Source organism: Thermobia domestica, chromosome 5 (assembly GCF_964235325.1).
Source record: "Thermobia domestica chromosome 5, izTheDome1.hap1.1, whole genome shotgun sequence".
Taxonomy (NCBI): domain Eukaryota; kingdom Metazoa; phylum Arthropoda; class Insecta; order Zygentoma; family Lepismatidae; genus Thermobia; species Thermobia domestica.
This window is the reverse complement of record NC_137458.1, coordinates 310,705,942-310,850,120: the sequence shown is the minus strand read 5'-3', so window position 1 is coordinate 310,850,120 and position 144,179 is coordinate 310,705,942. Positions and strand designations below refer to the sequence as shown.

The 144,179-nt window shown below is 36.5% G+C and overlaps 1 long non-coding RNA gene and 1 other non-coding gene across 3 annotated transcripts; both read left to right on the top strand.

Annotated features, from left to right (window-relative positions):
- The first annotated feature begins 30,117 nt into the window (after positions 1-30,117).
- Positions 30,118-30,190, top strand: TRNAE-CUC (transfer RNA glutamic acid (anticodon CUC)). Its single transcript has one exon. It is a non-coding gene; the product is annotated as a tRNA-Glu (tRNA).
- A 19,293-nt stretch (positions 30,191-49,483) lies between these two features.
- LOC145684958 (uncharacterized) lies at positions 49,484-142,419 on the top strand. Of its 2 annotated transcripts, none has more exons than XR_014131436.1 (3): positions 49,484-49,655; positions 66,139-66,245; positions 142,216-142,419. It is a non-coding gene; the product is annotated as an uncharacterized LOC145684958 (long non-coding RNA). The 2 variants fall into 2 exon arrangements; XR_014131435.1 differs by having other exon boundaries at positions 66,139-66,269.
- The last annotated feature ends 1,760 nt before the right edge of the window (positions 142,420-144,179 follow it).

Below are 144,179 nucleotides of genomic sequence, written 5' to 3'. Positions count from 1 at the left end.
TTTCTTTTTCATTGTTTTCAGGAATTGCATAATGTAGACAGATCCTTAACACACCTTTTGATACACGGAAACATCACCAGCATTGCTAATTCAGAGTGTTAATTTATGAAAACTACGATTTCCCTAGTTATCACTTACAGAAGCCTCGTCCGATTTATTATCGCTGGAAATGAAAAATTCTTCATTTATCCGCTCCATAATTTCCAAGCTACTCCAACTAAACAAACTGAAAATCAACGACAGAACATCCACACGTAGTCAATTGTGTTTTGTAAAAGACAAAAAATATTTATACCTTCGGTTACATCAGCCAACACTGTGGGTTTCTAGTGTGCTTCAATCGTTGCTTCCTAGTTTAAAAATATATGTACGAACAAGGCTTCTTTTGGTATAACCATTATTTGCGTATCGCTTCCGGTTCAAAAGTTCTACTATCCCAAATTCCGGGTTGCATTGTATATTGGACACCCTAGTATGTTAAGTATTAGAAGCAGTTGAACGACAATGAGTAGCGAATTAAGCAGACGGTGTTAGTGTAAAAGTAGACCAGTGATTATGTGGCCATTTTAGGGGCTCCTGTGCATCTTATGACCCAAACTTTTTACGGGCAATGATGTATTCCAGGGTGATAATTTGCCCATTCACGCAGATAAAGCTGTTAGACGTTTAGAGGAATAGCAAGATGAAGTTGAACACTTTCCCTGTCGCACTCAATCTCTAGACTTGAACATAACTGAACATCTGTGATCCATTTTGGAGAGACGAATACGGCACAGATTTCTGCCTATGTCCTCTCTCACGGAACTAATGGTGCGCTATCCGTGAAATTACGTAATACTGCATTTATGGCCCATTCCTCTTTGCATCAGAGCTTTTCTGAAGGTGGAAGGTAGTTCAACACTGTATTAATTTGGTAAGCATCATATAAAAGGAACGGAGATAACCCTTAAAGGTTTGCCTGTTCTCCTGTAGTCCTCACAGTATTTGCTCTAGAAAAAGCCAACCAGGAATTCGCTAATCAAGTCCACTTCCTTGTGCCTTGCGCATTACTCGAAGTTTCATTCAATGGGTTGTACTGTATTTCTAGTAAAGTATATGTATAAGGATCACTCTAGCCATGAGACTCCGTCAAACCCATGTTAGTCATGCATACTCACATACGGTAGAAGCAAAGTGAAGTCAAATTCCATCTTGCTCTTCTGAAATCTTCACACTCTTGGTTAAGAATGTTACTCAATTTTTTGAATACATTTTTCGATCTTTTCTATACAAAATAGAAAACAGAAACAGCTATTTGTAACCTCTACCTCTCCTCGTTTAGAACTTGCATACGAAAATAATTTATATTGTTAGTTCGACCTTGAACTAAACCACACACATAGACCCCCTTAATCTGATTGTGGTGGCCTTGAAACAAAACCAGTGAAAAGTTGTGTCATCAAGCACAAAGCATTGTAGGTAGGCGTGGGACAAATGCCTGACACTTAGTGGATTTACATTGCCAATTTGTCAAATCAATTCCGCCTTAATTAAACTGGCTGTGGTCGTTGACACACATAGTCAACCGGGACGCAAGAATTCCGAAGCATCCCTAAACAATGGTCTTTTTCATGACGCGTCTTGGATTAGGTCAGGATTTTTACCTAAAATACTTTACCTGCTAAAACACTTTAAAAGTTACCAGGTTAGTTTCCATATTAAGAAAATAATTGACTACCTTGAATGTGAGTTGTATACACTGTCGACCAGTATGTTTGACATTGGATTTTATCTTGGAGTGATAGATAAAACTTTGCAAACCGGTTTGTGAATACAGATAAAGATATATTTGCAATGTGCTTTCTTTGTTTCAAGATAACCTGAATCTAATTTCAACAATACTGATCATCACTGGAACTCACTTTCAAGAAAGTGATTTTATTTCTTCACATTTTTTGTACAAGAGATGCATAGTGATGGAAAGAAAGAACTTTCAGGTCAGAAGATAGCAACACAAGAGATGAAAACAGACATTCATAAAAGAACCTCGACAGCCATTGTTGGCAAAAGGTCAGAGTATCAGATCCTTTGAATGCTTTGTTGTGGTTGATAAAGTGAAACAATACTGGGAAGGCGCCAATGGGCGTAGCTTCAGAGAAACATCTACTTTTAAATTGTGTATTTATTTTCGCTTGTTTTAAACTTTTAAATTGCACGTTAAGTTGTAAGCAAACTATTCGGTATTTTTGTGTTCAAAGGGAATGTCTGCACCCATGACATCACTGAGCAAATTAAAAGAATTTGTTGCTAAAATATGTCCTGTCAAGTTTGGAAACTAATTGTAATGCCAAATACAAAATATGTTCATAAAGTTTGGAAACTAATTGTAATGCCAAATACAAAATATGTTCATAAAGTTTGGAAACTAATTGTAATGCCAAATACAAAATATACTCATAAAGTTTGGAAACTAATTGTAATGCCAAATACAAAATATGTTCATAAAGTTTGGAAACTAATTGTAATGCCAAATACAAAATATGTTCATAAAATTTTGGAAACTAATTGTAATGCCAAATACAAAATATACTCATAAAGTTTGGAAACTAATTGTAATGCCAAATACAAAATATGTTCATAAAGTTTGGAAACTAATTGTAATGCCAAATACAAAATATGTTCATAAAGTTTAAAAACTAATTGTAATGCCAGATATAAAATATGTTCATAAAATTTTGGAAACTAATTGTAATGCCAAATACAAAATATATTCATAAGATTTTGGAAACTAATTGTAATGCCAAATACAAAATATATTCATAAAATTTTGGAAACTAATTGTAATGCCAAGTACAAAATATGTTCATAAAGTTTGGAAACTAATTGTAATGCCAAATACAAAATATGTTCATATTTACTTGAATTATAATAATGATTTAATTTTTGTTATTGATTATAGTACATAACAATAACGTAAGTTAGCTGAGCGCAATTTCGTTACGCTAAGCTTTGAATGCACACTGTAAATTTCTGAATGTTTATTTAGTAAATATAATGATTGTGATAGGTACCTTGATTTTATTGTAACTATAATAAAAATGTTTATTCCATTCATCAACAAGTAATTCCTTTCAAACACACACACACACACACACAAAAATAACCTTGGGGCAATGTTCGTAGGTTTGCTTAAAAAAATTCACTTGACTGACTCAAAATTATCCCTTTTTTATCAACATTTCCCTCAATTGATCCAAAATTTTTCCTTTTCTTATCAACTTCCCTCAATTGATCCAAAATTTTCCCTTTTCTTATAAATTTCCCTCAATTGATTCAAAATTTTCCCTTTTCTTATCAAAATTTCCCTTAATTGATCCAAAATTTTCCCTTATCAAAATTTCCCTCAATTGATCCAAATTTTTCTCTTTTCTTATCAAAGTTTCCCTCAATTGAACAGAAATTTTCCCTTTTCTTATCAAATTTTCCTAGTTTGTTGAATGTCCAATTCTTATGACAGAATTTGTGTAATAAATTAACTTACGTATATTAAAGGAAATGCCAACCAGATTTGTTTCATTTATTTGCTTTTTGCTTCTTTTTTTTTTTTTTTTTTTTTTACTTTTTCCGTCAACATTTTTTAACAGAAAATGCACTCAAACACACCCAGCTACCAATGGGTGCAAATTATTTTGAACACACACACACACACACCTATTGTTATTATATTGGTTTATTTCCGACGAACAAAAAAAAATCATTTACATTGGTCAATCATTTAGCGGAAGAATTTCCCTGGATTTTCACGTTTTATCGAAAAAATTCCCTTTTTGATAAATTTACCTACGAAATTTCCCTAGATTAGGGAAATTTCCCTCAAACTACGAACACTGCCTTGGGAGTACAAAATTGTCAGATTGTGTATAGACGTCACTAAAATATTATCTGCAAGTGGGATATTTAATTAATGGAAGTGAATAAAGCTTGGCCCAAAATTATCTTGTAGTTCTTTCTGTACGGTAAACGCGGGCTATTTGAAAACTGAAAGTTAACTTGAGCCCAGAAGGGAAAAAATGTTGTTTGGTTCTCTGTGGACTCTCGACATCAGTAGAACTATTTAGTTCAGTGCTTGGGGTTCTAGGAAGGTTTGTAAGTCACAGCTTGTGACAGGACTGGTTATACAATCTACGCCAAGGTTTGTTGTGGATTTCACGCTCCACACTTCCGTCTGGACAGATATTAATAATCAAAGTCAATTGATGACTGTTCATGCCCTAATAAATTCATTAATTGAACAATTTGTGGTTAAGTTCAACTGGTACACATTACCTGCAAACGCGGGTTACTTGAGCCCAACAGCAAACACCAGAAAAAAGTTCAGAAAAGGAAAGCGTCTTCAAAAACAACCAAGACCACCATTCGAAAACGAAAGCAAACATTGAAAGGCATCTCATCAGAAGAAGATGAGCATTCAGCTTGAAATCAGGAGGTGACAGCGGCATCAGCACCGACAATCCTAATGAGGAACATATAGGACACTTGATTATGAATTGCAGCGAGACCGAAGCCAACTCAGCACCAACCCTGGCACTTGTAACGAAAGACGACTTAGAAATAGGAAATTTTGTTCTGGTAAGATGGAACGGGAAGAAATATCCGGGAGTCGTCCTCACCATAGAAGCAGATGGTGTTCGAGTCGACTGCATAGAGCCTACACGAAAGGCTTGGAGTTGGCCAAAAGACAAGAATGTATATTTGTATAAATGTGATGATGTGGTAATAAAAATATAACCCTCAAAACAAATCAAGAGAGGTTTCTTTAACTTGACTGTAAACACTGTTATATGGCTACTAATGTTTGTACAATGTCCCACAAATTGTGATCAACATTACTTTTTAAAATTCACATTTGTCATTGATATCAATGCTTGGATGTCTTTGGGTGTGCAAAAATTATGTTAATCTAATAACCCTCAACGTGTTTGCTCTCAAACTGCCTTCAAATGTTAGTATCTATTGGACTTACAGTTTGGGCTCAAGTAACCCAACCATAAGGTTCTCTTGAGCCTAGCTTAAAAAAAAAATATATATATATATATATATATATATATATATATATATATATATATATATATATATATATATATATATATATATATATATAAAATATTTACTACTTCACAAATATTGCGAATTGTACGTTAACCTATCCATAATAAACTGTAGTTTCACAATATAAAGCCATTATGTTAAAAAGAAATTTACTGTGCACAATTTACACAAATTTATGTTAGAAGTTTCAAAATCTGGGCTCAAGTAACCCGCATTTACGGTATATACAAACTTGACAGTTTTCGCCAAATGCTATAGATGAAATGGTTGAAATAATTGTTTCAACAACTTTTGGCAATATAAACATATTGGTTATTGCATTAATAATCATGCAATATTTTGTGTTACTCTTCAATCTGTATAACGAAAATATGATGCCGAGGTTACTTCAATGGTTTCTGAAGGTAAACATAGGTACTAGAGAAGGAAACGTAGGAATCAAGTAGCTTAAGTCAAATGGACAGTACATGATAAAAATTACGGAAGTCCAAGCTCGTTACAGTAAAGAAAACTCTATTTTAAAGTTGACAGACCTGGAAACATCCATATTGTTGGAGTGTTTTTCATGTAAATATCTACAATCCCTCATTCATTTTGCAATATATGGCTATTACACAACATTGATTTAAATATTGATTCAACTGTTCAAGAAAACTCTTATCTCAGTTGTCCCTGCTCATAAGCCCTTAATAAGTTAATAAAACTTCGCTTGGACTCTGTAATTGTAAAAAATATTGTTTTAAAACAGAAACAAGAAAAATCATAATAAATTATCAGTTTAAAACTTCACCAGCGTGTTTCTATAACAAAATTGCATGTAATGTATTGTGCTGCTAGAACAGATGAATACACTAAAATCAAGGGCAAGCTTATCTAATTCCCTACAATATTTTGTGCAGAACATTTAGACTTTGTTTATAGAAAACCAGTAGCGTGACGAAAAATGTCGGGATCCCCGCAGGATTATTTTTGGGCCTCCCTTCCCATGCCCATTAACTTCCCACTATACTATGCCCCTCTAGAAGACACTGGTTAATAAACCCATGGAATATAATAAAATTACAATTAAAATTAATACTTACCGAAAAGACAAAAATTATTTTTCCGTAACCTTCGAGTGCTAAGATGATTTTTTTCAAACTAATGTTGCTCGAATGGATGAATTTGCACCCAGAGTATACGGTATTTTTCTTTTCTAAACGATAAATAATGTTGTTCAGGGAAATGGGTATTCCGTATTGAGCTCACTTTTTGTAGCCTATAGTTCTTGGCATTTGCTTCGCAGTGAGCCCTCAAACCCTGCGGGCCCCTCAGTTACGCCACTGTAGAAAACCTTATAACATAAATGCTACAATTAAACAAATTTCCTACTCAAAACGTTAGATCAGTGTTACAACAAAAACAAACAATGACTAATTTTCGTTCTGTTAGTCGCGTTACAGTTACACATGTCACAATTAAACGAATTTCGAACTCAAAAATATTTGATCAGCGTCACAACAAAAACAAAGAATAGCTATCTTTCATTCCGTTAGTCACGTTACAGGAAATACTTACAACACATATGCCACAATTAAACAAATTTACAACTCAAAATTAGCTTCACAACAAAAACAAACAATGACTAACCTTCTTTCCTGCTTAGTTTCCTTCTCCTGGTCAAGTTTCAACTGACTAAATAATAAAGCCGTTTATCTCAGTACTTATCACGATTTCACGATAGAGACGGGTGTCGAAATTGCACGCACATACCTTGTAAAATATTTAATGCTATTATAGCTTATTCTGGAGCTCCCTAGTGGCTAAGGGGTTAGTGTACGCGCCTTTGGCGTCGGAGACCCGAGTTCGATTCCCGGCTGGAGCTCATGTGGTTCGGATTCCACGCTAATCAGTAGGTCCACGTCTCATATAGCCTCGCTGCTGAAAGGGACGCTAAACTAAAAATCAATCAATCAATTATAGCTTATTCGGAGGCGTAATAAAAATGTTCAGGGATTTCCTGGAAAAATAAGAAGACCCGTAAACAAAAAAGTACCCATCAATTACTAATTTCTCGTAGGAGGAAGATTTAAATGACCTTGTAACACCTCCAAAATTTAGGATTAGTTTGCGAATTCCCTGAGAATTCGATATGTTCGGTCTTAAGACTAAACCACGTCTGCAAGCATCAAGTTGGAATGGTATATAAGGGCCTAATACGTAGTAGTATAAAAATGACGGTAATCTCGATCTTGAAAAGAGAACAAGGTGGTTCAGTGGTATTGCATTCAGCTCTAGTGCTAGGGGACTCTAGTTCGATTCCTGGTCAAGTGAGTTTGTGATGGACATCGCCTCTGTCAATTTTCTCAGGGTTCTTCCATTTCCTTCCACTTTATCATTTCACTCATTCTTTCATTATCACTCATTAATTATTTGTATCCATTAACCATCAAGGGCATACTTGTGACGTAAAATTTTAAAAAAATACTTTACATTTTCATCTCGGTTGCTAGGGGTTAAGGGTAATTTCGCCAGTGACCACTACGTAGCCTTTCTTCAGACAACTTTGGATGCCATATTTTAGGAGAATAATGCTTCGAAGAACGAAGTTGTCGCTGATGCTGCGCTGTTGCCTGACATTATCATTTAGGATGTTGTTCGTCTACGGCTTGTTTTGTTACTCTTAACACAGAGAATGTGGATGTATTTTAGACTTTCAGAAATACATCCAAAGTTGTTTGACTAAATGTCATGACGGACAGAAAATACGAATAGATGAAGATTCTTGAGTCGAGATGTCCTCAGAAGGAATACTTCATACTTAACTTTCACGTACTATTTACTTCTATCATTGTAAAAATAATTACCTCCCATTAAGTATATAAGCAGTATGACAAGGAACGAAATGGATTATTATTATTATTATTGCTATTTACCGGGATTTAAGACTTCAGCTAGTAGGAAATTTTTATGGTGTATTGGCAACACTGGAGCTAGTCCTTTTCCCTGGACGTAATTAGGTATTTTTTAATGGAATCAATCAACTAGAATCTATGAAACATAACGAAATAAATTAACATATTGAAAATTGTACTTTTTAAAATATTTTGTTCCAGTCCATTAGGCCAAATAATCTTAAGCAAATTCACTTCCTTAAATTCAGAGACCAGTTACCTCTTTGTTCCATCCTGTGGACGTCTATCGTCAAAGTGAAGCTTTAAGTTAGGCCGAAACAAGTGTACCTCTGAATTCTATGCTGATAGTTGAACTAATTTGGTGGATAAATAGAGAAAAAACGGGGAATCGAACCTAGGATCACATGATTCATCGGCTAATCATTGACTTATAGGCCAGTCATAGCCAATTTATTATGCAATGCGCCACATCAAGACATATTTGAGGGCTAATTTTTGATTAGACGGTTTCCTGAAGTGATGAACTTTCGGAATATTTGTTCTATTTTTGATACTCTACTAGCTTCTCATGTCTAGAGCAGGAGTAGGAGTAACTTTCTTGTTGTCAATTACAAATTAACAATATCCATTTCCCAAGAAGTCCACATATGATAATTTGAAATAGATCTAATTTTCATACTTACTTTAAAATTATTAGAGACATAGGTACATAAATAATTTACATAAAAATTTATTGCATTTTAGTACATTATTATTTGGTATATATAAGTCCAGAATTAAATTTCTTGTACTATTTCATATTCCTTATATAATTTTGCACTTTCCACAACACACCCAGAAGGTCGTACTTTATGAGTTTGATGGAAGCAGGCTTCTTACGCTCAGTGTATACCAATTGAGACCTTATCTCCGGATGTTTAAAAGTAATTATGATTTCAGGGAATGTCCCGGAGGAAGGAAATCGCTGATAATACTTTCAATGTTTGTACTTGACTTCTCGCATTGTTTGAGGTTTGTTTGCATAGACCTCTTAGATTTGGGAAGCCCCATCAGGAATTAGTAGCAAGAAGTAAGGTCCCATGACCTAGTTGGTCAGTTTTGGTCATCATTTCAAAGGATACCTGGACTGCGAATTTCTTACGCAGCAAGACAATCATTTCGTGGGAGATAGCATTATCTTGTTGAAAACACTTGCATTCCATACCAATCCCGCTCAAACGCTGCCAAAGAAATAAAAAGAATTTTAAAAATAGTAACCAAAGTGATTTCATACCTTCACAGTAACTGTCACTTGATTTCCATCCTCGCCTCAGAAAGAAGTACGATTATATAGGGTGTCCCACAAAAAAACAGTACGCCTTCCGTACCGGTTAATCATCTCTAGTTAAATTGCATGTGGGGTGACAACACTGTCTCGAAAATTGGCTACACTGCATTTTATCAGGAAGTTGAGTGTAGCAGTGTGTTAGTGCGTTAGTCGTTGTGACAGTGTTGCCAGATCTACTGATTTTGCAGAAGATCTCCTGCTTTTTCTAAGTTCTACTGATCTACTGCGAAAGAAAATGAAAAGTGAACAATCTCCTGCTTTTTCCTTACTTCGAGAAGTTGAAGAAATATATTATTATTAATATTGAATTTTCAATGTTTCCTCACGTAAAAAGATGAAATTTCTCTGTTATAATACACAAAGCTTTGTAGAGCGTATAGTTATAGAGCTTTACTGTATATAATATGAATTCAAAGAATACAACTGTACGTTATCTTCTATATGCATTATGGTTAGCGTTTTTATGACTTTCTGTAAGATTTACAAGTAATTGTTGTTTAGATTGGGACTTGGGTTGGAAGAGTGGCTTAGATCATTTCTCCAAGATCGTCAGCAAGAAATCGTCTTACGCCACGATCACGTGTGACTGTACCATATAGCTACGTTATAGCTACGTGCATGAAAAGACATTTTCCCACTGCACTTTGCTCTTTCACTGCGTTTTACTTCACACATGTGTGTATCAAATAATATTAATATAAATCGGGACTTTTCCCTTTCATTTGCTCAACGTAGTTCATCGGAAATGAATTCTGGACTGTTTGTTTTGACTACTGCCCCCTTAATAATGGCAAATTTTTTTGTCCTCCCCCCCCGGATTTCCATTCAAACGCCACCACTGTATGTGTCTACAGTTTTCTCCTGTTTTTATCTTCGAATATCCTGCTTTTCCAACTGACTGATCTGGCAACACTGCGTTGTGAGAAGCTCGTATTGTTGAGTTCTTGCAATGTGTTATGTGTTGAATCAGTACTTACGGTAACAAGAAACATTTTTGACAGAAATGGGACAGTTTACATTAGAACAGCGAATTGATGTTGTGGAATTTTATATAAAGACAGCTTCATCAAGGAATGTAAAGGAACGTTTCAAGCAGGACAACCCACATATTCTGCATGAAGAACCTCTCCAATCAGAGAAGTTAGATGTTTGGTGTGTGTTGTCCGGCATGAGCATTATTGGCCCTATATTTTTCAATGACACCTTAAACAGTGCCAGATATCTAGAGATTTTTGCCTCTTTCTATGTTCAATTTAAAATGTCGAGAAGCTGTATGCAGTATTTCAATAAGATATAGTAACCACCCACACATCCAACCGAAGTATGGCCCACATCAACAACGTGTTCTCTGAAGATACACTTGTCAGTAGAAGCCTTTGGCCACCAGGGTCCCCTGACTTAACATCGCGCTATTTTTATTTATGGGGCACACTGAAAAGCAAAATGTATGATGACAATCCTCACACAATAGACAATCTTAAACGGAACATTACTAGAAAAATTAACATCACGCCTCCAGTATTATAGCATGTTGCTGGTAACGTAAGTAAACGAGACTAGCGGTGCCTGGATGCTTAAAGCCACCATTTCCAGCATCTCTTATAAACATGTAATTACTTAACGTTACTACTATCTATTTATTGTTAGTTCATTGTTGCCGTTAAAGTATTACTTGAATCTTGTGCGAGAGGCGTACCGGTTTTATGTGGGACACCCTGAATCATTTCATTGACCCAAAATCCACCCCACACGGATACTTCTTAGTACAGTATGACCAATGGCGTATTTAGGGGGTTCTTCCGGGTTTAAGCCCCCCGAAATCTTACTTACTATCGCCAAATATATATATGAAATATCTTGCAGAATTTTCACATTTTCAGGCAAACCCCCCCCCGAAAGTTAGCAAAGCCCCTCCCGAAACAAAATCGTAAATACGCCACTGGGAATGACCAACCCAATCTCCAAGACAGATTGTGTGAAATAAATTTGGCATTCTTAAATTGTATCATTCATGTGTTGTAATAATGTAAAACTATTTGTCATTCTACAAAAAGGCGTTTTTTTTAATTAAGCATTTAAACCCCTGGCTTTTATTGGGACATCCATTACAAAGAACTATACTGAAATAGATAGCCTTTAGATAAGCACATATATATATTTTATTTTTCTCGATAAACAGCAAAATCAAATACTGCTGTACGTATTTTTTTCTTAAGTCTTTTCCGCTGACAGATCAATTCCATATAAAATTGCTGAGCGATATCTTTTTTTTGCTTTGACAAACGACCATATTTTTTTCCTTCTTATAAAAAGAAAAAAGAATGAAAATAGGAAAAAAAAGTGCATTAATAAATGGAACGGGGAAAAGAACTTACTGCTGATTCTGTTTGAGAGAGGTCTGCTTGCCACAAAGGAAACAGAAAAGAACAAAAGACGATCAAATAAAAAATAAGTCTCTCTTTTGTTACCAATGATAGATGCATTAATACTTTTAACATACACGCACGTATATATATATATATATATATATATATATATATATATATATATATATATATATATGTGTGTGTGTGTGTGTGTGTGTGTGTGTGTGTGGATGCGTGGGAGGATCTCTGTGTGTGTAATTACATCTTTCAAGACCTCCTCAAACAAGTGGAAACTGAAATTGCGGATTGTGTTCTTGTGTGTGTTTTAGAGGACCCTCATCTCGGTGCTCAAAAAAGTCAGAAAACAAGTGAAAACCAAAGGACAAGAAGGAGAGGGGGGCTTTAATTCCCCTGCATCATCCTTGTAAAACCCCTCCCCCTTTGGTTTGTTGTTGATTCAAGTACTTTAGTAACATTAAAAAGGAATGGTTGGCGGGGGGGTGGGGGGTGTAGAGGGAAATGAGAAAGAATAGGACAAGAACTCGTACATGAAGATTGAGATCCGGTGTTAGGGTTGTCCTCTCAATTTTTTTTTTCTTTCTTTCTTCTAAGTGGTAGAATAGTCGGGGAGATTTGAAGACGAGTAGAATATAACTGAGGGAACAAAAAAATGACAGTGTGACCGTGTGTAAGTTAAGGGGAGGGAGGAAAGATGTGGAAGCACGCAGCATGGTAGTGTGGGATGAGTTTAGGAAACTTGTTATACAGAATACTTTATTCTACTTTCGAGAAACTTTAGTACTAGAACAAAGACGTAATCCATGTCTGTATGCTGTCTCTCTCTCTGTTCCCGCTTTTCCCTCACATGCACCCAAACCATTTTCATTACACATGGTTTTAAGCGGTTTTTGGGCGAGGGATGGGGTTATGAGAATCACACCACCACCATCAAGTTTACACACACACACACACACACACAGAGAGAGAGAGAGAGAGAGAGAGAGACTAAGCTGTATATAAAAGGGCTTTTGGGGGTAGACTATTTGCATATTTACTCCGAGGACTTTTAAGCTTACTGCAGTGGGATTTTTTTTGAGGGTCCTTTATATGATGACCCCACACTTCTTCATATATGATACATAAGAAGTAATAGTAGCACCAGCCTCACTAGCTTCGTACTTAAAAAGTTACACGCGCACTCAAGTAATATTAACAGATACTAGAAAGAATATAGCTGAGAATAAAAGAAGGCGGAATACATGAATAGACGACATGATAAAAACTCAAAGAACACTAAATTGCCTTCACATTTTTCTCTTCATTACATCTCTTTTATCATCCCACTTCGCTTCACTCTGTAAATAACCACAGTTGTCTGTTTAATTCTTCATTGATACGTACCAATGGACAATAAAGAACAATTATTCCCTGAAGTCATATGTTGTCTTTATTTTCTTCTTTCTATTGTTTCTATATGTTTTGGTACCAGAAATATATGTGGTGTGTGCATAGCAGTGATAGAATGGATGACCCGTGACAAGTTACTCGATAAACCCTTAGGAAGTCAGACCAATGACCCACCAGAACAGATGATCCGAATAGACCCATAGCCATGAGTGACCTGGTGTGATCTGGAAAGACCAATGACCTGGAGTGAGCGGGCAAGACTCAAGACCCTGAGTGACCTCGTGTGATCAGGAGAGACAATGACCTTCAGTGACCAGGATACACACATGACCCCAAGTGACCTGTGACCTGGATTGACCAATGACCTGGAGTGACCCGGGCAGACTAATAACCTGAACCAACACGGACAGACTCATAACAATGCGTGACCTGGTGTGACCCGGGAGACCAATGACCTGGAGTGACCCGGGAAAACTCCACCCTCAGTGACCTGTATAACCCGGACCGACCCATAACATTGAGTGAACTGGTGTGACCCGGACAGGCCAATGACCTGGAGTAAGCCGGGCATACTTATTACCCTGAGTGGCCTTGTGTAATCAGGACAGACCAATGACATTTAGTGACCATGACACAGCTATGACCCTGAGTGACCTGGAGTGACCGGGCAGACGAATGACTTGGAGTGAGCCGGACAGATCTGGTGTGACCCGGACAGATCAACGACCTGTAGTGACCCGGGTAGATCATGACTCTGAGTGACCTGGTGTGACCAGGACAAACCAATGACCTGGAGTGAACCGGACAGACCCATGACCTTGAGTGACCTGCTGTAACCCGGATTAACCAATGATCTGGAATGACCCGGACAGACCAATAATCTAAGGTAACCCGAAAGACCGATGACCGTGAGTGACCTGGAGTGATCCGGACAGACCCATGACTGAGTTACTCCATCTGACCCGGACAGATTCATGGCAGGAATGACCCAGTGACCAGGACAGATCCAATGGGAACCAGATAGATCCATGAACCGGATTGACCATGAGATGAAGCGTCATTTTACACATGAGAAGTATAGTGAGACCACTAATGCAATGCTAACAAAATTATCCTCTCCTCTCTCATAGTCTTTGAACTAAATACAATTTTCTTTTTCGCTTGTTGTTTGCATCTCAGTGTGGCAAACATTGCTTACACTAAAAGATAACTACAAGGTTTATCAGACTACCAACACGTCAGAGTCACAGAAAAAATAAGCTACATATTTCTCTTATAAAGGATCATTAAAAATCGGCATGTTATTTTTTATAGATTATGTTCAAAAACCATATATGGAAAAACGAATGAACATTAAATTATATTTGTGAAAACATGAAATATTCAACTCATGATAAGTCAACAACTTTAAAATATGATAACTAAGGCAACACAGCAACTAAATAATGAATATTATCACCAAATATACAGTTATCATTGTCTGACAGTAGGAAATTTTGGAGAGTTATTAAAGAATTATTAAATAATAATAATAATAATAATAATAATAATAATAATAATAATAATAAAGGTTATTATTACTATAAGTATATACTGTAATTACTATAATATAGAAAGAGCACTTAACGTGTATCAGTGAATGTCTTAAAAAGTTCAGGGCATTCTTTTAAATCCTTGTCTCGACCAGGGGTGGACTGGCCAAGGCCGCTAGGCCGTGGTCTGTGCCTAGGTTCTCTCAGAAAAGATTAATGAAAACAATAAAGAAAGAAAGAGAAAGAGAGAAAAGCTAAAACCGAAGAAAACTAAATAATTCGGTAGATCACTGGTTATTATGCTACCAACACACATACTTCTTCCATCCTTTCATCAGTAAGTTAACTTTTTAAATAGGGCTCTTTTGTTACTGAGTTTGTGGCTAGGGTCATCTTTCATTGTGGTATTTTATTATTGGAAACTGTAATTTAGTTTGTGCCTAGGGCCTTGGGCCCTTCTTTCAATATATTGGGCAGTTGGAGCCCTTCTTTAATTACATTGAGCAATTGGGGAACTGGGCCTTTTTCGTTATGTTGGACAGATGAGGTCCTGAGCCTTTTTTCATTATGTTGGGTAGTCTTTCAATATATTGGGCGATTGGGCCCTTCTTTCATTTCATTGAGGAGTTAGGACCCTGGATCCTTTTGCACTATGTTGGACAGTTGGATCCTTTTTCATTATGTTGGGTAATTGGGGCTCTTTCATCGTTGAGAACTGGGGCCTAGTTTTTAGCTAGGCCCATATATAACCACAGGCTGATTGGTTCTTTATGGATGTTAACACATCTTAAGGTCGGGAGAATAAGGCACACGCTGCAATACCTGAAAGCTACACGCCCTTGCTTTGTCGACAGCAACTTGAGATGAATAAGCTTATACTTCTGAAAAAGTGTCAGCAAACGTGGAACCCAGTGTACAGATGCCTTAGACATGTGAAGTTCGTCATGGATATTTTTCTACACACTACCATAACTGAGACCACTCTCATTCATAATCGTTTGGTTGGTTACTCGTTTGTCTTCGAGAATTAAATACTCAAGTTTCTTCACCATGGCAAGATCATAATTGATAGAGTTCTCCCCGCTCGTGGTTCGTCTGTGAAGGACATCTGGCCACTTTGATAGTTCCGCTTGCACCTCACAACCATGCCATATGATGGGCTTTCATCCCCAAGGGCGGATCTAAGGGGGGAGCTAAGGGGCTATAGCCCCCCCCCTAGAAGCTCAGGTTTACACTGGATAAAATGGGCTCCAATTCAGCTTTACACTGGATAAAACGGCAAATTATGGTTTAGCCCCCCCCTTGATCATATCCTGGATCCGCCACTGTTCATCCCCACAGACAGCTTTCATTTCGTCGTGGATTTGGCGTGTATTGTTGTCCTTCAAATGAAGCAACTTTAAGACACTTCATTCTTCAATTTTGCTCATCATGCAGGTTGATATCTTCTACAGGTTGTGTAAAGAAAAATAGCTTAGACGCATATTTGATATTTGCACAAGTATGCATAGAAATGACACTGATTATGCACAAAAAGTTTCATCTAAATATCTGTATAACTTTTGGATATCTCTCGTATATGAAAATTCTGTATGTGTTGATAATTTTTACGAGAGTTCGCTTTATTCCCATTTGAAAAATTAATGTCGTAAAATCCGTCAAAATGAGATTTACCCACAGGTTAGCAGTACTGAATATGGTATGTGCAAAATATTCACCACTACAAATGATTCGTCGTGAGGTCTTGGCCTAAAGTTACTAGTGACACCAAACTCTTGAATAAACACATGTGTTCCAGAACAAGAAAATAGCCTTGTTATGAAGTTCAAAATATTCAAGTCTTTTTTAACTTTAATTTCTTTTTACCAAAAACTTTTAATTATGCAAGTCAAAAATGGTACTTTCTTCTTCTATACAGAAAACTAGGACAGAAAGTTGTGAAAATTTAGTCACTATGATGGATTCAAAAATGTGTCTTCATCTTTTTCTTTTCATTTACTTTAAAAAATAATCTTTTTTTAAAAAAAAAAAAAGTAAACCACAAGAAAAGGAACTTTTTTTTCTCTCAGCTTGAAAAACATCTTGAATATTCATAATGGTAATAAACAAAGTTTTTTTTATGTTCAAGAAAACTTTTCAAGATGTTACTCTTTAAAGAAAAAATCCTTATTATCTTTTTTTTTTTTCTAAGTCTTTCTTACAGTGGCTCTTTCCTTTTTCTTAGGAGGGAGGAGTACAAAAAGATTTCAGTTTGCGAATCACGTCGCAGCTTTCGTCTTGTTACTGAATTTTAGTTTTTTTTTTCTTTCTTTAGCTGCATTTAGAAGGAAAAAAATTGTAACATTTTGTGTTTAGTAGTTAACATTTGCTCTTTCTCTCTCTCTCTCTCTCTCTCTCTCTCTCTCTCTATATATATATATATATATATATATATATATATATATATATATATATATATATATATATATATACGTTAATAGAGAAATAAAAATTATTATTCTTGGCATATTCCTATTTAAAAATTCATAAACTGCAATTCACGTCTTTGCAACCACTTTTTCCCTCATTTTTCTTTCTTAAAAACATGTACTCTTAAAAAATACCTAATTCTTAGGACTTCCAAAAACTTGAAAGAACAGCTGATCCTAGAAGAGTTTATGCACGTAAAATTTATGTTTCAGGTACAGGGTGTTTCAAAACAACACCGACAACATTTGGAAGATGATTTCTAAACACCAAGATAAGACACAAAATATAGACCAACCTAGGTGCACAAATGCTTCCTTTCGGAGTTATAGGCTGCCGAAAACATGAAAACAATGGAAGTTAAAGATCCATAGCTTCAAAACAGTAGTTGGGTCAACACTTTATTTAGGAACTAATATGTGCCCTATCCAAATATCTATGATTCACAATCCTGCGTTGCTTCCGTAACAATTTTTGTAGAAGTTGTTAGTGAGTACTTTAAATTATATACCCGTACCCAAATATGTACCCGTATCTGTCCTCTTTGATTTTGAATTTATGTGCTACGCTTAATAGCTTCTTTTCTTTCTCTGACACTGATACATCACCAATCACTACCTCTTTTTTCCCCTCCTGTTCAACCTCCTTGCCCCACCCTATAAAACTTCCTTTCTTTTCAACTCTGTTCCGTACCTTTAACTGAAAATACATGTCCCCACTATTCAGTCTCTGCATGATAATGTCCCTGGTAAACCATATTTATCTTTTCGTCTTGCGTTAACATCTTCTTTCATCAATTTCCTGTCCTGCTCAGAAACGAGAAAATTCCTATGAAACCTAATTCTTGACTAACTCTGATACAAATATTTTGTAAATGAAATCTTTAAGTTTAACGTCCCACGTTTATATCTAAGGAAGACGATGATTAAACCAAATGAAGATGATGGAAAAAGTGGTGGAATGAGAAAATTGGAGGAAACGGGAGTACCCCGAGAAAACCCACGAGCACGATGTCGTCCAGCACAAACTTACTTTTTCGGGGGATCAAACCAAGAATCCCACACAACAGAGCTAAGCGCTCTACCACTGAGCTGCCGTGCCTCCCCAAAATATGTTGTGCACAGTGGCGTATTTACGATTTTGTTTCGGGGGGCTTTGCTAACTTTCGGGGGAGCTTTGCCTGAAAATGTGAAAATTCTGCAAGATATTTCATATACTTTACTATAGTAAGTAATATTTCGGGGGGGGTTAAGCCCGGAAGCCCCTCCCCTAAAGGACGCCACTGGTTGTGCATATTATTTGATGTTGATATTTTACCATTTAATTCACAACACTCGTATCGCATATGCATTTCCACAGTGTTAGGCAATAATAATTAAGAAAACACAACAGAACAAAGACTGATATCTACTATTCATGTATTTTTCCATCTCTGATAAATTATGCAGAAAATCACCCTCATCTGGGTCACCTGTTTACTTCCACGTAAACACAAGCTACAGAACAAATGCATTCACTCATCAGACAAGTAATAACTGCTTACACAACAAGTCTGCATTAACTATAGGGTGATTTAAAAAAAACTCATAGATTTCATTTGGGTCTAGAATTTCTAACTGCAGTCCGATTTTGATGCGGTTTGTGGCAAATGATCAAGGAAGGATGAGAGATTTATGGGACTATGTTTGCTGGTTTAAATTCGTCCAAGGTAATATCGGCCACACTTCAAGAAAAGCAGCAAATATTCACTAGTGTACCTTACAATTGGAATAAGGTGAGGTGCAGTATGAATGCTTGAGTTTTCTCCGTTAAATGGCGAACTCGCTAAGGTCAACAAGAAACAGGAAACTGGGGCGTTGTATTGGAACTGTTGTGCTATTGTATGATTGTGATCAGAACACAGTAAGAATGATGTGCTCTTTGGAACAACGTGTGTTCACCATTAAAAGTTTTTGGAGAGCGGAATCTGCTGTTGATATGCAAAGGACATTTAGAAACAAATTTGCTTCATGTTGTACATCAGACAGGAACACAATAATTGTCGCTAGTGAGTAAATTGAAAGAAACAGGATCGCTTCTGAGTTAGGATTGCCATAATTGTTTGGTCGAAAGTATGGACAAACCTTAAAATGAAGACCCACTAAAGATACGGTGGCCAAACACAGAATAAATATTTTGAAAATTCTTACCTAAAAGCCATCTTTTTAGGTTATCACACAATTTTTTACTATAATACTTAAATAGGGTTGCCCATGATTTATTGATTCAAAATACGGACGAAACTTAAAACGATGACCTATTAATGATACGGTGCCCAAACACAAAACAAATTTCTTACCTAAAAATCACTCTTTTCGGTTATCATACAATTGTTTACTGCAATACTTAAAACACTATTGGAAGTTAACATATATATTTTTTTTTCATTAACACAAATATAATAAATCATGCCGTTAAATTACGCATATTAAGTTTAACCAAAAGAATGAAAAAATGGGACACTTTTCAAAAACATAACCTACTTTATTAATAGTAACTAAAATATATGATGAGAACACAATTCTATTCGCCCGAGATTTTAGCGATTCCCGACTGACTTGGAAATTTTCGGACAGCTCTAAAAACTGTCAAATACGGACATTTTCCTATTTCTTGCTTTGTACGATACGGACACGGACCCAAAAATAGAAACAGTCTGTACAAAATACAAACACATGGCAACCCTATTCTGAGTAAGACAGGGAAGCATCGGACCCCACAGGCAGCTGTTGTGGAAGATGTCATTTATCGACTCCTTAGGTCGCCCAAGAAATCTCTCCTTCGTTTGTCGCAAGAAACCGGCTATAGTCATTCAAGATGTGATTTATGGGTGTTGTAAGGTACACTGGAGAAATTTTTTTTTTTTCTTGAGGCATGGTCAATTTGACACCGGACGAATTTAAACCAGTAATCATAGTCTCATAAATCTCCAATCCTTCCTTGATCATTACCCCAAATCGCATGAAAAAAAAAGGACTTTAGTTAGAAATTCTGAGAGTTTAAAAATAAATCACCCTGTATAATAAATTAATACAACAAAATATCATTCACTTTTAAGATGTTATTTTATTGTTAGGAAAAAATAGTTGGAAAGTGTACCAAATATAAGGACAATGTATTTGAAATAATCTATTTGTGTTATGACTATTTAGTGATTCTACGATTCCACTAGAAGGTTACGTTTAGACGCCAGGAAATATGATGATAGCAGGTGCACAAGATTTAGCATTGTAAGACGCAAGGGAGAAAATGAACTCCAACCCTTAGGACGGAGATATTAATTTGTGGAAAACGGGAGAAAGAAGATTCCAAGATATGCTAGTGTAGGTATGTATCTACGACTGTGTGTGTGTGTGTGTGTGAATGTATGTATGTAAATGCAAGGTCGTATAAACAAGAGAGATGCTGCAGCGCTTTTGCAATATAGTCTCTCTGTCTTGATCCCTCTTTTCTTTCTCTGACTCCAAATTCAAATGAAGGATTAAACGGGAAACAGAGATGATGAGAAGTCCCAGAGGCAGAAGACGGATAAAGAGGAAGAGAAACGAAGTAAATAAAAGCAATAGCAAGAGGATGCGACAGAGGGAAGAGAAAAAAGAAGAAGGAGAGGGAACAGGAGGTATCCCTGTGGAACGCCACAGAGGGAAAATTATCAAGCATCTCAGATAATCTTCATCTTTTAGTTTTCCCAGCTCAAGGGGACGCTGACTTTTGAGTTAATTTCCTGTTCATTCTTGCAACCACAGTTCTACCGCTACGTTCTCTAGATGGATGTAATAAATAAAAACAACCGTGGAAAGACAGTTCTCACGCTGTGTACTAAGTTCAAATTTACGATTTATTATCTTCACATACATACGAAATCCTTTCTTTAAAGGAATCTTACTAATACAGTAAAATCTGTCTTTAAAAAACTCCAAAAGTTTCCGATAAAGATAGGTTTCTGCTCAATGGAGGTAAACTTATGGTTTAAAAAATAAAATAAAAGCATGTTCATGCTTGTAATAGACTGAGATAAAATAAAATGTTTTTACTGGGAGCAGGGGAGAGGATTGATTTGGGTTTGATTTGAGTTTATTATCAGCAGTGAGGCTGTGAAACTTGGGCCAACAGTTTAATGCGAAATCTGAAAAACATGAGCTCCGCCTGGAATCGAACCATGGTCTCCAGCGCCAAAGCAAGGGAAGGGGGAAGAAAAGGGACTCAGAAAGAGGGGAAATCCCAAAGCAAGAATGTGAGACAATGACGCAATTCTCACAAATGTTCTGCAAAGGAGTTTGTTGCGTTAGACCAGGACGAAAAATAGATGTACTTCTTCAGACTCCTCCCTCTACTTTTGGCTTCTTATTGATCTCTCATTCGTATTTTATGCTTTTTGTTTCGTGTATAGATCAATTTGTGATGAGTTATTGACATTCAAATAATTCTGAATCTCCCTCATCATGTATCTCTATTTCATCATGTATTTATGTATCTTTATTGAATCGTATTATAAAATTGTTAGCAAATGTCAATGGAATCGACTCATAAAAGTCATCCCCAAAACACTTCATTGTCCCTCAAACTAGTTTCTGTATTCAGTTTGAAACGCAAGATTTATTGTGGCATTACCTGATATGGTATCCTACAATATTTATAGTTATGTGACGTATGCTATATCATACATTGACTTTCAAAGTGCATTTGATCACGTGAAACAATTATACATTATCCAATTGTTACTATTGGTTTGTATTGCAATGCACCACGTGCTTCTGTGTACAAACAATGTCATACGCTCCTGTTTGTAAACACCACCACATGTATTTACGTCGGTGTACTACACACCACGTAGGTTTACTACGAGTAGCAGACGGCGGACTAACAGCACCTCCTGCAAGTCACATGACGACAGGACAACAGCAGCGCCACCGCCGCTTTGGGACGCCTATATATTGGACAACAACCAGTGGACCGGCACCAGTTTTCTGGTCTCCCTCATCTTGCTTGGCTGAAGCACTAGGAGTATCCTACTCTCAAGCCTCTAGCCTGCTTCGGGACTCTTGGCTATTCCTTCCCTCCTGGTTTAGCCTACTTAGGGGCTCTGGCGGAATCCCAACCTCAGTTGCTTAGCCTGCTTCAGGGCCCTATGACTTGTATCTCCATCACTGCTTGCTTCGGAGCATTGGAGTTTCCTACACCACTCTGCTTAGCCTACTTCGGGTGTCCGCGACCACACAGTCACGGACAAGGGTGCCCATCAGGGGGGACAAGCTGGGGCGCTCGCCCCCCCTAAGAGGAAATTGTACTTGGGAATACCGAAAACCCAATAGAATTTTTATATTAGTTACAGCAAAATTTGAAACTGTATTTGAAACGTCGCTTATACTTGCTCCCCCTTGGAAACCACAACATAGGCGCCCTTGGTCAAGGACTACCTAATTTCTACCTTACGAATTAGAGAAATCGTTTTTTTATTATTTTTTGTAAATACTGTTGTTATTACATGATTTTATAAATAAATAGGTAGTGGAAGTCGATTTCGGACTCTGGTTTTTATTACCTAGCTCTACCTAGCAAGAAGTTTTACGGTATCCAATGGCTATCAAACAAGTGAGGAACGTATATGCTAGTTCACATTCTCTAATATAAGTTAATGACAAGCACACGCCATTATTTCCGATTCAACAGTCAGTTTAACAAGGTAAAACCTTCTAGATGGTCTAATTCAATCTGTATATGATACCTGTTATCCATCAATTATATTGTGTTCTTATAGGCATTATACTTACGAGGAAGGTCCATAAACCGTGAGAGTTGAATTTTGATGAAAATTAGTGACAAGTTTCAGTTCAAGTTGCTAAGTAACGTAGTAATAGTCACTCGATGCGCAAATGCTTCATTAAGATGCTACACCGACACCATCTTGAAATCCAGTAGGCAATGTCCAAGAATACCCTTTTGGCACAAAAATAGAAAAGCTTTTATTAGATCTAACTTGAGTATTGTAAACCAAGGTAGAGCATCTATATGCGGAAGTACTTTCAGTGCACGATCGCCATCTTGAAGGGCGCCATATTGAATCGCCGTCAAATATGATAAATAGCAAGTGGATCATGTGGGGTATCAAATAGCACAGGAATTTACTCCTGAATCCATTTCCACAACCAAAGTTTACATATCTGTTTTCAAGTCAGACTTAAGAGCTCTCTTACCCACTGAAATATATAAAAACTGTGCGAGTTAGACTTGTGTTAGACGGTCGTGTGAGCAGTTGCAGGATTTTAACTAATGCAGTAGTTAATGCAGTATAATAGCCACTATACCAATCAAATCTTGAGACTAGTAAGAGAAATCGTTAATTAAATTAAAATGCCTGTAGTAAAAAATGGAATAGCAGCACTGTACCAAATTATACCTATTTCAAAGTGCGCTATACGATTATGCATAGCATTTAAATGCTGTGATATAAGTTAGATGCAACGGCACATATGACTTTACAAGAATATGTCTTAAAGTTATTAGAAAATTAATAGAAAAATAATAGAAAAAAATATTAGAAAAATAATATAAACTGGTGCACATAAGCAAATATTAACCTACTAAACTTTTGCTCTTCAGTTGTGATGATGGAGATCCAAAACGAAGTGATTAGCACACAGCATCATGGAGCAGTGCAAACACTTAACAAATGCACTTTCGTCACAATCTTCATGACTACAGACACTATTTTCTACTAGTCTCCAGAACATTTGTAATTGAATCCACTATTGCTCCTGTTACGTACCCACATTTCTGCCATGCACATGCAAGCATGTCCTTTAGGACTGGCGCACAAAATTGATGATACACAACAGAATGCATTTCTTTATGAACATTCTGCCATATAACTTGTACACCAAACAAGTGAACACCTGCTACAATTAGTTATTTATCACAGTTTTGATATGAAAACTAGTCTTGGCCTTGTTATTAGCAAATGTTTTATCGTTAAAGGTGGAAAGATGAAAATATTTAATTATTTAACATTGTAGGAAAAAAGCAAGAAAGAGGCTTGTTTTATGGGTTGCAACTTGGTATTGAATCGTGTAATATTTATTGCCATCTATTTTTAGCAGGTGTGTATGCATTCTCTTATCACTAATAGCAGAACAGACATAAGAAAAGTGAATTCTAAGTTTTCAAGTGTATCTACTTCTAAGAATAGACAGTGAACTGATCATTTAAATCCACTTCATTGTTCAATAAAGGAACAATAAATCGATTGTATTTAGACAAACTGGCAATAAATACATTAAAGTATTTTAACTTCGTAATATACATGGTTGAAAAATAGCTGAGAGAACTAAATACATGGAAGTGCGTCGGGACCGGAATACAGCAAATTGTGGATGCGTTAAAGTATTAAATAATACTTTTGATAAAGTGGATAGTTTAAAATACCTAGGATCAATATTAACAGAGGAAAATCATATTCACGATTAAATTAAATGTCGACTAAAAGCAGGGAATTCGTGTTACTATTCGGTTCAACATCTCTTGTCGTCGCGAATTCTGTAGAGAAATTTGAAGCTTAAAATATACAAAACGGCAATCATGCCTGTTGTTTTGTATGGCTGCGAAACATGGTCCCTTACTCTGAGGGAAGAACATAGACTGAAAGTATTTGAGAACAAGATCCTGAGACGAATATTCGGACCCAAGAGGAACGGGAATGGGGAATGGCGGAAGCTTCATAACGAGGAACTACATAATTTATATAATTTACCCAACATTGTTAGGGTCATGAAGTCTAGGAGGCTTAGGTGGGCGGGTCATCTAGCTAGAAAGGAAGAAAGTAGAAACGCTTTCAAAGTCTTGACAGGAAGACCAATCGGAAAACGACCATTAGGAAGACCTAGGCGCAGTTGGGAGGACAATATTAAGATGGATCTCGCAGAGATTGGAATACAAAGTAGAAACTGGATGCAGTTAGCTAAGGATAGAAGTCAGTAGAGAGCTTTTGTGAACGCGGCACTGAACCTCCGGGTTCCATAGGCCATAGAGTTAGTTAGTTTTAGTTAGTTAATATACATGGTAAATTATAGGTTGTCAAGTATGAGTATTGGAAAAGAATGCAATATTCTGCAACAATGATGATCTTTGCGTAAGGTTTCAAGATTGTAGAAGAAAACTCAACACACTATAATGGACCATGTAAAATTGCCTAAAATAGATTTTTGGTTTGATACAGTTTAACGTCCCACACTTATGCCTACTACGCTAAAGGAGACGTGGACCTACTGATTATAGTGGAATCCGAACCATTTTGGTCGTTCAACTAATATGCACCAGTGTATATCATTTTTCTGTATATCCGAACAATCCCTTTGGTATTCTCTGCTCGTCAGCACTATTAGGCATGTGTTTCATCGACCAGCAGTCTATTCCATCGCACTTTGAAATAGGTATAACTTGTAGCATGCTGCTATTCCATTTTTCACTACAGGCATTTTAATTTAACTAACGATTTCTCTTACTAGTCTCAAGATTGGTATAGTGGTTGCTGTACTGCATTAACTACTGTATTACTTAAAATCCTGCAAGTGCTCGCACGACTGTGTTTTATAACACAAGCCTAACTCGCACAGTTTTTATATATTTCTGTGGGTAAGAGAGCTCTTAAGTCTGACTTGAAAACAGATAAGTAAACTTTGGTTGTGGAAATGGATTCAGGAGTAAATTCCTGTGCTATTTGATACCCCACATGAACCACTTGCTATTTATCATATTTGACGGCGATTAATATGGCGTCCTTCAAAATGGCGATCATACACTGGAAGTACTCCCACATATAGATGCTCTACCTTGGTTTACAATACTGAAGTCAGATCTATCAAAAGCTTTTTCATTTCTGTGCCAAAAGGGTATTCTTTAACATTGCCTACTGGACTTCAAGATGGCGTCAGTGTAGCAGCTCAACGAAGCATTTGCGCATCGAGTGACTATTACTACGTTACTTAGCAACTTGAACTAAATCTTGTCACAAATGTTCATCAAAATTCAACTCTCATGGTTTATGGACCTTCCTTGTTAGTTATATTACTTTTAAGTTAGGTTGTTTTCAGTTAGGCGACATGGCAGTTCTGGTTACTACTTGTAACAGGATGTGAATTTGGGACCCGATCATCTTTATTCATTTTTGGGAAGCAGTTGTTTAACACCAAGATTCGAAGCAATTTATGCATCTTCGCTTTCGAATTAAATCGCCTAGATGTCGTGAACATCAACGGACGTTCACCTTGACGTCACCAGCTGACAGCTACATTCTAACATATAGGAAAAAAGTTTATTTCCGGTGCGGATACTCGGTCGAAAATGTTTAACAGCTTTTTCTCAGTGGTAGAGCGTTCACCTCTGGTGCTTGGGGTCCCGGGTTCAAACCCTGCTCCCGCCATGTGAACTTTGTGGTGGACAAACACCGTGTGCCTGGGTTTTCTTGGGGTTCTTCATTCTTCATTCCACTCATCTCTCATTATCACCGTCTCCTTTAGCCTAACCGGCATAACCGTGGGACGTAAAACTCAAAAATTTCATTTCATTTCATTTTGTTCGTAAATTAAGTTGCTATCCCTAGATCTACTATCTATATCTTTACCAACTTCCCAATTGCTACCATTAGAAATTATTTGAATTGATTTATTATTATTATTATTATTATTATTATTATTATTATTATTATTATTATTATTATTATTATTATTATTATTATTATTATTATTATTATTTAAGTAGGTTTTAAAGTTTCAACTCCTTTCATTCTGCATCCCCTTTCCACACGTTTATCATAAAGTTACATAATGTTTTAGAACTAAACAGATTTCTCCAAATCATTTGTTCGTTTATACCCACAAAATGGTGTCTGCCTCAATATGAACAAAACTAAATTTTTACGTTTTGGTAATTAGAATTTATCCTTAGCTGAGTCCTCGATTCAAGTAGTTTCCTTTCTCAAAAATTTTAGGAATCAACTTTGGTACCTTTATCTCTGAGATAATAGAACAAAACTCACATCGTATTGTCTTTTCTAAAAATGAAATGAAATCTTTAAGTTTTACGTCCCGTGTTATGCCGGCTAGGCTAAAGGAGATGGTGATGATGTGAAATGAATGAAATGGTGGAATGAATAAAGTGGGAGGAAACGAGGAGAATCCCGAGGAAACCCACGCACACGGTGTTTGTTCACCACAAAGTTCACTTGACGCGAGCTGGGATTGAACCAGAGACCCCATGCATCAGAAGTGAACGCCGTATTGTCCCTTCGGTTCTAGTGCTATTTTCCAGATTAAAAGTGCCGCTATTTCTCTTTCAAAGAACGTGTCTGGATTGTCAATGTCCATTTGCCTACTCGAATTTGGTTCTTAAGTCTTCATCCCGGCGAAATTTAAATACCGCTAATTTGACAGTAATTATGTGATATCTTCAAATAGATAAAAGATAATCGAAATGTGGAACAAGAGCGCCCTAGACAATATTATTTTATATGAGAAACCGTTATCACGACTCACTTATCTACTTTCGATTTCGAGACATTTTGAAAATCGGCATTTATTTTCGCGTTTCTAAACGGCTGAAAACGGAAAGCTACTAGGTGACTTGTGGTAACGGTACCTCATGCAAAATAATATTGTCTAGGGCGCTCTTGTTCCATATTTCAATTATCTTTTATCTATTTGAAGATATCACATAATTACTGTAAAATTAGCGGTATCTTTAATTTCGCCGGGATGAAGACTCTTAAGTTAAATCTTACCTCTCCGTAATAACTTTGGTCGTCGATTACAACTGGCTTTATATTGGTTTGCCTGGAAGGGTTATATGTCGTAAAGATGAAACATGCCCAAAATGACCGAAAGTAGACTTGACTCTATTGTGACCTGGACGCGCCGAACATTGGTGCATATACAAGAGATCTCACGTAAAAGCAGTTCTGGCAACACTGGTAACTTAGGTATATGTTTTGACGTCACTTGATATCTACGAACTTAGTTTTAAGTTTACAGACTACAAAGATACAAGGATCTTATGAAATAGAGGATCTGCTCTTACAACAAAATCTTGAAGCCATACGTCACAGTTTCGCCACCCCTACTCTGCCCACTCCGCCCAATAGGATCGCAATGTTTTGAGCCAACAATCATGGCGGAAACGAAAATAGCCAATCAGAGAATGGCGGAAACGAGAGTAGCTAATCAGACGTGCCGGTGTTCGGTTGTTTTTTGGCTTCATCGATTTAATAGGATGACGATTCATATGGGCAGATCCTCTATTTATGACATCCTTGCAAAGATATTTCAGACGTATAATATCTGATGTTTTATTAACATCTTGTCAAAAAAATATTTTAAAAAATCTATTTAAACTTGTTAAATGTACAGAAAAAAGAAAATGATTCAGACAAATGGATTTGGAAAATTACGTTTGGTACATGCTAAATGCATAAATAGTAATTAGTTCTCACAAACTCTATGGAATACTTTAATTAAAATAGATGTAATGTGTTGATAGTAAATGACAGACTTGTAAATTAGTGTTTAATCTATCAAGGTATTAGCTTATGTTTCAGTTGGTTAGATTATTTACTCAACTTATGGTTTTAAAACTGCCTGTTAGATGGATCTATCTCCAGATTATAACAATATTTAATTCCCAAGTTCATTTGTGTAGCTTATATATTTATCATATCTGCAATAATTAATATAATTACTGCCAACTATGACACGGATGAGGAAATAATTTATATTCATGTTTACTATTGGTTACTAATACAGACAATCTTCATTCCCTTATAGAATATACAGAAACGTAATAATCAATTAGGAACTATCGAAATTTATCTTGAATAATTTCTGAAATGTTGGTCAACAGCTAATGCACATTATATTTATTCAATAGCAGGGGTGGTCGGGGCAATCCACCCAGAAAAGAAAGCTTCCTTATTCTATATACAAATAAAACCCATCCCACAGATTGGAGCTCTTAAAAGTAGCTCTAAGTAGCAGTATTACAACCCACCGCCCCCCAAGAAATCCGTCCTGGATCCGCCCCTGTACAATGGATATAAAGAAAAGGCACAATAAAATATTTGTTTTATTCGTTTTTAGAAAACGCATCTAATGAAATAGAAACAAAAAGCGGATTTTAAACACTTCCACACGTATAATTTATGATTTAACAAATTATATATTTATTAAATACAACAAATTATATATTTAACTATTAACAAATTATGTAATTTGTGTAAGAAATTATATTTGTTGATTAGCTAGTTGAATGCGTATATCTCTCGGTTCAGGGCTAACGCACAAGATTATCTGTAAATACAGTGGCTCACTGGTAGATCGCTTATCTCTGGTACGTAGGGTCTCTGCTTCAATCCCTGTCCAAGTAAGTATGTGGTGGAAAATATCGTGTCTGTGGGTTTTAGAAGGTACTTTCCTTTTCTCCCACTTTCTCATTCCACCAATTGTTCCATCACTATTAACTTGCCTCAATCATATGTCTTCGTTACCCTAACGGGCATAAGCGTATGACGTTAGACGAAAAAAAACCATTTTAAGATTATTATCTGTTTTCTTTGTTTTTTTGTTTTTCCGTATAACGTTTAACTCAATTAGATGTAGAGCTCCTTCATGGCTAAGCAGTTAGGGTACGCGCCTTTGGCGTGGGAGATCCCAGGTTCGATTCCCGGTGGGAACTCGTATGGTTGAAATTCAAATTTTAATGAGTATGTCCACATCTTATAGCCTCGCTGCTGAAAGTGAAAATCAACTCAACTCAACTGGGTTGTAATTTCTGACTACGTGAAAACATACAGAACCTTTTACATCTATATAAAAAAATAATAAATAATCAAAACTAATAATTGAAGTATATAACATTTTTAATTATTCCTACATTTCTACTTAATAAACAATTTTGTCCGAATTTAAATACCTACTGCCCTTATACGATGTGGACTAGAGACAAGAACTTTACGGGGCCGCGATGGCTCAGTGGTAAAGTGTTCACCTCTCATGCGTAGGGTCCCTGGTTCGATCCCAGCTCGCGCCAAGTGAGCTTTATGGTGGCCAAATACCGCGTGCGTGGGTTTTCTCGGGTTTCTCTCCATTCACTCCTACTTCCTTCATTCCACCATTTCATTCATTTCTCATCATCACTGTCTCCTGTAGCCACTGACACTATGTTGTCCAGCACAAACGTATTGGCCTGAGATCGAACCAATGACGCCACAAACGAGAGATAAGCGCTGTACCACTGAGCCATAGTTACTCCAATTTTGATATCAGTAGCCGCATAACGGGGAAGATGAAATGCATTCTTCGAGTGCATGTACAATATCAAAAATTTCTTGATATCTCTTATCGTTTCAGCCCAGTAAAAAATCAACACTGAAAGCAGAAGCACCAGATTGCAACAAAGGACATCAAAATCAAGAATAAATCTATTACAGGGACACTGAATTCTTGTGAAAAAAAAAATGTATCTCACTATGTATTACCGGTTTTCCTCTAACCAGTATTGAAAACGGTTTTTATAGATTGTTTTACTACTTCCGGTTTCAATAAAGTCAATCGAGCTCATATTGAACCTGCTTTTGGAATACTCATATAAACAGAAAAAGAAAGTTTAATTGTATTACTTACCATTTTTGGTCTATGAAGAGTAATGTTTGAAACTGGAAATCTCTACCGCTTCCGGTTTTGATAGAGAGCTAATAGCATATGTTATTGTATTACTGAATTCATATAAAATTCTGTTTCATGCTCTCCGTTCCAGTTTTTCTTTTATAATCACTAACATCTAAACTGGAACTGGTACATTTCTGTCACTTTCGTTTACAATAGAGAAATTAGAGTTGACGTTAAGAATATTTTTGCGACAAGAAATTCATATTGTAATTTCTTGCACATTGTTGTATTTACGTGCTTTTATATATATATATATATATATATATATATATATATATATATATATATATATATATATATATATATATATATATATATATATAATACCATAATACCATTATTACCAATTGCTACAGAGGCAGACGACAAGATCATCAGCGCTAGTACTAATCAGGTGGTGAAGGAGGAACAGCAGCGCCACCACTACACAGGAGTAGCTATAAAATCAAGAGGACCACCACATCTGGCATCAGTCTTCTGCTGGTCAAACTACCCTCTCTTAGCATGCCTGTAGCTCTAAGGCTTCCTGCCCACTTAGCTTGCTTGGAGCTCTAAGGCTTCCTGCTCACTTAGCTTGCCTGCAGCTCTAAGGTTTTCTGCCCACTTAGCTTGCCTGGAGCTCTAAGGCCTTCTGCCCACTTATCTTGCTTGGAGCTCTAAGGCTTCCTGCCCACTTAGCTTGGCTGGAGCTCTAAGGCCTTCTGCCCACTTAGCTTGCCTGGAGCTCTAAGGCTTCCTGCCTACTTAGCTTTCCTGCAGCTTGTGGAATTCCTAAACTCGACCACTTAGCTTGCTTGGAGCTCTAAGGCTTCCTGCTCACTTAGCTTGCCTACAGCTCTAAGGTTTTCTGCCCACTTAGCTTCTCTGGAGCTCTAAGGCCTTCTGCCCACTTAGGTTGCTTGGAGCTCTATGGTTTCCTGACCACTTAGCTTGCCTGGAGCTCTAAGGCTTTTTGCCCACTTTGCTAGCCTGGAGCTCTAAGGCCTTCTGCCCACTTATCTTGCTTGGAGCTCTAAGGCTTCCTGCCCACTTAGCTTGGCTGGAGCTCTAAGGCCTTCTGCCCACTTAGCTTGCCTGGAGCTCTAAGGCTTCCTGCCTACTTAGCTTTCCTGCAGCCTGTGGAATTCCTAAACTCGACCACTTAGCTTGCTTGGAGCTCTAAGGCTTCCTGCTCACTTAGCTTGCCTACAGCTCTAAGGTTTTCTGCCCACTTAGCTTGTCTGGAGCTCTAAGGCCTTCTGCCCACTTAGGTTGCTTGGAGCTCTATGGTTTCCTGACCACTTAGCTTGCTTGGAGCTCTAAGGCTTTTTGCCCACTTTGCTAGCCTGGAGCTCTAAGGCCTTCTGCCCACTTATCTTGCTTGGAGCTCTAAGGCTTCCTGCCCACTTAGCTTGCCTGGAGCTCTAAGGCTTCCTGCCTACTTAGCTTCCCTGCAGCTTGTGGAATTCCTAAACTCGACCACCTAGCTGGCTTGGAGCTCTAAGGCTTCCTGCTCACTTAGCTTGCCTGTAGCTTGTTGAATTCCTAAGATCGACCACGTAGCATGCTTGGAGCTCTAAGGCCTTCTTCCCACTTATCTTGCTTGGAGCTCTAATGTTTCCTACCCACTTAGCTTGCCTGTAGCTTGTTGAGTTCCTAAACTCGACCACCTAGTTTGCTTGGAGCTCTAAGGCTTTCTGCCCACTTAGCTTGCCTGGAGCTCTAAGGCCTTCTGCCCACTTAGCTTACCCGGAGCTCTAAGGCCTTCTGCCCACTTATCTTGCTTGGAGCTCTAAGGCTTCCTGCCCACTTAGCTTGGCTGGAGCTCTAAGGCCTTCTGCTCACTTAGCTTGCCTGGAGCTCTAAGGCTTCCTGTCTATTTAGCTTCCCTGCAGCTTGTGGAATTCCTAAACTCGACCACCTAGCTGGCTTGGAGCTCTAAGGCTTCCTGCTCACTTAGCTTGCCTGTAGCTTGTTGAAATCCTAAGATCGACCACGTAGCATGCTTGGAGCTCTAAGGCCTTCTTCCCACTTATCTTGCTTGGAGCTCTAATGTTTCCTACCCACTTAGCTTGCCTGTAGCTTGTTGAATTCCTAAACTCGACCACCTAGTTTGCTTGGAGCTCTAAGGCTTTCTGCCCACATAGCTCGCCTGGAGCTCTAAGGCCTTCTGCCCACTTAGCTTACTCGGAGCTCTAAGGCCTTCTGCCCACTTATCTTGCTTGGAGCTCTAAGGCTTTATGCCCATTAGCTTGGCTGGAGCTCTAAGGCCTTCTGCCCACTTAGCTTGCCTGGAGCTCTAAGGCCTTATGCTCATTTAGCTTACCTGGAGCTCTAAGGCCTTCTGCCCACTTATCTTGCTTGGAGCTCTAAGGTTTCCTGCCCACTTAACTTGCTTGGAGCTCTAAGGCTTCCTGCTCACTTGGCTTGCCTGGAGCTCTAAGGCTTCTTGCCCACTTTGCTTACCTGGAGCTCTAAGGCCCTTTACCCACTTAGCGTACCTGGGGCTCTAAGGCCTTCTGCCCACTTAGTTTGCTTGGAGCTGTAAGGCTTCCTGTCCACTTAGCTTGCCTGGAGCTCGTGAAATTTTTAAAATCGACCATCTAGCTTGCGTGGAGCTCTGTGGTTTTCTAGCCTCTCTTTGCCTTCGTGGAGCATAGATAATTCTAAAACTTTATCCTACTTAGTTTGCCTAAATTTCTGACGGGATTCCTTATTAGGATGTCTGGGCCTTGGGAGACACTCGCTTACCCTAAATCATTACAGAAGTTTATACTTGTATAGTGAAACTGTGTCGTTCTATTTTATATAACAAGAAGTTTTGTAATAAAACTGGTTGAGGGAGAAAATCGATTCCCGTGTGTAATTGATCTACCTTCTACCTGCTTCAGCAGAATTTTATAATATTAAAAAAAAAAAAAAAAAAAAAACGCTTTTCATTATTTCCTCGAGGATTAACATTGAAACCAGAAGTGATAGTGGGTTTCAGTCATTTGTGGTTTTAGTAAAGGGATAAGGCCATTTTCTATTCTTAAGATGCTGAATTTGTAGCAAGAACCCGATTCTTAATGTCTCATGTTGTTTTGGCTTTAATGTGATTGCGTTGAAAGCGGCAGCGGCTGCGGGTTCGGTTCCCGGTGGGGACAATCGGTAGAAAAATTTAAAAAAATCTTTTTTCAGGCCAGACATCCTAAGTGAGGGTTTCCTGGGCTTTACTCATTCCTACCAGACGAATGAAGGTATAGTACCTAACACAATTGTCCCAAGCTGCTTCCTTTTTTCCCCATTCCCTTCTTCCTTCCCAATTCCGGGTAGTGCGATAGTAGATGGGACGTCATCCCTTATACTTGAAGAGGTAACATGACCATAGCTGCCAAAGCCCAGAGATCTAATTCTTGTTCCTAATCCTAATCGTATGATACTAAAACAGTGTTTGAGTTCTAAGACATATTGGCTGTGAATTTGAATCCATGTTAGGGAACCGTTTCTCGCTAACTTTTACCTGTTAATGCTTTGATAGCAATTGGTTCACAGACGGACAGACGGACATATCTGTTAGTTTCTATGCTTATGCACAGCATAGTTTGGGAAGTATTGAAAGAGTTTGGTTACGACGTTGTTTAAGAATAAACTGAATTCTCAGAGATGCGTATAAAAGATATAGTGGAAGATAAACGAAGGAGAGGAGGAAAAATATATTGTATTGATGGACGGTGAAATGGCGACTTGTCAATTTGCCGCAAATGATCGACCAGTGTTCAGCAATGCTTTATCAAAAGAGAATCTGGTTGCCTGTATATAGTTATTTCCAACCTGTGTATCGTGAACTTCCATAGAGTGTGTCTCGAATTTTTAAAATTAAAAATTAATTAAGTATTTAGTAATTAGTAAAAATCAGTTTTGAGACATACTGTATCATCCAATTCTTCCAGAGTCAGCAACAATTCTCAGTACTATATAGAGCCACTACTATATAAAAGCTTATATGCTTACACTATTATAACGTTTATTTATAGTGAATATTACAGGTAATACCCATTTACTATTTTCATAACAACAGATAAACATGTAACAGGAGGATAAGCATACAAGTAAAAATTTTAATGACAGGTTAATCATCCATTCTGTTACTTAAGGATTTACTGCTTTTTAAAATTTAGTGAAACACATTTTAAATATATTAATATTTGGATTAACCAAACAAAGTTTGTTGTAGAGGTCACACATGCTTCAAATAGGCGAGTTTTTCATTATGTTGATTTTCATTGTTCTACTGTGAAATAAGCCAGCTTTTGGACGTCTTCTGCCGTTGTGAACTTTAAATTTCAGAAGTTCAAGTACTTGCGACACTTAGGTTTTGTTGTTTATGATTTTGTAAAGAAAGCAGAGTAACTGAACTTTTCTTCTGCTGTGAATTGATACAATGCTCAGTTATTCAACTAAAGATTGATATGTTTTAAATTTAAGATATATGCCCATTTCCTTGAAAACAAAGTACCTTGCGAATTTTGATTATATCATTTCTATTTTGGGGCTAGATTTTCTGTTTGGAAGGTTCCAGATATTGGAAGCATATTCAAGTTTGGATTTAACGACTGCATTATATATCGTTATTAATGTGTCTTGTTTCTCGGAACCCCTTCCAGTTCTTACTGCATACCCCAGGTTTCTGTATACCCCAGAATGAATTGGGAATAGTATTAATTAAAATTAAAAATAAAAGTGAATCAAGGTTTGAGCCTTGAGGAACCCCTGAGAGCACTAAGTAATCATCAGTTTGTATACTCAGTACGATACCCTTTGTAGACGATCTTTGAGATCTTTGAGATATGAACTTAAAATATAATTAGTAAAAAATTCCAATAAGTGTTTCATGATATTGTGGACCCAGTAAAATTTGTCGTCATTTAAAAAGGGTTGGGAGCCATTGGTGTACGAGTCAAAAGTTAAAGTTGACTTGTCACGAAAAAGGTGTTATAGAAGTGATGCCTCGTCTCGGAAAGTTGCTCTATTTCTATGAACACTTTTACTTCGTCTCGTTTCGTTTTGTCCTGTAGGCAAAGTTAAACGACAGATGTTGAAGAAACAGCGACGCAACTAGGCTTGTTGTCACCTTTAGCTTCCCCTCTCCTTAGGCTAGTTGTCGCCTTTGGCGTCCCCTCTCCCTAGGCTAGTTGTCGCCTTTGGCGTCCCCTCTCCCTAGGCTAGTTGTCGCCTTTAGCGTCCCCTCTCCCTAGGCTAGTTGTCGCCTTTAGCGTCCCCCTCTCCCTAGGCTAGTTGTCGCCTTTTGCGTCCCGTCTGTTTAGGCTAGTTGTCGCCTTTTGCGTCCCCTCTCCCTAGGCTAGTTGTCGCTTTTAGCGTCCCGTCTGTTTAGGCTAGTTGTCGCCTTTATCGTCCCCTCTCCCTAAGGTAGTTATCGCCTTTAGCGTCCCCTCTCCCTAGGCTAGTTGTCACCTTTAGCGTCCCCTCTCCCTGACCAACAAGCTAAAACGCTTCGACTATACCTGATATTGGCATCATGCAATAATTCTCCTATTCCATTTTTACTTCAAGTGGTAAAGCTTGATTTTAAAATTTCAGTACATAACTTAATTTTTAGTACCAGATAGAAAAAACGAAACTAATTAGTATTTGATTACCAAATAATCTGAGAATAGCTCCCGTGACATATTCTTATAATCTTACCATAGTAACTGCAAATCACAATGTTCTTGGAATTACATCGGGATGTGGATATGTATAGAATGAATTAACAGTCTGTTGGTTTAGAAAGAATATTTAATTATGCCAAACAATAAAGCTGGTGTCACGAGTATTTTGGACTCGGATATTTTGCAATCTCTTAAATCAATATGAAGTCTGGAACTAAAATTTCACTTTCCGGGCTCTTTTGGCTGCAAAGGCTTTTACAGTGCCCTCGAAAGATATCTTTGAAACTAACTTATGCTCTATGGATATGATCCTAATGTTGGTGAGTCGTTGTTGTCCTGTTAAGTTTCTGACGTAATTTTTTTATGATTTTTAGTTTGCTAAAACTCCTTTTTTTGGCCTTATACTGAAAATAAATATTTGTCCAGTTTTTCGCCCCCCAACCCTGCGCCCGGGGCACAATCCCCCATTGCGTCCCCTTAGTTATGTTACTGTAAAGAAGTCCGTTTTCTGAGAGAAAAAGATGTGAAATCTACTGCAATAGAATAAATCAGATAGTAGTAGCAAAGTATTGAGTAAAAAGAAATCTTTTCTCTCTCTCTCTCTGAAGCGCATATTGTTGCAAGAGTTTCTAGCAGCGGATATGGGGAGAGGGAAGAAAAGATACAATGTGACTTTTTTTTTTTTATCTCCCTATCCGAAAGCATTCCGTTACAGCAATTATCAGGTCGTAGGATCAGTTGTTGTCGACAAGTCAGCAACTTGAAAAAGTAGTGCTTCCTATTTACTGCTCAAAGTTAGTTTCTTTTTTTTTTCCCTCCGATTTATTCCGAAATGCTTTTTATCGGATGATCAAACTGTCTCGAGACTGACTGGGTAGCATTTTCGGGGGAAACAGAAACACAAGACAAGTAGTGATAGAGAGAGGGGGTGTTCGTGTGACTAACAGGGAAGTAGGAAGAATTCTATACGCTCCTTTCTTTTCTATTTCGGAAGAAGTGAACAGTGTTAGCATCTTATTCCTTTCAAAGTTTGTCCACAAAGGAAGATTTCAGTTGAAGTGAGTTTAAGTGTCATGTTTGAAGCCGCTTTGCTTTGGCAGTAAATACATTCAAAGAGAATTGAACCAGAGATAATACGTTTGTTACCCACTTGGTTAAGAGGGGACTCAACTTGTGCAATAACTCGTCTACATGGGAAATTCTTCTACCTATATCGTCATCATCATCATCATAAGTATTTTGCCATTATTGACAAGTCACTTGCCGTAACTGAGAAGTTTCCATGCTACACGGCTTTCCGCTAAGCTCTTCGTCTTTACGTTCGATCTTTCTGTTTTGATATCGTTCTTCAATTGTAGTCTTCTTCGCCCCCTCCCTCTCTTTCCTGCCATCATGCCCTCTAGTACGTCCCTCATGACACAGTTCCTTCTTACTCAATACCCCAAGTTTCTCTTCCTCTTCTTAGTAATATCTAAAATTGTTATTTTCTCCTCCACAATTTTTAACACTCTCTCATTCGTTTTGTGCTCGATCTAGCTAATTCTCTCCATTCTTCTCCACACCCACATTTCGAAAGCTTCCAGTGTTTTTTCATCATTTTTGTATAATGACCATGTTTCTGCTCCATACAGTACAATACTTCACACGAAGCATTTTATCAGTCTTTTTCTCAACTCTTTATTCCAGGTCCCACAAAATAGACTTTTCTTGCTCTTAACCTCTTCACAGATATGGCATCAAAAGATGCCACATATTTATCGGGAAAATAATCCGAATTTTTTTCACGAAAAAGGGTGCGAACTGAAGGTAAGTAAAGCACTTGTTTTTACTTACTTTGAATTCGCACTCCATAAAACAGATTATTTTCCTGATAAATATATGGCATCATTTGATGCCATATCCGTGAAGAGGTTAAAATCAAAATCAAATTTCTCCAACGTCTGATGAAAAGACTTTTCCTAAAATACGAGGCAACCAAAAATGCAACAAAGTAAGGTGGGTTGCATATAACCGAGGGGTTGAAGAACATCTTTGTAGCCAGCTTTCTCCAAATGGTTTACTAAATACTGTTTGGTAATGGATTTTTGTAAGTCATTGACGATATCATGGCTGACTGCTTACGTGCCAGTCTTCCTCGACTTTTTGTCAGAATATCATTCTTTTTTTTTCTGTGATCGGTTACCCATTGCGAGAACCATCTTGGAGATCAAAAGTGGATAAAAATAAAGTTAAAAGAAAAGTAATAAATCTCAAAACCATACTGATAAGCAGAAAATTAAAAAAAAACTTTTTTAAAAGAAAACTCATCATAATGCCTCACAAAGTCACTATTCAAGTAATTCTATAGTAGACATTAATTTGTTTAACTTGGCACAACCTAAAAAAATATATAGATAATAGTAATAAATTATTTTCTACTTTCTACGATTTTTCTGAATCTGTTTATATTTTCCTCAAACAGTAAACCTTACTATGTATAACACAAACAGAAATCAAAAACCCTCCGATAGCCCGTAAAGAAGTTTAGACTGTTATCATATATCACTAGCGACTACATTTACCTCTGGTCATTGGTATCTGTGGATCTGATAGGTTGTTCACGAGATGAGAAATAAGGTATTGTCTCGTAAATTTTTGTATATGTCTCGTCTCAATTCTGGACGAACCCTTTTCTCGTCTCGTTTCATAAATTTATGTAGAAAATGTGTACCCTGTTGCTTTTTGTTAATTTCACCGAGAAGCTATCAGATTTTTCCCGCGTTACGAGAGCCTCACGAAGGATACGACATAACACATTTAAACCATATTTATTATTGGAGTATATTATATCAAATGAATTGCGTATCTTTAAACGTTGATAAGTATTCTTCATCATGTTGTTATAAGCTTTTCCCAATTATTACTTTTTTCACTATGAATCATGTAATCAGGGATTTAATACTGCCCAGGCTATACGGTAGTATACGGCATACACCCATCTAATATTTTGATAGGCTAGTGTATACTCACCTTAAATTTAGGGAAAATCGAGCATATACGACAATGGATAAATGCTATAATTTTTGAAAGCAGTCGAGCGTATATACCTACCAAAAATTCCACTATTACATTGCTGCATGCAACACTAAAAGAGTGAGATGTAAGACTTGTTTGAACTAGTATTGCTCACGAAAATGTCTCGTCTTGTTTCAATTCTCGTCTCAAAAACGAGACAAGAATTGTCTTGTCTTGTCTCAAAATTGAATATGTACACTGAAAAAAATGTAGGTGGCGTACTTAAAAAGATAGGTTACATGCGTAATTCCTGTAGTTTTTCGACTTAACGTACAGCAGACGTATAACTGAAAACGCATGTTTTATAATACTTTCTGTATAAGTGTTCCATCTGTATGTACTTTCTGTATGAAACAATGTAGGTGGTCAGGATCTCAGATACAAATGGACGTATATAACATATAGCTGAAGAAGGTAACATAAGTATATTATGTGATATACGGAAAACTGTTAGATGTCAGACATCCTGCAACGGCATGATGTAACATCTAAGGGCAGTGCGTATGTAGCATACGGATAACGTATGCTCCGTACTGATTTCTATAGTAAGCAAGAGGATACCGTATATTTGTACAATATACCGCTGTCCGGAGAATGGATTTTTCTCTGTGTACTTTTAGTCCCATTTTAGAGACTATGCAACACTAGTATCTGGTTTATCTGTAGTAGAATATAGATCCTGTAGAAGTACTACCGATATTTTACAACATTGCAGTGTGTAAGAAAAAATATATGGTAAGAAAATTATTGGGTTGGCAACCTTGTTGGGAAAGAAAGCGACCAAAAATAGAGATAATGTTGTTGCAACATGTTGTCAGATGGCAGTTGTCTCCATCAAGTTCCCGGAAACTTCTTTAACAACCACTTCCCCCGGGACTCGCTGCAGGGACGCTTACATAGATAGTCTGGCAGTAAGGGGGCGCCATCTTTCGATTGAAAAAAAGAAATGAATGAGGAAACAGTCTGCCGTCGGGGCTCTTCAAGTTTTTTTTTTTTTTGTTTCTTTTGCGTTAAGTCTACGTGTGCAAAACTTTCTTCTCTTCCTATCTTTTTTTCCTTAGCAGCCCTTTTGTGTCATTGATTGGCGACATCTGGTAAATAAACATTGAATGTCTGATACAACCAACTTTATATGTTCTACGGGAGATCATAAAACTGTTCGAAAGCTGGCGATAGTCTTACAACAGATCCTACTTGTCTATTCTTGTTTACAACAGCACTTCGTCTGATAAGAACAAAAGAGAAACAGTTATGGAAGAATACAGAACTAAATAACCAATCAGAATAATAAATAAGGCTCTCAGCCAATCAGAAGATAGATCTACACAATATGGGACGAAGAAAATTCTTCCTTATATTTGCTCATTACTTCTAGTTTTATTCACTGTTAAACTTTATGGATCTTCTCCACTACACACAAGAAGATAGTAAATTTTCTTTAATAAGAAAGCTAACCAATGTTGATTGTATTCATGTTAAAAAATAACCATATCCAAATAATAACCATCTTATACACGTATATTTATTACACATATCTGTACGTCAGGTAGTTAATTAGTGGGTTAGATTACGTTATGTGTATGAAGAAACAGAAATCTAAAATAGATTATACTCTGGTAAAGACAGTAAAAGTAATCATGTAAAATTCATATTTTTCATTTATAGGATATGTAGTATGGATAGCCACCGCTAAACTCACCGTTACCCGTTAAGATGTTAACGGATGACTCCAATTAACGAATTCGGTCGAGATAATTGCAGCAATAAAACCTACATAAACCTTTGTTATAGGCAACCAGCGTTGGTTTGCTGTTGTGCAGGTTACATAGAACCTAAGAATTGTTATATACAGGGTGTTTGAAAAAGAACTCCCTACTTTTAAGTATAAATTTAATTGGGAAATGAACGAAAACTTACATCAATGAGTACATATCATGAAAGAGAATTTCTTCAAGTTTTGTTTAATGTTGGTAGACTTCAGCGTGGGATCCATTTGTAGCCCTGCACACGTCGAGACGATATTCCACTTCTCGCCACGTATTCACCAACATTTTACGTGTAACTGTCCCAACCGCCGCGACGATTTTTTCCCGTAAAGGATTGATGTCTCTGATCTTTTCACTGTACACAACATTTTTAACACCAAAAGAAAAAGTCCAGTGGGGTTAAATCTGAGATTCGTGGTGGCCAAGGTATTGGGCCAGCCCTGCCTATCCACCTTCCTGGAAAGCGAGTGTCAAGAGAAGCATGCACATGGTTACTGTAATGAGGTGGGGCGCCATCTTGTTGGAAAAACACAAGGTCCTTTTCCGCCTCAATATCGTCCATTTGTGGAAAGACGTACTCTGTCCGCATGTCATAGTAAACGTCTCGTTTATTGTTTTTTCTACAAAAATAAAAGGACTAATCACATGATCTTCCATCAAACCGCGCCAGACATTAAGTTTGGGAGAGTCACGTTGATGTTGAATAACTTCATGTGGATGCTCTGCCCCCCAAATTCTGCAGTTATGACGATTACCTGTTCCACTGACATGAAATGTAGCCTCATCAGAAAAGAAAATTTAAAAAAAAAATTGACATCATCATCAATTCTGTGTAAAAAGTCAGCAGCGAACTCATACCTTTTGATTTTATCAGTAGGTTTAATTTCATGTAACAGTTGTAATTTGTATGCGCGCAACTTAAGTCTTTTACGCACAACATCATAGACAGTACCTTTAGGCACTCCTAATTATAGACTACGTCTGGCCAATGACTTCTTCGGGCTCCAAACACAAGAAACACGAATCTGTTCAACATCTTCAGAACTTCTCGGTCTACCTGCTGATTTTGCTTTTAAAACATTACCGGTTTCTTTGAAAGACTTTAGCCAAAGACGGATAGTTTTTGCTGTAGGTGATTCACCACCATACTGACGTCTAAAATTACGTTGCACTGTTATAACTGACTCAGTTTTCGCAAGCCAAATAGCACTCTGCGCTTTCTGTTGCAGAGTACACATTGTTGCTGAGTTGCTCTGCACTGCACGCCTACCAGGACTGAACGAGGAAACAGGAAAAAAACAGCGCTGATGCCGTCTGAAGGTTAAACAGATCCGCTAACTGCAGGGGAGCCAAACTTAGAGACTTGATGAATCAAACACCACAAACTAGAGTTGTTTATGTAACTTTGTACAGATTCTAGGACACATTTAAACTAGGAAGTTCTTTTTCAAACACGCTGTATTTTAAACGGGACATTGGTAGCCACCGTTAGAATCAATGTTACTCGTGAACATGTTAACGGAGCGAGATAATTGCAGCAATAAAACCTAATTATCCTTTCATTATAGGCAACCAACATTTCTTTGCTATTGTGCAGGTTGCATAGAACCTAGTAAATGTATATTTTAAACGGGACATGGGTAGTCACTGTTAGAATCAATGTTACTCGTGAACATATTAACGGAGCGAGATAATTGCAGTAATAAAACCTAGTTATCCTTTTCCTATAGGCAACCAACATTTCTTTGCTATTGTGCAGGTTGCATAGAACCTAGTAAACGTATATTTTAAACGGGACATGGGTAGTCACTGTTACCCGTAACGGAGTGACTCAATTAAGGAACTAGGTCGAAATAATCTCTTTATAATATTTATTCAAAAAAAAATAATTTAAAAAATATCTTTTGTTCAAGAATTATTGTATGGAGTGTAAAGTACCGTAGTAGACACTTCCTTACACTTATTCCAACTTTGAAAAGTTCAAAGGACCACGCATGATTTTAGAAGCGATAAGAAAGTTCTGATGCGTGTTAGTCGGGATTTATTTCTTTACTATATTTTTTGACGGTTTAGAACTACTTCTGGATTGAAATACTAAGAATTGTTTTCACTTCAGAAGATACTACGGTGAGAAATAATAATAATAATAATAATAATAATAATAATAATAATAATAATAATAATAATAATAAAGTTTCACACCTCTACGAATTTTCATTCTATGTTACATCAAAAAAAATTCTCCATCACTCCCTCGCATGTACATGAAAAAGAACAGCCGTGATTGGATAGGATCTTGTATAACTGAATAGTACTTTTTTCTTCAGCTAATGTATTGTTTCGCGGAAATACTAGCTATTCCGTGAATTACGTTCATGATGATCGGAAATGAAGTCGTTTGTCACTTGACGGAAATAACACTTCCGCTCTGGAAGCACGTCCGTTTAACGTACATCAGCTCATTGAGGGATCAACAGTTGTATAGGTTCTTGATTGGAGTGAAATTGAATATCTCTCATTACACTTCCCCCCGCATACATACATACATACATACATACATACACAGACATACTGAGATCGAGTTAATCAAAGAGTTTTCTCAAGCTTTCCAGTCATACAGGACGGTGCAAGGCGTATGCTTTGGGAGTGTTATAAAACGTTCATATCCATCCGTCAGCCAATATACAGTATATCAGAAGAAGAACAATAAGAGATAGGGAGAAATAATATTTTTATATGAATTCAGGATTCCAGAGAATCGGTTCAATCTCTGTTCTTATTTCAGGTTTCAATATTTAACCACTTTTGGTCTATCCTCATATATAGTAAAAATGGAAAGAGAATACGAGAAATCATTGTCCGACATGAATTCAGTTTCGCAAAGTTCAACCACTTCCAGTTCGAATATTAAATCTCTATACAGATAAGAGACTTAAAAAAAAATTTAGTTTACCAACTAAAATCCCTTCATATACGAGTTACTATGTCTCTTTGTGTGTGTGTCCTTTCTGTTCTTGCGTGGGAGACATGGGTTCGATTCCTGACGGGAGCTCATGTGGTTTCGATCCCACGATAATGAAATAAAATTAAATCTTCTAGTTTAACGTTCCACGATTATGTCCTTTAGGCTAAGGGAGACAAATGATGTTGGGAGAATTGGTGGAATGGGAATATGGGAGGACACGGGTGTACCCCGAGAAAACCTACAGACACGGTGATGTCCACCACAAACTTACTTGGATAGGGATCGAACCAGCGACCTCTCGTAAGGGAAATAAACGCTCTACCACTGAATCATCGTGTCCCCCTATCCAACGTTAAGTTGTAGGACCGCGTCTCGTATAGCCTCGCTGCTGAAAGGGACGCTAAACTTTAAAAAAAAACAAGTAAACAAGCCATTCTGTCTTCGAGACCAAAAATCTAAAAAAAACTACTTTTCGAGGATCACCATCATTTTTGACCAGGATGTACTGGTCTAAAGTTATGAGTCAAGTTCGTTGATTGACCGGAAGTGGTAGAAATTAACCATTTCCGGTTTCAACTTTCATTACTGCCAAACGCACCATAAGGTTGGTTTAAAGGGACAAGTTTTGCCGATAGATGGTAATACAATTTTCGTATGTGTCCCATGTATTTTTTACTATTCACAAAAAAAATCAGAATTTCTCTTACAAATTTCAACCCACAGACTTCAAACTTTTAGGAAAGGAACTTTATAATCTATCGAAGGCAATAATCCGTGCCGATTTTTAGAATTTTCTTCATTGTTGAAATGGCTTGATTGTTGAAATGGATATCCAAACCTTTAACAATGGAACTGTTTCAACAGTGAAGAAAATTCTAAATAAAAAAAATCGGCATGGATTGTTCCCTTTAATAGGTTATGAAGTTCTTTCTCGAAAAATGTTAAGTCTCTAGGTGCAAATTTGTAAGAGAAATTGTAAATTTTCGTGAAACGTAAAAACTACACGGGAGAGATACAAAAACTGTAGTGCCATCTATCGGCAAAACTTGTCCCTTTACACTAACCTCAGAGTAAAAACGGTAATAGATAGCTGTGAATTCGGAAGTAAATAGCATCTCAAAGAAGATTATGTATTCTAGGATAATCCTGATCTACAACGGCGTCAATTGATAATTTTGGGATCTTCGCCTGGAGATAATTCCGTTGGAGCTGCTACTCTCTTTCGCTTTTGGAAAACAGTGTGGTAAAACGTGAAAAGTAAAATTGTAAATTATTATGAGTGAATGACAATAAAAAATGGGCATTTCATAAAAAATCGTTAAATTTTGTTTTATTGTTATTTTGATGTTGGTAATTTATGCGTTTTATGAAAATTTCTGTGTGTCATGTTTTAATTCTGTGTAATTGGAACTGCCAATAAATCTTCGTTACCCAGGTAATATATTTTTTCTTCGTATGATTGGAGGTATTTCGTGTTCATCTTATGATACTTGCTAAATCCTCGGTATTAGGAAACACGAGTTTTGTCACCGTCGCATTTACGCTAGAGCAAATGTGAGGGTGCATATTCCTTAGTTGCGCAGATGGCGCGTGGAGTGGTGAGGTGGTATGCAATATTATTTTTAAATAAGAATCGAGGTTTAAAGATTTCCTATATATTTTATAAAAATACTTATGAGTATCGGATACAGACTGTGCAGGTATACTAAGGCAGATAGGATACTTATCATGACATCCAGCTGTCCATTGCACTTCACAAAAAAAATAACTGAGTCTATAATTCTCGTCGCACTTGGTTTCACTCCATGCACTTCATCTTCCAGAGCCTGGTCTCCGGTGCCCCTTCGGTACGGGTTCCGACCCTTCCGCTGCTGTCACTATTGATGTTCTCTTCTCGGGTCCCACGTGAAGAAGAAGGCTCTCCTCACTCTGATGTATACAGCCCCCTTGGCCGGATCCTGTGCTGCCACCTGGCGAGAAAACTGGGAAAACATCCAGAGACATTTCAGAAGCCTGAGACGATGTGGTGGCGCTGACTACCACAGTTTTTTTTTTTTTTAAGTTGATATTTAGCCACGATTATAAGTAGTCCTGAAGAGACTCAAATCCAGAACCAGTTTAAAATCAATCGATTAGAATGATATCATAAAAATATATTTTTGCGAACGGGGAAACCAAACTCAAGGTAGCAAATTACCAGAGCGATGTTTTGAAGAAGGTGGCAGTCTTTGAATGACGCATGTTTTCTGGGGAACACTTCAGTATTCCAGCAAGCCTCTGGAAGCCCGAACATCAACCTGGTAGACGACTATTGCCTATGGAACATGTTAGAGAAGTATTACAGTAAATCTCACCGCAATATCGATTAGCTCAAGGACGATTTAGTGAATAAAAAGACTTCTATTTCCCAAGTTCTGGTCCATGCTGCCATTGACGAGTGGCCTGAACATTGGAAGAAGTGTGTGAAAGGCAAGGAAGGCCATTTTAAGTGATGTTTACATGTTTGTTTTCATTTGTTTTTGGAGAACAAATGACATTAAAAGATTTTGTTTAATTTTGTCCATTGAAACAAGGAATCTAACTTATATCATGACTAAGCGAGTTCTACTTATCAATGTTCAATTTTATCAACCCAATATTAACCTCATTAACCAGCTAATTCCAAGTACAACTAACAATTTAACTAATTGATTTCGGAACTTTGCTAGTATAAAAGCAACCAAGAAAGTTCTGTCGCTTTTTGTGGAGGTCTGTGTTTCATTGGCTTTCATACCGTGAGTTGAATGAGAATGGACATAAGGCGAAGGTTAGGGTATATCCAACATACTACCTGGTTGTCGCAGTTCAGTTAGACTGTTAGTTTGCGTAAAGACAGATTGAACATGGGACCTCCACAGAGCATCATATGGACGTGTATGCTGTACAAGTTCAAACTGGGGTCAAACATTGATTCAGCGAGGCGGAAGCTATGCCAGAAGTTTGGCAAGGGTGCCGAGACTGCGCGTAATCTGCAGCGGTGATTTAACAAGTTTAAGGACTGTGACGAAACACTCGAACACGCACCGCGTGCCAGAAGACCAACACATGTATAAAATGAAGATCTTCAGACAGCAATTGAGGCCAACAGTGATCAGATATGTGAGGAACTGAGACTGCAATTCAGTGTGAGTGGAGAAACCATTCGAGAGCACCTCCATCAACCTGGGAAACACTACAAGTTGGATCGATGGGTATCACATGAATTAATTCGGGCCAGAAGGCAACGCGAGCAGACACCTGTATTTCTTTGTTGTCTTGTCTGAGAAAGGAGCCATTTCTGGATAGGGTGATGACACGTGATGAAAAGTGGGTCCTGCACGAAGCTCCACGATGCCGTCATCATTGGTTAGCATCCCATGAACCGGTTCCAAACAGCCGAAACCAGCACTATACCAGAAGGTCTTCCTGTGTGTTTGGTGGACTGCTCGTGGCATCGTATATTGGGAACTGCTACCAGCTAGCCAGAGCATCAATGCAACTGTATACTGTCAACAGTTGAGCCGTGTTCAAGAAAAGCTAAAACCTCTGGAGGACACTTCTGAATCGCAAAGGGGTCCCCCTGTTAAAGGACAACGCTGAGTCCCACGTGGCTAGGGTGACCCGGAACGCCATTTTAGGCCTTGGGTGAAAAACACTATTGCATTCGCCATACTCCCCGGACATTGCATCGTCCGATTATCCCTGTTCCAATCCTTGGACAATCACCTCAGAGGACGGCAGTTCAAATTCCTAGTAGATGTACAAAAATGCGCTTGATACCTTCTTCGCTTCGCGGCCCAGCAAATTCTACCGCGATGGAATCCATGGCCTTCCAGAACGTTGGCAGAAGGTCGTCGATGCTGATGGGGATTCTTTTTGATCTTCCAGATACGTCTTAGGTAACATATTGATGTTCGAAGGTGGTGGGTGAAAAAGAGACAGAACTTTCTTGGTTACCTTTATATATCAACCAAACTTTATACCAAGTTACTTCACAACACATGACTAATTTGAGTAACTGTCCATTGTCATTTAAAACAGTTATATGTATAATAAGCACAATATAGGTCTTTTAGTGATATCAAGTATTACATTAAATATGTTGTACATTTTAAAAGATTTTTCCTCTCAGTAATAAATATATGGATTGAGCCTTTATTTTTGTTCCTATCTCTCTATTGAAACCGGAAGTGATGGGCCTTTAATTTCCGGTTTCAAAATATGGTTCCAAGTAGTTTGAATATCTACTGTTGTTTCAAAATATATCCACATCAATGCATGGTAAGAAGTAAAGATTAAAATTACCCTATTTTACGTACACTATTGTATACATTCGTTGCATCATATCGATGCTTCAAATCCTTTGCGTAATGCATTTGTGTTACGTCTGTGGAGAAAGGAAATTAAGAGAAAAAAAAGTGTGTTCGAAACAAAGGTTTTTAGATCCTCTTTGGACTTGTCTGTACTTGTCAAACGTATAGGAAACGGAAGATAATGGGGAAATTTATGTGCACTTATGTGAGAGTTCCGAAGCTTGTGTATACGGATAAAAAGACATGAAACTGTAAAGAAATAAGGAAAGCGAAAGAAAAGAATAAAAAACATGAGCAGTAGTCGAAAAACAACAAAAAGGAAGACACAAGAGAAAAGGGAAGAAAATGAAAAGAAAGCAAGATTTCCTACGTCTTTTAATTGAAATTCCGATCACAATTTCTTCTGTTTCTTTGTTTGTTATCCGTTTCTTCTTTTCGTTTCGTTCGACACAAGTTTTTTTTTTTTTTTTTTTTTCCCTTTCAGAAGACGCTGCTGTAATTTCGGACTCTGCTTTGCGCGTTCTCTCAGCCAAAGACGATAAGGAGGCTTAGTGGAAAATGCTGTTCAATGGATAAGCCTTCTCTCTCTCTCTCTCTCTCTTCTATTTCAGCATTTAATCCTTTTTTCCCCTCTTTCTCTGTATCCATCTTTTCTTGAGTCCCTTTAAACTACTCTACCCCGTGTTCTATCATTTCCTTGCTTTTTACAGCTGTAGAGACTGATTTTTATTACATTCCGTTCATCGAGACTTATCTTTTTCTTATTTTATTTTACTTTTATTTTAACTGATGCGTCGCCAATCATATTAAAGACGTTCTTAGTATTGTTTTTTTTTTTTTTTTTTAATTCTGTTCCATGTTTTGAGTTTGGCTCATCAAATCGGAATTTCATTTGTACTGTCCGGAAGACGTTTCACTGATCGCTCGTCTTTTTTTCCCCCACTTTTCAATCAAGTGGGTTTGAGTTCAAAGCCCGTATTGATAAGAGATTCATTTCCTTTCACCGTGTGCGGCTACAATGGCTGAATGGTAAAGCAATCAGCTCTTGTTGCGAGGAGTTCCTAGTTCGAGTACGAAACAGGTAAGTTTGTGATGGACAATATCGTATCTGTGAGTTCTCTAGATGTTCTCTCGTTTTCTCCTGAATTCTCATTCCTCCAATTCTTCAATATTAATCAAACACTTTGATTATACACAGTGGCGTATTTACGATTTTGTTTCGGGGGGGCTTTGCTAACTTTAAGGGGGGGGCTTTGCCTGAAAATATGAAAATTCTGCAAGATATTTCATATATTTACTACAGTAAGTAAGATTTCGGGGGGGGGGAATTAAGCCCGGAAGTCCCCCCTAAATACACCACTGATTATACATCAATCTTCTGTAGACTATAGGGTGTAACAGTGGGAGTAGAACTGGAAGGTTTAATTTCATTTTCATTTCTTTCAAAGTTTTATCTTCGTAACTATTCGGAGACGATCGGAAGGTCATTAAGATAATTGAGACACTTCGTTGCCTTTCGACATTCAAGCAACATACAAAAATTAAGTAACTAACTCTATGGCCTATAGGAACAGAAGGTTCGAACCCACAGTCATAAAAGCTCTCCATTGACTTCTGTCCTTAGCCAACTGAATCAAGTTTCTACTTTGTATTCCTATTTCTGTGAGATCCATCTTAATATTGTCCTTCTTTCTGCGTCTAGGTCTTCCTAATGGTCGTTTTCCGATTGGTCTTCTAGTAAAGACTTTGAAAGCGTTCCTACTTTCTTCCATTCTGGCTACATGACCTGTCCACCTAAACCTTCTAGACTTAATGATCATAACAATGTTTGGTAAACCGTATAGATACTGTTAGTCTACCCCAAATACTATCAAAGACCTAGGAGTTATATTTGATAGCAAATTAACCTTTACTCAACACATTGACGCGATAACGAGTAGTGCATATAGAAACCTAGGTTTAATTTATAGGATTGGACAGGATTTCTGCAAAGAATCAACATTTATAAGGTTATATTTTTCGGTATGTGAGGTCAAACTTAGAATACTGTTGTACTGTTTGGACATCAAATGTCACTAAATGCTCTGATGCAATAGAGAATATACAGTTTAAATTCTTAAAAATGCTTCCATAGAAGAAAACCCGTTCTACTCAAAGTATGTTCCCTATGAAGACTTAGTAACGAATTTTAGTTTTCGAACATTAGAAAAAAAAGACATGGGCTTTTGATTTTGTTTTATCTTACATAAATTAATAAACGGTAAAATTGATTATCCAGAATTAGTTCCAGAAGTATTATTACGTGTCCCAACAGGTAAGACTAGAACAGCAAACACTGGGACATTCTATTGTAGAAAAGCAAGAACTAACATATTACATAAGTCTCCTCTGTGGAAAATGTGTGCTTCATATAGCGAAATGATTAGAGTTCATGTAGTAGATGTATTTAGTATGTCAGAAAACAAGTTCAAAGGAATTGTCAGGAAATAACTTCTGTATAATTAAACGACATATATTTGTGTATGTATAATAGTGTATGTTAAACAATTATATATACGACACTATAACTGGGCCTTAAACCTGTTGTGTTGTCCTTATGAAATAAATAAATAAATAAATTATTCAGTAGTTCCTCATTAGGAAGTTTCCGCCATCCCCCATTCCCGTCTATCTTGGATCCGAATATTCGCCGTAGGATTGTATTTTCAAATACTGTCAATCTGCCTTCTTCCCTTAAGTACGCGACCACGTTTTTCGCTACGGTACAGCTTCGTACAAAAGTTTCACAGCGAAATATCGCGTTACTGCTTAATAATCCGTCCTTGGCATATGGTGCCATCTGTGGAAGAAACAGTGTATTAGTTTCAACTGCAGCACTAGTACGTTGGAGCAATGTTTGTAATTTGAGGGGGGAAAATCGTAAGTAAATTTAGCAAAAAGGGAATTTTTCGTTAAAACGCGATTATTCAGGAAAATTCTTGCGCTGACTGATTGGCCAATATAAATGCTTCAATTATTCTTTATTCTTCAGAGAAAATAATACAATAACTATAGTTTGTGTATGCGTGTCTTCAAAGTAGTGTAATTTGCACCCAATGTTGGATATGTGTATTTGTGTGTATATTTTGTTCAAAAAAAAAATGAAGGAAAAATATAAAAATAGTAGTAGAAAGCAAATGAATAAAACAAATGTATTGGGCACTTCGTTTAATATAGGTAATTAATTTTATCACATAAATTTGAAATGAAATCTTTAACTTTTACGTCCCACGGTTCTGCCTGTTAGGCTAAAGGATGATGAGAAATGAATGAAATGGTGGAATAAAGAAAGTGGGAGGAAACGGGAGAACCCCGAGAAAATCCATGAGCATGGTGTTTGCCCACCACAAAGTCCACACGGCATGAGCTGGAATCGAACCAGGGACCCCAAGCTACGGAGGTGAACGTTCTACCACTGAGCCACCGCGCCCCCTATCACATAACTTGTCATAAGAATTTGACACTTAACAAACTAGGGAAAATTTGATAACAAAAGGGAAAATTTTGTGGCAGTCGAGGGAAATTTTCTTAATGAAACTTACGACCACTTGGCTGGAGGAGATCATTTGAATCAGTTGTAGTGGATCGAGCTCTCACGCTACAAGATAATGCTTCAGTCCACACGGCCGCTATAACCAATGCTATAGTGAAAGACTATGGATGCATGAAGAATAACAACCCATCATATAGCCCAGATTTAGCACCGTAACATTCATGTGACTTGGGGCATTGTCATGCAGTATACAAACTCAACACACAGCAACTGATTCAAATCACTGCTTCCAACGAATTGACGCAGCTAGACTGTTGAAACTAGTTCATTATTTCTTCCACAGAGGGCACTATATACTATGAACGGATTATTACGAGCTATACGAGCAGTCAGTTCGGAAACTTTTTGAAATACTCTCGTAGGTAATACATTTCTATTACTACTACTGGTTAGTGTCCTCGATTCCCTGAAGAATGGAGACCTTCAACAAACTGACAGCTACAAATAGTGGAATTAGTTTGATTTGATTTGATTTATGAGTTTAGTGTCTCTTTCAGCAGCAAGGCTATATGAGACGTGGACCTACGTCTCTTAACGTGTTATCCGAACAAATGAGTTCCCGCCGGATATCGAACCCGGGTCTCCCACTCCAAAGGAGCGTACATTAGCCGCTTAGCCACGAGAAGAAGCTCTCGTGGAATTAGTAATACTGGAGTACGAGTATTCAATTCAAAATGTATGGTCATCTCGGTCAGTTTAAGATGGGGTAATCATTCAATGTTTCAGTAAATAAGAAAAGAACTTCACAGTAAAACTATCATTAAGAGGTCCCACCATGGCGAAGTTAAAATACCGCTAATTTTACAGTCATTGTGTAATATCTTCAAACAGATAAAATATAATGAAAAAGTGGAACAAGAGCTCGCTAGACAATATTATTTTACATGAGATATCATTATCACGACTCACTTATCTGCTTTCGATTTCCAGCTATTTAGGAAATCGGTATTTATTTTGTTTTTTTCTAAATGGCTGCAAACGGAAATCTAGTAAGTGACACGAAATATCGGTCCCTCATGAAAAATAATATTGTCTAGCCCACTCTTGTTCCACATTTCGATTACCTTTGATCTATTTGAAGATATCACATCACTACTGTTAAATTAACGGTATTTTAACTTCGCTTTGATGGGTCCTCCTAAATTTAGGAATATTTTATTTATTTATGTATGTATGTATTTATTTATTTATTTATGGTTACATATAGATCGCAACAATTATATTACCTAATGATAGTGACCTAGTCAGTTTGTATATAATTAGAGCATGCTTGAATTCACTTACATGATTACAAATACACATTTATAGATATGGCCATTTTAATTAATGAGTCTTCAATAAGATTGCACAATAGTTCTTAGAGAACGATCGTTTATAGTAAATATGTCAAGTTCAGGATGACATATAGGAGTTAAAAATATAACACATTCTCCTAATAGATGACATGTATAGCGTATTTGTTCTAGCTGTAGGTAAATGAAAAGTATTATTTCTAGGACGCGTGCTTTTACTTGGAACATGTAATTCTATCTGGGATAGTAAATACTCAGAGTCTATATTATTTTGCAATAATTTCATTAAGAAAATCAAGAGTTGGGTGATGAGATATCGTGCTTACGAAGGAGTTCGGTATATTTTTCGAATTTTGGATATAGTCCGGTTTTCTTACAAGTTAAGTACCTCACAAAACGAGATTGAATCGCTTCAAAACGTGCTTTGTTTTTCTGATTGTTGGGATGCCATATGATTGAAATGTACTCAAGTTTGGATCTAACGTAACTATTGAACAGGGTTTTAAGAACCTTCGTATTTGAAAAGTCAAAGTCAAATCTGATCTGAATAGTTGTAGAAATTGCTGTAAATTACAGAATGTAGATTTATTTTATTTTCTTCTATTAACTTTTTCATGTTACCTATTTACATTTAAAAAAAAAAATAGTTGTAACATACGACGTAGTCCTGCAAAAAAGCTTTCTTAGAGGCAGAGCTCTTTGGTGGGAACGACTTCAATTGTGAAGATTGATTTTACATGATGATCTATATACCCACCAGGTGCACCATATTTAGTCATAGATCGTGATTCGAAGTCTACATAAGTAGTAGGCCCTATTCTTCTTAATTTTGGTACTCCATAAAAATTGAAACACGAAAGCTTAAATATTTTATTCTTCAGTTTTCGTTCACAGTTTACTGTTTGTCTTTGGTACTGAAAACTATGACGCTACTTTAAAAAAAAAAAAAAAACACCCACGCTTGGATATATATATATTTCTAATTGTGGTTATTACTGTATAGTAATTCGAAGTTCCTGAATCCAATTGAACTACTTTCAGAGATGTCTTGTTGGAAATAAACTTCATAATGATGGTAGTTAAATTTACTAAGCTGACCTTCTATTTTAATAATACATTCATAAATCATGTTTAGGTCGCATTAGTTTAAGGTCACTTGGACAGTGCTAAAGCAAATGGTCAAACAAATTCCAGCATGCATTGCCTGATTGTTGTCAAATACAAGAACTCTATTTTCGAACAGTAGCGAACACCTTTTTCATTTAGTTAGTTACCACAACTTTGATACAAAAACTAGTCTTGCCTTTGTCATAAACAAGTTTCTTATCATTGAAATGAAAGCAAGTTTCTTCTTTTTAATTTACAGATGTAGAAGGAAAATCAAGAAATAAAGATAAAAGAGCTAGTTGCACTGGAATTACAAACTGATATATTGAGATTAAATTTCAATATTGAATTCCATAAAAAAGGATTACCTTCTTTCCTCTGCAAGTGTGTTTGCTTTATCTTTCACTACCATAATAGATTATTATATAAAGGGGAACCTGCGGTTGTGTTTGTAGTGTTTTACCCTTTCTGCGTGCGAGTGCACTTTTCCTTCCCTTCGTTGTTCATGATGAGGTACGTTAGTTAAACTCGTGACTTTTAAGATTTGTTTTTTCCTGGAGAAAGGGGGATGCCAAATGATGCAATTTCACGTGGCGGCAAATTGCCTAGGGACGGCCCCGAATTTTTTATATAAGAATAGTTTGGTTTCTTTGCATTCAACTTCATCAAAGTAATACAAAAAGTGCAATTAGTATGCATCGAAGCGTGGACACATTTACTATTGTCATAAGAGGTGCTTCAAAGATAGCAAGTTTACGTCAGTATTCTCAAAATTCCATTCCAATTCGATAGTCTCAAATTAGTATAAAAAACGCAATTAGATTGCGTGATCACTTTTTAACCTTGGTATCTTTGAAAATGAAATGAAGTCTTTCAGTTTTACGTCCTAGGGTTATGTCGGTTAGGCTAAAGGAGACGGTGATGAGAGATGAGTGAAATGAAGAAAGTGAAAGGAAACGGGGGAACCCCGAGAAAACCCACAAGCACGGTGTTTGTCCACCACAAAGTCCACACGGCGCGAGCTGGGATCGAACCAGGGACCCGAAACACCGGATGTGAACGCTCTACCACTGAGCCACCGCGCCCCCCTTAACCTTGGTATTATCGCTAGTTATTTCTGATATACATTTTTGAATGATTTCCATATTTACTCTTTGTTGGAAAGACATTACTTATAAATTAATAAATAGACTGGTAAAATCCATGAGAAAGGATAAAGATATATAAAAGATAAATACAATTATCGGAAAGTGAGAATATATAACAGACAGGGTAAAGAGAAAAAAGAACATAATATAAAATAGAATATCCTACAATGCAAATCGAACACGACACCTTTTGACTAGAAAATTTACAATTAATTTCTACTGTCTACATCTATATCTCTGGAATTTATCTGCATCGTTAAATTAAAACGTGCTCCCAGCCTACAGCAGATTAATTAGTAATTATGGGAGTTTGTTCGTTATCTTTCAATAATAATGGACTTGATTTCGTCTATTATTCTTTGATGAGTAAGCATGTCCTTTCAAGCGGCATCTTTTCATGTAAATAATTACTTTCTGAAACAAAAGGCGATGATTATTAGTCAGTTGATTTCTCATTTTGATGCCATGATCTGTGTTATTGATCATATTCTGTTTTTGTTTTCTGTCTTGTTTTAAGAAGTGGTTTAACATTTTTTTCTCTTTCTAAGTCTCTTTCAGGATATGTGAAGTTAAACATAGCAAACGAGGTACCAAATTCCAGCAGTACTTCAGAATATCTTCTAAAAGAAAATAGTTTTTAAGTTTAGTTTACGAGCTAGAATTTATTTATATATATGTACAGGGCGCAAAATTTCAAAGTCAGATGCAATCGCCAATCCAAAAATTATGGTCGCCAATATCTCTCACGTACAAATTATGAGAAGCCCCCCCCCCCTCCCCAGGGCCTTTGGTTTGACAAAGAAAGAGATTATATCAAGGCATAAAATTTCAAAACCAGATAATTAGATTCAGGATAATCAATTTTGAATTTCGCAATTCATATACATGTTAACAAATATCTTGCCTTTTAAGACTTCGCGTTCGTGTAACGCTTTCTCTCTGCACTGAAGTTGTCGATTGTAGTTTTCCGATCAAAGTCCTTAACTGAAGGGTCATTGATGGAAATTGTCAGCAAATCATCCAGTGTGTCAGTCTTCAATGAATTCCTGTAGGCAATCTTAACTCTGTTGAGACTGCTGAAGTCTCTCTTACATGAAGCCACTGGCGCAAATGCCGGGGGGATGAGGGGGACATGTCCCCTCCAATCTTGGAATTAGGGGGACTGTCCCTCCCAATAATCCGATTTGAAATATGTTTATAGGGAGAAATGTGATGATTTGTGTCTGATGTCCACAAAGAAAAATGAGATGAATTTGATGTGCCCCAGAATAAGCTTCAAATCTGCCCGCCTCCCAATGTTAAAGAAAACTCTGGTCCCATGATCCTTCGAAGCATTGTTTTTCAACTTCATAAATATTTTAAACATCGTTTATATATATATACGGTGTTTCAAAACAACACCGACAACGTTTGGGAGGTGATTCCTGACACAAAAAGTATAGATCAACCTGGGTGCACAAATGCTTCCTTTCGGAGTTATAGGCTGCCGAAAATATGAAAAAATGAATTTAAAAGGTCCATATCTATAGTAGTCGGATCAAGACTTCACTTAGGAACTAATATGTACGCTATCCAAAAATGAATGTTTCAGAACCCTGAGGTACTTCCACAACAATTTTTTATAGAGGAATTTGGCTACGGGCATATAATTTGAAGTACTCATCAATTATTATTAATTTCATGACTGCTTTCTTTAAGTTAAAAAAAGTAATTTGTGCGCAGATTTACGAGCCATTTTTTTTTAGTTCCTAATCTCCACTATTATCATTGTTAGACCTATATATCACAGTCGAACTCTCGTATGGGTATATTTTTAGCGTACTCGTGTTCGGCGTGGAAGACCCGACGTCAACGGCAGAGCTCATATGTGGTGCGGTTCCCAAGCTAAGTTGTAGGTTCACGTCTCATGTAGCCTTGCAGCTGAACGGGACGCTAATCTCCAATTCAACAAAAAATATTCACAGTCATTGCTATTCTTGTTAAAAAATAAGTCCTTATCTACAACTATGACTATATCCCTGATGATAGAACTTTATCTTGTTATGTTATCCCTCATGGGAGGACAATATTAAGATGGATCTCGCAGAAGTAGGAATACAAAGTAGGAATTGGATCCAGTTGGCTAAGGATAGAAGTCAGTGGAGATCTTTTGTGAACGCGGCACTGAACCTCCGGGTTCCATAGGCCATAGAGTTAGTTAGTTATGTTATCCGTCAAACTAATTAAACACGGGCTCGGCATATTTCATATCTTTGGGTTGGAAGATTCACGGACTTGTCTCAGAGCTTGTGAACATCTCTCTGCAATTTTCGACCGGTATGACATGGAATTTGTATGAAAATGGTTATTTCGTTCTGACCTTTTGAATACTCTCCCATTTTGAATGTAAGTCTCCTTCCCATCTCACTGTCATTGAAAATGCCCCTGATATAATGTCTTTCAAAGCAGTAGTGTCATTTCAGGACTCACTTGGGGGAGGGGTCAAGAGGGGGAGGGGTAATTGACAGTTTTCGCGTGATTACATAGACCTATACATCTGAAATTGAGGTGGGAAAACAATTAACTCCTCTGCTCCCTTACATAACGCCGCTGGTCGAAGTATGTTAATACATGTTACTCGTGTTTTTTTTTCTTTCTTGAATTTACTACTGCACTTATCCGAGTGTCGGACGACACTGAAACTGGCAATGATCGGATATACATGAACATGGCAAATGATCGTATAAAAGTAAGGAGGAACGCCAGGACCTATTCCTCACTTCCCAAACATATCTATAGTGGCAAACACTTCCTAAAACAAATTTAATATGGGCAAAGATAGGCACGGGGGGCAACATGACGTCATGCGTCCCCTCACCTTTCCAGATCTACTTTTAGCCCTGGAACACGATCTTACTCTTAATGAATTTTAACCCGAAACAATACGCACATTTTGTAGAACTCGAGGAAACGACATACCAAGTTTCATTAAAACCGGATAAACTTTACGAAAAAAAATAGTGAAACAAACAGCTACAACTTTGTCAGATCACGGATATGTGTTAAAAAAATGAAATCTTTGAGTTTTACGTCCCACGGTTATGCCGGTTAGGCTAAAGGAGACGGTGATGATGAGTAATGAATCAAATGGTGGAATGAAGAAAGTGGGAGAACCCCAAGAAAACCCACGCACACGGTGTTTGTTCACCACAAAGTTCACTTGATGGGGGCGGGAATCGAACCCGGGACCCCAACCACCAGAGGTGAACGCTCTACCACTGAGCCACCGCGGCCCCAGGATACGTGTTAAGTGGAATGGTAGACGTTTAGTCACACTCGCTTCTATTTAGCTATCAACAACCAGTAAATTCCTTTCCTGTACGTTTCAACGTTTTAAATCACTTTATGTACTGCGCGTGTTAATTTAAGCGTTAGAATACAAATTCCTGATTGCAATTAGAGTGGCACTGATTCCAAGCTTGCTTAATAAAGAAATTATCTCCCTCAAAAAATGTATGTTCATTCATGCATAGAGTTCAGAACAGAAGCACAGTAACGAAGCCATCATCTCCTGTATTGATCATACAATTAAGAATCGCGCTTAGCAACAACCTCTAGGGAAAAAAAAAAAAGAACTACCTCGACAATAAAACCAGGAAAAACTGGCGAAGTAAAGGGAACAATTTTTTTTTTTTTTTTACACTTTTTTAAAACAGAATACAGGGAAAATTACGTCCTATTTGGGTCGTTTGGTCTCTATCGCGGGTGGAATGTTATATTCAAGGAGACATCCTAAATAGAGGGGTAATTCCAAAGAAATTATCGTTTTAGAGCTCAGGGAAGTGTGGTAAATGAACTGTATTCAGAAGCAAACCTTTTGTATGTGATCAGTGTACTGGCGCTTCCGCGAACAGAAATTATTATTGTAGTACTATATGGTGGCTTGGTACTCTGTGTGTGGGATGACGGTTTATAATTACAAGCCTACTGTATGAAAAAAAAAAAGAGAGAATGTTTCCAAATTGCTCTGTAAAGCAGTTGGCGAGTACCAACACTAACCAATTCCTCACTTGTGCTCCTACCTACCTATCTCTCGGTATCATATTAAGAGAATGTTCTCTTTCTCTCAACTCTCACTAGCCAGCTTTTTTCCCTTTCTTTCTTTCTCTCTCTTTTTCTCTTCATCGCGTCCCTTCTGCCTCAATTTTTGTGCAATCTCAATCCTGTCTCTCTCTCTCTCTCTCTGTTCCCCTCCTGTCTCCCAATCTTTTTCAATTCCCGCAATTGCATGTTCTTGCTTAAACCAGCAGTTGGAACTGGTGCTGCACTCTGGTGGAGAAAGGTGAACTTGCTGACTTTGTCATATCTTTTTTCATATACGTATATATATATATATATATATATATATATATATATATATATATATATATATATATATATATATATATATATATATACTAATTCTGCGAAACCATGAAATTTGTCTGTAGGGGATCGCAGAATCAGATTTTTTTTATTTCTTTTTTTATTAAGAAATGCTGAATATGCGAATACTCTATAGCATTTATTCCTTTCTCTCTCTATTTACATCTCTGTCTCTATCCATCTGTCTGTGAGGATATCTATCTCAATGTGGATGTGATTTGTGTTTGTGTGTGTGTGTATGTGTGTAAAATGTTACAACATAAGCACCCCTATCAAGATGTATGTTATATTCAACTTGCATAGTAGGCGCCAAAAGTTTGTGAAATGGTCGTGGGAACATTATTAAAAGAATTGTCTTACTCAAACTACACAAGACGGTACTTCGTACAGATTTCGGACCAGTGGCGGCTCTAGAGGGAAATCACATCGGCAGTGGTGGTGAAACCGACTTTCAACCCCTCCACAACTCAAAATCAACCGCAGAGTTTGGGACCTCGAGTTATTTTCTCACTTTGTAGGCATTTCTTCAGTACTAATGTGAAGTACAAATATAACAGGAAACAATAACGAATTATATTAAGACAGTGTCAATGAAAAATTTCAGTTTAACGTCCCACGAGTATGTATTTTCTTGGTCAGGTTATATGGTTACTTTCTTTGTTTAGTTTAACCCAGTGGTTCTCAACCTAACTCCTAGAACGACCCCCATTTTATTACATCCTCTTGCCAACGACTCCTTATAATTTCCGGTTTGTAATTAACTTATGTGGGATTTTTAATATAGACCCTACCTATTGCAGAGATTTCATTATATCCATCTATTTCTATAATAGCAGAATTTATTTCTTCTATATAGTGGAAAAGTAACTTCCCTAAAAGCGAATGGATTAACACCAAATTGGGTAATTCATTCATTCATATTATAAATATCAAATCCGATCCGTCATACTGTTTCAAAATGGAAGCCGTTTGAAAATTTTAAAACTTCATAACTTCCTTAGTTTTGGATCATATGCTAAAAAAAAAAATAGTGATTTCTAATTTTGGTTTAAATAAACTTGGACAGTTGTTAAAAAAAGTTATTTTAAATGACTTGATCAGGCGCGGGCGGGAGCTCATGCGGTTTGGATATCACGTTAATTAGTAGGTCCCGTCGCATATAGCCTCGCTGCTGAAAGGGACATTAAACTCAAAATCAACTCAATCAACATTGACAATGTGCGTCACGAAGATTGAACCGGACGTTGCTGCACTAGTGAAATCACTCAGGTATCTCAATAACTTTCAAGTTTAATTGCTCACTCAATTTCTATATGCTTTGAATGCTTTCAATTTCTATATGCAGGTTTTGTTGCATTTGTATTTTTCTGGTATTTCAATATGCAGTTCTCATTAGTTTCATATCGTACCGCTTTCATTTACATTGATTTTTAAACAACTCAGCACCTGTGAAAAGTGTTTATTACAACTTTTATTTCTTTCTAACAGTACGTTTAAAAATGAAAATATGCTTATCAGAACAAAATTCAAAATAATATCTTAAAATATTTTCCTGTATGAGATTCTAATTATATTTATCTCTTCCTCTTATCTTCGCGACCCCAATGAAACACTCTAACGACCCCCCTAGGGGTCGCGACACCCAGGTTGAGACATCCTGGTTTAACCAAATACGTATTTGGCCATTTATACCCAACATTGAGAGTCATTAAATACTTATATTATTTGATTATCAATTTTGTTATGCCAATCAAATTTGAATTTATTTGGTTTTCCAGACCGCAATATTTAAGACAAAGGTGACGTATATCTAACTGACTTATGGGTATTCATGGTAGGAAAACATGCCGTGAATAGGTTGCCTCAGAAATGGATGTTGGTTCAACATTAACTCCTTACCGCATGCCGTGCCATATATGGCACATACTCTTTTTTTGTTTTTAGCTTTTTTTTTGTGATTTATCAAAGGCATCAAATGACTGTTTTGTCTGCTGTGTGAGATATTGACGTGTATGAATAAGAGATTTTGGTGTCATCTGACATGTTCTTTGTGAGTTGTAAGTGTGTCATATATGATACGTACTTATTTCTCGTCGGAATTAAGTGAAACGTCTAAAATTCAAGTTTTAATTCATTTTTGAAGTTTCCATATGAGGATTCCCAATACTGATTTTTTTTCGCTAAAAGAAAAAAAAATCACCTAGAAAGGGGTTAACAATCAATAACCTTCATCTACACTTAACCCCTTTAGTTTGTTGGTTTCACATTCGGAAAGTTCAGGTTCAAACCCTGGAGCTAGCAATCTTGACAATTTTCCCTGAGATTTTTCTCAGCCATACTGGACAAATTCTGGGATGATACATTTAAAATTACAGATGGCCGATACTATTTCCTTCCTCTCTTAATCTATCCATACAAATAGGATTTCATTGTTATTAACACCTTAACAAAAAACCAACAGTCATCTACAAGTAGTGTATGTAGGGGGATATTGGGCTCACCGAAATAAATTTGTTAATTTGTTAATTCCACCTACAGCAATAATCCTTCTTACCATTTCTAAGCATTTCACTGACTTTCCATATGTTCTCTATTCAGAAATAATATTATATTGGCCAAATTCTGTTTCATGTAAGAACTGCATTCTTTTTTTTTTTTTTCTTTTTTTCGTCCATTTTACTCTTAGTTGTTATTTTCTTTCGTTTCTGCTATGATATTTTCGACCATTGCTAGTTGTGATTCAAGTCCGCCGTCGTCAGTAACACTAAAACTAAGAGTTGATAAGCGAAAGTGGTGTTGCACACCAACTTGCATGGATATCAACATAACGGAACTTTAGTTATTATAGCAAAGGAATATTTATGTCGTTTAGTTATAAAGAAAGTTAAATATTTGAATTAAAGAAAATCAAGAGGGGGGAATAAGTAGCCTGGAAAATTAGGTAGGGCAAGAGGATGCTTTCTTTTTCTTTTATAAATAGAATAAAAGGTTAGATTCACTGCTAAAGTTTTGGATCATACCACATAAGATTGAGCAGTTTGCAATTTTTGCCACTAAAACTGCAATCAGTGTATTTCAGCTTCAACTTGTCCCAACATTTTCTTTCACGTAAAAACGTACACAGATAAAACTGAATATTCACATTTTTTTTTCTAAAATGAAATCAGCTAATTTCAAATAAGATTATAAATATTCAACGTGTGTTTGCAGGAGTGTCATTTCAGGTTTTTCTGGGGAGGGGGGTGTCATTTCCTTCACGACACCGACAAGTTTCACGTTTCTTCCTAGTATATTAGTAGACAATCGATTAAAATATATTTAATTCTCAAACTCACGTGGGCAATTGCCTCCGTGCTTCCCCGTACCCCGTTCTCCCCCGAAACAAAATTCTTAATATGCCACTGCTCATCCAAATAATTCCTGTTTTCATGCAAGTATAGAAGAAACAAGCAGTCATACTAATAAAACGTGCAAAATAAGGAATATGTTGCCGTTTTAGATAAAATAATGCGATAAAGAACTTTGTTCCTAGTACACAAACAGGAAAGATGGCAGGTCTTCAGCTCGTGTAAATGTTGACGCAAAATTCATACGCTCACAGCACTAAGTTTGCAAAGGATTGTATAAAATATAACGGGTTGTTCATTACATTGTATGAATATTAAATATACAGCAAGAAACTTTGCTCATGTCAAAAAATTATAACTAATTCGAATTAACGCTGTTAGTTATTGAATAATTGTGCCTTAATTGAAAGGATACGGTCCTGGTGTTCAAATAATATAAACTTTGCCTGAGTTTTCGCCCTTATTGAAGTTTCTTTGGTGAATATTAATAAATGCATTGATGAGTAGTTAGGTGGTTTCACATAGTTCGAATTTAATACTTCCAACAAAATGATTTAGTTGTAAGACTCAAACCTTGAACACAACCAAATATTGTAGTATTTCTAATTCAAATACTACATATTTCGTACGGATAACTTTTTTTTTTTTTACTTGGTTCTCGGCGTGGGAGATCAGGGCTCGATTTTCCGGCGGGAGCTGATGAGGTTTGGATTTCACATTTATCAGTAGGTCCACGTCTCATATAGCCTCACTGCTGAACGGTATGTTAAAACTCAAAATCACCTCACCTCCTTACTTGGTTGTTACAAAGTGTAACAAAACTATTTGCTGCTAGTGACTAAACATTTGATTGGCACTATATTGATCAAATGATTTGGTCGGCAACACACTTTTTTTTTTTTTTAAATAATGATGACCGATTTTTCATTCGTGTATGTCTAATTTTGGTCTTTTAAAAGAAGTATTGCTTACTATTAAAGAACTAAAGATTTGATTTTTAGTTGTGCCAATTTAAATTGAATGAATAGCAATAGGAACTCGATCATTATAAAATTATTATTTCATTTTTTTATTTATAAGTCGCGAAAGTTTTGAGATAAATCAAGCCTGTCAACATTGTATTTTTGTTTGAAATTTTAGAGAAGGTTAGTGCATGTACTGTAACACGTTGCATATTTAGTTCTTCGTGAAACTAGAATTTATGTTTGGCAATCTTGCAGATAAAAAAAGAAGAAGAAGAAGTTCACTATGAAATCGCTGGTTTATTACATGCTTCGGTCAACCAGGTCTTTTGTAATTATTTTGTAAGTTATACAGTTATTGTGTTAAAGCTTTGATACTTTACCCATATGGATTGTATTTGCTTTAGTATTGCATATTAGCATGAAATTATCGTATCGATACAGTAATTGAAAGGTTTGGTGCAAGAAGGAGGCAGCTCCACTTTTTCTAGTATGTAGCAAATTTAAAACAAACGTTTTAAAAATTCAGTTTTCACCGAAACCAAACAATATTCAGGCTTGGGTTAGGTTATGTGGTATCAAATATAACTGACCAGAAGACACACCATTGCATGCGCCTTTTTCTTTTGTATGTGATACGGCGTGCAACTCAATAGCGGCACAAAGTGGAGCTGCCTCTTTCTTGCACGAAACCCTTCAATTGTCGTTTCATTTTCAATCCCTGTCATCGTTTATTCCATTGTCTCATAACACCAAACTGAAGAAAAAAGAGAAGACGAAGATTTACTGATGTTTACAATTACAGGATTTCAATTTGATTTCAGCGCCCCCTTTCAGCAGCGAGGCAATATGAGACATAGCTTAATATGGGATCCGAACCACATGAGCTCCCGCCGGGAATTGAACCCAGTTCTCCAACGTAAAAGGCAATTTACAATAACACTATCCAGGTAAATCATTATGTTAAAGCATATATACAATTCAAAGACATAATTTTACAGATAAAGAATTAAGTTAATCATATTTGAGTTTTGAAATATCCAAAGTTTTTTGTCACCATGCTTTGCAAGTCATTTTGAAAAATAATGAACTAAAAGTACACTTTGAATATTTTAAAACTCATATATGATTAACTTAATTCTTTATCTGTAAAATTCTGCTTTGTAATTCTGCCTTTGAATTTGTTCCCATGTACAACTATCTTATGTCATTTTGTAAGTTCATACATTAACAAATATGATGATAGAAGTATATTTCTGTAGGTACATGTACCTATCACAACGAGTATAGTTAAGTGCATGATCTCAGCATTAGTCGAAAAACAAAACTACTTGGGTACTCTATAGTTAGACTATAGTAAGAGAAGACCTCCGTATCCAATCTTGGATCCGATGTTAACATTAGAGTTAAAATTACAATTTCTGAAGTGTGTAGTCTACAGCAGTGTTATTCAACCGGAGGTACGCGTACCCCTGGGGGTACGCGAAGATGTTTCTCGGGGCACGTAAACTGAATGATCTTAGTTAAAGAAAATTTTGAAATTTCCCATGTTAATTTTTTCCCAGATGTGCTGTTTATACCCTTGTAAATAGTCTTTTGATTGGCACACTGATTGTCCTTTTGTTAAGTCTTAATTTAATCTCTCTTTTTATTCAACAGAACATGTGTATTAAGTTTAATAAGTTAATTTCGATTTAATTTCTTTTAAACAGCTTCAGGGATACACAATAGGATGGCAAACTGTGTCTAGGGGTACGCGAGAAAAAAAAGGTCGAGTAGCAGTGATCTACAGGACTTGAATTATACATTACAACCATCTGTAAGTCTATAACTTAAAAATAAGGTATGTACTCACTTCATATTTGTCCATGCCTAGCCATCATAAAGCACTTGCAAACATTACTACACACACGACTAAAACATAACTTACACATATTAAAATCATTCTCCGAAACTCAATTCTTTCCATTTTAACATAAACAGAATGATCATGAATACTGGGGTACGAATTATCGATGTCTAGATTTCTAAGAAAAGTTTGTTATTGCTATAACTACGATACTTCTCGCATACCTCCCTAAATCGTGTTAATTACACACACACACACACACACACATATATATATATATATATATATATATATATATATATATATATATATATATATATATGGCCGCTCCAAGTTTATACTAAAGAGGAACGTGACTTTATGAAACTCAACTCTGTTGTGGATGATTCTGTACTCAGAACCATGTCAAATTTCCAGATGATGTGCCACTTCGTTAATAGTCACTCGTCTTTCTAACAGAACGATGTCACGTGTACGCTCAATGTTGTCATCATTTGTGACCGTAGATGGTTGTCGGGCATCTTGCTCGTGCGTAACACTTCTGCTACCATTTTTTAAAATTTTTTTTTCAATCCATTCATAGTCCCATATTGTGACGAAAGTCTTTGATGAAATTGTGGCGCCTGATACATCTTCTGACCAGAAAATTCGGATCACTGCTCGTTATTCCTCTTTGGCAGGGGCCGCGGTAGCTCAGTGGTAGAGCGATCAACTCTGGTGTTTGAGGTTCCTGTTTCGATCCCAGCTTACGCCAAGTGAACTTTGTGGTGGACAAACATCGTGTGTGTGGGTTTCCCGTTTCCTCCCACTTTCTTCATTCCACTATTTCAATCATTTCTTATCATCACCGTCACCTTCAGCCTAGCCGGCATAACCGTGGGACGTAAAACTCAAACATTTCATTTTCCTCTTTGCTGCAAATGGAGCGGCCATAATCTATTTGCAACAAAATGAAGACAAAAGGAGGAAACTTTCATAGTATGACCACAACAGCAGAACAGTAAAATAAAGGATGACAGAGATCAGTATGTAGAATGCAAAACAGTTATATATACTAAATGCTTTAACTATTTTAGACCTACCTCGTAAATTTTTAATAATTTTAACTTAAAGTATTTTGCATCACGATCTCCTTGTGGACATCATTATTCTATACAAGCCATACTTCGAACGGGCAACCTAGGAGGTAAAAGAGACAAAATCCTAGAAAAGTAAATTTTTAAAAAGTGTATCGACATTTTAGAATCACCCTATATCGTTACAAACACGTGTACAGGGCAATGTGTGCATTTGTATAGCTCATTTGAGATTATGAACCGCTTCCCTTTTCTAATATACAAGTTCCGATGCAGGATATAATCGCCTTTACGGCCATAACAGGAAATATATAGACTTAGAGTAAGCTTCTTATTGCTTACATGCTATATGTATTTTCTGTGTTATTGTGTGTTCGCATGTATATACCATATTCATACTCTGAATGGGAATTAAATGGCTTCCGAGAGAGAGAGAGAGAGAAGGAAGGAGGTAAGGAAAGGAAATGATCAATACTGTAATGAATAGAGAAGTTAATTCCTCGTTAAAGCATTTTTTAAATAGTACTTTAAAATGTATTAAAAGAGTATTAACAAAGCATAGAAAAAGATTTTCGTTGCTTGTTTATAATTAAGCCATATGAAAAACGTTTTATAAGGATCATATCAATTTAAGAATGTGAGTACACAAACCAAAATAGTTGTGCAAAATTATTTGCGGATAATGAAGGGGGAAAAAATCATTGTTCAAAGATCTCATAACCGAACTAAAAAAAAAACTTTCTTGAGGGTGTATCCTCATGCGTAGCTTTCGATTTGATTTGATTTTCAGTTTAGCGTTCCGGTCAGCAGCGAGACGTGGGCCTACAGCTTAACATGGAATTTGAGTCACATGACCTGCCGACGGGAATCGAACTCGGGTTTCCCACTTTTAAGGCGCGTACGCTAACAGTTTACCCACAAGGAAGTTCTGAGAAGCTTTCGAAAAAACTGATGAAAACTATTTTTGCTAACATGAAAACTGATACTATACTATAATCACGCCATCAATTAAGGTAAAATTGAAACTAAAATATAGCCTTGTCAAGCCTATTTTGAAGGTAATGGCGGAAAAACACATTGTACAGCACAATTGATGAGATATACTAAACAACAAAAAATGCAATGGTCCGAGGTTAGTTCCTTGTGGCACACCAAAATAACTATGTCATGTAACTTTATATCTGATACTAACCTTTGGCTAGCTGCAAACTCTGTCCCATGATACTCGCGTTAGCTTGCCCTCGCACCTCTAAAACCCACAACTTTGTTACAAATTTCAAATTTCTTTTATTATTTAAACTATGTGAAAGATAAGATTTTGTATCCCAGGAAAACTCTCATTTAAATAATATAGGAATTTCTTGATCCTTTAGACCCCTTAAAAACTAAAAATATTCACTTTTGACAGTTTTACTATGGGTTAGTCCCGGAAGGCTACAATCACCCAAATTTCATCATTCTAATCCTGCCAGAAATGCCTAAAATTTTTGGGTGTAGAAGATTTTTGGATATGAATAACATATGTAAGATTTTTCAGTTGCTCATACAGTCCCAATAAAGTTGTAAATTTTAATTTTTGGTGATTTACTTAGGTAACGCTAACAAAAAAGCACAAATATACTGAATTTCAAGTTTTTATTCCAATCCCAACTACCAAAAATACGAGATTATAAATAAAAAAAAAGCCCATTAAATAACAGGGGAATTTCTTCATTCCCTTTTTAGACCCCCTAAAAATTAAAAATATTCACTTTTGACAATTTTCCTTTAAGTTAGTCTGAAAAACCTACAATCATGCCAAATTTCAACTTTTCACGTCAACCGGAAGTACCTGTTATATTATGTCAGTGAGTGAGTTCATGTAGTTTTCTATATAGTTAGGATTTTGCGAGCAGAATACTGGTAATTTGTTACAGAGTGATTAATGGATATAGCAACACTGCGCAGGGCTTCTTCACAGGCCGGTAGCCAGCCCAAAAACGTAGGGGGGGGGGGGAAGCGGCTGAAGTTAGATAGTGCCCTATCCAACCATATTATAGTTCATTTGCAAGCCTGTCGTGAAAATTTTTGGGGGGCCAGCAAACATTTAGGGGGGCGGCTGCCCTAGATCCCTCCTGGATACGGGCCTGCTTCTTGGTAAACACAAAGATAAAATGGAAACGAAAAAAAGAAAACGCTAAAATTTATGAATGCTACGCTATTGTCCTAAAACTGTAACAGTAGTTGAAATAAATTGAAGAGTGACAAGTAGTCACTGTACATAAAACAAAATTGATGAATTCAGATAGTTCTTTTTTTAATTTATTCATTTGCTTAAAGAATTTTCAAATACATGTATCACATCAATCTAACTGCACAAATAATATCGAGAAGTTGGGAAGAGATCTTCGAAAGAAAAATATTCAGGAACGACATTTAAAGTTATTATCTCGGTGTTATCTTGATGAAACTGACCGAAAATTTTGGGAACAAGCTAAGATGGTACACCTAGACCAGTGGTTCTCAACTTATGTGTCGCGACACAGTGATGTATCACTCAGTCCCCTAAAAAAGTGACGTGAAATTTTAGAATTTAGAAATCATGAAGAATTTAATAATAATTAGTTAAAATCAAGACAGACTGTACCAGTCAACACCTCCAGCGGTAGCAATAATACTTAGTGCTATATAGAGTCATAAAAATTAATTGGTTTCACTATATTATTATTATTATTATTATTATTATTATTATTATTATTATTATTATTATTATTATTATTATTATTATTATTATTATTATGTATAATAAAAAAATAAAAACAAAGTGTCGTTATGTCCTCGATGTTTAGTAAAGTGTGACGTTAGTCAAAAATGGTTGAGAACCACTGTTCTAGACCGCCACATTCGAATCAATGATGGACGCTTATTTAATAACTAATTATTTACTTGTATTCATAAATGCATAGATGGTTGTTTCCTTTTAACTGTAGATGCTATTCCTACCCCCATTTCACCCACTTAGGGCTCACTCTTAAAATATAATTATAAATATTCCTCTCACTAACAATTAAATTAGAACATTCGGATCCATGTTCGTTCAGGTAAGATCGAATTGAGTCTGAAATATATGGAATCTGCACTGTACAGAAGTTATGTGGGTTGCGGATCTTTCAGGCGATGTTTGTTACCAATTATCCGACTAAAATAGCTTTTTCTGGTTGATTATTACTTTGGAGTTTTACATATCTTTCAATACTGAGGCTGTATATAAGACGCGAAGTTACATCTTACCGTGAGAGCTGGATTAAATGAGCTCCCACATGGGTCTCCTGCGCCAAGGGCGTACATGCTAACCATATACCCAAAATGAAGCTCATATTTTCTTTGAATTCAAAAGTAGAAGTTGCTATAAGATTCATAGCAAAAAAAGAAAAAAAGATTTTTTTTAAATTTTTCGCCCCACGCTTATGCCGGCTAAGTTAAAGGGGACGATGATTGTGGAAAATGGGAGGAAACGGAAGAACCTCGAGGAAACTTATGAACATGGCGTTTGTCCACCACAAAATCCACTTGGCACTAGCTGGGATCGAACCAGTTGTCCCACGTACCAGAAGCGAATACTCGACCATTGAGCAAAGCATTCATAATAATTAGGGTAGAGTATTAAAGTAAACATTTGTCCCTAAATACGTAAAAAAAAAAAAATGAGAATTTTGGGATGTTTTCAAAATATTTAAGTTTTTCCCTACTTCATATCTCGAATTCTCTAGATCTGACACAGAACCCCCTCTTGGCTATATGGCCAGTGTAAGCGCCTTCGTCCATGCGTAAGACCTAAGTTCGATTTCCGATGGGAACTCGTGGGGTTCGGGTCCCACGACATTAAGATGTAGGTCCACGTCTCATAGAGCGTCGGTGCTGAACAGGACGCTAATCTCCAAATCGAGCAAACCAATCAATTAGATCCGAACAGAATGGAGAACAATTTGAATTTTGGAAAATAACATATACCTTTTCTTGTTAGCATTTAGAACAGTTTTACTTACATGTTGTGGAAGAAAACAGTATATACATAAATTCATTTTCTCTAGAAAAAAGATCTTACAAATTATACTAGTCCTCTTCGTCTTCTTTTAAAATGTATTTATTTGGTACACAATGATATTATCAGTTGTATTTCCTCACCAAAATGCTACAAAACCTAATTTCAATTTTTTTCCCTCCGTAGCTTCATCCTACAGATATGTATCCGTACACGAATGACACCAGTCTCGTCTTTGGTGCGAATGGTCCCGCATTCGATTCCCGGCTCACAGTAAGACAACGCCAATCAAGCTGGAAAAGTCGAAATTTGAAGTTGATCAAAATTATGAGGAACGACATATGTCTGATAGGATAAAGTCAGAGGCACATTAATCTGCGATTGGCCTAACAAATCTGGGGCTGAGAAGTAAAGTAGTATAACCCTGTTTTCAAGACAATATTTTATTAAATTGCGTCGATTGTTTATTGACGGAAAACTTGTTTACTTCCTGCGTATATATCCATATCTCAAAACTTTCCTACTGTCCCTCATACTAATGTAAGAAAAAAAATGATAACTCAGTTTCAGCCAAAAAGTGACTTGACATAGTTTCTCTGTCAGCCACAGAACTATTACAACGAGATACTTTGTATCGGTTGATAATTACTTGTATCTTGGGCAGAAAGTGCTTCTACACAAGCACTATACCTGATATAATGTTACTTAAAAATAACAAAAGAAGAATGTTTTTAAGATATAAGAAATATACATTATTATTGTATAGTTGGTTGCTATGTAGTTGTTTATAGATACTCAATGGACATGTTTTGATTGCAAGTCAGTTTGTGTGAATATACGTTAAAAGAGAATCAACGAATAAATTATCTAATACTTATCATGGACTTGTAATTTCAGTAGAAAAGGTGATAATACTAGTGAATATAATTACGGAAGATATTTTAAGGTGTAAACAATTATTGCCACTAAAGATATACTTATATTATCAGCCGAACCAGGGTTAACGACTACCTTCGGTGAGTCGTTGTACTATGGATGACTGTACCTCTGACTTTACCATGTCAGACATATGTCGTCACTCATAATTTTGATGAACTTCAAATTTTGATGTATTTTTTCAGCTAGATTGACGTTTTGTCCCACTACGTGGTGGAGACACTCGGTCGAAAAAGTGTAAAAAGCTTTTTTCACGACAGTCACCTTTTTCTGGGTTTTTCTCATTGATACCAGGCCAATGCCGAGGTGGTAGCTAATGTACTAGTCCCCAGGCGCTTCCTTCCTTCCTTTTCCTCGGATAGTGTAATGACCAAGGGACGTCATCCCTCATATACGTGACGGGCTAACATGGCCATAGATGGAAACAGCCCAGAAATCTAATTCCTAATCCTAATACTAGTGACGGCCTAACATGGCCATAGATGCCGATAGCCCAGAAATCTAATTTCTAATCCTAATACTAGTGACGGCCTAACATGGCCATAGATGCCGACAGCCCAGAAATCTAATTTCTAATCCTAATCCTAGTGACAACCTAACATGGTCATAGATGCTGAAAGCCCAGAAATCTAATTTCTAGTCCTAATCCTAGTGACAGCCTAACATGACCAAAGATGCTGAAAGCCCATAAATCTAATTTCTAATCCTAATCCTAGTGACGGCCTAACATGGTCATAGATGCTGAAAGCCCAGAAATCTAATTTCTAATTCTAATCCTAGTGACGGCGTAACATGGCCATAGATGCCGAAAGCCCAGAAATCTAATTTCTAATCCAAATCCCAGTGACGGCCTAACATTGCCATAGATGCTGAAAGCCCAGAAATCTAATTTCTAATCGTAATCCCAGTGACGGCCTAACATTGCCATAGATGCTGAAAGCCCACAAATCTAATTTCTAACCCTAATCCCAGTGACGGCCTAACATTGCCATACATGCTGAAAGCCCAGAAATCTAATTTCTAATCCTAATCCCAGTGACGGCCTAACATTGCCATACATGCTGAAAGCCCAGAAATCTAATTTCTAATCCTAATCCTAGTGACGGCCTAACATGGTCATTGATGCTGAAAGCCCAGAAATCTAATTTCTAATCCTAATCCCAGTGACGGCCTAACATTGCCATACATGCTGAAAGGCCAGAAATCTAATTTCTAATCCTAATCCCAGTGACGGCCTAACATTGCCATAGATGCTGAAAGCCCAGAAATCTAATTTCTAATCCTAATCCTAGTGACGGCCTAACATGGTCATTGATGCTGAAAGCCCAGATATCTAATTTCTAATCTTAATCCTAGTGACGGCCTAACATGGCCATAGATGCCGAATGCCCAGAAATCTAATTTCTAATCCTAATCTTAACTAACACCACCAGATAGCAGATAGGCACGGTGACTCAGTATTAGAGCTCTTACCTCTGGTGTGTGGGGTTCTTGGCTCGATCTCCGCCAAGGAAGTTTGTGGTGGACAACATCGTGTCCGTGGAGTTTCTCGGGTTACTACTGTTTCCTCCCAAATTTCAATTTCACCAATTCTTCCATTATCATTCACTTGCCTTAATTCTCCGTCTCCCTTAGCCTAAAGGACATAATTTTGGGACGTTAAATTGGAAGATATAATTTAATTTCATTTTCTATTTTCTTTCAAATAAAATGAATACAATATATGCCGGTAATGTGAGATAATATCTAACAGATATGAAGAAAAGATTCTGAAATGTAATGAAAATATATTATTTTTAACAAAAATTTCTCAAGAACGTATTCTTAGAGTTAGTAGTGGCGTCGAAAAGATAAGAAGGTGGATGGGCATCCAAAAATGGCATTTTTGATGCGTTTAAAGGGATGTAACCTCAAAATTCCTTGAAATCTCCTAACTTATTTTCTTCTCATAACTACAAGAATATTCTCATTTATATTACAGTAAAATTCAAAAGTAAAGAAAAAATGTTCTCTCTATTAGCTTGGAGATTTGGTAATTTAAAGCTCGATAATTTGATTATGGTCACAAAATAGCTCATACATTCATAAAAGATCAATATAAGCAGAAATGTTATGTAAAGTCACGTTCAATATAGCTAACAGAGCCTTAAAGACATGAGAGAGCAAGAATGAGACAACCACACGAGTGGTGAAGGAACTATGGTAAATATTTGACAATATACAAACATTCAAGCAATTTCCTCAAAATTGATCGTATATAACACTCTGTGAACCATAGTAAGTGAGCAAATGGTTGGGAGACGTGATCTTGTTATCGTTTCTATAGCATCAACCAGTTCACCTTTGAAGTATGTGAAAATATGGTTCCGATAAACATTTACCTCTGATGCGACACTGGGCGTTCGAACACGAAACTAAAAGGATTAAAAAAAAAGACAATATTGATATACATACAGTTAAATATATATATATATATATATATATATATATATATATATATATATATATATATATAATTAAACTCTCACAATTATGACTTTTAGGATAAAGTATACGTATGACTAATCAAAGTAATAATGCAGAAAACTAGTGGAATGATAATGTAGAAGGAAAATAAAGGATATCGAGCAAACCTACTAACAAAATGTTGTCTATCAGAAATTCATATGGCCAGGGATGACATGTGGAACATCTTGCATTAGATATGAGCACTCTACCACTGAGCCTTCTTGATCCTCTATGGAATTTTGTTTAGGAAATCTTGTGAAGAATAACTAACTAAAGAGTGTCTCTATGGCCTATGGAACACGAAGGTTCAATCCCGTGTTCACAAAAGCTCTCCATTGGCTTCTATCCTTAGTCAACTGGATCCAGTTTCTACTTTGTATTCCGATCTCTGCGAGATTCATCTTAATATTATACTCCCATATGTGCCTAGGTCTTCCTAATGGTCGTTTTCCGATTGGTCTTCCAGTCAAGACTTTGGAAGCATTTCTACTTTCTTTCATCCTAGCTACATGACCTGCCCACCTAAGCCTCCTTGACTTGATGACCCTAACAATGTCTGGTAAACGATATAAATTATGTAGTTCCTCGTTATGAAGTTTCCACCATTCTCTCTGCCGTGTCGTGACAAAACGCTGTAACTTTGGCGAAGAAGTTTTGCGAAAATGAGCCTTAAAGTTTTCATCCGAAAATGTGATCTGTATCGTGTAGAACCAGTGTAACTAGGCAATAATGGTCAACCAATCAATTTTCACCAAATTTAATCACACAACATGCATTTACGTAACATTACATGTAACCACGTGTTTCCAAAGTCAAGATACACTATTTCTACACGATACAGATCACATTTTCGAATGAAAACTTTAAGGCTCATTTTCGCAAAACTTCTTCGCCAAAGTTACAGCGTTTTGTCACGACACGGCAGCCCTATTCCCGTTCCTCTTGAGTCTGAATGTTCGTATCAGAACCTTGTTCTCAAATACTTTCAGTCTACTTTCTTTCCTCAGAGTAAGCAACAGTTTCACAACCAGAACAGAACAATAGCTACGATTATCGTTTTATATGTTTTAAACTTGAAATTAATCGACAGAATTCGCTACTACAAGAGATTTTGAACTGAATAATTACACGAATCCCCTGCTTTTAGTCGACATTTAATTTCTTCGTGAATATGATTTTCGTCTGTTAATATTGATCCTAGATATTTGAAAGTACCCACTTTATCAAAAGTATTATTCGATATTTTAACGCATCCATAATTTGCTGTATTACGATCTCGACGGACTTCCATGTATTTAATTTCCTCTGTTTTCTTTCTAAACCCATGTCCCTGTAAGCGTTTAATAAGACCTCTGCATTTGTTGTGAAGAATATGGGATAAAAAAATGCCGTTAGAAAGGTAAAAGTAATACTTATGTAAGCGAAGGAGTCTGTGTATCAAATTCAATGAAAGATACAGTTTCATTTTCCGTTTCGTATAATAATAATAATAATAATAATAATAATAATAATAATAATAATAATAATAATAATAATAATAATAATAATAATAAATACAATGAAATCTGACTGTACTAATATGACAAATAATAACGAATGTTCTACAGCATTTCAAAGTTGAAAGTAAGAACTTGGAAGAAAAACCTTAAAGTATGAGAATTTTTTTTTATATAGGGTCTACATATATAGAAGAAAATTCTTTCCCCATTAAAAATGTTACAATACAGGGTTAGCATAAATGAGTATTTCATTTTGGAAATGCTATATTTTCGAAAGTGTTACACGCACACACATGAAAAATATATGAAAAGAACCGAAAACTCACGAAGTTTATACACCCTCTAAAAATGTTTCAATATGTGTCCTTTTGGTGACACGACAAACGTCCAGACGATATTCGAGCTCATTCCATACATTTTGTAGCATAGTCCTGTCAATTGTCTGCACTGCACCACTGATGCGTTCTTTCAGCTCGACTAAGGATTGCAGTAGTAGGGGTACACAAACAAGGTGCTTAAGAGTCTTCATCCCGGCGAAATTAAAATACCGCTAATTTTACAGTAATTATGTGATATCTTCCAATAGATAAAAGATAATCGAAATGTGGAACAAGAGCGCCCTAGACAATATTATTTTACATGAGAAACTGTTATCACGACTCACTTATCTGCTTTCGATTTCGAGCCATTTTGAAAATCGGCATTTATTTTCGCGTTTCTAAACAGCTGAAAACGGAAAGCCACTAGGTGACTTGTGATAACGGTACCTCACGCAAAATAACATTGTCTAGGATGCTCTTGTTCCATATTTCAATTATCTTTTATCTATTTGAAGACATCACATAATTACTGTAAAATTAGCAATATTTTAATTTCGCCGGGATGAAGACTCTTAACGTATCCTGACAGGAAGAAGTCGCAGGGAGTTAAATTAGGAGATCTGGAAAGCTAGGACATTCTCACCAATACGGCTACTTCAGAGAAGCGGGATGAGCCAATGAGGGTGTGCCCCGTCTTGTGCCCTCCCCCTCGTGCTGGCACCTGGAATATACAATGTAAACTTGGTGAGTTTGTGGTTCTTTTCATATATATCTTTCATATGTGTACGTGTTATACTTTTGAAACTATAGCCTTTTCAGAATGAATGAATCATTTATGCTCACCCTGTATTATTAGCTTTTAACGAAAAAAAAAAGGAGAAGTCCAAAAATGTATATCATTCAAGAGATCTTATTGAACTGTACAAAACAATATGGATAAGTGTGAAACTTAAGACGCCTCATCACTGCGAAATTAAAATACCGCTAATTTTACAGTAATTATGTGATATCTTCAAATAGATAAAAGATAATCGAAAAGTGGAACAAGATCTCTCTAGACAATATTATTTTGCGTGAGATATCGTTATTACGACTCATTTATCTGCTTTCGATTTCCAGCCATTTAGAAAATCGGAATTTAGAATATTTTCGCGTTTCTAAATAACTGCAAACAGAAAGCTACTAGGTGACTCATGATAACGGTACCTCATGCAAAATAACATCGTCTAGGGAGGCCTTGATCCACTTTTCTATTATCTTTTATCTATTTGAAGATATCACATAATTACTGTAAAATTAGCGGTATTTTAATTTCGCAGTGATAGGGGTTCTTAAGGCGTGTTTTCGGGAAAATAGTGGAAAACAAATTTCTTTTTAAACCTAAAAGTTGATGCAATACGAGAACTATGCCATTTATTAAGATGACCCTGATACTAAAATATATTCTCATTTACAACGATATTGAATATCTATTTTGTGAATTTCTTCTTTTTTTATATCTTGATTTCGGGCAACGGTGCTTAAAAGTACACAGTAGAAGAAGAAGAAGAAGAAGAAGAAGAAAAAGAATATATATGTTGTTTATTTTAAATATAAAGAAATAAGATGTAATCGTAGTAGCAAAAGATCTATGTTGATTTTATGTGTATAATCGTTACTGTTAGTTACTATAACATCAGATAGTTGTTTGTTTAAAACGTTGCTATGACAACCGAAAAAGTAAAGTATAATTAATGAAGTTAAGTGAAAAGGAATAAAAAGGTAATAATCACACAAGGTGACGAGTCTTATTTAATATATTTTGACCGTGTTGACGTATCTAAAATTTACTCGAATTGTGGGCTGGAATGTAACGTGAAAAATAATAGGTTATAATCGTTACATTTTAAATGGTGTTTACTATATACGTTACATTTTAGATGGTGTTATCTCACAAAAGACTTACATTTTGAATGGTGGTTCCTATATATACGTTACACATTAAACTTCTTATTACGACAGTGTCAAGGCGATAACACATTGTGTGATTAATAAGATATAGTTTGCAATTATTGATAACTTTAAATTTTAATTTCTCATAAGTAAGTGCTGATAAGTAGTTTACGTTGCAAATGCACATTGTTAATTGTAGAATTCACTACAAGAAATGGTAAATGAATAAGAAAATATATTTTTTAAAAATATCGAGAAAACAACAATTTCCGTTCTCCTCCCGCAAAAAAATTGAACCTTGTTTTTACGAGGAAAAACCTTCATCCCAAAAGAAGCTCGCTTTTTGCATCTCTGATTCATAAACACAACAGTTGAACATTATTTGAGTTTTCGTTTCCTGCAAAATTTTATGTACTTCGTGATTTGCTATGAAATTGTAAACTAACTAACAAGGCTCCAAGTGTTTGAACCCGCTGTGGGTAGCCCCAGAGCAGAAGATTAACGTTAGTTTAAAGTGACAAGTTTTGCCGATAGAGGTCACTACAGTCTTCGTATATCTCTCATGTATTTTTTACCTTTCACAAAAATTCACGATCTCTCTTACAAATATCAACCTAGAGATTTCAAATTTTTCGAGAAGGAACTCCATAACCTATCGAAGACAACAATCCGTGCCGATTTTTTATTTAGAATTTCCTTCATTGTTGAAATTGCTTGTTTGTTGAAAGGGATATCCAAACCTTTAACAATATAACTCTTTCAACAATGAAGAAGATTCAAAATAAGAAATCGGCACGGATTGTTGCCATCGATAGGTTATGAAGTTCCTTCTCCAAAAATTTGAAGTCTCTAAGTTGAAATTTGTGAGAGAAATTGTAAATTTTTGTGAAAGGTAAAAAATACATGAGAGAGATACGAAGACTGTAGTGACATCTATTGGCAAAACTTGTCACTTTACACCAACTTTAATACCCTCGTCGCAACTAACATCATATATCCTTGTGTTCTCTTACCCGCACTTCATTTCATTATATAATTTACATAGCCTACCATGTTTAGGTCACCTTCTTTTGTGTGCCTAACCAGACAAATAAATCTTAATACACATTCCCAATTACACTAACAATAAGTGAATGCTCGTGGCCTCAGAGAAGGCGTTATCTTCTACTTCCCGACCTTCTTCTGATGGAAATAAAATTTCACATTGAAAAAAAAAAAGTATTCGAGATTTAAATTTCAGTTGCTAGTTTTTCTACTAGTTGAATTGAAAACACTAATAACACAACTATTTTGATACTAGTGCACTATTTGCAATACAAACTGTGTTTGAAAAATCATAGATTCTTTTGGAAAACTGATATATTTTCTAAGAGATATAGAAGATAGAAAAAAGGGCTTAACATCTTCCTCATCGATTTTCTTTGTGAAAGAAAAGAGTGCAGAAAAAAGGCAAATTGATGTCTGAAGCGCTAGGAATGAAAAGTTTCGGTTCGGCAAACAAAACAAAACAAACAAACAAACAAACCAGAAGACAAGCCTCAGAGCCTTTTCATACAAACCAGTGGCTCTCAATGCATGAAGCAGCTCATTTCGTATGACACCATGGGAGATGCAGGGAGAAAAGTTCTCATCAAGGCACTCTTTGTTCGCCTCGCTCATCAGGCTTCGTTTGTTCTTTCTCTTTGGGCGAATGGGGAATTACAAGAGATATGCGTCTACACATGTCATTATCTACGATCTCCTACCAATCTTCCCTCCCTGGTGGATTGTCAAAACTAAATAAATGTTTGCCACTTTCTATCTACTGCTGTGTTATAACATGAGAAACCTTTCTGTTCGTTATAAATGAAGATGCTGAATAAGAAAAAAATCTTAAGATTTCCGTTCCGCAGTAATGATCTGTGGCCTCAAGCAGATACATGACAGCCCTCCCTGCTAGTCTAGTACCTAACGTGCGCACTTGCTGTCCACAAGGCCCTGGGTTCAAATCCTGGAGTGAGAGTATTACTTAGACTCAAACTTAAGCTGTAGGTTCACGTCTCATATAGTCTCGGTGCTGAAAAGAATCTCTCTTATCTCTGGTAGTTGGAGCCCCTAATTTGATCCCCGGCCGAGTAACCTTGTGGTGGACCCCATCATGTCCATGGGCTTTTTCGGGTTTCCTCCCGCATTCTCATTCCACAGATGCTTCTATCATCATTAATTTGCTTTATTCATCGTCTTCCTTAAACTAAAATGCATAATGGGACGTTAAAAATGGGGCTTTAAACTGAAAGGTTTAAGTTAACTTCATTTGAAACGGTTTACCTCCATTTTTAGGATTCAGAAATGAAGATAAAAGTAATAGCTCTTGATATAACTAAAGACCATCAACATCACAATGTTCTTTGTTTGTCACGAATAGCTGAAAGCCTTCCCAATACTTCTGCGAATATTATTTGTTGTTGGGGCCGCGGTGGCTCAGTGGTAGAGCGTTCACCTCCCGGGTTCAAACCCTGCTCCTGCCAAGTGAACCTTGTGGTGGACAAACACCATGTGCGTGAGTTTCCTCGGGCTCCTCCGGTTTCCTCCCACTTTCTGCATTCCGCTATTTCATTCATTCCTCATGATCACTGTCTCCTTTAGCCTAGCCGGCATAACCGTGGGACGTAAAACTCAAATATTTCATTTCATTTTTTTCTTTGTTGTTGAGCAAATATCATTCAAAACCCGGAATATTCCACTGTGCTACATGAGTTGTTGAAATCTATCAATCAGGGAACAAATAATCGCATCTAATGTGAAAAAACAAAACAAAAAAAAAAAGTTACATGCAAAACACATTATATAGATCATGAATTGACTGTTCATCAGATTCATATGGAAATTGTTGTTTAACTTTTTTTTAAATCGAGGTTCCGATTCGCTGTAAAATTCCGAATGAATGTCGAGGGCTTCTGCAGTTACTTTACTATCAACAACAATATTCCGAAAACTTTCATCACCTCGCATGTTCTCAAGATGATGCTTCGCTTTCTCAGGTAAATCAACTGCTTCCTGAGTGTCTACTGATTTTCGCTGGAAAACACTGCTCACTACACTAACACGAAAAAGAACGGAAAATAACAAATGAAGCTCATCTGAGAGAATCTTTTGATAGATTTGGCTATCAGCGCCGCCAGGTGTTAATTTTCAGAACTACACTGTGAGCTGAGCGTAATATGAACGGTACGGCTTCATACTGAAGCTCGTAAGAGCAAGGGTAGAAACTCGTAACAACAAAATTGGAATGTACAGCCGACAAGTTGACAAAAATAAATAAATAAATAAAATCATCGAACTATAAGGGATTCACGTTTTCTTGTTAAATGAAATTTTCAAAAAATAAGAAACAGTCACGGCATAGGCTCTGAGTATATGTTTTATAACATGTATTCTCAAGTACTCTTATACTGTGTAGTGAAAGGAGGCATATATTTAAAAAAAAAAAAAAAACTCTCTCACATGAGAAATAGGCTACGACCGGTCGTCAATCCACACGAATGCCCTAATTTCTATTGGCTAATTATTTTTCTTTTTACACCAGCGCTAAATTTACTATCAAGTAAGTACCACACTTAAAGTTGATCAACAATGAAAATTATTATTATTTAGTTAAGGTTGCCATTCGTCCCAGAAAATCCGGAACCATCACGGAATCGAGAGCTGCCTCCCGGCGTTCTGAAAATATTTCTCGGGACGATTAAGTGTCCCGGATTTCAGCAAAGAAGAAAGGAAGGGGATATTATAGTTTGCTTTTTTCATAAGATTAGGTATATAATTATTCTGTTCGACTTTTGAGTATGGTAATTCAAAAGTTGAACAAAAAAAGTCAAGCTGACGTGCATACATGAGAATTATTGAGTTGTTAGTTTGTTAAAAATAACATTCGACAAAAGAAGTTTTTTGAAGATAACAAACACCGCCAGAACATAATGTCAGTGAATTAACCGTTCTTAAAAAGGATACATAACGAAGAGCCAAAACGTGTGAAGGCAAACATCATATCTTGAATGAGCTAAAACAGACTCTGAAATCTACGAAACATGACAGATCCTGAGAAATTAAAAATAAATTCTTTCCAGGGAGGACGGGGTAGTTACGTTTGCTTAACTAGGGATAAGGTCTACTAAAATGACTAAAAATGTGATTACGTAATACTTGAATAACTCTATCTAATGGAAGAAACTATATTAGTATATAACACTTCTTTTCATTTTAAGCTTTTTAAAGATTCTCGTAATTTAGTAGCGTCCTGGGTTTTCGTTTTTAAAACATGACAACCCTATATTTAGGACAATTTATATTCGTCATCATAAATATTCTGCCATTATTGGCAGGTCACTGCGAAGTTTCCATGTTTCAAGGTCTTCAGATAACCTCTTCGTCCTCATGCAAGATTTTTCTATTTTAATATCATCAATTAGTTGTAGTCTCCTTCACCTTCTCCCTCTCTTTCCTACCACCATACCCTCTAACACGTCCCTCATGATACAGTTCCTTCTTAGCCAATCCTAACCAGTTTCTCTGCATCTTCTTAATAATATCTAAAATTGTTCTTTTCTCCCCTATCATTCCTAATATCCTCTCATCCGTTTTCCGTTCGACCATGCTAATTCTCTCCATTCTTCTCTACACCCACATTTCGAAAGCTTCATCATTTTTGCGTCATGTCCATGTTTCTGACCAATACTCTACACGAAGCACTTTATGAGTCTTAGGACAATTAACAGAATTATTAAAATTACTAAGTATTATTAAAATGTTTACGGATGGACAAAATGTAATTGCATAGCCCCACGCTAAAGTTTGTGTTGTGGGTTTATTAACAGCGGAACAATATTGTTGTGGTGGACTTAAAAACAACAAACACAGCTTAATTGAAACCTGACTCGAAATAGTAAAAAAGATGCCACGTAATTTGAACAAGAATTTTTTAAAATTCTCAACCTACCTTTAGCAATGAAAACTTATCATTGTGTAAGCCTTATCATAGAAGTGAATTCGGCATCTTCTAAAATCTGGCATCTCGTGCAGTAGCGGGTGTCGTTCGGCCCTAATGCTGGTCATGAGCTACTGCGTTTTAACTCATATGTGAACAAATATCTATTTCACTCGATAAAGTCCTGAACAGATTGATACGTAAAAATTTACACTCTTGTGTGTCTAGGAAAGAAAACCATAAAGCTTAGTTATTTTTTATTTTAAAAGATAAGTTTTAAACTATGCGTTACTGTATCATCCATGTGACACATGGAATTCGAAAAAAAACCTTCAACATAATTTCTACAGAAAAGAATTTTTGAATAAGTTAATGGGGCAACTGAAGCATTTGATATCATTATTAGAAATTTTATTGCTTGGTTTGGAGTTAAACTTCCATTTCTGGCCGTGGTGGCTCAGTAGTAGAGCGTCACCTCTGGTGCTTGGGGTCTCGGCTTCAAATCCTGCTTTCGGCAAGTGATCTTCCTGGCGGACAAACACCGTGTGCATGAGTTTCCTCGGGATTCTCACGTTTCCTCCCACTTTCTTCATTTAACCATTTCCTTCCTTATTCATCATCACCGTCTCCTTTAGCCTAGTAGGCATAACGATAGCCGTGGGACGTAAAACTCAAAAATTTCATTTCATTTCATTTCAAACTTCCATTTCAGCAAAGGCTATATTAGAGTTAGGTCTATAACTTAATGTGGGATCAAAATCACATAAACTCGCAACAATAACGTTTATGTATCGTTTGTGTATATCCAGGTTTAGGGCAAAAAGTGCTTTTAAATTTTGCACTAGTTAGATGAAAAGAAAAATAAAAGAAGGTTATTTAAAAATTGTACTGATTAATATCGATTTGTTTGTGGATTATTCCAAATTTGTATATTGACTTCTGTATTTTACTCGTTGTTATGACGACGATTCGAAATTGTTTATGGTTGCTAAGAAATGTTACGATATCTAACTAGGACTACTTATTTATTTTTCAAAATGAATATATAACTAATTAGAACGCCATGACACAAGTACGTATGTAAGTTTGATATTGTATCTAAGCCAAATATTCATAATATATTAAATGCAAAAGCTACTCCAGTCAATGAGTAAATAATTTATGAAGTAATTACTGTGAATCTTGATTATTACTAAACAGAAATTAACGAACTGCAGTGGTTATAAACTTTCACAAAGAAACAAACTCGTGTCTCCTGACTATTGAAGATGTTGAAGATACTGCATTGAATTACTTTTGCATGCTACAATTACTGCATTCGAATTATTTTTGTATGTGTTTCAGAGACTTCATTTGAATTGTTTTACATAGTACATAGTGAATTGTTTCACATTTTAATGATTTTGCATATGTTTTAGATACTACATCACTTTACATATATTAAATATTTCATTTAAATTGGTTAACCTGTGTTCAGACACTTTGTTTGAATTGTTATTCATATATTACACATACTTAATTAGAATTGTTTTACATGTCTCAAATACTTCATTTGAATTGTTTTACATGTGTTTCAGATACTTCTTTTGAATGATTTTGCATATGTTTCAGTTACTGCATTTGAATCACTTTTACGTATATTAAATATTTCATTTAAATTTGTTTACATGTGTTAAAATACTTCGTTTGAATTGTTATTCATATGTTACACATACTTAATTAGAATTGTTTTACATGTTTCAAATATTTCATTTGAATTGTTTTACATATGTTTCAGATACTTCGTTTGAATGATTTTGCATATGTTTCAGTTACTGCATTTGAATCACTTTTACATATATTAAATACACCGTATTTCATTTAAATTTGTTTACATGTGTTAAAATATTTCGTTTGAATTGTTGTGCATATATTATAGATTCTTCATTTAAATTGTTTTACGTGTTTCGAATACTTCATTTCAATTGTTTACACACGTTTCAGCTTCTTTATGTGAATGATTTTTTCATGTTTCAGGAACTATATTTGAATTGTTTTCGCATATATTTCGAGTATTTGAATGATTTTTGCGTATTGACATTTGAACTACATTTGAATATGTTACATTCATTATGTGAAACATTGTTCAGTTTACTTAAGGCAATCGAAAGTTTTACCAACATTACTTTACTGTATTGTACCTGTGCAGCAAAGAATTTTAATAACATGATTTTAAATAGAAATTCGAGGATGTTAGAAAAATTACCTTGTAGAAATTCTGTGTAGTTAGATCTATGTCGACCTTCAGAAAATGTAGGATTTTTCATACATTGTTATTTCAAAATACGTTTTAGTTATAGCTTTCATTTACAAGTATGAATCCGGAAAAAAGCGAAAATTAGTACGCCTGTTGTCTGAAACTGACAATTCTCTCCGAAATAAAGTGGGCGTAACCTTATCTTGTTAAGGAACCTAACCCAAAGGAAAGAATTAATATTTTTTTTCTCATTCTAATAGACTAATAGATGCTGAGACATGTTAAGCACTAATCTCATGGGGGATCTTTAGCAGCATCGCCCTCCATCTTCAGTACTACATGCATATGCATGCGGGAGTGTGTGTTCGTGTCTACGAGGGGACCAGCAAGTACATATAACACACATACACACACATGCACACTAGTGTTGGCTACTATATGTAGATTCACGTTCTGCAACGGACAGATCGACAAATTACGTGATGACGTATTTAGTTGCTATTAGGACGGGAATATTAGGGTAACGGAAAGAAGATTGGTGCTGGAGGGTGAGATGGCCCTAACAGCAGATCATGAAGCTCTTCGTTGAAGGGGATTTCCGAGGCAATTCTGTGGTCATGAAGAGGAAATGAACAAGGTCAAAGGTTACCCGATACATGTTAAACATGGCGGTAGGGAACTAGCGAGTATACTAGTTCCAGTTACATTTAGTTAGTAGCTATGTTGTTGGCTGGGGAGGAAGGAGTTTCGGGGGGTTAAAAACGAAGCTAGGTATATAAAGACCTTTCCCTTCCTCGGGTTCTTTTTGCTCCGGGTCTCATCCGTTTTGCCCTGTATAATGGTATTCCATTATTGGGTTCAATACCAATGCAGGGGAAGTGTAATGGTTTGAATACATTAAGTCCAGAGATTAAAAGCGGGAGGGAACCATATTGGAAGCTGGTTACCGAAAAGAGGGGCAGGGTTTGTCGGCTTATACGTGTGTGTATGTCCAAGTAGAAAAAAAAATCCTAGGGGTTTACTTTTTTTTTTTTTTTTTTTTGTGGAAGCATAAAATTCCCTTTAGTTCCACCCTTTTAGTGGACATCAATGCAATGATTTGAGCAACAAATTATGCCTTTTCTCGACTTTCTTTGTATTTCATCGTCAAAAAGAAGCTATACCGTAAGTATCCAGTGGTTTTTGGTTTCCCCCTTGCACTCTAAATGCCACGTGTCTTCATTATTTGAGAAATTCAAAATGACATTTTTTTCTGCTTGGTTTGGTCCCTTTTTATATTAATGGCTAGTCTTCAATATTGCAAGTGTCCAATATAAAATATATTAGGCGTTTGGTTAGTTCCATTTTCAGCGGAACGTGACCATTATCGATAATTATCTTGTCTTTCATGTGTATATTTTTCTCTTTGAACGGTAGAGAAATTAAGAGTGATACCCAGTGTTTTGAAGGAAATACAGTAAAACCTGCTTTCAACGCACCCTTTATTAAACGGAAACTTGTGTTAAACGAAATATTTCACGTACCCATGAATTTGAAAATGAAAAATGAAATGAAATCTTTGAGTTTTACGTTCCACGGTTATGCCGGTTAGGCTAAAGGAGACGGTGATTGTGAGAAATGAATAAAATGGTGGAATGAAGAAAGTGGGAGGAAACGGGAGAACCCCGAGAAAACCCACGCATACGGTGTTTGCCTACCACAAAGGTCACTTGGCGGGAGCAGGGTTTGAACCCGGGACCCCATAGACCAGAGATGAACGCTCTACCACTGAGCCACCGCGGCCCCCACCCATGAATTTATTGGAGAAAATTATGTTTGTTAAATTCTCTTCATTAAATGGAAACTGTGTTACGTGGACAACGGAAATCAAAATAAACCTCTTAACGGAAATTTTCAAGTTTAGGAGTGCAGTGTTTAGAAAATTTTTAGTCATCCTATGAGAGATTAGATATATTTTTAGTAAAATAGAGAGCGATGTGCAAACCGAAGCAGACACGACGGATATACGTACATGTTTTAATTGAAAATTATACGAAAAGACTGAAAAGAGAAGAAGAGGTGGAGAAAGAAAATAAATAAGGCATTAAGTTGGAAAAAGAGTGTAGGCTCAAGACTTGTCAAGATTCTGTCAAAAGTTTAAAGGAACTGCAACATTTGCTTTACGTCTAAATGACACTGGTATGCTTAGTATGGTTTCACAGACTAAAATCTCTGTGGAAAGTTGAGCAGACAAGCAGCGATGTGTACAGAAAATACCTCTTTGACTATTGGGGAAAAAATAAGTAAAGTGTGTATTTTTTCTGTTCATTGTAAGTTTTGCGTGTATTAATTCGTAGTGGAAATAAATATTGTAAATTGATTAATATACGTATAACATCTTATTTTATCTTACTATGTCCATTATATGGATGCAAAACAGAAACCTATTTTTAACGGAAATTTCTTCCCAGCACAGTTCGATTCCGCTAAAGACAGGTTTGACTGTATTGTAAGATTATATTAAACGTTCTGTTACTGCGATATGTCTGAAAACAACATATTTCAATAAGCAGAATTTTATTGTAGGAAACCCGTTATGTATCCATATTAGTGATAATCTTCGTACATTTTTTATATATAATAAAGAGTTATTAAACGTTTCTGAAATAATAATAATAATAATAATAATAATAATAATAATAATAATAATAATAATAATAATAATAATAATAATAATAATAATTATTATTATTATTATTATTATTATTATTATTATTATTATTATTATTATTATTATTATTATTATTATTATTATTAAAATTTAAATATAACACCGTAACCAATGATGGTATTCTTTTGAAACTCAACTTAATTTCCTTCGTTGCAAGAAGAAATTTATAGCAACTAAAAGGGACTATTCGGTTTGCCATAAGGACCAGGCTGTGTCCCGTGATTAGGTAAAAAAGCCACGTTGCGTGAAAAATCGAGTCTGGAGATTCCAAATTCAAATGTGAGATATTTCAAGCACGTAAACTCTGCGTGGGGGCGCCCTAGGTAATTCACAGAAGATGTATATCGGCCTACTTTATCATTTTTATTGATTTTACTCAAACAACTTGACTTTTGACAATATTCTGTCCATATTTATCTTACGTGTTATACATCGTTTTTGAGTTCTTCATTATGTCTTTGCAATAAGCTTTCAATCAGCTATCTCCTTATTATAGTTTTTGAGATATGTGGACGTCTTCATTTTTCCATTGATTTTAATGTTCATGTTTTGTTTTTTTTAACTATGTTCTATTCATTTTAGGACAGTTTGGAATATAGAATTCATACAGTCTCTTTTACATCTGAGCTGAATTTCAACCATCTCCCCCAAAGTCTGTTCACATCATTACAACCGGATAGGTCCTTTGTTCACAGTATAATTCATGGTAAAGTTAATCTTATCGATTTGTTGTACATCAGAACTCCATTTTATAATTCTAGAAATATTTGACACTTTTTTTTCTGCAACTATAATTTGGTTTGTACTTCAATATATACAAGTATTCAAACGATTAATAATAAAAAAAAAACTTTTAATACTTGATATCATTTAATAAACAATTTTCTAAAATTCAATTTCTCAAGAAAATTGCCAATGAATACAATCCATTTTATACAATTTGTCCCTTCTGACAGATGCTTTCCTCTGTTGTTCGTTAGTAAGACTATCCATGCCCCTTTGGGTTGATTATTTTAACAAAAGAAACACTGACCAAAGCTTAAAACAAACTTTATTTTAAATTATAATTTGTAACGGTTCCCGATATCTAACATATCCTTCTTCAGACACTATCGACAATAAATTAAAATACAGACATATATATATATATATATATATATATATATATATATATATATATATATATATATATATATATATATATATATAGTCACTTTTATAACAAAGTTTAAATTCTTTACCAGTGTTTTTCCTTCCTGCACGTGGTCATAACAATTAGGCAAGAAGAACTGTTTCTATGGCAACAGCACGTTCAGCCAATTATAGTGGCTCATCTCTCTCGCTCAGCCAACTTGAATATAAACAAATGCACATTGCTTTAGTCGAATGTCAACTTAAGTAATGGACCTGCTGGTTATTGAAAGCATTCTTTTAGCTCTCTGTTGTCTAATTTAAACTGAGATTTACTTGCAGCAAATAATTTCGTTTTTGAATATCCGACGCAAAAGCTGGCAACACAGCATTGAGCACCACGTGGACGCAGCGAGCTGTCAGGAAGGACAAGTAGTATTAATTGCGGTATAAGTCATCTTTTATTTCTAGGGCAATTCTATGTATTCATAGTAGTATATTGTGTCAATTTTTACATCAGTTCTGTGTTTTAGTATTTAGCATTTAATGATTCTCTTCATGTTTTTAAATCTTGTTGGTATTATTATTATTATTATTAGTAGTAGTAGTAGTAGTAGTAGTAGTATTTCACTAGTATTTTTTTCTTATTTTGATGTGATCAATTGAAGGTTTCTGTTTTATGTTATTTTCCTCAATAATGAGTACAGAATTAAAATAATGTATTATAAATATTTTTTTTGTAATTTGAATCAGAATATTAAAGTATTACATTGATTTTGTCTTTTTGGATAATTCTAGCCAAGCACAGTATATTGTATTGTTAAAATTTAGATAAATTTGTTTTTTTTTTTTTTATAGATTATTATTTTATGTTGTTTCTTGCATGTTTTAAAATTTTCTGTAATATACTTTTCGTGACTTCTTTTTTCATGTATTTTTTCTTTTATATGTGACCAATTCAAGCCTTCGTTTTTAGTGTCACTGTAATAAATAAATAAATTATTAGTGTAGGCAGCCGTGACGTTCCTAGAAAGCAGACAATGGGCGGACGCTTCCTGCTCCCAGACCCATCACATTGTAATCAGAGGCGTCATTTGGCGTGGGCAGGGGAATTTTCCCCCTCCAACTCAGTTTGAGAAACACGTTTAAAAAATATATATATATACTAATATACTATTAATAAACGTGAAACATTTGTGTCGGTGGATAATTTTGCTCCCTTTTCCGTGGCCAACTGAAATACTGTTCTTTTCGGTATACAGAACCCATTACCAAAACTTTCTCTGCTCCTTCATTTACCCCCAAGAGATTAAAACTTATGTCGTCACTGGAAGGAAACAGTGGTGGATTTAGAAGGTAAAAATTAGGGGGGACAACTAGAACCCAGAATATGCTAGGTATATCATAAGTTTACCATAAAATTTCAAAAAAATATATATAAATAATAGCTTGAATTATTTTTGATACTCAAAAATTAGAAACGCTAAGCCTCCCCGGCTCCGGGCTAGATTCACCACTGGTAGGGACCACAGAAAAGGAACATAATGAAAATTATGGTTATCATATGTAACTTATTGATGTAGAGCAATTTAAAGAATTTTTAGACTTGTGTATCCTTAATATATTTATTCCTTCCTCCTCCCAAAAAATTCTATTGTTGGCTGTGGACCATCTCGACACTGCCATATAAGTAATCAGGCCCGTAACCAGCCCAAAAATGTAGGGGGGGGGGAGCGGCTGAAGTTAGGGAGGCCCGATCCAACCATATGATAGTTCATCACATATTATAGTTCATTTGCAAACCTACCGTGAAAATTTTAGAGGGGGGCGGCCCCCCTACACCCCTTCTGGATACGGGCCTGTAAGTAATATTTCTCTACTTTTAAAATACCTACTCACTTTCTCACTGACAGTAAGTAAATGATTACTAGCTATTTTAAATGGCATCGAAAGCTATGTAGTGTTACGTTTCTTTTGTCTCTCAAATGTGCAATAAATAAGCTCGTGGAGAAGAAAGCTTTCATCAAACCTGCCTGTACGCGACTTTCAACGTACATTATTCACTCACACTGAGTTGATACCACAACATTTCAAAACGTGTCAATAGGTGGCAGTGCTGTTGAATTTCGCTTATAAAAATCCATTGTGCGATAACAAACAGTAATCAAATTGCTATTGACTTGTATTTTTATCTCTTATCTTTATTGATAGTTATTTAAAAACATATTTCGAAGGCGAATAATAGCATTTGTAGGGATTTTTTAAAAGTAAAAAAAAAAAATAATAATAATAATAAAACTAATAATAAAAGTGAACGCAGTTCAAACAGAGAACAATCCTTCTGGAGGAAGACATTTTATAGCCTTACGTAGTTGAAGCATTAAAAACATACTGAAACGACTTTAGTTGTCCATCAAGGTTGCCAGAACATAGGAAAAAGATAATTACCACGTAGAATGCCTTTTTTATATTGCACTTTTTTATATGAAGGACGATAAACATCTGTGTTTTGAGAATTCTTTTGTCTTTTTCGTTTCCTTACTGGAAGAGACATTTAATCGCTTTTTTGTAGTCTCATTCGCTTTACATTTGCAACGATAGGCTCTGTTCTTTAGTTCTTTGAGTCATGAACTGTTTCTCAAATGCTTCTTGTTGCTTAATGTTTCTGTGAAATACGTCATAAAACTGAAAGGACAACTCGTTTTCTGGTCATTTCTACTACTTTAGGCGCCTTCAAGTCGCATCTTGTCTATTGCATATTATATTAAGGCGAATGTAAAAAACATTACATCGGTTCTCTTCTGTACCTCATACGAGAATATATGTGAATTCTTGTGAGAAACGCAATGAGCATTGAAATAAAAGTTCGACAGTGCCGGACCAGCATAAATTTCAATTTTATTGGTATTTCAAGATAGTCAGCATCTGTCAAAGTCATTAACAATGGCGTAACGACCGGTGGAGGATTCTAGCTTCGTTTGGTACTTTAACTAGATTTACTTGATACGAAAATGCGCATGAAAGTGAAGTTTTAAATGTTATTTGTAGGAATTAGTTTAGTAAATATGAGTCCAATGCATATGACAATTGCAATAAATTGGTGTACAGTTGTGCAGAGGGTTCACTTCCTGGAGAAAATGTAGAAATTAGTATATCACACTCCTTTTGTTCTAATCCGTCCTGAATTTTGTTGTAAACTGGAATCTGACGAGCAGTTTTGGCACACTCTTTATGCCTCCAATGTTAAATGAAACTGCAAGGTTGCCATTTACCGGAGGTGGACGTGTTTCAAATGGGGGCTGGTCATTGACACGTACCGTAAAAGACAGCAACTGCATGGACTTCTGTTATGGGTCCAGGTAAATTGATTGTAATTAAAATATCAGATCCAGGATTGAAAGCATCTTATTTGGAGATGGGTTCCCCTCCTACATTTTGTTGTAACCCTGATAATAACAAAGTTACCTTATGTCAGGGGACTTTCGAGACAACCTCTAAATTAGGAACAGTAGTTGCAACCTGGAATTATAAAATCCTATCTCTGGAGTCAAAACGTCCCATTTTGCTTTTGAATTACCCACTTTATACTAATTACACAATAATAATAATAATAATAATAATAATAATAATAATAATAATAATAATAATAATAATAATAATAATAATAATAATAAAATAAAAATAATAATAATAATAATAATAATAATAATAATAATAATAGCGAAATAAAACTATACAATCTTCCACAAATATAAAATAGCTTATGGATAAGTATTTCTTAATCGAAAACAAGTATTGTTTGTTATCAGAAATGCAGTGTATACATAATATCTTTTTGCTACCACCTTATGCTGAGCCTAACGATGGATCTACTAGAGGAAAATTTTCTAAGTCGATTTTTTTTTCGTTTGATAGTTTACTTTCTTTCGTTCATTTGTTTCTCGTTTGATATTTTTCTTTCATTCATTCATTCGTATGTTCATCATTTTGCTTTACCAGAGCACAATTTTCGTTCCTTGGCTGTTGATTTTTAACTATCAGACTCTCTAGAAACCACTTCTTCAGTAGCATGAACTTTTTTGAGATAAAGAGATAGTTCTGGTTAAAATTTGAGAATTAACAATTTCACGCTCTTTGCTCACTCATTATATTGTAATATCCCATGTGAAGTTGTTTACAAACAAATCCACGCATCAAGTGTTTATAAACACCATCTCGTGTTTCATCAAGAGGAACTTCCACCAGGGGGACCTGCAATCACCTGCAGACGACGTTTAGCCCCTCGCACGGAGCAGAAGACGAAATTGAAGCAGCAGCGCCACCGCCACCCAAGGGACGCTATAAATTGGACAGAAGAATCCAGCTCGGTACCAGATTTCTGGTGACCCTCCTCTAGTCTGCTTCGGGACTTTAGGAGTAACCTACCCCAGGGCCTCTAGTCTGCTTCGGGACTACGCCTTTCCTCTCTCCTGGCTTTGCCTGCTTCGGGGCTCTGACTGGGAATCATAATCACAGTCACTTAGCCTGTTTCGAGGCTCTGTTGGTCAACTAACCAGCCCGCTGCTTGCACGGAGCTTTGGGTTCCTAACTCCACTCCGCTTAGTCTGCTTCGGGACTCTGCGGGGATCCTGTCTGCGACCACTCGGTCAAAGACTACCTCTTACTTACCTTTTGAAATAGAGATCAGATTGTATAGTATTTTTGTACAAATACTTTATAGTGGATTTTATAATAAAACTGGTAGTGGGATTTCGATTCCGGACGCTCTTTTTATTAACAGCTCTACCTCTTCCTTATATGAGACAAAACTACACAAAAGATTACCATATCTACTTTTCGCCCTTATAGAATTTTATGGCATGGATTTTACATTGTAATATTCCGTATATGGCTCAATTCCGTATATGGCTCCGTTCCGTGTCTGCTGACAAACAACGTACACGTGCTTATGTTTACAAACATTTAATAACCATATGCGTTCTACTACGAGTTACTACGGTAGCAGCCGACAGAATCACCAGCGCTATCGCCACACCGAAGCATCCATATAACCAGGGGACCTCAGCAACTACGTTCAGTCTTTGGCTGGTCACCTTCACTCCTTTAGTTTGCTTGGAGGTCTAGCAGCTAACTTACTTAACCCAAACCCCTTAGCTTGCTCGGATCTCTACGTTTCCATTCCCGCCCACTTAGCTTGTTCGGAGCTTTGTGAGTCTCCTAGCCTTAGTCACTCAGCTTCCGTTTAGTTTTCTGGTCTTTAACCCCCTCTGCTTGCGTGGAGCATTATGGATCCTAAATCCATTCCTCCTAGCTTGCTCGGAGCTCTGTGAAGATCTTTCCCTAGGCAGTTCGGATCTTGGGATATCATATTTTACCCAAATATCAGGGAATTTTACATCATAGTGATTTTTGCAACCTACCGTTTATAGAAGAAAGTTTTTTTTTGTAATAAAACTTGGTAGGGTGAGAAAACAATTCCGGGCTATTATTTACTATACCTATGCTCTACCTATACCTGCTTAAACAGAACTTTACAAGTCGCTGCGCCTCGAAGGACTGCTATGTGTTAAAACCACAACTTTTCAGGACAAGCAAAAAACATTCCAAACTCTTAAAATTTTGCCAAATACACGGAAACATTTGAAAAATGTGATAAAATTGGTTCTGCATATATTATGTACTGCACATTGTTGTAACTTGCTTCAGCAGTATTATATTACTTTTTTATGTTTACGTAGCATCTTTTGCACCTTTATAAGCACATAGAGGATTTCTATACATTTATTAATGCATATGTGATGAGAACCAGAAGCCTTTAATTTGAATCTATAATTTTTCATTGTTGTGGCGAAGGAATTCAATATTAACTTAGGCAATTATAAGGCACACTGCCTGACAGCTTTCTGGTTTATTTGCACGACATAATTCATTTTCGAAAAAAAAAAAATGTCACATAGCGGTTCTTCGAGGCGCAGCGACGATATACAAAAAAAAAAAAAATCCCATAGAATTTTCCTCATGGTTTGGCATCACTGGTTGGAAACCATAAATAAAATCTGTAATACAGAGCGTTCAAAAAATCTATATACACCTGAATCGTGGCGTGGGGGACGACATTTGGAGGCTCATGGGGGACATTTCCAACATTTGCTGTGAAAATTTGTGTGTATACGCTACGCCCTGTACATAGTGCTTTTATGCCATAAAATATAATAAATTTTGAGTAAAATAATTTTCTCGTTGCTTTGAATATGTGACAATTCAGGTGTATAGAGACTTTTTGAACGCTCAGTATAAATAATACGTACCATAAGTAAGGTAACTAACGCATGTTCCAGATATTTATTCAACTTACGTAATGTAACTTGACCTAATCTAATGTAACTAATATATATTTGCTATACATTTACTCAACTTAACCGGGCTGACGTAACCTAAGTGAAGTACTTGTTGCAAGAAATTGAGTCTTCTTCAGTAAATGTGCTAAGGTTTCGTATCCCATTCAGCAGCGAGACTATATAAGACGTGGACCTACCAAATTAAAGTTGGATCCAAATCACATGACCCCCAAACTGGAATACTTCATGTTATTGTAGAGCTATCCACAAGAAAAGAAAGATTTGCTGTGGAATACAAAGTACAAATGATAATGTGCGACATCAGACTATACTTTTCTACACGTTCACCATTCACGTTCAAGCATTTATCATAGCTTATTATTTTTTTTTTTAAATATCGTTCTTGTTTTCTAGTTACCATTAATGTATTCAAAGCATTTCTAAGCGCCGGACCAGAGATGGTCATCCTCCCTCATTTTGCCCTCATGAGGGCCGCTCTTACCTTCACCTCACCCTCATTTTAGTAGTTGAGGGTGAGGGCGATAAAGTAATTGAGGGTGAGTGTGAGGGCGTCAATGGAGGGTAAGTGTGAGGGAGGGTGAGTGTGAGGGCGTCAATGGAGGGTGAGGGTGAGGGAGGGTGAGTGTGAGGGCGTCAATGGAGGGTAAGTGTGAGGGAGGGTGAGTGTGAGGGCGTCAATGGAGGGTGAGGGTGAGGGAGGGTGAGTGTGAGGGCGTCAATGGAGGGTGAGTGTGAGGAAGGGTGAGGGTGAGGGTGTCAGTTGAGGGTGAGTGTGAGGGAGGGGAGGGGAGGTGTCAATGGAGGATGAGTGTGATGGAGGGTGAGGGTAAGGGGCGTCAATTGAGGGTGAGGGAGGGTTAGGAAAAATGACCATCTCTGCTCCAGACGGAGTCTTTCAAAAGCCCGGAAGAAAAACCTTAACGGACTCCATACCTTACAGTCAATAGAATTCCCAATTTGTTATACATGTTCGGGCCTTACAGGTGGATAGCTATCACTGTCTGGCTGCTTGTTTCAAAACTGAGAGTAAGGTGTATGTTGCTTCTTTCCGGAAAGCGTTTTCCTACTGCTGACGAATTCAAAGACGCTGTCGGGGGCACGGTAGCTCAGTATTGGAGGGCTTACCTCTGGTGCGTGGACTCCTTGGTTTGATACCCAGTCGCGTAAATTTGTGGTGTACAACCTCATGTCCAGGGGTTTTTTCTTGAGGTATTCCCGTTTCCTCCCACTTTCTCATTCCACCATTCTTCCATAATCATTCACTTGCCTTAATCATCGTCCCTTTTAGTCTAAAAGAGCATCACCGTAGGACGTAAAAACTGAAATACTTCATTTTCAAAGACGCATCAAAGACGCTGTCATACACGCCTGAATGCACTGACTGTAACAGGGCAGTTTAGTAAATCCTTTGTCCACTCATCTCAGAAATAATTCTTTAAGGTTAGTGTAAAGGGACAAGTTTTGCCGATAGATGTCACTACAGTCTTCCTATGTCTCACATGTATTTTTTACCTTTCACGAAAATTTACAATTTCTTTTATAAATTTCAACCTAGAGACTTCAAATTTTTAGAGGAGGAACTTCATTACCTATTAAAGGGAACAATCCGTGCCGATTTTTTATTTAGAATTTTCTTCATTGTTGAAACAGTTTCATTGTTAAAGATTTGGATATCCATTTGAATAATCAAACCATTTCAACAATGAGGAAAATTCTAAATAAAAAATCGGCACGGATTGTTCCCTTTAATAGGATATGAAGTTCCTTTTCTAAAAATTTGAAGTCTGTAAGTTGAAATTTGTAAGAGAAATCGTGAATTTTCGTGAAAGATAAAAAATACATGGAAGAGATATGAAGGCTGTAGTGCTATCTATCGGCAAAACATGTCCCTTTAAACCAACCTTAATTGGACCATAACAACTGATCTCCAAGCTCTAAATCACATGCATGAACAGTAAATAGTCCTGGACGAACGTCATTATGTCGAATACTGTGTAGAGTTAGTTATAAATTAAATTTATACTCAAGAATTATGCTTTATATTAATAATTTATGGATTTTAAGGAGTTTAGTTTTCCAAAACTGATTTACATATTTCGTCTGTCTGTCCGTGTGATCGTTCGAGAGACAAAAATCTCTTAAACTACTTGATGAATCACCATATTTATTAGCCAGGATGTAAGGATCAAGAGTTAGAAGGTAGGCTAAATAGATATAAAATATTCTCGCTATTTCTTGCAGTTCTTGCAGTGATCCCTTTCGACAGACAGAGGAACAGAGTTGGTCTGTAACACTTATAATATTTATGGCTAGGATAATTTAGAAAATGAAATGAAATATTTAAGTTTTATGTCACACGATTATGCCATGTACGCTAAAGGAGGCTTTATGAGAAATGAATGAAATGGTGGAATGAATAAAGTGGGAGGAAACGCAAGAACTCCGAGAAAATCCACCTACATGGTGTTTGTCCACCACAAAGTTCATTAGCACCAGCTGAGATCGAACTAGGGACTCCATGCACCAGAGGTGAACGCTCTACCACTAAGCCACCGCGGCCCTGGCATAGAGTACGTAAAAAGTAATTGTCCTAAGTTTTATGGGTTATGGGTTAGTGTTACACTGACATAAAAATAGAAGAAACTTTTCATCGCTTATAATTCACATAAATAGTTAACTCTGTTGCTATATAGTGAACTGTCTTAATATAGTTTTGTTTGTTAGAACTTTATACACTAGGCCTAGTGAATAAGTATCCTGCACCTTATGCAAACAGTTTTACTTGTCTTCTAAATTGCAATTCTGTACTCAAGCGAGAACTTGTGAGCAATAATATGTCATCTCCGTTGAAAGGGAGAGAAAATGGAGTCCTACTCATCGCTGGATATGTATTCAACAACGTACTATTTCGCCCTAAGGCTAATTCCAACATTTCCCAGCCACCAACTTTACGGAACTCTATTCCGTCATGATGGTTATGGTGGCAATGATGTCATTTTCAACTTAATCATGTAGGTATTTGAGAAGCAAATACGCTTTAATAATTCATATTGTCAGGATTGGGTTTCAGTGTTGACTTAACTTGCTGATATAACATACCTTTGCATACTCTCATTAATACGGCTGCACTCTTCCAATTAACCGATCTATTTATTTTACTTAACAATTCTTGATTTCGCTTCACTGAAACTTAAATTATGAAACCATGTTCATGCAAACAATAAACACATTCATTACGATAGGTGAACAAAATAGCTTACATCTGTAACGGGTGCAATTTTTTCATACAGAAAATTGTCAACTACATTAGGTACCAAATGTGTTGTCTGTGTGCATAAAACGGAATTCAATTCCTGTTGGAAATATATGTCGTTTAGATTCTATGTTATACATGTCACACAATCATGAATTTCAAAGTGTATGACTGAATAACCTCATTAGATGAGAAGAAATTCTTAGGGGACAAAACAATTCTACATATCTTGAGAAATTTGAAACTTCAGCATGTTATATCACAAGACACTCTCCCTGATTGCTCATAGAATAAATAGTCTTCTATTACCAGTTCGGCCCTGGGCAATTTGTCGCCCCTCTCTCTCCAGAAAGAATAAATCTTAACAACTACAATTTTAAGTATGATACGCTATCATGAACAACGAGGGGGGGGGGGAGTGCACTTACACTCAGTAAGGCCTAAACAGCACAAATAAATCTCATTGTGTTTGTTTTTTTCTTTAAATGATAATCTATTATGTTAATGAAAGATAAAGCAAACACATCTGCAGAAAAAAGATAGTAATCCTTTTTATAGAATTCAATATCGAGCTTTAATCTCAATATGACAGTTTGCAATCCCAGTGCAACTAGCTCTTTCATCTTTATTTCTTGATTTTACTTCTACATCTGTTAAAAAATTTAGAAAAACTCGTTTCCACCTTCAATGATAAGGAACTTGCTTATAATAAAGACAAGACTAGTTTACACATCAAAACTGTGTTAGCTAACTAAATGGAACAGATCTTTGCTACTGTTCCAGAATTGAATTCTTGTATTTGACAAGAATCAAGCAATTTATGCTGGAATTTGTTTGATCATTTGCTTTAGCACTGTGCATGTGACCTTAAACTAATGTGATCTAAACATGACTTATGAATATAGTATTCAAATAGAAGGTCAGCTTAATAAATTTAACTATCATCATCATGAAGTCTGTTTTCAACAAGAAATATTTATTTTAAATAATACAGTTATGACAGATTTCGCCGTCCCGTGGAAATGCACTTGTTGCAAATATGGTAGAGCCTGTTCTGCGCATTATTCGCTATGTAACTATCTTGTAGTAGAAAAAGAGGTGTGTAGAGAGAATAAGGAGTCTCTCCACTCAAGTAATGCCTTAACAATATTTTTGTGTCCTGTTTGGTTCGATTATTTTCTGTACTGAGTTACAGTTCATTATGTTTTTTTTCTTACCCTACATCCTTTATTATTTCGTCCATACATTCCAATCGGGGCTTTCTTTTGAATATTATTCCATATGCTATTCCCTCAATACCTAATAACGAGATACATGTCTCATAATTGGCTTGATCATCGTGTCTATTCCTTTACAAATAGTCTTCAGTATACCCACTCCTTTTTCTTCTACTATTATATTCGCTCCTTCATTTGATAAAATGTTCATCCATTTAATTTTCAATATTGCACTGTATGATAAAGAAGCAGTACACGGGTTTTTCTCAAATCTTTTCATTATAAAAGTTTTTATTCAAGTTATGTACACTGAATTACAAATAAGTAATGTTTTTAATGATCCTATGAGTTGTTCCTTCTGCCCAGAGCAGTGCGGAGATCCTGATTTTTGGTTAGGAATCTCCCGCCCAGAGCAACACGGAAATTGGAAAGGAACCTCTTGTCCTTAGCATCACAGAGGTACGTTGGTATCTCGTGCCCAGTGCAGGGCGGAGAAAAAAGTAAGGTATAATCAACTGGGGACAGATGTCTTCTGCCTCTTGACGTCCTCTTTTATAGCTAGCCTTGAAAACGAAGCCTGTGAAGGAGTTGGAGGGGTTCTCTTCGTGACTCTTCGTGTCCTTCTCGCATTTCTTCGGAGACGGCATCTGTCGGCTGCTTAGTGATCTTTGTGCAGAAGCATGTGGTGTTATTTGTAAAAATAAGAGGATATTGCAATATCTTTCTATAACACCATATTGTCCGCTTTTCCACTTCTCCTAGAGTCCATGTTTCACTTCATTCAACACCACACTCTATACTTTGTAATTACATCAGTGTTTGGTTCAGCTCTAAGTTGGTGTTTCCGGTCACAAGCTTGAGTTCATTCTTTAAACATTTTCACCTCTTAACTATGCTATATTTTTTTGTTTACTCCTTTCATTGGTTGTTATTTGACTGTCTATGTAATTGAATTCCTACATGTGATTTATTCCACCAGGTAATTTATTTTCAATTTCATTTTTCTTCTCGAGCATTTCATTGCTTTTGTGTTTTGATTCTGCTGACCTTTATGTTCAATTTGTTGTTAAGAGTCTTCATTCCGGCGAAATTAAAATACCGCTAATTTTACAGTAATTATGTGATATCTTCAAATAGATGAAAGATAATTGAAATATGGAACAACAGCACCCTAGACAATATTATTTTGCGTGAGATATCGTTATCACAAGTCACCTAGTGACTTTTACTTTTTCAGCTGTTTAGAAACGCGAAAATAAATGCCGATTTTCAAAATGGCTTGAAATCGAAAGGAGATAAGTGAGTCGTGATAACGGTTTCTTATGTAAAATAATATTGTCTAATGCGCTCTTGTTCCACATTTCGATTATCTTTTATCTATTTGAAGATATCACATAATTACTGTAAAATTAGCGGTATTTTAATTTCGCCGGGATGAAGACTCTTAGCACCTGCTACATTTTATTTAGGCCTTGTTGTAATCATTCATTCATTCATTTATTGCCAAAATAAGTTTTCGAACGAGCTAACACATCTTGAAATTAACATAAGACATTTACTCTGTATGCTCTGTTCAGAACAAATGAGGGGCTTATTGAGCTGATCATTCTTAAATCTTCCGGGCGTCGTGAACATTGTTATGTACCAGGCACGTGCGTAGGAATTCAGGGTAGTCCAAAGCTGTTTTCGACGAGTCCAAATTCAGTATGTATGAGGATAAGTTATATTAAGATGTGTAAAATCATTCCTAAAATGAGAGAAAATTTACAGAAAAGTCTAGGTGTTAATGAGTCCAGACCCTCAATCAGTTGTATTTTAGCATCCACTACGTACAGGTTCACACTTGCTTGTGTCACCCAGGGCAAACACGAAATTAGGCACCCCAAATTTATATATTTATTGTCCTCTTAGCCACCCCTCTAACCACGCGCCCGGAACATGTGGGCAGCTTGCTTTGCCGTGATTGTGGCCCTGACTATGGAATTTGTATTCAAGGAAACTTGAACCCAACAATAAACTGTTCTTTCGAGTTCCGTAAACTGCTAAAGTACTCTTTATGACTGTCAATCGATTTAAGATACTTAAGCACTTTCTCTCCGTTGGCTTCTTTTCAATTTTAGCCGCTTATGTTCCAAATCTTCAAAATTAACTTTTAAAAATGTATTTGTATAATATTATATATACACACTAAAACATTAAAACATACAATATGTGCATATTTATTTTTGTGATTCTGAAACGTTTTGGAATTCCGCATAAAATATGATACCTTCCCACCGAGAATACACGAGATGAATACACGAGATCATCAACAATAACGGACCCAAGAAAAACCTTCCAGTAAGAAGGGAGAAAATTGATTTATCAATAGTATTGCACATGAGACGCGAAAATAGAAAATAGGACCCCAGAGGGAGCGTTGTATCACAACATTAAGAAGAGAAATTAAGAGTCTTCATCCCGGCGAAATTAAAATACCGCTAATTTTACAGTAATTATGTGATATCTTCAAATGGATAAAAGATAATCGAAATGTGGAACAAGAGCGCGCTAGACAATATTATTTTACATGAGAAACCGTTATCACGACTCACTTATCTGCTTTCGATTTTGAGCCATTTTGAAAATCGGCATTTATTTTCGCGTTTCTAAACAGCTGAAAACGGAAAGCCACTAGGTGACTTGTGATAACGGTACCTCACGCAAAATGATATTGTCTAGGGCGCTCTTCTTCCATATTTCAATTATCTTTTATATAATTGAAGCTATCACATAATTACTGTAAAATTAGCGGTATTTTAATTTCGCCGGGATGAAGACTCTTAGCACCTGCTACATTTTATTTAGGCCTTGTTGTAATCATTCATTCATTCATTTATTGCCAAAATAAGTTTTCGAACGAGCTAACACATCTTGAAATTAACATAAGACATTTACTCTGTATGCTCTGTTCAGAACAAATGAGGGGCTTATTGAGCTGATCATTCTTAAATCTTCCGGGCGTCGTGAAAATTGTTATGTACCAGGCACGTGCGTAGGAATTCAGGGTAGTCCAAAGCTGTTTTCGACGAGTCCAAATTCAGTATGTATGAGGATAAGTTATATTAAGATGTGTAAAATCATTCCTAAAATGAGAGAAAATTTACAGAAAAGTCTAGGTGTTAATGAGTCCAGACCCTCAATCAGTTGTATTTTAGCATCCACTACGTACAGGTTCACACTTGCTTGTGTCACCCAGGGCAAACACGAAATTAGGCACCCCAAATTTATATATTTATTGTCCTCTTAGCCACCCCTCTAACCACGCGCCCGGAACATGTGGGCAGCTTGCTTTGCCGTGATTGTGGCCCTGACTATGGAATTTGTATTCAAGGAAACTTGAACCCAACAATAAACTGTTCTTTCGAGTTCCGTAAACTGCTAAAGTACTCTTTATGACTGTCAATCGATTTAAGATACTTAAGCACTTTCTCTCCGTTGGCTTCTTTTCAATTTTAGCCGCTTATGTTCCAAATCTTCAAAATTAACTTTTAAAAATGTATTTGTATAATATTATATATACACACTAAAACATTAAAACATACAATATGTGCATATTTATTTTTGTGATTCTGAAACGTTTTGGAATTCCGCATAAAATATGATACCTTCCCACCGAGAATACACGAGATGAATACACGAGATCATCAACAATAACGGACCCAAGAAAAACCTTCCAGTAAGAAGGGAGAAAATTGATTTATCAATAGTATTGCACATGAGACGCGAAAATAGAAAATAGGACCCCAGAGGGAGCGTTGTATCACAACATTAAGAAGAGAAATTAAGAGTCTTCATCCCGGCGAAATTAAAATACCGCTAATTTTACAGTAATTATGTGATATCTTCAAATGGATAAAAGATAATCGAAATGTGGAACAAGAGCGCGCTAGACAATATTATTTTACATGAGAAACCGTTATCACGACTCACTTATCTGCTTTCGATTTTGAGCCATTTTGAAAATCGGCATTTATTTTCGCGTTTCTAAACAGCTGAAAACGGAAAGCCACTAGGTGACTTGTGATAACGGTACCTCACGCAAAATGATATTGTCTAGGGCGCTCTTCTTCCATATTTCAATTATCTTTTATATAATTGAAGCTATCACATAATTACTGTAAAATTAGCGGTATTTTAATTTCGCCGGGGTGAAGACTCTTAAGAAGAGAAAGAAAGACTGGACATTGACTGGAAATGAACTGTATCATGAGAGACGTGGTAAAAAAATATGGTGGAAGGAAGAAGAGGGAGGGGATAGAGCTAAAATATTGATGGACGATATTAAAACAAAAAAAATCCTACATAAAAACAAAGAGGTTAGCTGAAGACCTTGGTGCATGAAACCTTTACAGTATGCGACAAGTGACCTGCCAATACGTCTAATGGCTGAATACTATGTTGTTAATGATAATTATGTACAATACATAGCATAAAAGTTAAACTGAGAGGTTAAAATTCCCAAAATGCATTGTGGAATAAAAAAATATTTTTTCCTTCTAGTTTTTCTTCTTTAAAAAAAGATTGATAAACAGTTAAAAAAAAAAAAAAAAGGAAGTTAATAACCGGATAAGAGTTAAAGTTGCGTTCATTGAAATATAATTATCCTATTAAGACCTCTGCCCAGTAAATCTTGCTAGCTAACAAACCAACTAAATATCTTTTTGTGCAAACTAGCAATGTATGTGTCTGTTGTATAGACTTTTTTTCTTTTTTTAAATAAGTACCGGTAACATAAGCGTGAGAAAAACAAGTATTACGGAATTTGCTTGGTGACTAGTTTGAAGTAATAGTAAGAAAAAAATACACGAAAAGAAAAAAAACAACTTGAATATGAATTGAAAAAGAAAAAAAGAGTAGTTTGGAATTATTACTATAAGCAATTATATTATTGTTTGCTCCCAGTGGTGAGCTTAGTAGGAAATGGCTAAATGTCATCAGGTACAGAGGATATTTCCACATGATAAGTTGTAAGTTTTAGAGAACAGGTTCGTATGCGTCTGATTCTGTAGATATTCCATCTCTCATATGCTATCTATGAATGTCATTGTACTCTAAATATCCCACTATATATATATTTGTGTGTATGTGTGTGTAGGAATAGATAGGAAACTTGTAATCCAACAGGTAAATCTGTCAGGACACAAAACAAATTATTTTTTATTAGGGGCTACAGTTAGCGCCTTACTTTTACCACCTGCTGTTCTATTCTTAATATATATTCTGGAGTCAACGGCGTGTTATTTGAGAGGTGGGCCTTTTGAGAAAAAAGATCCTCAATAGTTAACAACAAATCTGAGTATATAAAAAGGTAAAAAAAAGAGAGAAAACATTATATATGTGTATATAATATAACGCTACTACCATACCTCGAAAGTAGTTCTTTTTCTTTATGAGTATATGTTACTACAGTGTTGCTTACTTTCAAATTTAAGGATATAATATGTGTGCAGTCAGTGCAGTATTGAGGATTTTGTTTCGGGGAGTCTATACACAACACAGGGAAACAGGAGGAGCAATTGTCCACTTGAGTTTGAGAATTAAATATATTTTAATCGATTGTCTACTAATATACTAGAAGAAAACGTGTAACTCGTATGTCGGTGCAGGATCTTACCCTCTTCTCCCAGGCAAATCTAAAATAATGCTCCTGCAAACACGTGTTGAATATTTGGAATCTCATTTCAACTGACATTTGTAACCGATTTCATTTTAGAAAAAAAGTGAAAATATTTAGTTTTATCTGTGTATGTTTTTACCTGAAAGAAAATGTTGAAACAAGTTGAAGCTGAAATATACTGATTGCAGTTTTTAATAGCAAGAATTGCAGACTGGTGAATCTTGTGTGATATAATACAAAAATTTAGCAGTGAATGTAACCTTTTAAAAGAAAGCATCTTCTTGGCCTATCTAATTTTCGCGTTACTGACGACTGCCGACTTGAATCACAACTAACAACTGTCGAAAGTGTGATAGGAGAAACGAAAGAAAGTAACAACTAAAAAAAAAAAGAAACAGAAGAGTAGAATGGAAGAAAGAAAGAAAGAAAAAAAGAACGAAGTTCCTAAGTGGAATGAATCTGAGCAAAGGGGATAAGAAAATGGAAAGTCAATTAAATTCTTAGAAATAGTAAGAACGATTATTGTTGTACAGTCACGAACATTAATAAATGGAGGTTGGAGCCATAAGAAATAATGGCTTCAGCCTCCATTTATTAGTGTTCGTGACTGTGCGTGGAATGAGAAAAACTAATAAATTTATTTCGGGGGGCTAGAACGCGATAGCCTCTCCTACATACGATACTCTGTGCAGATAAAGTGAACCAAGTGCTGCATACATAAAGTTTCTTTGATCAAAAAGCTTAGTCTATAGTGTTAGAGTAATGTAAATCTATCACAGCGACTAGGTGCCAAAAACTGGGTTCATTTGAAGTGTACAGAGTAATCACAAAGCCCCGTAATCACCTACAACGTCCGAGAAAAAAAAAAAAAAAAAAACTTTTCCCCTTGCAGGAAAAGTTATAAAGACATTGAGCATTCGCCCACAAGCCTGCTGACGTTTTTGTATGTCAGTATTACTCAATTCGCTTTAGGTCTACAGACGAAGGTTTATATGCTTTTAATTGAAAATTCTTCTTCATATGCTTTTAGTAATTTCGAGTTTGGAACACCCAGTTCCTGTGACCACTTACGAATGGACTCTTTGTGGCGAACGTTCGCCAGAGCTGCAGCGTCCACACAAGTTTTCAGTCGTGTTATTGGTCGTCCTGAGAGGGGCCTATCTTTTATGCAACTAGTTGCATTCAGCTTCCTCTCTTACCGTAAAATTGTTGGTTTTGGAAGGGAAGGTTTCTGAAACCTTACAGTAAAATCTTGCTGACTACCTCTCATTGATTTCCCTGTATAGGGTCAATCGTGAGTCCACATGCACATTACGATCCATTCTTCTGTCGTGTAAGCAAACTCATCAGTCATGATTTAGACGTATATCAGCACCTGCAACAATAAGAGAAAACAATTCATTAATATCTATGTAATACCCAGAAGGTAACGAAACTTTATGATCACTCTGTACCTTTTCAGTATCGGAGTCATAAAAGACGTGGATCTATAGCTTAACGAGGAATTCCAACCGCAAGAGGAATCGAATACAATTCTCACGCATCAAAGATATTAGGGATGCACACGAGACGAGTCGAGACAGGATTTCCGTGACAAAATTCGAGTCGAGACACGGCTCTTCCAATGGAAAAATATACATTTTTCAAGTCGAAATATCACTTTTTCTAGACGAGACAGCCACAAATCTTGTCTCGTGCGCATCCCTAAAAGACATCCATACTAATCATAGCTAGGGGATAAATTGCAAAATCCCCTTTAATTTTTTATTTTCCTTGTATTACGTAGTAACAGAGAGAAAAAATCAGTATTAGAATGTAAATAAAAAAGAGGAAGAAAAACCGGTTAGGACATTAGCTGAGAAGTCAACTGTATCATAAAGTACGTCATAAATAGTACGGTGGAAGGAAGAAGAGGGAGAGGAGATAGAACTGTAGTGAATGAACGTTATTAAAACGACAAAAAAAAAAACTACGTAAAGACGAAGAGATTAGCAGAAGACCGTGGCACATGAAAGCTTCTCGCTTGTGGCATGTGTCTGCCAATAGGCCTAATGGCTGAAAGTGAAGTGAATTATAACTACTCCACCAAATTCTACTGAAGTGCTATTGTTAAGCTTAGTAATGGAAACTACAACAAAAATTGTGATAGAAGCAAAACTATGGCTAGAAAACCGTGATATGTAACGTAGCTTTGTTACAACACTCATCTTGGCAGGTAATATGATGTTTATTGTGAAATATGAAAAAAAATCATTAATATGTTAGAACACGTGAGATGAAAAAAAAAACGTTAGGACAAGAAAAACAACGGAGGAGGAAAACCTACAGCTTAGCATCAAAGATAGAAGTAGGAGAGAAGAAACACGTGACTAGTTTTCGGAAGTCTAAGCGTTCGTTGCGTTCTTTGCTTGCGATGTGGCTGAATAGACAGTTGAGAAAGTTGTGTAAGTAGGGTTCTACGTGTAACACAACTTTTTGTTGGCTACACATAGAAATCGCAAGCAACGAACGCAAAGGACGCCCTTATTAAGAAAGACATGAAGTGCGAACATGAAATAAAAGCAAGAATATGAATGACAAAAGAATCATTTAGGAGAAAGGAACGTTTATTATGTGAGTCTTTAATAATGAAAAGTTTAGGAAACACTCATAAAATGTTTCGTGTGGAGTAATGAACTTTATGGGGCAGAAGAATAGACACAATACAGAAACAGACGGAAAAGAATCAAGGCTTTCGAAATGTGGAGAAGAAATGAGAAAATTAACCGTAAAGGGAAAGCGGATGAGAAAGTGTTAGGAATAGTATAGAAGAAAAGAGCAATATTAGATGGAATTTTAAAGAGGACCAGAAAGTGGTTTGAGCAGTCTGAGAAGAAAAAAATATATATTTTTTGAACAATATGATAGGAGGTTCAGTGTCAGTAAAAAGAGGCCCTGGACGAAAATGCCTCAACTGACAGGTTTGTGGCAAAGGAAAATAATGACAGTAGACAGTAGACCGTAGTTGTATTATGATGATAATGATATTGTAGAGATTCCGTTAATGAACTACAAATAGATGTGGTTTTGCACGTCCTGTACGATGAAAGATTAAATCTTGTTTTTCTTTTGAGCTCTGAGTCTTTATAAAACTTGGATTTATAGCTAATTATGGAATCTGAACTCAAGAGAAATGGGAATGGAAAATGGCGGAAACTTCATAACGAGAAACTGCATAATTTGTATTATTTACCAAACATTGTTAGGGTCATCAAATCTAGGAGGCTCAAGTGGGAAGGTCATGTAGCGAAAATGTTAGAAAGTAGGAAGGCTTGCATAGTTTCAACTGTAAATCCAATCGTAAGATGACCATTAGGAAGATCTAGGCACAGATGGGAGGACAATAATAAGATGGATCTCGCGGAAATAGGAACACAAAGCAGAAACTGGATCTAGTTTGCTAAGGACAAAAGTCAATGGAGAGGTTTTGTGAACGCGGCATTGACAATCTCCAGGTTCCATAGGCCATAAAGTTAGTTACAGAATCTGAACCAAGAATTAAATTCAGCTCTCTGCGCCAAAGGTGGTCAAGCATGAGGGAGTGCTATGTTGTAAAAACATTATTTGTGGGTTTATTCGTTGGTTGGATGATTGATTATTGTTTAATATACATTTTCACTGCCGAGTTTTTACACTGAGAGAAAAAGGACTAGGATTTCCGTGTGGATACATCGTATTTACGAGGGTGCGCTCCTTAAGTAATGTAATTTCATGTATAAAAGTACAGCAGCTGGGAACACCACACCCAGTCTGGAGTTCGGCGTCGTGTTAAAAACATCTTTCCTCTCTTTCCTTTTCACAGAATGATATGGCGTTTTATTACTTCCGTAAGGTAAGGAGTCACAGATTTAGAAAGAACCAAGAGGGGACACTCGTAGGAAGGTAGTAACAACATTATATACGTAAGTTACCTCCGTCGGAATGGGTATGGCGTTAATTCTAGATTTGAAATGGTGGTCCCACAATACAAAATTTTCTCTGGACAGTGGTGTAGATCGTACTACGGATGAAACATTACTTAATGTGGTGACGCGCGTAACCTGGTAAAAATAGCATTTATATGCCGACTGGATTATGCATTTTTCTCCGTGTATACACGGACCCTACTGTTTACAGTGTGGCTCAAACTACTGGTCCAGGAGGGGTCAACAGCGTGGTCCTACAGGGTGGGGCAAGAATAGTTGACACATTTAAGTACTATATGTCACCTTTATTAATGGACTAAAAATGATTACATGAGTACTTATTGGTTACTACATTCCTCGACAAGTGTCTTAATGCACCATATGTTCAATGTGAGGTATTTTACACCATTTTCAACCTCTTCAAGGCGGCTGCGCATATTTCTTACCACTCTGCAACACAGCTCACTACACAACTGCACTACGGGATCTCGAATTTCCAAAACATTTTGGAGATTTTACCGGTAGAGTATGCCCTTTAAATACTTCCACAGGCAAGAAAGACACAGCAATTTAGATTTTTTAAAACTGTCCTTAGCTGCAATACGGACAAAGTGCGTGTTCAGCCATTCTTTTCCTCACAATGCAGGATTGCGATAAGCTTAGCTGCTACGCCACGCCTAACGATAACTTTCTGTGACCTTGACTGCCTGTATTTCCACTGACTGCAGAAGGTGTTTGTATGTTGTTTTAAATTTAACACCGTTTTTGCCACACTCTAACAATTACATGTATTAACCATTTGTGAGCCACCTGGTATAATAATTGAAACTTAAAAGCGAGATATTGCGGTGGAAAACAGCCTATAGACCTACTGTGATAGTTGATCATGAACTGGGTGCACTCAGTAGTGTTCCGGAGTTAGTTAATAGTAGTTATTGTTCTTCATAACCTAGTTGTTACATTAGGACTTAGAACATAAAAACTCAAACTAAAAGAGGAACTGAAACATGAGTTTGTATTCAAGGCGAGCATCTCCAGCAAGAACCGAGCCCGAAATTACGATCAACGAAAGTACTGACGTTCGTTACTATAGAGACCACGACGACTCGTGAAACCTGGGCGCTATCATAGAACCTGGGCGCTATCATAGACCAATCATAGAACTGCTTTGCCTCACGTGTGATACATCGGAAGAATTCGGCAAGATTCGTGGAATTGCCTTTCGAATGCACACTTGAGAAAATGCGAACAGCAGAAGTGCACAAACAACGTTGCCAAACTTAGAGCATATGGCAAATGAGCGATAAAAAACAGCACTTAACACTAATAAATATTTGAATTAAACGACAACAATAATAAGAGCAAAAATATAAAACAACGACAACAACCATAACAACAAATTGAGGTGGATATAGAAGTTAAAAACGGGGGGAGGGTAGTTAGATCCCAGACTATGATAGGTATATTATCTTTACTATAAACTTACAAAATTACGTACATAATAGGTTAAATTATATTTGTTTTTCAAAAAACTGGGGGCCTAGGCCTCCCGGTCCTGGCGTAGATCCGCCACTGACAGCAAAACGAAACTTAACGGAAATCCGACAACACTGTACTCTCAGGAGATGTTTTCTGTATAGCGCGAGAGACGACAATAACAAAATTTCATGGATGAGGTTTGACGACCGGGACACATCCTCGCGTGCTGTTGAGTGCTGAAATTGGTAAATGTAAGTCAAGCTTCACGACTCATCGCAATCACTGTAGTTTGATAAGAAAGTACTTCTTCTCACTTTGCACGATAGTCATTATTACGATAATTTAGTTATTAACGTACTTTTTGTTAGTTGTATTATTAATAGACACGATCTGGAATGTCAACTCTTAATTTCATTTATAGTTAATTAACTCATTATTTTAAGAAAACTGTTTTAATCTGTAGGTTAAAATTAAGGTACAATAAAATGAACCTAAAATTTTATAATAACGAACTAACTGTAATTAAGAAAATTATATTCTTTCTATACGGTATTATATAAATATTTATTTAATAGGAATATTACTTTAATATCTTTCGAGATATTAAAATACAATACTTCCTTTTTTCCTTCTTTCCGTCTTTTTATATAAGTGAATATTAAACATACATCAGTTTCTTAAAATTTACTTGATAAACTAACTTTTGTCTTTCCTACTAACGCTAAGTTGGTGAAACAATTGTTTATAATTACTGTAGCGCTGACGTACTCTATACTGCACAGAAAACAACAGAAGGATATTTAAATACGACAGTTAGAATAATTATAAGTAATCACTGGCGTATTTAGGATTTTGTTTTTGGACCGCTATGCCCACCTGAGTTTGAGAATTTGTCTAGTAATATACTAGGAAAAAACGTGAAACTCGTATGTCGGTCGAGGATCTGCCCCCCCCCCCCCAGGAAAATCTGAAATGACACTCCTACAAATACACGTTGAATATTTATAATCTCTTTTCAACTTAACTGATTTAATTTTAGAAAAATAAAAATGGAAATATTCAGTTTTATCTATGTACGTTTTTACCTGAAAGAAAATGTTGAGGCAAGTTGAAGCTGAAATATACTGATTGCAGTTTTAATGGCAAAAGTTGCTGACTGGTGAATCATACGTGATATGATACAAAAATTTAGCAGTGAATCTAACCTTTTATTCTATTCATAGAAAAAAAAGGAAGCATCCTCTTGGCCTACCTAATTACCCAGGCTACTTATCCCCCCCCCCTCTTGGTTTTCTTTAATTCAAACATTTACTTTTCTTTATAAACAAACGACGTACCGGTAAATATTCTTTTGCTATAATAACTAAAATCCCGTTATGTTGATATCCGTGCAAGTTAGTGTGTAACAACAGTTTCGCTTATCAGCTTCTCTAAGTTCTGGCGTTGCTGACTAGGGTCGACTTGAATCACAACTAACAACGGTCGAAAGTGTGAAAGGACAAACGAAAGAAAGTAACAACTAAGAAAGGAAACAGTAGAATGGACGAAAGAAAGAAAAAAGAATGTAGTTCTTACATGAAATGAAATTTGACAAATACAAAAGAGCATATGAAAATGGAAAATCAACGAATTTCATAGAAATGGTAAGAAAGATTATTGTTGTATGTGGAATGCGAAAAACTAACGAATTTATTTCGAACGGCTTTGAGCCCGATAGCCCCCCTAAATACGCCACTAAATACCTGTAATTATTTCGTAAACTCAGTCTTACCTGAAACGACATTTAAAAAGTTAGTTCTTCAACTAAAGGTTTTAAATAGGTTTATTGCAGAACATACAGCTGGAAACACTTATTCATTGACACTAAACATTAATAATTATTTTTCTCTTTGAAGCTTTTCGGAAATCATGCTGTGTTGTAGGCGTTGATTCGTAAAAGACTCCCTGCGTTTACGAAAGTAAATGGGCTTACGGAGGACAGTCTATTCTGAGGCAGGAAGTTCTATGATATACCATGAATACAAAATGTATTTAACAGAAGTTTGACGCAGTCATATAAAGCAATTAAATAATACATACTACTAATAACTGCCGCACCTTAGTTCACTAAAGGTGGTTGTCACAAAGTGTAGTTTTTTTTTTTCGGTGAAGCAAAAAAAAAACGGAAGCAAAGTGTGAACTTCTTAGCGGAAATCCGAGTTTTTTTTTCTTTTTTTAACTGCAACAACTTTGAAATTATGAGGCTTGCCACCGTGAGAGATAGGTATGAAATACAATATTTCAGTTTAACGTCCCACGATTATTTCCTTTACCCTAAAGAGTTGAGTTGAGTTCATTTTGAGTTCAACGTCCCGTTCAGCAGGCTATATGAGACGTGGACCTGCTGATTAACGTGGAATCCAAACCACATGAGCTCCCCCCGGGAATCGAACCCGGGACTTCCACTCCAAAGGCGCGTACGCTAACCGCTTAGCCACGGACGAGCTCCCTTTATCCTAAAGAAGATGTAAGTGAACGATGGTGCAAGAATTGATGGGAAGAGTAAGTGGTATAAGTAATTCATTAAATTTGTCACAATTTTCTTAACCCAATGCATACCTAAAAATGGATGGTACTACAGATATACGTCATTAGCTTTCAGTTATTTAAAATAAAAGCAAATCAATTGGAATTTCTAATACCTATTTTATTGTAATTGTTATCTTGGTATCCTTTGGGTTAATTACAAAACGATGATACATCGGTAGCATACAGCATGAAAGATCCTGGATTCGAGGATCGTGCCGTCAGAACACTATAAATTATAATACCGCATAGAGCAATTAAAGACTTTGGGGCAAAAACAGGTTAAGTCCAAAAAATGAAAATGTAAAGGAGGTAGCTTCACAACGATTTCCATTTATCCGATTGTCTTCAAACTTGGCACATATATAGTAAACCGAAAATAAATCGACACGTATTTTTTTTTTGTTTCTTTCGGAAAATAGGTTAAGGGGAGCAAAGGCCCCCTTTTCAAAAATGGGCTCTCTTGATTAAAAGGGCCACATTAAAGAAAGGAAACTCTACCGATGCAAAGATGACTTCAAAGTAGGAAATACGGGTTTTGTCGTTTTCGCGAGAAAAGAGTTTAAGGGGGCAATGGCTCCCTTCGAAATGACAAAGGACCCGCACAATCTTTACGGAAATTAGATTTCGGTGGAATTGCTTAAGATCGTGATATGTTGTAGATATTGTGTACCTGAGAAAAAGTCTCAATGGGCACAACCAAAAATCACTGACCGTTTGGCCAGTACAGGGCTACTTTTTTGAAACCATCCGAGCCAAAAGATAGTGATATGCTGGATTTCGGCCAAAATGACAGAAGCAGTGATATGTTGCAGATATTGACATCCTGAGAAAAAGTTATAATGGACACAACTAGAAGTCACTAATCGTTTGGTCACCACAGGGTTACTTTCTTGAAAACAGCCAAGTATATCGATGTTCTGGATTTCTGTAAGAATAACGAAATTTGTGATATGTTGTAGATCTTCTCATCGTGAGAGAAAGTCGTATTGGACACAACCATCAATTGTTGACCGGATGGCCACTACAGGTCCAGATTTTTGAAAACAGCCGGATATAACGATATTTTTGATTACGGTGAAAATGAATGAAACTGTGATACGTTGTAGATGCCATGTCATGACTAGAGAAAAATTGTCTAGTGCTTTCCAGGGTTTTCCTTTGTCTCTCAAGATGAACATCGGAATGTTGTCTATGTTTAAATGATGTTAGCCACTACTCTCCCCATCCCTTTTCCGGGTTGTTGGACAGGACTTTTCGTGGCTTCATACAATTCCACGAAAATTCCAGAATATCCTTACCTTCTGCTGTTTTAAGAAATGTGGTCAAGTAGTTGCCAAATGGTCAGTGATTTATGGTTGTGTCCATTGAGACGTTTTCTCAGGATCACAATATCTACAATACGGTTTCAACCAATTCCATCGAAATCCAGACCTACCTTCTGCTGTTGTCAAAAAACGTGGTCCTTAAGTGCTCAAACGGTCAGTGATGGGTGGTTGTGCCCATTGAAACTTTTCTCAGGATCCAATATTAACAACATGTTATGGCTTGAAGCAATTACACCGAAATCCAGAATACTGCTCTCCTTCCGTCTTTTAATGAGGACGCTTATATTTATTTCCATCGAAGATCCTATTTCTTACGTTTCTTTCGACTGTGACGTTACTCAAAGATTGTTGGGTATCTTCACAGTGGCTGTTAATAGTTTTGTGTAGAATTCTCCTTCCTGTTAAAGACTCTTTTTTTTTTTTCTTTATATGAAATTATGCTTTTCGTTTTTCACTAATGTTTTGATGCCTCGGCAATTCATAAGCCACCTGTATTTAGTAATATATGATAAAAAGTAAAAAGTGCCAAAAATGGACACCTGCCCATACTGAATTAATGTAAGATAATGCATGAATGAGGGTGTTACGGAAAAATAAGTAAAAAAAAAATCACATAGCCATGCCCGAAGTTAACAAATTTATTTGTTTATTTATTTATAACAGGTTTCAGATACAGCACTAGGCCATTTTACACTGAAACATTTTAACAATTTGATAGCATAACAATTCAATAACAATTTGAGGTCAAGATGGTACAACACAACAGCGACATTACAAAATAGCTTATTTATAGATGATCCGAAAGTATACTCACTTGAAAAAAAGTCTACAGTTTCTGGTAACTGACAATTCGTTTTAGAAGGGACCTTTGGACAATATTAACTCTCGCCGCTCGAGTGTAAAAGAGATCACTAGACCGTGTTGTTCTAGTGGGTACGCGAAAATTGATCTGACTTAATAACTGTTCACATGATATATGGCCATTTACAATTTTATGCAAAAATATTAGGTCAGAAATTTTGTTTCTCACTAGGGGAGGTTTGATATTGAGGGATTTTAAAATGTAATTTTTTGGAAGTGTTTAGAGGTGAGATACTCGGTAGGATACAATGGCTAAAAAGAAATTAATTAATTAAATAAAGAATACGTTATTTAAAAACCAAGTTATTCTTCGTTCTTTTCGAGCTGCATTTTTTTTTCTATTGCCTGCTGATTGAAATCTGGAATTCTGTTTACCAAATATCTCTGAATAGAGTATCGCTACTTTAGGTATTATTTCTTTTATCTTGGCGTTACGAAGAAAATTTATTTTCGTTATAGGTAAACGTCCTTTTCTTCCAACGATTGGCATTTTCTTGGTATTTTCAGAATGAATATAGGGGAATACAATTCCATTTTCAGTGACCATGTATTTTTGTCTGCTGCTTTACTGTACAGAGGCATGAAATCTAGTTTTTTTAAGGCATAATTTTATAAATATTAAGATTTGAAGTCTTTTTTTCTTAATAAATGAGAATTACCGCAAATTAGAAAATTATGAAATTTAATGCTGAAATTATTTTGAATATAGGAATTTCTCTTTAGTGACTGGTAAAAGTATATTTGCTGGTAGGAAGGAAATCATGTATTACAATTGCAAGTAGCACATATTTCTACTATTATCAATGTTTATTTAATTTGATTTGATTTACTAATCATTCTGTAGACCGCACTACATTTACATTCATTTGTTGAGTCTTCCAAATTTCAATTCTTAAGTATAACAATGTCTCAAAAAATCGGGGAATTTGAATAATGAAAAATCAACATAGTCTACCAATTAAGCATGAAAAGAATGACTAGTTTTCTATACCTGGGTAGTATTATTAGTAGGGTTAGGATTTTATTGCACTATAAATGCGGGGAAAATGCAAAATAAAAAATGCAGTTATGCACTAAAAATCTTTTAAAAATGCACTATAATTTTAAAAAAATGCTTTCACAGAGAATCAACCATTACTATTTATTAGTGCATTACCTATATATATATATACAGAACCAGTGGCGTATTTAGGGGGGCTTCCGGGCTTAAGCCCCCCCCCCCCCCGAAATCTTACTTACTATAGTAAAGTATATGAAATAACTTGCAGAATTACCACATTTTCAGGCAAAGCCCCCCCCCCCGAAAGTTAGCAAAGCCCCCACCGAAACAAAATCGTAAATACGCCACTGTACAGAACCAATACAGAACGAGAATTAAGGTTTTTCTCGTTTTGTCTCGTAATTTGTGTAGATGCCTCGTCTTGATTGTCGAAGGATTCTTTCATGTCTTATCTCGATTTGTAAATTTATGAACAAAATCTATGTCCTGATTTTCCCCTTTAATTTTATCTAGTAGTATTCAAAATCCTTCCGTTTCATGAGTGGTCCAGGAGGACGTGATATAACAACATTTAGATGATATTTATTGTTGGAGAATATTGTGTAATGACATGCGTGGTTTTAAACGTTAATATTTTTTTTTATTGTGTACGTACAGTCAATCATTAGATATATATATACGTGGCTCTACTCTATTGTTTTTTTTCTCAAAAGTTGCACCTAACACTGAGTTGCAATAAACAACAAAAACAATATGAAGGTTGGTTTTCGAACTGGAATGCATGGCGGTTGTCCACAAATAACGATTTGTACATTGAAAAGGTTCTTTCAGTTTCTACAGAAACCACCGTAGCATAGAAATGGACCATAGACCAAAAAAATATCACCAGACCGAAATAGACCATATCACTAATTCCTAGATCACTTTCTAATTTGGACAGTACAAATTTTCTGCCTGAAAGAATGTCCACTATCGCACACAAAACCTGGTAACCTGAGTTTTTTCGATATATCTGTCATTTTTCTTGACAGTACAAGTCCTACTTCCCCAGGAACAGTTTCTAATGCACTTGCTGCATTTTTGATTGCGTCAATTGAAGTCAACTTTTCTTCAGATTTCTCTAAAGAAGTAATTATACCTGGTAGAAATCCAAAATTAGATTGAATGTGCACAAGGTTACCTTGAATTTCAGGATTGACCAGTATCTCTTGTGCAGTTCGAATCGTGGAAGCTTCGGAGGAGTCGAAAGAGTCTATCGTTTTCTTCACAGCTTCGAAGTTCTGACAATAGTATTTACAGGCTTCTAGCCACGTTTTCCACCTGGTAAGAACGGGGCTAGGTGGTAGAGGGAGTTCAGGATGCTCCGACTTAAAAGCAGCTACACGTGGTCGGGCCTTACTGAACACTTTCTTTACACTTCATATGAGTTTATCACCATCAGGAAACTACACACGTATCTCTTCAGCCACTCTGTGCCAACCATGCTCGAGGCACGTAATGTGAATCATTTTCGAATATAGCGCCTGCAGTGAGTTCGCTGCTTTTACCATATACGGTGCAGAATCGGTTACAAAGAGCAGCACGTTTTCGAAAAGGACGCCATTAGGCCATAAGAGATGCATTGATTTATCAAATAACTTACTGATCGTGGAATAATTGACCTTTTCCAGAACTTCGCAATTCAAAAGAAATGTTTTACCCGGCCCACCCTCATGCATCACTCCAACAACATTCACCACATTTCGTCCCTCCGAATCACAAGTTTCATCCATGGACACCCATATTTTCTTTCCGGCCATTTCTTGTCTAATGCGATGCATTGTTTTCTCGTATAGTTTGTTCACGTAATTCTTCCTTAATGTCGAAGAATCGGGGAGGGGTTTACAAGTGTATTTTTTCAAAAAGGCACGCAATGTCACATTGTCCACTTTGTTCAACGGGATGTCAGCACAAATAAATGCTTCACAAAAATCTTCGAAAAAAGCAGAATGATGTACCACACTGCGGAAGAAGTTCTTGCGCGGCGTTTGCCTCTCGTTTCGCATGTAACTTAAGTCCCCGTTTGTGTTTGTCCCTTGAAACGCTGTTCAACGGTAAATTTTCTTTCGGCTGAAATTGCCGTATCACACATCTTGCAGTAGAGAACACTTCCATCTGTTGTAAATACTTTTTCAGCTCCAAATTCACTCACAAATCGTTTAAGCTTGGAAGCACTACTCTCCTTTATCTTCGGCATTTTAACCAGATAAACTGCAGAATTAGGCGTCTACCAACAGCTCACCAAAACAGTGAATGCCAAGGTCACTGAACTCTCGCTCCTTGGCTTCATATGACTAATCGCCAGAAACTGCAGTCTGCGGACATTGGCCACGCCTGCTCCAACGAATATTCGAACTAGAATCGTGTAAGTGGAAGCATTCTACTTCAATTTATTGTTTTTATAAGAAAAATGAGAATTATGCAGTTAAAAGTAAGAATAAATACTAAATATGCACGTAAAATGCCCAAAAACTTTAAAAAATGCACTTATACACAGAAATCGGCAAAAAATGCAAAAAAATGCACAAACAAGTTTGTCTTAAATTACTTCTTTTTAATAAAACAGGATTTATAACACAACGAGCAATGTTTATACTAATCCAGAAAAAAGATGCAAAGTCAACAAGATCCTAACCCTAATTATTAGTAATGGTATGAAATGTGAACGAGAAATAAAAGCAAAGATAGAAATTTCGAAAGAAGCCTTTAGCCCTTTTAGGATTTCCTCTTTTTGAGTTAAATTTTATGACTTTCACTCAAACAGTTACTGCTTCCTTATTGTAGGATCATGGTAATACCTTGTTTCTTTCAGGATAGAGCATACTTTCCAACGGTATCATTCGTTTGTCCGTATTGTACACTAAAAATGACAAAATCGGGAAAACTGGCAGATTTTTCGAAAAACAAATCGAAATATTTGCACCCCTCTGGCTTGGGTTGACGTAGGGACCTAAGAAATATGCTATTATGCACATAATACGTGCGCAAAACTTCAATCTTGTATCTTGAAAACTAAGGTCGGAAACATTTTTGAAAGTCTGAAGGTGACCATTTATACTATACATATATTCACAAATTTACTGCGTCATTACTATTTAACCTACAGTCACGGTTCAAACCTCATTTTCTTCAGTATAACGAGCTCTTTCCAACGGTACCACTTGTATGTCCGTATCGTACACCTAAATGGGAAAAACGGGTAATATCGGATTTTTTCTTTAAAAAATCACTCCCTCGGAAAACTTGCGCCGGTCCTCAGATCCGGTCCCGGGTTCACGTAGGGGTCTCAAAAAAATCAGAAATATCTAAAGGTGCACACAATCCGTATGCACAGTTTCAACCTGATATCTAAAAGGCGTGAAAAATTCTTGAAACTTGCCATAAGAAAAAAAGCCACGCTCCCTGCCCCCACTTGGCGCCGCCAAGTTGACCATCCGGTTCCAAAATGCATCTAGGGTGTTCTTTGGTCCATTCTTGACTTGACCAATAAAAAAGAAACCGGTTTAAATACCTGTTACAGAACCTAAATAAGCGGTCAAAGACAACACTGGTCCACTACGCCATGGTATCTAAAAATACCATAAATCTTAAAAGGGTTAGGAGAAAGAAAATACTATTTTGTGTGACCTTGAATAAAGAGTTGATGAAAAGACTCATAAAATGCTTCATGTGATTGGTCAGAAACATGGACATTACGCAAAACTGATTAGAAACGACAGGAAGCTTTTGAAATGAGGGTGTGGAGAAGAACGGGGAAAATTAGCTGGGTCGAGCAGAAAACGAATGAGAGGGTGTTAGAAATGGTAGGAGAGAAAAGAACAATTTTAGATATTATTCAGAATAGGAAAACAAACTGGTTGGGGCATTGGCTACGAAGGAATCGTGTCATAAGGGACGTTTTAAAGGATATGGTGGCAGGAAAGACAAGGAGGGGTGAAGGAGACTAATAAACGATATCAAAACAGAAAAATCGTACGTGAAGACGAAGAGGTTAGCAGAAGGCCGTGGAGCATGGAAGCTTCTCAGTTACGGCAAGTGACCAGCCAATAACGGCAAAATACCTAATGATGATGATAGACATTGTAAGATGATTATTAAAATCCCCAGTGTCATTCCCTTGCTGTCACAAATTATTTACTAAGTCGAAAAAGGTGTGGTGAGCTTAGTAAATAGTATTAAGTGCCGAAATTGCGAGAATTTGAACTCAATCTGAACCTATGGGCTATTTAGTGACCCATCTTGAATAGAGGAAACTTTAATTTACATTGTCTTCTTGAACCGTGGGAGAAATAGCTGGCCATCATATCTCTGATCTCCTAATTTAGTTGCTCCACCTAGCTCAGAAGCATCATTTGAGGGGAAGACAATTGTACAGTCCGCAGCAAAAAAAACCTGCAACATGAGCATGTATGCTTATTGTGAAACTACGCTTAACAGCGCAGAGAATCAACATAACGTCTAAGTGGCACGAATCTTCCAGGAGAAATCTCGGCGTCCTCCTCAGCACACTTATTTTGGAGCAAAAGACCTCGTCGTTTCACAATAAATTTACATGCTCATGTTCCAGGTTTTTTTCTTTGCTGCGGACTGTACAATTTCTCCGAGTTTGAGAAGTCCATACTTTTTAATAGATTGTATACTAATGGCGCTAGTGACGTAGCTGCTTGAAAGTAAGTGGGCTAAATTTTGTGTTAGAAATGAAATATTTCAGTTTAACGTCCCACGATCGAACCCTTTTAGGCTAATTCAAATGATCATTAAGCAAATGAATGATGATTCAAGAAGTGGTGGTAAAAAATTACATTAAATCATTTAGTTTTACGTGCAACGGTTATGCTGGGCAAAGAAGATTATGAGAAATGAATGTCATAGTGTAATAAATAAAATGAACGGAAACGGGAGAACTCACGCACATGGTGTTTTGTCCACCACAAAATCCACTTGGCGCGAACTGGGATCGAACCAGGGAATCCACGCACCAGAGGTGAACTTTCTACCACTGAGCCACTGCGGCCCTTAAGAGGCCTTATTACTGCGAAATTAAAATACCGCTAATTTTACAGTAATTATGTGATATCTTCAAATAGATAAAAAGACAATCAAAATGTGGAACAAGACAGCCCTAGACAATATTATTTTGCATGTGGTATCGTTATCGTGTGTCACCTTAGCTTTCCATTAACAGCCATTTAGAAACGCGAAAATAAGTGTCGATTTTCTAAATGGTTGGAAATCGAATGCAGATAAGAGAGTCGTGATTACGGTATCTCATGTAAAATAATATAGTCTAGAGCGATCTTGTTCCGCATTTCGATTATCTTTTGTCTATTTGAAGATATTACATAATTACTGTAAATTTAGCAGTGTTTTAATTTCGCCGTGATGGGGCCTCTTGGGAAGAAACGAGACTACCTGAAGAAAGCCCATCGACACAATGAAATTTTGTCTTAGAGAAGAACGCTATTATATACAGACTGGCTTAAGAGTGGCTGCTTTGTTCGTAGTATTTGAACGATGGACACCAAATGTAACAAGAAGCTCGAAACACCCTGTATATGCACTAATGGGAGAGAGCACTTGACCGATCGCTTATTATTAACAACATAAATTATGAGACACATCTCCATGGGCGACACGTGCTCTGCTATGCATTTCGGCCACATTCATCATGATCAGAGCACAGGAAGGGTTAGGACACAACACACCTTTTGACAGGTTTAATGTGAGCTTGATATCATATCATCAACACAATTTCCCTCAACCATTATGGTCGAAAGGATTACACACATTGACCAGGGAGGAAGGGGGAGAGGTTGCCTGCGATGATCCTCATGCTCGTAAACTGTAAATTTTGACACACGAATGTCCATATGAAACCAAATACCTGCAAATCCTTATTAGGGTCTCTGATGATGGCTGCCGCAACTCTCGTTGCTGCAATTTCAAAGGCATTACATACAAGTTAACTAGGATGTCATACGATATAATTATATAGCCCATATCACATATGTATTCAGTGTATCCGTTGTCCAAACGATGGTCACGGCTAAACTCTTAATGTGTGTGTGTATAGAGAGAGGGGGGGGGGAGCTTAGCTTAAAAACTCATTAAGCACTTTTTAACTCTTTCAAAATGTTTTCAGCGATGAACTCACCGCATTAAATCAGGTTATTTGACTTCGATGGTATTTTAGAACAGTTTCTGCCAAATTGATTTATATTATTATTATTATTATTATTATAACCAGCCACTTATGAGCAATTTATTTCTGTTGTACTTCAACTTCAAATTTAATATTAATTACCAAAGAAAATAAACAAAACCCAAAAATCCTTCGAATAATTCAGGTCAAAAAATGTATTACAAAATGTTAAGAATTATTATGTAATTTTTTCTGCGAATTCATTTTATGTGCTGAAGATAGTTTGCCTTACATAATGAACATCCTACACTGAGAAAAAATTGTAGGTGGCGTACTTAAAAAGGTAAGTTACATGCTTAATTCCTGTATAACTGGAAACGCATGTTTTATAATACTTTCTGTATAAGTGTTCCTTCCATCTATACGTACTTTCTGTATGAAACAATGTAGGCGGCCAGGATCTCATATACAAATGGACGTATATAACATATAGCTGACGAAGGTAACATACATATACAGTATGTATGTAATATAAGGAAGACTGTTAGATATCAGACATCCTGCAACGGCATGATGTAACATCTAAGGGCAGTGCCTATATAGCATACGCATAACGTATGCTCCATACTGATTTCTGTAGTAAGCAAGAGGATTCCGTATACTTGTACAATATACCGCTATCGGAAGAACGGTTTTTTCTCAGTGTAATCATGGAAATCTTGCGTTGACAGATTTCATAGTCTGAACCAAATTCCATCTTGTACCTAAACCCAATTTTGTGGGTCAGCCTTTCGATCGGGTGGTTCTACGTCCTAACCACGAGCACTTTCGACAAGAACCTCAGCTAAAAATAAAAATATAAACACTTAAAATATATCCGAGATGGTATGGTGTATTATCAAATATTACTGTATACCGTTAGCTGTAACAATGTAACTCAGAAACTGAAATCACATCTTATCTTCAAACTCCAAAACATCCACGTAGTTACTATCTGTTAAAGTTTGAAAAAAGTAATAGGTTCATCAAGTATCAGACCTCTTCGTGGATTTTCACAATATAAGTACTTGCGCTGAGATTGTGCACCAAGCGACTGTGTGGAGGGCCAATAACCAGTCTCGGATTACAGGGAGGGGGTATAGGGCCCCAGCAGGAGCCTCCCTTGAAGGGCCCCAACTTCTTCTTCTTATTATTATTATTGTTATTATTGTTAGTAGTAGTAGTAGTAGTAATAGTAGTACTAGTAGTATAAGTTTAACAAAGTCTGGTAAAACCTTTGCGATGGATGTGTATGCGTCTTGTTTTTCTTCGTAAAGCAGTCAGCTTCATTTACGCGTGGTAATGGGGCCTTAGGGTGGGGACCTGGCCTGTTTCTTTATGGTGTTGCAATAACTTGTCAAACGAATAACAGAGGGCTCTAGCAGGACTTTATAAAAGTCAGTCTCATTTCGGCATTCATGGGACCCCAATACACATTTAGATAAATGATGCTATAGCCCCATTCTACATATTGTGGAAATATATTGTTACTAGGCCAGGTACGTATGTGCTTACACCAAGTATGTCTCAACAAATAAACAATTCACAAACAAAATACAACAGACCAAACACATTAAACCAATCACACATTGGGTCTAGTATCTTTTACTTATACCTAAATTTCCAACGTTTAATTAATGTTATTTAATTCTTCTATCAGGAGTAGAAGAGAGAGTTGAATATCTTTAGGTCACTAAAAAACTCTCGCAATGCACCCTAATTAAGATTTCAAATGTAAAACTTAAACATAACCACATAATTATTATTTCCTTGTGATTTCGTCTTTATTAGTTAGGACTGCGCCTAATTAATTCAATTTATTAAGAAGAAATTTCTCGAAATTATAGCTTCAAAGATATGTGAAAGCATTTTTGAGGGTTCTGTTTGATATTGATTTTCACGCACTTTTTCACTCTACCCTCTCTCTCTCTAATCTCAGAGTTGGATAGCACTTTACTCTGAGCAGTGGCCGTCCACCAAGGGGAGAAAAATCATTTGCATGAGACTCATCTCAAATTCTTCTGCATAATTTACCACATGCAAGTGAAACTCTGGTGAGTTGCGGTAAGTTGCATTTACAGTATGCAACCACAAAACCTGTGTGTGTTCCCTTGTGAATGTGTGCTGTTTGAGTACGCGCAATTCCACAGTATTTTACCCTATCTCTGTAATTTGGTTTTCCTCAACCTATTGCGTCAGTTTGAATATCCCAAACAGGCGGACATTCACAAATCGAGACAGAGAGGAAGAATAACTGATGAAGGGGAGGGGGTTACGTCAAGATTATCCGATTGAACATATGCTTGAAAAAAAAATGTTACTAAAACATGTGTATCATTCACATGCGCCACCAAGATTACGGGTGGAGCATTCACACGCGTTCACAACCTGCCAAGATTACGTGTGAGGTACTTATGGAATAATGTATGTACCCCTGCGAGTGGACACATTCTGGATTGCATTGAGAAACCAGCGGGATTCCAGCAACCTCTGGACTTTAACTATCGACCTGTCACTGAATTTTAAGAGAAATTTTACTCATTTTAAGAGCAGGTACAATTGTAGTTCTTCTAAAATATTAAACAATTCAAGTTCTCCTAAAACATTAAAACAATTTAAGTTATTGTGAAATACTAAAATAATTTAAGTTATTCTAAAAACATTCAAACAATTTAAGTTCTTGTGAAACATTAAAACAATTTATGTTCTTGTGAAATACTAAAACAAGTCAAGTTCTTCTAAAACATTAAAATAATTTAAATTCTTCTAAAACATTAAAACAATTTAAGTTCTTATAAAACATTAAAACACTAAAACAATTTAAGTGCTTCTAAGCATTAAAACAATTTAAGTTCTAAAACTTTAATACGGTAAAAAATTTAAATTTTTCTAAGATATTAAAACAATTTAAGTCCTTGTGAAACATTAGAACAATTAAGTTTTTATGAAAAATTAAAACAATTTGAGATCTAAACCATTAAAGCAATCTAAGTTCTTCTAAACGAAACTTTCTCAGTTGTTTTAAAACATTAAAACAATTTGTTTTCTAAAATTATTAAAGCAATTCAAGTTCTTCTAAATCATTAAAACATTAAAACAATTTAAGTTCTAGAACATTAAAAAATTGAAGTTCTAAACCATTAAAACCTATTACGTGCTTCTAAGCCATTAAAACAATTTAAGTTCTTCTAAAACAATAAAACAGTATAAGTTCTTGTGGAGCATAAAACAATTTAAGTTCTTGTGAAAGACTAAAACAATTTAAGTTCTTGTGAAATACTAAAACAACTTAAGTTCTAAAATACTAAAATAATTTAAATTCTTCTAAAACATTAAAACAATTTAAGTTCTTCCAAAACATTAAAAAACTTAAGTTCTTCTAAAACATTAAAGCAACTTAGGTTCTAAAACATACTAGAAAACTATTTAAATTGTTCTAAAACATTAAAACTGAATTTTGCCTTTATAGAATCCATGTAATCGTGCTACAGTTAACGAGTTTCTTGTTAACTATTTGGTAATATACGTGCCTTCGGCATTGGAGATCTGAGTTCGATTCCTAGTGGGAGCTCAGAGCTAAGGTTAACGACGAGACAAGAATTGAGGCTATCTTGTTTCAAAAAGATGTCATGAAAGTACGGTAATATTTTGGAATATGTCTCTGCTCTTACTGGAAAAGTCCTGTCATGTATTTTAGGCTATCTTCTCTCGTCTTGGGAGCAACTCTATTCAGATCCTATCTTATTTTGAAGTGTAGGTTCATGTCTCATGTAGCCCTGGTGCTGAAACGGACGTTAAACACCAATCTATCAACCAAAACCACAGCTAACCAAACACGCAATGCACGTGTCTTTTACTCGAGGTTCCAAGTTAGGTTTAAAAAAAAAAAAAAGACAAATAAAATCTTTAAAATAACTTCCACGATTATGCCCTTTATATTAACGGAGACGAATAAATAATGGAAGTGAAATATTATGAGAGAATTAGTAAAATAAGAATGTGGGAGGAGACGGAAGAACTCCGAGAAAATCGGAAACGATCTTGACCATCACCAACTCACATGACCTAAGGTTGAGCCAGGAACTCCTCGTACTAGAGGTGAGCGCTCTAACCACACGTTGAGCTCCACCAGCCGTCTATTTCACATAATATACTGCCCTTCTAATACAAGTGTAGAACCAATCATTGTTTGGTATTTATTTATTGAAGATGAGCGTCCTTTCCCAGCTGCGAGGCTATATAAGACGGGCATCTACAATTTAAGTTGAAATTCAAACCATTGTAATGCGTTTAAATTTCAAAGGCTAGTACAGAGAATCAACCCTTGGACCCCACGCGCCAAATTATCGCTCGCAAACCACTAGACCTACTTCGAGATCTGTAGAACTGATAACAATTTTCAGTTGTCTATGTACAGGGTGGACCAAAAGTAGGTATTCACCCTTGTATTGATCAAATATAACATTCTAGTTTATGCGTTTATTTGCTTCGGATCTTCCGAGCTTAAGATGTAAGTAAAAATACATTAAGAACAAATAATTAAAAAAAAAAACTAAATCTATCTGATACATAACAATAAGAAATGATATAAAATGCACTGAACTGATCAGTACGGCACTGTATACCTACTTTTGGACCACTCTGTATAATAAAACTATGCCAAAGTAGGATTAACACGAGAGGTATTAACAAATTATTGTTACTGTTACATCTTGATAGAATGTAATGGCTTGTCAATGAGTGCTGGCCATGACCTGAAAAAAGTGATGTTCCCAGAAAGCCATTATAGCCTGCGTGCTAAAAATAAACACAGATTTATGGACTAAGGCAACACGCTTTCGCAGTATTTTGCTCCAGACATGTCTCCAAAAGCCTAAAGAGCAAAAATAAATAAATAAAAATAAAAAATAAATAAAATTTAAAATGTTGGCGTTCCTACTAATTTTTTTTTATAACTAAGACAACTTCGGCATAACACATTAAAATATAAACAAAATATGAAGTACTTGATAAAGTATGAAACTTTTGTCAAGATATTATGAAACATGAATATTTTTCTCATGCGCAATGGAATCTATGCTTATCGAAACGTATAGATCTGAAGTTTTTTTTTTTTTTTTTTTTTTTTTTGTCCGGCGAAAAATAAAGAATATGAAATTTCATAAAAATCCGGTCTCTAGTATTTACAAATTGCTATATTACAAAACTGCTAAGAAACCATGGGTTACAGAGCAGATGTTGCAGAAAATGAGGGAGAGGAAGATGTGGAAACAGGTTGATACAGAAGAAGGCGGAAAGATGTACAGAAAGTTAAATAATGAATTAAGAAGAGAAAGAGACAGAGCGAGGGAAGAGTTTACAAAAGAAAATGCGAGGACATAGAAGAATTAGAAAGAGTTGGGAAATATGAGGAAATGTACAAGGAGGTGAAATCTATGGAATTTCGGAGGAAACAAGGGGGTATTATGATGGCAGTAGAAAATAAGAATGGGAAGATAGTCAGCGAGAGAAATGAGGTCATAGGAAGGTGGAAAGAATATGTTGAAGACTTATATGAAAGTAGGGATAGACCGTGTAGCCTAAATGTTGAAGTGGAAAATGAAGTAGGCGAGGATGATAAAGGATTTAGTATTCTTCGGGACGAGTTTGAAAAGGCTATATCCGAGATTAGGAATGGAAAGGCAACCGGAATAGATAACATACCAATCGAATTCATTAAAAATATAGAAGACAAGGGAAAGAAAGAATTGTTCCGACTATGCAATGAAATATATGAAACAGGAGAATGGCCAAAAGACTTTCTGAAAACGATCATGATACCGATGGCTAAGAAATCGAACCCAAAGAGAAGTGAGGATTATAGAACTATTAGTCTCATATCTCATGCAGCGAAAATTCTGCTCCGAATACTGAACAGAAGGTTATATGAAAGAACAAATAAAGATGTTGAGGAGAGTAGTTCGGGTTCAGAAGAGGCAAGGGCACAAGAGATGCAATTAGATTATTAAGGGCGATCGGTGAAAGATTTATAGAAAAAGGTAAAGAGGTGTATGTTGTGTTTATTGATTTAGAAAAGGCTTTTGGCCGCGTGAATTGGGAATTGTTGTTGGGAGTTCTAACGAAGATAGGGTTGGAATGGAAAGATAGAAGACTCATAAGAAACTTATACATGAACCTACAAGTAAGTGTTAGGATAGGGGAAGAACTGACGGAAGAGAGTGCAATTGGAAGGGGAGTTCGACAAGGATGCTGCCTCTCGCCAACACTATTTAATGTCTATCTAGAAGAGATGGTAAAAAAGAGCCTACATGATGATGATGGCATTTCGGTAGGAGGTAGAGTGATTAGATACATAAGATTTGCAGAGGATATGGCGCTTGTTGCAGAATCTGAAAAGAAAATCAATAAAATGTTAGAAAAAAATGAGAAAGGGCTTTGAAGAATATGAGATGAAAATAAATGTTAGAAAGACAAAAGTCATTGTGATTGGAACGAAGGGGTCTGTGTCAAACGTAAAAGTAGGAGGGGAGAATATAGAACAAGTGAATAGTTTTCGATATCTGGGTAGTATTCTTAGTAATAACATGAAGTGCGAGCGTGAAGTAAAAGCAAGGATAGGGATGGCGAAAGAAGCCTTTAGGAGGAAGAAAACTCTGTTTTGTGGGACATTGAATAAAGAGTTGAGAAAAAGACTCATAAAATGCTTCGTGTGGAGTGCTGTACTGTATGGGGCGGAAACGTGGATATTACATAAAATAATGAAAATCGACTGGAAGTCTTTGAAATGTGGTTGTGGAGAAGAATGGAAAGAATTAATTGGGTCAAGCGGAAAACGAATGAGAGAGTGTTAGAAATGATGGGGGAGAAAATAACACTTTTTAGATATTATTAAGAAGAGGAAGAGAAACTGGTTGGGACATTGCCTAAGAAGAAATTGTATCATGAGAGACGTCCTAAAGAGAGGGAGGGGCGAAGGAGACTACAATTAATGTATGATATAAAAACAGAAAGATCATACGTGAAAACGAAGAGGTTAGCAGAAGACCGTGGAGCATGGAAGCTTCTTAGCTGCGGCAAGTGACCTGCCAATAAAGGCAGAATGCCTATGATGATGATAATGATATTGCGAATACTGTAACGAAGAAAAGGCATGTACCCAGAAATTTTTGTTGGAAGGAGTCCAAGCTTTAGGGGTTGGGAGGTCCCATACCTCAAGCGACTACGTCTCTAGTATTGAACAGGTATTATCCTTGACCCGAAAATACGATAAGTAATTGTAAAATACTTCCACCTTTGTTTTCAGAATTAAATTATAGAAGTAGATTGTTTTAATAAGAGAAAGAATACAGATGAAGTGTAAGATCAAACTTTCATGCTACGTCAATCATTTCCCTGTCAAACAAATATAGTTTTATTGAGAAAATGTTCAAATATATATTGAGTTAGGAACTTTTGGGGTGAAGATCCGGAGCAGAGATGACGTGAGCTAATGAAAACTTGACACATGACCCACCACCTATTCTGGCTCATAACCCACCACTATCGTGACTCACTCTGACCCACCATGACCCACTCTGACCCACCCCTTACTAAAACCCATTGTCTAGTCATCAACTGTGACCCATGATCTACGCTTTCCTCTCCGAGAGATACTAGAATCAGTACCCAGCATATCCACCATTTTACGGTGCTTAATTTGAAAAGAATTTTTAAAGAAAGTTGTGTTGTCAACGAGTTTTTTGGGGTGTTTTTTATAGGTAGAGAGAGTGAGGGGAAGAAGGGATGAAATTTGATGTTACAGTACTTGTTGTTTTATTATTTATTTATTGTTTTGCTGGGATTTTTGATATGTTTTGATGTTTTGCCTGTTGTTGCCCGAATTATTGATTGTTTGGCTTCTTTACCAAATTACAGTTTTCCGATATTTTTTAGCCGACTCCAAAGACTGTTTTTGACTGACTTTTGTGCTCTCCCCGGACCGACTCCGTTGACAGTTCTTTGACAACTTTAAGACTGACTTTAAAGATAACTTCGAAGACCGGCTTTTGTTTAACTCTGCAGACTAACTCCCAGTTTTGGGGTAGAAAAGAGTATTTAAAGACCCAAATTTGCTGGTATTTTTTGCTGACTTTAGACACGTGTAGATAAGATGATTTTGTTTTAACAGGCACTTTTGACGTTAGAGATGGTTAGATAATTGGAATAGTTTTATTATATAAAGTATACATTGACATAATACATTATATAAAATAAACAAACACTTTTACGATTTAGCAACGACAACACAAAATTACGGTTAACATTGACTGAATTTTTAGATGTAAATGAATTTCATTAGTTAAGTTTTTCGAATGACTAGCGTTTTTGATGCATACAAACAGTTTTATGTAATTAGAAAAAAGAATAGTTTTACGTTATTGATGATAAGTTTTAATAAAAATTATGTTTTTTAGGCAGTTAATAAATGGATATGTGAGCATCCAACATAAATTAATAAATAATAAATACTGGACTCTTCACACAAGCACCGCTCTGTTACAATAACGGTGGATCTGACCTTTACGATATAAAATGATAAAGTGTTTTTAATAGTACATTTCAATTTAATTATCATATATAATTATTTCCTTGTCGAATTACAGATACTTTTCAGAGGAAAATAGGGTAACATTTGAAAGTCTCAAATCAAGGTAAAGTCTTCTTCTTTACCTCAACCACAGGTTGGTGGACAACATGGAAATTTTAAAACTTTTCTCTCTCTTGGGAGAGCTGTTTTATACTTCGATAAGGCCTCTTCTTCGTAACTGCGTCTAGATATTCTATCCTTGGTCTTCCTCTTCCTGGTTTTCCTTTTGCCTTTTTCTCTATCAGCACGGTGATACAATCAGAGTGCCGAATATTGTGACCAAGCATGCTGTTTCTTCTTTTTCCTATTATCTTCATGATCTGTCATCCTTCATTAGCTTCCTTTAGTACGTCTCCATTACTTTTCCTTTCGGTCGATGATATGCGCAGCATTCAGCGCCAACACCACATTTCAAATTCTTCCAGCTTGGATATTTCAGCTTTTTTCAATGTCCACGTCTCTGATCCGTAAAGCGCCACGCTCCATACCAGTGTCTTAATAAATTGTTTACGAATGTCAGCGACACATTTCTTGGTGTTAGTAGTCCTCTTTTCCTATTGAATGCTTGTTTAGCCTGCGCTATTCTAGAACTTACGTCTTTTTCACTTCTTCCGTCCGAGGATATTAGACTTCCTAAATAGGAGAACCGATTTTCTCTCCATCTAGCCATACGTTTGCCCCTTCCTGTCCTACTCTTGTGCACTTTATCACTTTCGTTTTCTTCTTATTTACGAAGCGCATCCAGAAAGTAAGTTTCCCACGCAACCCCTAGCTAGAAAACCGTATGTTGCGCGAAGCGACTGCATGTACGTGAGCGAGTAAAGTCCTAACATTGCGCATGCGCTAGCAGAACTTCCCTAATTCTCTCAGTAGCGTCGTTGCAGTGATTGAAGATTGGCGTTTCTATTCCAGCTCCCGCCGCGTGTGAAGTGCGAACAGTGATAAAGCTTTTGAATGCACAGGGCATAGCACCGATTGAAATCCATCGTCAGCTGTATCGTTGCAAAAAATGTCAATGCTCACCCGGTGCGCCTTGCTTTACGCTCTAGGATCAGTTGTTTCAACACAAAACTTCTCGATCAACAGGCACTCTGTGACAGTGGTGTGCAATAAGGAGCGGAAAATCTGTAGGAACTGCTTGCTCATGCCGTTAGGCACATGGACCTGGCACAGCTAACGATGGATTTAGATTGGTGTTATGCCCTGTGCATTCAAAAACTTTATCACTGCTCGCACTTCACACGCGGCGGGAGCTGGAATAGGGACATCCATCTTCAACCACTGCCACGACGCTGCTGAGAGCACTAGGGAAGTTCCACTAGTGCATGTGCCATGCTAGGACTTTACTCTCTCACGTACACATAGTCGCTTTGCGCAACATACCGTTTCCTAGCTATGGGTTGCGTGGGAAACTTAGTTTCTGGATGTGCCTCGTATTTTCATTTTGCATGTTTTTTCCAGTTGGTCGTTCAAGTTTGAAAGTGTTTCCTGCATGTCCTCATTGTTCTCCGTTATCAATGCTATGTCATCAGCAAACCTTATTGTGCTGAAAACCTGACCATCTACTTTTACGCCTTTCTCGTTTTTATCCAAGAATTCTTTCATAGTCTCTTCTATATAGACATTGAACAGGAGGGGTGAAAGTCCACATCCTTGCCTCACTTCTTTACTTCTTCTTGCTTCCTTCTGATCTCTTCCTATAACAGCTTTCTGGTTCCTATAAAGTTGGTGTATTATTCTCCTGTCTCTGTAATTCACTTTCAGATTCTTCAACGCTATGAACATGATTTTCCAATCTACGTTGTCAAAAGCTTTCTCTATATCTGCAAATGCTATCACAATTGGTTTGTTTATTCTGATGTGCTGTTCTATGATCAACCGTAGACTTAGTATAGATTCCCTTGTTCCTCTTTTCCTCCTGAATCCAAACTGGTCCTCCGATAAGCGTTCTCTGATCTTCCCCTCTACTCGTTGTGCGAAAATTTTGCACAGTATTTTTGATGCATGGGAAAACAAACTTGACGTTCTGTATTCTTCGCATTTCCGCGCGCCTTTCCTCTTCGGTATAGGTACCAATGTGCTTTTCTCAAAGTCTCTTGCTATTTTTCCCGAGATGTACATTTCATTAATAAGATTAAATACTTTTTCTTTGTTGCTATTCCGAGATTTTTAATCACTTCCATTGGTATTTGATCTATTCCTGGGGCTTTAACATGTTGCATTTACTCCAAAGCATTGTCAAATTCGCACTGTAAAATTGATGGTCCTAATTCATTTTCATTGATGTCTTCTTCCTTTTCTATCTCTTCTTTGTTCACTCTGTCTCCTTTGGAGAGTTCTTCAATATATTCCTTCCATCTTTTTGTTATCTCCTCTTCTATTAGCGCTATTCCGTTCTTTTCTATGATAATGTCTGTGCGTTTCTTTTTCTCACCGAACTGTTTTCTAACCTTTATATATGTCGTTTCTTTATTGCCTTTGACTACACTCTCCTCAATTTCTTTGCTTAAATTGTTTATCCAGTTTCCTCTGGCCTTCTTTACTTCTCTGTTGATGTGATTTCTGCACCTTCAGTATTTCTCTTCTTTGTTTGCTATCTTGAACTGTCTTCTTTGCTGCATCATTTCCAATATTGCTGTTGTAATCCAGGGTGTATACTGGGTTCTTGTTCCTCTTCCTACCTGCTCGTCGGCAACTTTTGTAATCCCAGCTTTCATGCCTTCCCATTTCGAGTCGATGTCATCACCAGCTAAAGCTACCGCAGACGTCTCTTTGTCTGTCGCATTTGCAAATTCCCTTTTCATGTTTTCATCTCTTCTTAGCTTGATTGTGTTCTATCTTTTCTTTGGTGCTACCACTCGTTTCCTCTTTAATCGGAGTTTACTCTTCATCAAAACTAAATTATGGTCTGAGTCAACGTCTGCTCCTGGGTAACTCTTACTGTTCTTCGCTTGATTCCTGTTCTGCTTGTCGGACCAGTATATAGTTTATTTGGTATCTTTCTTCGTCTACTGGTCTTGTCCACGTGTGTCTTCTTCTTAGTGGTTGTTCGAAGATGTGTTTGTTACAACCACATTATGGCTTTTGTAGAACTCATTAGTCGTGCGCCTTTGCATTTCTTTCTCCTAGGCCGAAATTCCCAGTTACATTCTCTTCTTTGCCTTCGCCGACTACTGTGTTTCGGTCACCCATGATGATTAAATTGTTCTGGCCTTCCACTTTCATCAATACTTCCTCTATTTGTTCGTAGGTTTCTTCCATTTCTTCATCTGTGTAGCATGATGCAGGCGTATATACTTGGATTATGGTCATATTCCTCGGTTCGGTTGCTATCTTCAACATTACTATCCTTTCATTGTATCTCCAGCTACCTATAACTTTCTGTCCTATCTTCTTATACAAAACAATCATTCTGAAATCCCCACTCCATATGTCTTCTGCATCAGACCACCTAACTTCGCTGATTCCCAAGATATCTATCTTCATGCTTTCCATTTCTTTCTTCAGGTTTTCCAGTTTTCCACACTGTAACAGTGATCGCACATTCCAGGTTCCTATCCTGCAGGGGTTTCGTTTGATGACGACCGAGGAGGCCCTGCTGTGTTTCCCTCCACTGCCGGAGATTACCCTCTGTGAAACAGTAGTGTCGTATTCTTTAATATTTGATGTGTCCCACGTTAATATTTGAGGAGTTTTGGTGGTGTCCCACGTTCTTCCACCTCGCAGTGAAACAGCCATAGAGGACATCCTATCCCTGCCTGTTTTTGTCCATATCTGAGCCTTGCCGATGTCAGCCATCTTCCGCCTCAGTGTGGTAATGGTAGAGCTGCTGCCCACAACCATAATATCTCTCTTCGTCTGACTCCTACCCCTAAAGACCTGTCTGGCATGGGAAGCCCTCTAATAGCGAAGCTTTCTCCGGCATAGCTCTTGGGATCATTAGAGTACGCAAGCCCCCCTCCTACCGCGGCAAGGTGGAAATATTGAGGGAGGGCAAGTTAAAGTAGGCCAACGTAAAGATAAAAGAACAAAAAACAGTATAAAATTCGACTGTGTCTCGAAAGCCAAGTAGTAATTCTATTGCTATTATTACAGTTACAAATATCAATACCCAAAAGTGTTTGAAGGTTTTTTTCACATAGATATACTCATCTCAGGTAAGTAAATTGAAACAAATGAAATAAGGAAGAAAAACGGATTCTTTGAAAGTAAAACGTAGATAAATTCACCAGTGTTTACAAGATGCTGTCTACAATGCACTGAGCAGAGTAGGTCGGTGGGTCAGAGAGGATGATGGTGAGTCAGTGGATCAGACTGGTGGGTGGTGGGTCGCACTGGGTCAGGTCCTGTTTACCCATTACCCACTGACCCATTCCATATCTGGTCAGGAGCCAGTGGATCCCCTGTGAGTGTGCCCATAAGAAAAAGTTGTTAAAATGAAAACCGAACTAAAAGTAGCTAACTTTTAAATAGGAATTATGGTTTCATTTAAAACAAAGCTAGTAAAAAAAAAAAAAAAAAAAAAAAAAAAAAACACTGAAATGGTATGCAGAAGTTTTCCTGAAATAAATATAAATTGTTGAGGATTATTATTATTATTATTATTATTATTATTATTATTATTATTATTATTATTATTATTATTGAAAATTTGAGAGTTCAATTGCTGCATCTGAAATCATATAGGAGATTGAACCAACGAGCGGGAAGAAAGGAGGGGAATGAAATATTTGGGGTTCATTCAGAGGCAGATGTAGCCCAGAGCCGGGGTACCTAGAGACCCCAGTTTTTTTGAGTGCCAAAAATAATTAAAGCTATTATTTATATATTTTTAAAAGTTTATAGTAAACTTATGATATACCCAAGGGCGCCGATCCTGGGGGGCCGAGAGGGGCCGGGCCCCTCCAAAGCTCATGTGGGCACCCCTATTGTTTTTATGAGTATACAATATTTGGCATAATTTGAGTGCAATTTGTCTTAAAATCTTCATATATATAAATTCTGCACCTGAATGCCCCCCCCAAATTTACAGACAAATCGGCGCCCTTGGATATACCTATCGTAGTCTGGATTCTGTCTGTCCCCTCCCCCTTAGTTTTTATCTTCTATATTCGCCACTTTGTTCGCAAAGGGGAAAGCGAAGTAAAGAAGGTTGGGAACCACGGTTCAAAGCAAATTCATAAGTTCGAATATACTAGTTGTAGACAAAATGAAACCAGGTAAACTTATTTATCTTCATGTGATAGATTTCTTTTAATAGAAAAAAGACAATTTAGAGAATCAATTAATGTGTCTTTCTGCCTTTTATCTTCTACGAGTTTCTGTTTTTCAAAAAAAAAAAAAAAATAGGGAGAGAAAAAAGTAGAAAATGCGTAGGCAGGAACAAGAAGAAAAAGAAGAGAAAGAAATTATATATAAAAAAAGAAGAACCTTATTATCCTGACAACTTAGGTGCCTCCTGAAATAGTAAACTTGACACGGTAGATGGCATTAGGATCGCTCTCTCTAGACACTTTCTCCCATTACAGCGACAGAAATGATAGCTGCCACGTATCTTTTTTTTTCTTTATTTATTTTATCTTTTTCTTTTCTTTCCTCTTTGTTTTTGTCTTCCACTGCCTTGTGATGCTGTCCTTGGTAAATTACAACAATCTTGTCCGTCATGGAATGCTAGAAATGCAGTTCGGTGGAAATGACAAAAATTTGGGAGGGGGTTGTAAATTGTTCATACTAACAGCGTTGCCATCTTCAATACTTGAGATTCAGACGAGACATAGTCCCCAAATGGAAAACAACTGCAGCAACCTATGGATTTATTTATTTATTTTTTAGAGTGTCCAAGATGCTGCTGTTAAATTATCGTTATATCGAGTATTGGAATGTCAGAAGAGAATGTAAGAAAAAAATATTGAAATGGAATCTTTTAGTTTAAAAGAATATTCTAGACGAGGACCCGGAAGGTATATAATTATATATATAGGGTGTTTCAAAACAACACTGACAACGTTTGGGAAGTGATTCCTGATACCAAGATAAGATAAAAAATATAGACCATTATGGGTGCACAAATGCTTCCTTTCGGAGTTATAGGCTGCCGAAAACATTAAAAAATGAACTTTAGTTAATAGTTCCAAAACTATGGGAGCTACTGTAGTTGAATCAAGACTTTACTTAGGAACTAGTTTGTGCTCCATCCTAATATCCAAGTTTCAGAATCCTGCGCCACTTCCGCAACAGTTTTTATAGAGGTAGTTGTGAGTACTTCAAATTATATGCCTGTAGAAAAACTCCCTTTATAAAAATTGCTTCGTGAGTGCCTTAGGATTCTGAAACATGTATTTTTGGATAGGGCACATACTAGTTCCTAAGTGAAGTCTTGACCCAACTACGGTAGGTCCCATAGTTTTGGAGCTATGGACCTTTAAAGTTCATTTTTTCATGTTTTCGGTAGCCTATAACTCCTAAAGGAAGCATTTGTGTACCCAGGATGGTCTATAGTTTTTGTCTTATCTTGGTGTCAGGAATCATCTCCCAAACGTTGTCGGTGTTGTTTTGAAACACCCTGTATATTTTTCGCTTTATTTTGTGTTGTAGAATAGGGTTCTTTATTTATATCGAATGTTCTAAAAATGATACCCACGTAGTAAAGAGCACTATTCTACAACTACTAACCACTAGTTTTCTGAACTGAATAGTCTGAGAAGAAGAAGCATACAAAAAGAACTTAATTCAACTTAAAAACTTCTGAAGTTCATTTAAAACTAATTTAGCATTGTTAATCTTATTTCAACTCGCCTAGTTATTTAAAAATACAAATACGCATTTAAGAAAACAGCATCTACCTGCTGGTATGAAGGCTAGTGCTTGCGCCTTTAGTTTCGATTCCCCGTGGAAGAGCATTAAAATTAACCTATATATGTCCTTATCTTTTTTTAATTTTGTATTTTGATTTATTTTGGAAAATAGATAGTTTTTGACCTATTATTGGTGAATTTAAAGTTGTTTCATTTTGCTGATCTCTCATTGGCTAATTATGATACTGGCTCGAAAACGACCCGGGGATCAAATACATAAGCTTTTGCAATAACAAAATGAGTGATTGGATCGTTTTCGACCCAGGGAGTTTAAATCGGTTAAAACGGTGTTTCTGATTCGACCTTAAACCGTAGGTCTTCATCTCGTAACCTCGAAGCTCAAAACGAATGCTAAAATTCAATAAATAAGTAAACAAACAAACAAACAAACAAACAAACAAACAATAATGATAACATTTACAAAATGCAACAAATAATACCTTTGCTCCTATGAATCGACAGAGCTCCTCGCGGCTTAGAAATTAGCCTACGGGTCTTTGGGATGGCAGACCCGCGTTTGGTTTTCGGCGGGAACTTATGCGATTCGGATCCCAGACGCTAAAATTAAATGACACCAAATTTATGAATAGACAATAGCGACACCATGCAGTGGAACTACGCTATGTATTACTTTGCTGTTGCTTCGCTAGTAGTTATTATATTATTATGTAGATTGTGGAAATGTGGTGCCGTTGCAGCAAAATTAAAAAGTACGTGTGTACTCAACGGCGAGGAAAAGAGGAGTGTTTTATACGCCGCGTCACCCGAATTGTCGTATGGCATCAGGCAATAAGCTCGCAGCATGATGTTACTAAACCTTCAGGGAAGAATCTTATCACTCATAATTGATTTTGTTCGTATTTGTGGACAATTATGAATAATTAGATTCCTCTCTGAATATTTAATAATAGCACACTGCGAGCTTATTGGCTGATGCCATGCGCCAATTCGAATGGCGCGGAGTATAGTAGTGTAGTCCTGTAACCTAACTCATGTAGTGTGGTGGGGAACGGCATGTGCTACGTATGTTGATCTATGCATTTCGGAAACCATACTTATAGTAGGTCCCGTCCTTGATAACTTCGGTGTTGTATAAATAAAGTCGTAAAATACAGAAACTTAAACGAAGCGTACCTATTCAATTTTATAAAAGGTAGATACTGACCAGTTATAACAATCATCACACAAAGACGAAATTACTTAGATCACGTGACCAACACGAGAAATGCTGTCGTTATTCCTAAACTGTAGGCAGGACCGTAAAGAAAGAAAGAAATAAAATAGGTAGAAGATAATCGGCTAAATCTAATGTATTTTATGCTCCCTTACAAAAAGGGGAAAAAAAAGTCGAAACTAGCAGTTCAGACGTATAAAATTTTCAGATAATGTGAAACAATGTTCTAGCAAAAGGATCATTTCCATTACCTATTTTTTCCTTTTTTTTTTTTTCGTTTCAATACACACTAATGGACTTGAAACATTCTTCACTGAAGTGCATGATAGTGTTGAGATAGGTTCCTTTCTTGTAATTCTTTCTTATAGTTCCCTCCCCTTTGCCCTTAAGGATTCTTATTAACTTTCCTACACCGGTTTTCCACTTCCATACATTAGCTTATCTACTCTTGTCCTAGACGTAAGATATTTTATTCTCAAGCGATATTTATGTTCACAATTCCTTTCTCTACTTAATGTTTTATTTTATACTTTCGTACTAAAACACTAACGCACACATGTCAGTCTTACCCGCTCCCCTACTTTCAGAATGTAAAGCGGGACACACAGAGGACTTTGTGTAACTCACTTGAAACAAGAGATTTTAAAGTTTCCAGAGTATTTCAAATCGAGAACATTTGTGGAGGAATCCCCTCCTCTGCCAGAAAAATTTACAGACTTTGACTTTATTAGCACCACGCAAGTGAGCCTTCGTAATATTGTAATTGTTAAGTAGGTATACAGGGCGTTTCAAATCAACACCGACAACGTTTGAGAGGTGATTCCAGACACCAAGATAAGACAAAAAGTATAGACCAACCTGAATGCACAATTGCTTCCTTTCGGAGTTATACGACTGTTGAAAACATGAAAAAAATGAACTGTAAGTGTTCATAGCTCCAAAACTATGGGACCTACTGTAATCGGGTCAGGACCTTATTTAGGAACTAGTATGTGCCCTATCCAAATATCCATGTTTCAGAATCCTGCGGTACTTTAGCAACAACTTTTAAAGAGGTAGTTGGTGAGTACTTCAAATTATATGCCCATAGCCAAACTTCCTCTATAAAAAAACATTGTGTAAGTACCTTAGGATTCTGAAACATGTATTTTATTTTCGGATAGGGCACATTTTAGTTCCTAAGTGAAGGGTTCCATAGTTTTGGAGCTATGGACCTTTAAAGTTCATTTTTCATGTTTTCGACACTTTGTAACTCGGAAAAGAAGCTTTTGTGCACCCTGGTTGGTCTATACTTTTGGTCTTATCTTGGTCTCAGGAATTACTTCCCAAACGGTGTGGGTGTTGTTTAGAAACATCCTGTGTATGTACTAGTATGTCTCTTATTCCGCAATATAACTCTTGGATGAAAATGAAATTCTGAATAATGTTACCTTGCAGTACAGAGTTATAACAAATGATTGACCCGATTTCATAGGCATCAGTGGTAGAGCGTTTACCTCTGGTGCGTGGTGTCCTTGGTTCAATCCCAACTTCCGCCTCGTGAGTTTTGTGGTGAACAAACACAGTGTGCGTGGGTTTTCTCGGGGTTCTCCAACTTTTCTCACTTCCTTCCTTCCACCATTTCATTCATTTCTCAACCTCACTGTCTCCTTTATATTAGCTGGCATGAAACTTAAAAACTTCGTTTCAAGATCCGATTTCATTAATTCACTGTAGCTTTAATATTGAACATGTCACGAAACTTTGCAGGCATATTGAAAAACTCCAAAAAGGTTTTAGTGACATATTACAAGTGCTGTCCATGTGACCCAGTAGCAAATATCAATTCGATAACCAAGTTCTTCAAGCACTCGGTACAACATGTCCCTATCAATCCGTTGGAAAGCACTATTACTTCAAACTTTCAGTTCTGTTAAATTTGTTGGCAGATAAGGTGTAAACGCTGTATCTTTCACATAACCCCAAACAAAAAATCGCATGGGGTTAGATCCGGAGAGCGTGGAGGCTATGACAGCACACGCTTGACCATTTCTTCAATCACTGTAATCCAATGACTTGATTTCCCATTACAGAGGCATCCTGAAGCTGTAAACTGTGTATACCATCGCCGAATGGACTTGGCAGCCGGTGGATCTGCATTGAACTTCGTTCGAAAGTGTCGTTGCACTGTTAGGACAAACTGATATGAATGAAACTCGAGGACAACATTAACTTTCTCTGCGCCAATCGCCATCTTGAATAAATGCTCAGTGCTGCGGTCTTGTGGCAGAAATCAGAAGGGAATCTGCAACACACACCTTAGAAACAACTTTTTGTGTTTTTCCAATATGTCTGTAACGTTTTGTCACAATATGTGTAATAATAAAGCTACAGTGAATTTATGAAATCGGATCAATCATTTGCAATAACCTTGTAGGTTGTAGGATTGGTTATCTTCGCTGAGTTCGTTAATGGAGTGAAAATCCGTTAATATCTTTACGGGTAATAGTGGATTTAGTCCGTCCGTTACTCCACAGTGGTAACGGTGGCTTTAACGTGCTATCCTACCAAATTTAGTAATAAATGTCGTTTCACGTTACCCTCTTTACTATTTTCAACGGAGTTTATTTGATCCTATTAGACACAATTATCTAATACTTCATATAATATAGGCTTCATTAATATTATTGGCTAGAACCACCTAATAATATTAATAACAATAAACTCCACATTAATAGTCTGTAATCATTTACTTAACTGCTGGACTCGGGGATGATCTCCGGTAAGGGTGGGAAATATGTCTAATTCTACCCTCGTTTTAGTGAGTTTCTGGGGTTTGTCCAGCGCCTTTAAAGTGCGTATCTGTGGCTACCTCGTGCTGACTATATCATGATGTCCTCAAAATAAGGTCTTACCAGGAAATGAGGATGAAATGAAATATTTCAGTTTAACATCCCATGACTATGCCCTTTAGGCTGAGGGAGAAGATCATCAAGGTAAGTGAATGATGACCGGCAAATTAGTGAAATGAGAAAGAGGGAGGAAATGGGAGTACACCAAGAAAACACACGGGCATGATATTGTTAATCACAAACTTACTTGGCTAGGGATCGAACTAGGAACCCCCACACACCAGAGATAGGCACTCTACCGCTGAGCCATCTTGCCTCCCACCAGAAAATAAGCAATAGTACAGGATAGGCCATAAGTCTCTTACCACCCCTTGTAAAATCCGTGTTTGTGTAAAATAGTGAACAACAACCATTTAGTAACATAGTAGGGGGAAGTCGGATTGTTATGGTGACCAAGATGGCGGCCATCTTGAAAGTCGCCATCTTGAATTCACGTCAAAATTTTTAAATGAGAACATGGTCATTTGGCACATCATTTTAGGCTAGAATTTAAAGACAAACACAATGGTGAAATCAGTTTGTTGATATCTTAATGTGTTCAAAAGTTTCAGGTATTCAAATTTCTTATATAACTCTCCTCTAACACGTTGGCCGCCATGTGCATAATTCTGATGCACAAATAGTGGGGTCCAAAATACCTCCAAAATTTGGCTTGGCGGCTAACGTGCTAAGAATAAAATTTACTTTGCGCGTTTCTCAAAGCACTCAGAGAACAAGTTAGTAACGGTTTCACTCCGAATCGACAGACACTATGTCTTCTGAGAAAGAACCCTAACTTGTCCTGTGGTCAAAAAAAAAAAAAAAAAAAAAAAACAGATTGAATCCTATTTTCGGGGAAATACTACATAACGTCAATGCGTGACAAAGTTAAGAAACTGCTGAGCGTTTTCCCTCTAAACACAGGTCTTCGGTACTCTAGCCCACGGAACGAAATGATACGAGAAATAAGGCTTTCTTGTGTCGTTTCGATGTTCGTGGAATTCTTTCTTCATATCACTTCTGTTCTCGGAAAACTTTAATTGTCTCCTCTCGAATATTTCTCATGCGATTTGGTAAATTTATGTACAAAATTTGTTGTAATCTTTTTTCTTAATTTCATGTACCTTATGTAAACAGAATTCTTACATAAGGTCCGCGTTACGAGA